The following is a 141,747-nucleotide window of genomic DNA, read 5'->3' on the forward strand; positions in this document are numbered from 1 at the left end:
AGCATCATAGCAACAGCCTTTACAACAACTCTTTGATTGACACTTATACAGACAAATCACTGTTCAGACGTGTGGTGCATTGTATATGGTTTGCCTCAAAACTACAATTACTGTAACAAATACTGTCGCTTATAGGGGTAGAAGACAAAGGTACATTTTTTATGTTGTGATGCTGAGGATCAAATTTACTGTTCAACATCCAAGTGAGAGGGACAATAAAAGAGCAGGACAAAAGAAACAGAAGTCCACTGGTCTTAATCTGAGAAAAACAAAATGTGGGAGTGTTATGGAAGAATTTTACCTCACAACAAGAGAGAAGGCCAGAGCACATGTGACTGCCATGTGGCCGGCTTTGTGCCGTCGACACACACGCTGCGATAATAACGCTACCAAAACTGGTTTACAATTATAAGGAATTTAATTCCACTGATGTAAGCACGATTACAGTTATACATTGGAGTGTACACTCCTATGACATATTAAAACAATAAAACCCCATTTGCAAAAAACCTCAACTCAGCTTCTCAGGTGAAAAACACGTCCGTCCTCCGAGAGCCATGACACGAGAGAGGAAAAAGGCTTAAATTAAACCTCCCACATCTGTTCGATAACACCTCCTCTCCATTTATCTCGATTCCTATTGGCTAACTTCCAGGAGTGTATTCGGCTGTCTGCCCCTGAGTCTAACACATTCAATGACCGTCAGTTACGTTTTAACCCCTTCTATAATAATCCTTCAGTATGAAAGTTAAACTTCTGCAACTTGGCAGAAGCTTCATGCTTCTGCATGTATGTTTATGCTTATGTTTATCTTAATTATGCATTCTCAAAACCCTTATGATTATGACTAACTATGAATTATTAATTATGAATTATTAAACACTTTTATTATATCTACTAACTACAGTTTTTTACTCAAATTTCTTACAATTCCCCCCTAACTCACAGTTCACTGTGAGTTAGCTACTCAAATGTAGTTAGTTATTCAAATGTCCCTGGAGACCTCCCCCCTACTCAATCCAGGGAAAGGCTCCCTATCTATCTAAACCGAGGCAAAGAATTCATGCACACAGATATCATTTCAAGTATTTCTGTTCAGTTCGTTTCAAGATAGAGTGCGTTGAAGGTCACTGCCTTCCACGTCTTGGGGCTGGCAGGATCAGGATACAGCCTGTAGGCTAGAGAACACATACTGAGAAGCCTTGACTGTTCTTTTACACGTGACAAAATTACATTTCTTAATCTTTTCCACCCTAAAATCCCTTTATAACCCAATTAAACAAAAAATTTAATCTCCAAATACTCATCCAAAACAATCCGTCTATTTTCCAAACTTCCAACATCTCACTGGATGTTTTAGAAGTCCATCTGGGCCTCTATCAGGTCCTTCAGGATCTCCGAGAGGATGGTCAGGAACCGCTCGTGAAGTCCCTCTGGTGGCCTCATCTAGACTGTGGCCATCAGAAGCTCCAATTCGTCCTCATCCTCGTCACATAACTGGTTGCCTGGACTGGTGTCTGGCTCATCGGTGAAGCAATAAACCCCTGTAGAGGTCCACGGATGCAGGGGAACCCCCATCCACAGACAACTCGGAGGCTTATGATGACAGCACACAGAATAATTACGATTGCCAAAAATGTATGTTTTCACTGGCTAAGCATACTTCCCAACCAGTCGGTGAATGGATTCGTGACACCAGAGTTGTCTGCTAGCTCTTGGCTGAGTGCTGTCAGTCCCTCCAGAGCCCTGGTCACCGATCCATCAGGAGCTGTGTTATTTGGAATGAAAGTACAGCACGCAGACCCAAACATCTGGCACACGCCACTTTTCTCTGCTAAATCATCTCTAATGCCATTCTGTTCTGCAAGGTCATTAAACTAGTCTTCGCCAGCTGTGCATGCAGTCCTGATATGGCGTCACTGGTGAAGTTTACTAAACGCTGTTGGTTATAGTAAATGTAGTTGATCCAATCGACATTTTTATTAATCATCACCCTCTGAGAGAAAACAGATTCTAAATCTGCTGCTATTTGATTTCTGGCTTGAAAGTCATTAGACACCCCCCTTGGCAGTCTTATGACATCTTATGTACACTTGGTCATCAAAGGCCCCCTTCGGGCCGCCGGCATCTCTTTTGGATCTTCTGTTAGCATGTGGGCGTGGAGAGATGAGTTCTCCATAAGTTGCATCAGTGACAGGCAAGATATAGAATGACAATATAAGTTGCACCAATGCACCTGTCCAATCTTTAGGCAGGATTGGATATATGGTTCTTCCTCCACACCATCACCATAAATCAGCTCTAGGTGCTGTCTGTCTTAACACACTGTTATATAGATAGTCGCTAGCGTTGTGACTGTGGCTACAATTTGCAATAATTTGCAATAATACTGCCTACATTGGGCCCCTTAGCTGTATCTGAGACTATACAATCAAATGGACCCTCTGTAACCTTGAACAGAGGTGGGGTATTATATTCTACAGGTGGGTAATGCCAGGGTAGCCTCCGACAAGTGTGATGGAGAGGCAAAGTGTCATCAGTAAACAGAGTTAAAATACAACTAAATTCAGGACTTATGAGTCTGAATCTTGAAGGAACTGGTGTTGCTAGGGGTTGCTCGGTCCTGATCACACAATACAATCTGTACTACTGACTTGAAGCCGTCTATTGTACCCATCATAAATTCCCATCTGCCATTCCGGTTTCCACCCCTTACCTCATTCTCTGCGTCAGTCGTATGTCGAACCTGGTCTTTTTACAGGCTTAACAATAATCCTAATGAGCCCTTGTGGGGCAGGACTATCAGTGGCCTTTCCCTGTATTACGTAAAGTCCTCAGTCAGTCAATTTAGGTAAGTCTTAAAGGATTACATCTACCCACCCCCTTTGTACACATCACAGGCATAATATGATAACAGCTTCCCATACTTATGTGTGGCAGGCCCACACTCGTCAGTTATGATGCACACGGTTTTGGACATCCACCCGTAGATGTGTTCATACCTGGGACCGGAAACGACTTCACAGAAGTCGAACTGGACCGTTGATGTTGTACCTTCTTTGAACGTAAGAGTGAGAGTTACATTTTCATAGGTGAGTGTCGTCAGATAAGCCTCTCTACGTGGTCTAAGATCGGTTTGATTAGCTACTGAGGCTAAATGTCGAATCCTGATGTAGTCATGCATGTGTTCTGGTTCCTGTCTGTGGTTAATTCCACATACTAAGAGGGAAGCTACTCAACTCAGGAATAAAATAATTACAGACTTCCATAACCTACTGAAGCTAGAGTCTCCCAATGGAAAGCCTCGCTTAAACTGTGGGGGAAACGTCATTGTCAGTACTGTCTAAACCCTCTTTTGAGGTGTCTTTAACTTCAAATTTTCCTGTCTGATGTTCACTCCTGTCTCTGCGAGTGTCACACTTGTTACCTTCGCTGCTGCACAGTGAGTGAGGTGGTGTCAAGTTGCCAATACTACCTCCCATGGACCGGTCCACCTTGGTTCACTCCACTTGCGTTTGTGGACTTTTATCCACACCAGACTGCCTGGTGACACATCAGCCTGCTTCCTTTCGTCAGCTGCTGCTTCTGCGTTTGTCACCTGAGGAAACAACACTCGGCTCATGTTAGTTAGAGCTCCCGTATATTTCTCAATTTCTAGAGTTAGCAAGTCTAGTTGTGGTTTATCATGACGTTATTAAATCTCAAAATTTGTGAGTAGCACCTTTACTGAAAACGATTCTAAATGTGGATCTACAAAAAATGTTTGACACCTTACCATAAATGTTTGACACCTTACCATATCCCCCCTTCACCTCGATATCTCTGCTGTAAGGGATCACATGGCAACCATCTATGTATCTTGGCTATACCCTGAACCTCCCCATGGTCCTGGTGACAGCATGGGCATCTGTTGATGTCTCATGGGAGGAGGTCCAGCTGGACCTGGTCGTAGGTGCTGCTGATGTTGTGGTGGGAACGGAGCATGTTGTGGTGGTGCACTGATCGGTCCTCCTGCTCTTTTATGAGGGCAATCCCTCACCCAATGACCTTCTCTCCCACATACGTAGCACACTCCTTTACTTACAAGACCCCCATGCCCCCCTTTATCGTTACCTCTCCCTCTGTTGGATGCACCACTTCTGCATCGTGGTGGGGGCTGATTGTACACCACTGTGGGGGCTGGTACTGCTGGATTTTGTTGCTGCTGGGCTTCTGCTGCTATCATCTGTTTCTTGGCCTGAACTTTTCTATTTAATTCTCTGTCGACCTCTGCTACTTGCAGTTTCAGCAGTCGCCGCTGCATTCTCTTTATATCCTCGTCTTCTTTACTTTCTGCTCGTCTTTCCTCTATCTGCTGTTGCAAATCTTTTCTGATGCATTCTACTTCTCTTACTTCACATTTTAGTCTTCCCACCAGTTCTCCTACTTCCCTTACTCCACATCTTAGTTTTCTTACCAGTTCTCCTGCTTCCTTCCTCTGCTTCTTTAATGTGAACATTATGCAGCCTAGGAGTATTCAAATGTGTGTATTAAATGTGCATGCTTGTCATCACATGAATCAAAATCAACTCACCCTCTGTGCTGTATGGCGTGTGGCCGCTGACTCCAAAACTGGGATCCGCTGCTCCACTTCCCAGATCTGGACCCACTCAGCCACTCACCTTGACTAATACAAACACAGAACTGCCAAAAGTTCAGCAGTAAATGTTAGCATACGTCTGTAGTGTAAGAGAGGTCAACGATCTCTCAAATATGTTGCGCCGTCCGTGTCAAAATTGATTCTTAGGAACTGTGTCAATTAGTAAATGTACCAAAATTAGTCAATACTGGATATGTGAAGGAATCTCGAATCCAAAATTGAAGCTAGAATTCCGAAATCAAACTCAACATCTAAATCAGAATCACAATCACAATCCAGTTCCAAATCAGAATTCGAAAGGTTTAAAATTGGAAGTAAAATGAAATTAAAAAAACAATGAATAATTAATCAATTAAATATTAAATTCAACTTTAAAATCAATAACTGTGTTCAAGATATTCAATCAGAAATACCAAGGCAAGTCAAACTGTTGAACTGCACTTACACTCTGGTCTGCACAAGAATGAATCACAATTAAGTTCAAGAATTGAAGGAACACAACTGAAACCATTAATCTTTGTTAAAATGCTGAACTAAAACCAAAGTCAACGACTAAAGTTATAATGCTTAATTAAAACTAAGGTCAGGATATAAGCTCACAGCTCTTAGACAATGAATCTTTAATTGTTTTTAAATCTCCTTTTCTTTTGCCTTATGTTTTGATGCTTTTAATGGTTTTATGTGAAGCACTTTGAAATGTGCTATACAAATAAACTTGCCTTGCCGTCTGCGCCGAACCGGAAGTTGTTCTGCGCCAAACCGGAAGTTGTCATGAAACCGGCTTTTTTTACAGATATGCTATCCGCAATGCTAACGAAAAAACGGAGCTTCGAATAAAGCGTACGCACACACAAGTATCACCAAAATCCCACACTTTAATTCCACTCATACGCCTTCTGTCTCCTCTCTCAATCCAGCCGTTATTTTATTTTATAAGCACTTATTTTACATACAGAGTGCCGCAACGCCGGAGCTACACGTAGCTAGCGTTAGCTCCCCACAGCGCGGTCATGCAATAGCAATCATTTTAAACGTATTTCCACGCTGCTAAAACACAGACTAGTCACACGTATTATTGGACTTATTTAGTCATCATTTTAAACGTATTTCCACGCTGCTAAAACACAGACTAGTCACACGTATTATTGTTATTATTAACCCTTAAACCTCCGGTTAACGGGCTTTAGCTCCGCCGGACCTGAGCTCACTGTTACGTATATGAAACGCGAGTTACTCACTGCCAGCGCCACAACCACTCACCCAGTCTGTCTAGTTTCACCAAAGCCCTTATTCTACGTCTCTGAATCACCCACACGATCCACTAATTATACATTCACAGCCAAAACAAGCGAGTGTGTCTTTCCTGAAGCCTGCGGCCTCAGAAGCTAACTCCCGCTAGCCTAGCTCACTAAGCAGCGTATGCTCAAAGCCCGAAGATTCTTGGGCCACACAACAAAGGCTCGCACCCCTAAGTCGGAATGCCAAGATATTTCAGTCCGCCAAGTCACATACCTGCTTTAAACTAGCTATCTGCAGGCCTAACAATACTTATGTTGGGCCGAAGGAGACTCCCAGCATGAGCAAAGCAGTATCGCCCGTACCACAGCTTGTTTGATTCCAATGTGGTGATTTACTTACATACACAGCGCTGTCCGTCTTTAATTAATTCTTAGGATCCTTATACTCTTGACTAATCCCTTAAGTTCATCATACTTCAGACAGTAAATCGTACTTACCTCAGTGGACATGGCCTCCCTCTGTTGGAACGTACCCACCGGCAACGGAGCTAGCCGTTAGCAGCGCTTAGCCAAGCAGAGATTCCTCTAAGATTCCTAGTAGCTAACTCACAGATTTCATGAAACGGCTCTGCCGACCGATATTGTGGGCCCAGGATTGTCTGCTTGACTAACGTCGCCGTCAGCACACACAGCGAGGCCGGCAAGACTGTCCCATCTGGGGTTCGCCAAATTTGTTATGGAAGAATTTTACCTCACAACAAGAGAGAAGGCCAGAGCACATGTGACTGCCATGTGGCCGGCTTTGTGCCGTCGACACACACGCTGCGATAATAACGCTACCAAAACTGGTTTACAATTATAAGGAATTTAATTCCACTGATGTAAGCACGATTACAGTTATACATTGGAGTGTACACTCCTATGACATATTAAAACAATAAAACCCCATTTGCAAAAAACCTCAACTCAGCTTCTCAGGTGAAAAACACGTCCGTCCTCCGAGAGCCATGACACGAGAGAGGAAAAAGGCTTAAATTAAACCTCCCACATCTGTTCGATAACACCTCCTCTCCATTTATCTCGATTCCTATTGGCTAACTTCCAGGAGTGTATTCGGCTGTCTGCCCCTGAGTCTAACACATTCAATGACCGTCAGTTACGTTTTAACCCCTTCTATAATAATCCTTCAGTATGAAAGTTAAACTTCTGCAACTTGGCAGAAGCTTCATGCTTCTGCATGTATGTTTATGCTTATGTTTATCTTAATTATGCATTCTCAAAACCCTTATGATTATGACTAACTATGAATTATTAATTATGAATTATTAAACACTTTTATTATATCTACTAACTACAGTTTTTTACTCAAATTTCTTACAGGAGTCAATATGGGAACGTAAAGAGAGGAGAGAAAGAACCGAGGAGGAGGGCGAGGAGCACAACAGAACCGAGGAGAGAGGAGGACAGAACATAATAAACATCTATGAAGACAAGTATAATGTTATCATCAATGTAGCTGTGGTGAAAACCGAGATATTTCATCGTTTTACAGATATTTGTCGGGAATTTGTTTGGTCACCATATAGCTTAGCATAAAGCTTAACCATTATGTCTCATTTGTTTATCTGTAAAAATAACACGTTGGGGTACAGTCACAAAACCTTCCGTCACACCCCAACGTGCCGGTTATTTACAGCTTTAGAGGTGTTACTCATCTGACTCAGCAAGAGAGTGAAGCGGCATCATTTCCAAAATTCAAACCACTTCCAATGTTGAACACTTTTACAAATGAAGGCTCATAAATGTAGTTTCAACCCTGAGGATTATGGGTAAGTGAGTTTAAATAGCCTCATAAGACCACGGTTGGAGCACTGAAATAGTAGAATGTGGGAAGTTTTATTGGTATTGATTAATCTTCCGTGCTGATCACCAGAGAGCACAACCCCCTCGATCCGCTTCATAGAGGCACTAATGATGAGCTCCATTAGTTTAATATTTGCTTTTATCGCTGTGCCCTTAGATGACTGTAGCGTTTCATTCGACATGTCTGCCTCATATCTCACTTTGCACCCAGAGGAAACTGTGAAGGGATTCATTTTATGATGGACCCCCTGCCTCCTCCTGCCTCCCTCCCTCCTCCTCTTCACTCCTTCCCTCCTTCCCTCCCTCCTCAGCTCAGCTCAGCTCCCGGCCACAGCCAGGGGACCCAGGAGGAATAGTGTCTTTGTCATCCTGCCGTTTTTTGGAGTTGAGGAACAAGAGGAGTTTAATCCTCATTGTCCAGGAGACTGCAAAGGGTGAGGGGGGGTCCTCCGGCTGTAAAATGATCCAACTGGCCTCGGCTAATCCCCTCCTAACCCCCACTCCCCGGGCCTGACCCCCCTCCCGGCCTTAATTCATGCCCCCGTACTACCACAATATCACGCTACAAACACAAACACACAACCAAAAATGTAGAATGTGCATCTTAAAAACACAAAATCTGGCGAATAGTGACACAAATCGCACAATATCGATAGTTTTTCCACTTCCTCTCTCTTCCTCACACTCTAATAATAATAATATAATTCATAGATATGCAGTAAGTGGTTTAGTGGGGTATGTGTAAGTGGGATTTAACTTAATCACCTGCACATATAGAGGCTTAATCAACTAGTAACCCATCTTCCACTCTGGGGATCCTCGCCACCAGTGGAGGTGTCGAATCAACTGAGACAACGTGTGTGTTGTGAATTAAAGAGTTATTTTAAGAAAATGAAAACAGCCTGATTTTGTGCTTACAACTGGCTGTGGTGACATGTATGAATCTACATGTGTGTGTGTGTGTGTGTGTGTTAGTGACAGAAAATGAACAACACACAGCCTCATGTCATGGTGTGATTAGGAGCGATGATGTGAGTGGTGGATGTGTGAGAATGTGTGTGTGTGTGTGTGGGTTGACAAAAAATAAAACCCAATATATAGCCTTGTTTTATTGTTCTTCTCATTAAATGAAGGATTATTTCCAGATCAGGCAGGACAGGGCTGGACGTCTATTTGACGTTAAGTCTTTCCCCAACGAGACGGATGCTCTCCAGTCTGCGCAAATCTTCTCCTTTGAATGTTCCTACCTTGCGCAGACCCCTCCCTCCCTCTCCATCGCTCTCCCCGTCCCGTTCTGTCTTTATTTCTCCTCTGTTTCTCTCTCCCCTCCTCTCTTTCTTTTTCTGCGCTCCTCCCTGAGTGACAGCTCAATGCCCAGCTCTCCCAGGCTTATCTAGCCTCAGCAGATGGTTGACTTGGATCACTGTTCGTACGCCACGATCTGGGCTGGTGATAAAGACTGTTACAGCGTGAATACATGCTATCTTTCTCTTTTCTTCCTTTTTTCTTTTTACTCCTTCTCCTCTCACCTCCTCTTGATCTGCTGTTGCTTTCTCCCTCTCCATCCACCTCCTTTCATCTCTTTTTATTATGCAGCTCTTTCCATCTCTACCTGGACACGTCTGCTCTTCTCCTTGTCGTGTCCTCCACCACTCCTCAACTGTGCACTTTGTCCCAGCGACCCCCTCTCCGTCTCCTCATCTCCATCCATCTCTGTGCATTGAATCTGGTGCTGCTTGATTGTCTCTGCTTCCCTGCTGGGCTGGCGCCTGTCTAAAGGGCCCCAGGACCCTCACACACTGAGGCATGCCAGAGATGCCCTCTCTTCCCTGTCCTCTCCCTCCCTCTCTCCTCCCATATCACTTCATCTGGTCCCTCTTCATCGCCACGGGACAGAAGAAAAGGTCAAATTGTGTGTCTTTCCGCTCTTCTCTACAATGAAAGTTACACACAAGTCGGCATCTCGGTGCATATTTTGTGCACATCTATGAAAAAAAAGCTCCACTTGACCACTTTAATATGTTTCAGATTATTGTAAATATGTGCCAAAAAAGTACAATGACTAAACAGGTAACCTTGAAAGTGCTGCAGCCTGAAGCTCTTCTACACTCACATCTTCTGTTTTCATTCGTTTCATTTACATGATCACATGCATTCAAACAACTGATGTGCACTTCACAGGCTTGAATTGCCCATTTTATGTACTTCACTTGTCTGGATTGGTCATTTGATGTCCTCCTCACATGTTCTTCATTTTACACAGCCAACCAACAAAGCAAAAGGAGAGGGTATAGCCGCCACTCACAGATGAAAGAAGGGGGCCGAGTGCTGCGAGCGAATGTACAACACAGCACCTTGTATGGAAACGGAGAAAGAGACTGGCAAATACACCCTGCACACACTCCATACATTAGATCAGCTCTGTGTGATGTGTGCCAGTGTAGTATGAGAGGGAAAAGACATGAAAGATGAAATTGTGTGAATGTAAGGTGGCCTCTTGAAGAAAAGATGTTGAAATGTATCAGATAATAAGCACAATGATGCCGGGCTGGGCGTTTATACGGAGCTGTCACCCCATATGTGGTGGAAAACCTCCTCCCCTGCGATGCACCAGTGGGTCTATCTCGCTCTCTTCAACACTCCAGATTGTATTGCAGCCATCTTATTCTGAACGGTGGAATCTGGCATCCACACCGGGGCACCTGCATCCGTCCAGCCCGACCCGCTTTTGTTCTGGTCCGACCCCCTAACTTTAGCCCCTAATTAACTCAACGGAAACTAATTAAATACAGCTCTAGTGGACCAGACGGCAGACAGAAAGAAGACGAAGAAGGAGGAGGAGGAGGAGGAAACAGGGAAATGAGCAGAGCGAAGAGAGAGCGAGCCAACGAGACAGGCAGTAGTAGGAGAGAGGGGAGATCCAAAGCTTGGCCTCCAGCTCCTGAGACCAGTTCAGACACACAGGAAGACGGGGAGAGAGATTCAAAGATGGAGGGTGTTTGGGTGTCATTGTCAGCCTGGGTTATCCTGAGCTCCACACTGACCATATGCTTCTTTACATGCTCTCATTTCTCAAGCTATTCCGGGTTCTCCCTCAGAGATGAATGTGGTTGCCAACTGCTGTAATCACAAGCACACCAGTCACATGACGCAACTTATGCCCTGGAGATATTTGGAAAAGGGTATAGACAGGATGGGGAGAGCCACAGAGAGACAAGAGCGTAGAATGAAAGCAGGAGGAGGAGGAGGAGGAGGGGGGGGGGGGAGGAAGGTACGGGACAGGATTGTGGGAAAGAAGATATCTAAATATGGGTTCAAACCAGCCAAGTGTCTCTGGCACGACGCCGCTGCTGCTAGTCCCAGGCACGGCTCGCTAAGTGATAGAGAAAGTAATTAAGAGAAGCCTGTTCAAGTAGATAGGCCTGTAAAGGAGATTTGAAGAGGGGAACTGATTGTGCATGTCTGATTCCAGCTCTTCAGAGAGTTCTCAGCCCCAAGGCTTAGCTTTCAAAGGGCCGTCTCCCTCCCTGTCTTATTTCTCCGTTTCTTTTTTTCTGTAACATATATCTACAAACAAAATAGAACTCTATATTTTCGCATGTAAAGCACACGTGTGTTTATGGTGGATGTAGGACAGAGAGAGGGGAATTTAGCCTTAATCAAGACATCTATCCCTCTGTCTATATCTAGCCATCCATATCTATTCATCCATCCATCATACAGCTCAATAAATGTTTCCTCTTGCTTTGCATAGGAAATAATGCATTGCTATTTTGACTTGAAAGTTCACATGATGTCGTTTCCAACAGGAATCCCCTTCTGAGTATGGACAGGCTGACAGACATGATAGAGCAACACTGCCACCTTCGATGGGCAGATAAACTTGAAGTCTGCTTGAGTCTGACTTGAGTTGCGTGCTTTGAAAAATGTATTTGTTGACAGTTTTTTTTTGTGTTTTTGTTTATCTCATCCTAAATATTCACTCCATGTTTTTCTATTAGAAGGAAAGCTCCCAATATTTCAGAGAAGTTGGAACAGTGTGTAGCTATAGGGGCACAAACAGACTTATCCCTGATAAATAAAGATTTGTTTACATTTTTTATGCTTTTTTTCATGTTTATGTTTCTCGATGTCAGCGGTGAGAGGACAAAGGCGATATCTTTTTTTTAAACCTTATATATTACTGAATAATATGAATAGAAAAAGTACTTCTTTCTTTTTCTGTGTCTGAAAACAAGCACTGAGAGATTTTATACCATTCTCACATTACATGTTTTATAAAAACAGAATATGATCAACGACTCACCAGTTCTATCTTTACTACGATGACAACATTCTTTAGTCTGAAATAAACAGTCAGATTTGAATGCACAATTTAATGAATAAAACGTAACTCGATCCTAAAAAGGATCTTTTGAATGAAAGTATGTTATGATCATTCTATCATTTTATAATATGATCTTTCAGTAGGTGATCTATTTTTACTTCGGAGAGATTACGAGCATTTTAAGGCCGCTGGAGACTTGAGGATCCATCACTGCTCCATCATCCGAGGTCAGCACCACACCACATGTACTGAACAAGTCTGTCTGTCAGAATTAAAGCTTTCTAAACACTAAGCATGCACATTTGTGTTTGTTTTTTCCCGTTCCTTCAAAATAAAATGCATGCTGTTACATAACAAGGAAAAAAAGAATCTTGGGTTACTTCAGTGATTTTATTTAGTCAGAAACCTCGTTAACACTTTAGTGCAGTCTCTGTTCATTCACTGTGTTAAAATCATTTGGAAAATGTAACGCAGGGTTTTAAATGTCGACTATTGAGGCCTGTGTTATACGTTACTCTGCAGATAATTCAGTCTGGTACAGTAAGTGGTGAAGTGAAAACTACAACATTTCCTCCGGAAAGTAGAGGAGTGAAATAATTAAGTATCTTAACTTTATTCGGCTTCTCGAGATAAACGCATATAGCTCAAAAACAAACTTTTAAGTACTTTCCTGGATAATAGCAAACTGGTAAAGAAAGACCAACGAAACTAATCTACTGGTGACATCTACTGGAGAAACTGCGGTGTTGATGCAAAAGGTTAAAAAATAAATAAAATAGATCCAACTAAATCCTCAATTGAGCGTCCTCTGCTGGTAAGAAAGTAGACAGGTCAATAGCTCTTGACTTACAGGGTTGCGAAGGTTTCACCCAACTTTCTAAATCACGTTTAAATCAGAAAATTACACTATTTAAAGTGGTTCAGCATATACCAGGCTATAGGCTCATGGGCTGCACATTACAGTCCACTATTATGTAATCGAATGTGTATAACATTAAAGCATACTGTTCGAAGAAAGTCTCTGCATTAAAATGTCTTCCAACAGAATTGAACGACGGTAAATCATGTATCTCCCTTTATCAATAATTTACCAATTGTGCTTAGTAAAGTCCTGTATAATAGAAAAACAGACCACATATTTGTTTTCAGGGTTTCAAATAGCGAGTACGTCGAGTGGGGATGAACATTAAAAGCTATACATAAACGTAAATATATATACATGTTTTTATCCTAATCGTGACCCCGCTCCAATGTATACTGTGTATTTTTCTTATTTGTGTTTTTCTTCTCTTCTTATATTAATCTTTGATATTTTGTTCACATTCTTGCTCAGTATTTGTCTGTTAATACAACTGAGAGAAAATGTAAAAAGCAGTTAATGAAACAAAATCGACTGAAGAGGGGTAGGCTATTGTCTTTATTTAAATAGTCAGCAGATTGGCCCTGATGTCTGCAACAAAACAAAAAAAACTGCATATGTCACGCGTTACACCACTGTCGTAAAACGTTTCTGGCTGCTGTTGCAATGGCGTTTGCTGCGACAGCACTTTCCGGCAGCAGGGAAATTGAGGAGAAAGCAGCGACAAACGTCGCGAGCGGATACGTTATACCCTCAAATGTCTTTGGATTTATGCGATATTCGGTGAACTAACGTGTATATTGATTGTATACACCTTCACCTCGTGGATGAGCTCAGTGTTAAACGTTTTTCAAGCGTGAATCTCCACCTTAATGCGGTGGGATGGCCACAGTGCCGCCTGGGCCTAGTAGCGCACTGCCTGCATCCCCGGCTGATATTTCTCCTTTCCCCGGGGCTGGGAGCGCGGAGCCGGCTGGGCACGACGGTGAGCCGGCCTGTCACAGGGAGGACCGTGTACCCGCCGGTACGGGGAAGACGTCGGAGTCGGTAAGCGAAGTTAACAGGTCGCTTAATTATAAGAAGCAGAAAAACATGCTAGCTCGAGCTAGCCCGGCGGCGCTGCACCTCAAAATGCAAGCCCGAGAGCAGCAGCAGCTAAACGGCTTGTCCGGCCCGTTAGGGGACGCTGACAGCCACCAGCAGCACGCAGGAAACCGGTCTGACAATCCGAGACCGTCCGTGGACAGCTGTGACAGCAGCGGCAGCAATGAGGAGGCTCCAGAAACCGCCAGAAACTACAATGAGCGATGCCAACACGAAGGCCCCTTCTCTAAAAACGGCAGTCACTCTCCCTTAGTTAACGATAGCATGAACGGGATGCCGGGTTTCACGATAACTGAGGCGGCCCACGGACACCCAGGGGACAAAGGGGACGAGGAGTTCGACCTCACGGAGCCGCCGGACGACGCCGGGCCCGGTGGACAGCAGAGCCCCGCAGACCTGCAGCCACCGGCCGCAGAGCTGGCCCGGCTCGACCTCAGCGGGTCTCCGGGCCGAGCGGAAGAGGACAGCCACGGCATCCGCTATGTCCGCTACGAGTCTGAGCTTCAGATGCCGTGGATCATGAGACTGATCACCAAGGACTTGTCTGAGCCTTATTCAATTTACACCTACAGGTACTTCATCCACAACTGGCCGCAGCTCTGCTTTCTGGTGAGTGTGACATTGAAACCATCTCGATACCTGTAGTCACTCAAACACACATCATCTGTAGTCAAAATACACCCAGCCACCCTCCTATAGCTCATGGACTGTGGTTACCTGAGGGTGCATATAACATTATTGGGGCTGGGTGTGACTACCCGCTTTTTGCTTTCCATCAGTGTTTGTCAAGGCAGCCAAACTGCTGAACACACACACACGCAACTTAATTACACACAGGTAAATGTGTGGCTGGCAGCACATTGGTTTTGAAGTTGTATTGTATATGTTAGCAGCTAACACCCACTTTTCTACCACAAAGACTTGACCCTTATCAGTTTTGTGGATTTAAGTCTGAATTAATAGCTGTCAAATCTAGTAAAATGTAACTGACATGACAATATCGTTTGTGGTTCATGTAAGGGTCTTCTGTCCGGTCACATGTACAGCATGCGAAGGTTTTAAACCCTTACATTCCAGTTTTAGTTGAGAGTAATGTGCTGTAAGTCGGTGTTTCCTCTTCTACCGACATTGTCCAGTCAGGGGTTTCCACTTTGACAAACACTGTCCTTTCTGTGTTCATCCTCCAAACCTCAAGGTTGTAAACTCCCTTCCAGTTTCTCTGGACCGATCCATGTCACATAAGAGGAAGTGTCTTGAAAAAAAGGTCAGAGGTCAGCCGGGGAGAACCAGCTGAACTGGCAGGATGACAGGGACTGTAGAGGAGCTGTAGGCTTCTCCCGTTGACACTCGCAGGACCTAAGTGTTGTGTGTGTGTCTGTCACAGGCCATGGTGGAGCAGGAGTGTGTCGGAGCCATCGTATGTAAGCTTGACATGCACAAGAAGATGTTCCGTCGCGGCTACATAGCCATGCTGGCCGTGGACTCGAAACACAGAAGGAAAAGCATCGGTGAGATCTGGACGCTGCGTGTGTCTCGTACAGAACAATTTATTTATATAGCGTCAAATCATAACAGAAGTTCTCTCGAGGTTCATATAGAGCAGTTCTAGACGGTACTCTATAATGTCCAAAAACCCAGCATTCACCTATTAGCAAGCCCTGGGGTGACAGTGTCAAGAGATTATACATAACAGAGAATAAACCTAAAAGTCTTTCCTTTCACGATGTGGAGCCGAGACAAAGTTTCGCAACAGCGTCTTTCGTGCTTTCTCTGACAACCAAATCTCTTGATGCAAATGCAGTATTTAGATAAGTTATACACTCCGGGTTGATGTTTAACACTGTACTTGGACCTGAAGAGACGTGTACTCACTTTATACTATCAGACATCGAGCGTTATTTTATTATTTAAAGTTCGTGTTGTGTTAATTTTCGTGCCGTCACTGACTTGGTCTCTTCTGTTTCAGGTACTAATCTGGTGAAGAAGGCCATCTATGCCATGGTGGAGGGCGACTGTGACGAGGTGAGATGCATAGACTCGTTTAGAGCGTGCTTTAGTAAGTCCAGAGGATATTAAATACTGTTGATACATAAAATACAAACGCATTAAATGATTGAAATACATTTGTCCATTTAGTCCTTGTTTTGGTGTTGGCCTCCGTGCAAGGAACAGTTCTCTCTCCCCGTCCTCTCTCCACTTATCTGATTTTGCTGCTAACCTTGGATTGATTGTCAGCTTCTCTCAGTATTTTCTCTCTACAGACTTTTTCACTCGCTCTGCTTCTCTCTGAACATCCGTATACTGACTCACACTCACACACACAGATCTTCCTCGGACACACAAACCAGAAAGATGGCTGAACTATCCTTCTTGCGACTGCATTACGACGTAATAACGAACCATGTTCTCGATAGCAGTGAATGGAAACAAAAAGCTACTGGGTAGTGGGTCTATATGAGGTACTGATCCATAGTCAGTCAGTGTACAGTTGACTTGACACGACCCTTAGCTTTGAGAGGCAGACTGGAGTACAGGCACGAAAGCAAAGCAATGCACCACTGTGGACGACGGCAGCAGCAAAACATATTTTAGACACCTAAAAGAAAGGCCCACCCCAAAAAACATCAATGTATTTTTAAGTGTACGCTATATTTAGAATATCTTTATCCCTTTACCTTGCCGTGACGGTCGTTTCTGACTGGGACATTAATAAGCATCTCTGCTCTCTTCAAAGCCACCAGCCTCCATTGAGGAAACACAGAAATGTTAGTGTTGTGTCCTGTGCTCTTCAGTCAAAATGTCTGCTCCATGATGCGGATAGACCGCTGTAGCATCCAGACTGGCAGCAGTGGGGAAACAGCTAGCTGAGCTTAGACTAAAGTGTATTTCAACTACTTCAAAACTGTCTCGTTTGCACTTTGTGTGTGTCTATTCAACACGCATGAGACATTGTGGTGTGATCAGCAGCTAGTATGTTCATTGAAGCTATTCTTGACCGACAGCTGACCCTGCAAACTGCGCACATAGCATCTGAGACGTCGGGTGCTTTAACTCATTTACTGTCTTTTTTATTTAATTTATTTGTTAAACCTTTTATTCATCCAGCATAATTCCGTTGAGATTTTAAATCTCCTTAACAAGGAGGTCAGGATGGCAGCGTCAACACATTTTCAGTCCATATAAGGACGAGTACATTCAGTGCTCAATGATCCTAAATCCTGTTTTTAAATCTTGCATTCTTGAAATAATGTAGTTTTAAAATATCCCTGTAGCACACAACAAAAAGTCTGAAAACTTTAAAAGCACTCTCACCAAAAACGGTGACAAAGACTCTTGACTTCTCTCTTGATTTATGAGTTTATGGTCTCGATCGCTGGTTTCAAGTCTTCTTCAAAACAGCATGATGTTCATTTAGTAAATGATGGTATGCTTTAGGACGGGGCTACCTTGCGATTGACAGGTTGCTACCACAGCGTTGTCTGGTCTGGGAGTTGTCAGTGTGTTTTCAGTTCATGAAAGTTAATTGTAATACTTAAGTCGTCCTAAAAATGTATTGTTCGATTGTACTTAGCTCCGCCCTCTTGTGCCACTTCTTGTTCCAAAAAAAAAAAACAAGATGGCGACGGCCACAATTCTGTATTTGAGGCGTCACAGCTGTAGTCCACAAACCAATGGGTGACGTCATGGTGACTATGTCCGCTTCTTACATGCAGTTTTTGGCTAATTTCCAATCATGTAACATTTTCCTTCAATAGGCTGAAACATGCTGTTGGGGTCCACAACAGGCAGTTGTATCTTTTGTGCCAAGTAACAAGGATCAGTCGGTCCACTCGTGTATGAAACTACGCACTGACATGTCCGTCTGTCTGTCCCCAGGTTGTATTGGAGACTGAAATCACCAACAAATCAGCCCTGAAGCTGTACGAGAACTTGGGTTTTGTCAGAGACAAGCGGCTGTTCAGATACTACCTGAACGGAGTGGACGCGCTGCGGCTCAAACTGTGGCTCCGCTAGAGGGCCGAAGAGGGGATGGGTGAGGACGGGACAGCGGGTGCTGTTCACCTCGTACGCTATCGGCTTGACAGCCTCAGCTCAGCCCTGGTCATTTCACTCGTGTACACACACACACACACACACGCACACACACCTGTGTATGCATAGACATACAAACCCTCTTTTTTTTTTTTTGTCCCTGACCTCTGAAAAACTGTTGTTTAGGCAGAAACAGACTGACATCCCACCTGATCTTCTCATGAAGGGGCCCCTGATACTTTCTGTGACCCGGAGGGTGTCTGGAGGGTCCATCAAGCTTGGATGGACCCCCCAGAGGAGAGGGCTCCTCACCAAGTCCTCCTGCAGAACACGGGACAAAAACAGACTTCAACTAAACAGCAACACGTGAAACAAGGAAGCGGGGCAGTAAAAGAAGAAAAGAAAAAAAAACTGCTGGGAAGAAAATATTTGTGGAGTTTATTTTTGTGTTTCTTTTTAACCTTGTGAGTTGGGGGGGGGGAGGGTGAAGCTATAGTGTGTGTGCATGTGTGTGTGTGTGTGTGTGTCCCCGGTCTGAGGCTAACCCTCCGAAACCCCCTTTCCTGTGTTTGGTGTTATCATATTGGTGCAGAGCAGAAACAAATCACTCCATTAGCACCGCCTTGTTACTTCAGTGTCCTTCACTAAATCTCTCATCATCAAACCCCGACAGTATGTGCCAGCAGTTCGATTTTGTTCTTCCTATTTTCTGCAGATCAGAACTTGTTTATTTCCCCCGAATGCACTGCCAGCTGCTGCAAAATCCCCCAAAAAGGAGATAATTGATTCGTTTAAAGAGACTCCTTGCCTCCTTACTCCTTTTATTATTTCTTTTTTGATTATTCGTCTGTTCTCCTCGATGCAAGTGCCACTCGATCCATCAGACGAGCTTGCTAACGGGCTTCACGCCGAAGCCTCGGCACCAGACCGGAGGCGAAGTGTTGCGTAATGCTGGAGTCCTGTTTGAGTATGGTGTCTGTGTTTGTCTCTTGGTGGGGAAAAAAAAAAGGACGACAGACGAAGTATTCTCAGCAGATTATATTTTATTGTTTTTGTTTAGATTGTCAAATATACACCTGTATAACCTCACGCTGCTCATAAGCAGCTGAGCCCACGATGCACTTGCCCGGTGCCCTAAACTCGATGCACAACCAACCTCGCTAAAACATCTTCAGATCTCCAGACGTCTCGGATGCACCCGGACGTTCCAATCCACGCTCATTTTGCTTCAACCGCTTTTGTTTTCTCCTTTTTCTTAAAAGTAATATGAACAAAGGTCAGATGAACTTCTTTGGAAATTGCTGCAGTGTGTATGTGTCCGTGTGAATGTGTCCCTGTTAGTTCTGACAATGGTGTTGATCTGTTAGACCTTTATTTCTCTACCTTCAGAGGCCCCCGCACAGGAAAAACAGCATAGCCTTTTGATGTGCCGTGATTTGTTCCGGCCCTAATGAGGACGACCGGAAGTAACAAAACACACACTTCATTTTTTAGTGCTCGCTATGACAGAACGGGCAGGAGACAAGTTAATAAACCCTTAAAGCAGCTTTGATCTTTTTAAAGTCAAATCCACAAAAAACAACCTCCATCACGGGTTGTTAATGCAATTTTATGTCAACTTCAAATGATGCAATTGGACATCTGCATGCTTTTATCAAACAAAAGTCTGCAGCAAACGTTGATGGTCGTCGGATGTTTTAATGATTCACTGTCTCATGAGTGACACCACGACGTTCATGTTGTGGGTTGAAGACCAGCTGAGGTGTCTCCTCCCTGGAGCCCAGGACTGAAAGAGAGAGTAGATGTCCACAGAGTTGCCACCTTCATAACAGTGTGTGTGTGTGTGTGTGTGTGTGTGTGTGTGTGCGTGCGTGCGTGCATGCATGTGGAACAAAGGATCAGAAGACCTATTCTTTTTTTTTTTTCAGATTTGTAGACGAGTGTTCTATTCCTTGGATATAATGAGAGCATGTTTATTTTTTTTTGGTTGAATTATCTGTTGGGAAGGCGGGTGGGGGCGGTTTGGGTTGATTTTTGTCAGATTTGATTTTTAATTTCTGTGCTACTTCAGCCCATCCAGAGTCGTAACAAGTATTTTGAGCGTTTCGAAATGGGCAAAAACCTGCTCTACACCATCACCGACTTTTACTGCTCATCTGATGCTGTTTAAATGTAAGTTATCACCCCGTGTAAACTCCCCCTGGTTTATTTTGGAGGTTTAAATCTTCTGCCCCTGTGTTTGGACACTTGTCTCCTCCGTGTCCCCCTCACTGTCCGGCCTTTTTCTTCTTGAACACGGTGACTACTGATGGATGAAAGGACAGGATCGGTAACACCTTACAGAGTGAACCCGTCTTCAAACCAGCTGTCACAATGTATGAGGAGGCGTTTTAGATTTTGACGGAAATGTGTCTGTTAAATTTTTTTTTTTTTTGTTGGTTTAACTCCTGTGAAACTGGCAGTTCCTTGTGGGCATTACAGCCTGTCACAAAGAGCCGAAGGGCTCCGTTTAGCTTATGATCACAGACTGAAGGGCTTTGTCGTCGATATCAATTCGTAGCCACGGCCTGCGGTGTTGCACAGCTCTCTCTGGCGATGCATTTGGAATAAGTCTTGACTTCACACGCCAGTTCAGTGTTCGCAGATGTCGGAGGCAGTTTCTTTCCTCCTCCTGGACGTCCGCTGTGATATGCAGTTGGTGTATTATAACAATCAACCTTGCTTCTCTGTCCTCACCTGGGGCGACATCTGCCATCCTACAATTCTAGTTTCACAACTATAAACTCTCCCAGAAACCAGTTTGCTGGTCAGACAAACCAGCTGTTTTGGCTGTCACGCTGCACCACAAAAAGAAAGCTGTGGTCCCGTCAAACAACCACAAAGTGGAGCGCAAAAGATTTTTCTGCATGTCACATGTCTGTTTCCCCTGTTCCTCTTCCCCGTCCCCTCTCTTGATTTTGATCTGGAAATGTCCGATAGCTTTTATTTAATGTGGAAAAAGAACACAGAAATAAATTATTTGATTTTTTTAATGCTGTAAACTGAGTTATCGTGTCTGCTGTCTGGAGTGGTCTTCATTTAAAGCAGAATGTTATAAGAACGAGTCACAATCAGACCTCTGAGAGAATTGTTTATTTGATCACGTTTTCATATCTACATAAAGAGACAAAAAAATGTCCACTATTTTACACCCACACGTACTCTAAACCAGTGTTATTGCAAATAAACAGGCATATGTACATGACGCTTATCAGATGGCTTGTGAAGTTACAGAAGACATATTTCCTTTGAACAAAGACTTTGTATTGAAGACGTTGGTGTTACAAACATGGCTCAAAGAGCAGCTTTCAGATATTTTTTGCATCTTTTCTGTCTGAACTACAGACCTTTTTATGACATAATCTCCTCTTTTTCCTTAAAACGTAACAACTGGATTTGACTACATATACACGTCACATATGTGATTCCCGTGAGGAGTCTTGTCTTCTGTATCTGTCCTCGTCTGAACCGGATTAAAGCACAAACGTCACGATTGTGCAAAAAAAATGTCATCCACTTGTGAACATATGAACTTCTTGTCTTCAATGTTTGTGCTTTTCCAGCCAACAGAAACCGTTCATTCATTAGACGTCTCTGCTACGGGCAGAGTGTATGAATAGACCTACGAGTCATGCACTTTAAAAAAAGAAGAAAGTGGCAAAAGAATGACTTCTATCAGTTATATTGTACATCACAATCTGTTTTATGCTACATACTTTTATAGATTCATGGTATTTTGTATGTGCGTCTCACAGTAACTTAAATAAACGAATGCCTTTGAATACAACATTTACATTTCCGCAAAAGTCACATTTAAACGAAGGAGTAATTTAGATGGTTTCTTTCTAACTCGGCAAGAAAGCAAAAATGTTTCTTTAAATATCCTAGATGTGTGGCAAGAAATAAAACTTTATTTACACTGAAACGACTGACGTCAGCTACATATACAGTACATATATATTTACATTGTTTATGTAATGTAACTCTTCTCCAGCCCTTTTTTATTTTTTATTACTTGACAGAAAACTGCTGTCCCACACGTTTCCCTCCACACTTCCATCCTGCCAAAACCCTGCTCATTTTTATGTCAAAGTGCATCACGCCAGCTCTTCCTAACAGAGTCGACATCACCTGACGACGTTCAGAAAAGTGCTCACATTGGTGCTTTCGTAAGAGAGGGCATTCAAAGCTGACCGTGAGTGCCGATTGTGCTCTACAGGCCACTGAGTCACACTCTGGATCAGATGAGTCACAGACCAGACAGCCCGGTGATTGGAGATGCGGTAGTCATTGCGATGGGGGGTGTTTGCAGAGCCTCCGTTACGGGAGCATCGGCCATTGGTCACGGACGAAAGGGGCCCCAGGGGGCCTCGTCAGAATTCGTCCTCGGAGCTGTCGGCCAGCAGCATGGCCTGGTCCTGAAGGCTGGTCCCGGGCTCTCGAGGTTGCTGGGGAGGAAGAATGAACTTAACAAGTGGAATAAGTGATATGTGATAAATAGAAGCGGGCTATACTGACCTCTGGCTGCCGGACCTTCCTCCTCTGGTGTTTGAAGCTGTTCCTCCTCTTGCGGTAAATCATGCGGATGCTGTAGAGGGCGCCGACGATGAGCAAGGCCCCGGTGATGCCGATGCCCACGGGGGCCAACATCCCAGACACATAACCCGCCTGTCGAGGTAGAAAACACCGACTTCAAAGCGGAGCGGAGTCGTCAACAAGACTAATCCAAGCAATCTTTCTTATACTCCCAACGGATGAGAATAGAGAATGTAGCCGGCTTCATCCAAAACATCATTCAGTCAGGGAGCAAAGGAAGCTGACATGTTGAGGGCAGCAGGGGGCGGTCTTACCTTTTCTCTGATCAGCTCTACCCAGCTCCTCACTGGAAGAAAAGAGCCACAGGTTTACCACTGTTTCCCTCTTATTCTCTTATTATATGATTCACTGTGTTGAATTCTAGGGAGATGATTCAGAAACCACGTTCGCTTACTCAACCCCTGGTTGCGTTGAACCCAGACGGGGGGCGGGGGGATGAGGCTGTACGGGGGCCGCGTTGACGATGTTTTAGGTGTTTCTGTTAGGTCCTCCTCGCTCTCGTCCTCCACCGATTCCTCAGAGATCTCATCGTCTTCATCTGGCTCCTCTGCCGGGAATACAAAATAAAAATAAAATCTATTCAGCCAGCCAAGAAAATATCACATTTATGATTCAAGATCAATAAAACTCTCCTCACCCTCAGACTCCATCTCCTCCAAACCTGATCTGGATTTGTGCTCCGGATGATGGGTTGCCATGGTTACCGTTGTCATAGCATGCTGGAAGGATGAGGAGGAGGAGGGGCCGGCGGTGGGCAAGCGCTCCTCGAGGTTCGGTGTCCTCGCAGCACCTTTACGTCGCAAATCACACGGTCCCAAAGAGAGAGAGAGAGAGAGCGAGAGAGAGCGAGAGAGAGAGAGAGAGCGAGCGAGAGAGAGCGAGAGAGAGAGAGAGAGAGAGCGAGAGAGAGCGAGAGACAATGTCACTCCACTGTGTGCAACTGAAACTCCCAGCTCAGCTGAGACTTCAGGTCAACTTGTGTTGCATGTTTTAGTGATTTAAGACGTGCAAAGCGTGAACGTTGGAGGAGTTAATTCTCTGAGAGCCTCGTGTTGACATTGAGATTCATCATTCTGGTTCATGCCACATCACCTCTCTCAGACTGATCCTCAGCTCCGCCTTGCAGCTGTGACACAGACGGACCCGAGGAGCCGATTGGCTCCAGGAGCTCCCCGCCAGACGTCTGCCAAGGTGACGTCCAGTCTAGCATCAGCAGGGATGGGGCGTGCGAGGGACCGGGCACCCGTGTGACCGCCACCGCTTCTGATGTGACGTCTTCAAACGGCTCGAAGATGAGAGGGAGTGCCTCAGACGACATGGTGCCCTCTGTGGCCTCATCCTGAGACGGTGGGACCGCAGTGTCCACTGTGATTGTGTCAAACACAGAGACCGAGTGAGGGTCAGCATGTGTAGCGTGTGGTATTTAAGTTACAAAAGGGCAGAATTGTTTGGTGAAATACTGCAGTCTGAAAGTGTGTGTGGTCGTGCTAGGTTCAGTCAAGTAAATGAGAGCAAATTAATGAAGGTTTCTTAGCACCCAACTCTGTCGACAGCTAAAATAAAAGACTTCTTCTGTTGCAAAGCAGAAACTGTATTCAGCACACATATAGCAGTGTACAGCTTTTTCAAAGAGGTACCTCTTGTGACATGCAGTTTTCTTATTAGAAGCACTTGCACTCTCTCAGAGCCGAGTTCACGGTGCAGCTAAGACACAATGAAAGGAGGATTGTTTGAAAAATGGTTCTTTCTAGATAAGAGGCGACCACAGAGGGGGCTGTCACCGGGGAAACTGCCTGCATGTCTCTCAGGCGTTTCCTTTCGTCCAAAGCATTTCTAACGTTGGCTGAAAATGCTTACAATCCTGTTATATAATGCTGTTTTGGGAATTCAGTTGTTTTTTTTTGTCAGCTTCCTTTCTATTGGGAGGAAGCTTCATCAAACAGACAATCCCCGAATGGACAGCGGGAATACATATTGGCTCAGACAGACTTCTTTAATCCATTTCCCTCTGCCTCTGAATAATAATCTGCCTGTTTCTTTACAATAGTCTGGATGGGGAGTGTGAAGGGTGGGAAAGAAGGCGAGGCAGTTTGAGGGGGAATATATAGATAGAGAGAAGAAGGGGTTGAATCCTCCCACGACTTGTATAACGCACCACTCCACCAGCCCATAGCAGTTGTGTGTGTTCTCTGTTTTACTTCCTTTTCTTTCTTTTTTTTTTTTTACAGGCTGGAGTCAGGAATAGAAAGTAATTAGACTGCCAGCTGGGGTTCAAAGTGGAGCGTGGAAAAGCGGGCGTCTTTTCTTTGCCAATCATCAAAGGCAATCTCTGCAGATGTGTCGTTTTCATTTCCGCCTCATTTTTAATGAAGCCTCCTGAAACCGTGCAAACTCCAGCGAGCCAGAATATACATATATATATATATATATATATATATATATATATATATATATATATATATAATATGTTGTGGAAGAAAGTCTTCCAGGGTGACAATGACTGCCGAGCATTACCTTACACCAGGGATTCTGTGTGCTTTAAGTTGGGACATGTTGAATAAGGGATTATAGAAAAAAAAGGTACATTTCCCATCAACATTAATTACGCTTCTAATTGTTCTGACTTACCTCCACTGGGCCGAGCCGCCTCCGTCCACAGGCTTTCTCCATCCTCTCTGGGCATCAGGTTTGGTCCAATTTCAGGTAACAAGGGGTCTGGGAGGGAGGCCATCGTTTCATCATGGCCCCAAATCGACAAAAGTGTGGAGGTCCGAGGGGAGACAAAGACCGTGGGAGGGATGGAGCTGTGGGAGGCTAGTGTCTGGATCGGTGCGCCAGGATTTGGAGGTTCTGTAGTGGATGGCAAGCTTGTTTCTGGGTCTAGTTTTGTCTGGTCCTCCTCACCTTGGTCTTTGGCCTCCCTGGCTGTGATGCTCAGCTGTGGGCCCTCTGATGAGGAGGCTAAAAATCCATCTCTCGCTGTACTCACTGCTGTGTCCAACAGCTTTCTCCCACCTGTAGGACTTAACACAGGCTGATTGTCGACAGCTATGTCCTCCTGTCTGACGTCGGGATCAACAGACAGCACCGCAGCTGCCTCCGTCTGTCCTTGATCGTCTCCCATCTCAGATGAGCTCCCAAACGTCTTTACCCCGCTGCTTTGGCTCCATGCCTCTCCGTCGGCCTCACTCGGCCCAGATCTTCCACCAAAGCTGTCCCCGTTTTCCGTCTGCGTCACTGGATCCATCCCCTCAGGTCGTCCATGTGGGCCAGCCCCTCCTACTGCACCTACATTCAATATCAGGCCAGTTCCAAGCTCTGTGTCTGAGGGTTCAGACTTTACATCTGTTGTGTGCATTGTCCCAACAGTTGTAACTGAGCTGTCCTGTGTGGGCGGGCAGTTTGGGAGGTGGACAGGGGTCCCACAGACACAGAGACAGGTCCCAGCCAGCAGGAGGCGATGGAGCCTCCCAGACATCAGCATCTCGGTCTCGTCTCAGTGCCTGCTGAGAGTGGACACAAATGATGAATGCTAATAGGCTCAACTGAGGTGTGAACAGTCTCTGCCTGCAACTTCAACACCCAGCAGACACATGGACAGAGAGACAAAGCAGAGATGGTGGTGGGAAGAAAGATAGGTGAGAATAAGAAAGTTGTGCAGCTGCAGATGAAAGGGTCAGAATGCAAAGTGTATAGAACTTGACACAGCCTGTGATAACCACAGAGAACAGGATTTACTGTGCATGTCTACATGCCTTTGCTTTCATGCCGTGGTTGCACAGTTTTTGAATAATTCACATACAATTCCCTATTTCATCACACTAACTGCTCATTTGGTGTTACCAGAAGGAAATGTTGGGCACACGCACAGAGGGAGAGAATCTGACACAGCAATCCTTAGCACCCCCTCCGCAATTCACCTATAAATAGCACCAGGTTTTCTATCCTCTACAGATGGATCCGTGACTGTTTGAATCACACAAACCTGCAAAGCGGAAATTTTCAAACATGCACGCGCATTGTCAAAGGCTGAATTGGATCGGAAAACGAAGCAAACAGTTGTGCGTGGCGCAATTTGTTGCTTGACGTGACGCGACAGCGATGATCACCTAACAAGCGGTCGCTGACACGCCTGGTGTTCACATGGTGACACCGCTTTCATGTTGTCTGAGTCAGACAAACGTCTGAGAGAAATGATCATCCAGCCCAGTCCAACAATGTCACAACGCAACCCACTTCTCTGTCTGCGCACCTCCCCTGTGATCAATACAGAGAACAGACAGTATGCCCATGCAGTCCACCGCCTGTCAACATAATGGCTCGAGCATTTCCACCGCAAACATATTCACGCTGCGGAATGATCGCACTGGGGCTAATCACAGCCTCGCAGAGACTACAATGCATTCCCTTAAATCGCATCATCCATCACACTGTGGCTGTGAGAGCGAAATGCATATTGGTAAAAATTTAAGTCGCGTAAAATAAATACCTTCCAGAGTTCATGACGGATCGCTGTGCCTGGAGGACGCAGAGTTTCTCTTGCAGTGTGCAAAAAAAACAAACACACGAAAAGAGTCAGTTCGTACGGACACAAATGCAGGAGAGTCAAGTGTGGAAAAGCTGAAGGAGAGGCTTGTTGTTGTGCAGCTTGGCGTCACTGACTGGAAGTCTTCTCTACGTACGTCCGCCTGCTTCAGAACAGAAGTGCTGCCACCAAATGTTTAAAATCTGCAGAATTTAGGCAAATTGTCGTCTTTGAAATCGGCTTTATATAAGCATCTATTCCCTGTTGTATAATCATCATTGGTTCCTTTTGTCGTTGTCTTTCCCAAAGAGTCGTCTGAGGCTCCTGGTGGTGCTGAATGGACAGCTCCCTAACCTCAAGTTAAAGGTCAGCGGGGACCAGAGAAGAAGAGAACTGTCATGTTTCTTGAAAATATAACATTCAACTTTTTATTGCTCAAATTTCACCAACTCTGTTACAACAGGCGCAGATTACTTTTGAGGTTTAAAATAGCTTTAATGCATACATTAGGTTAGAAAGCATGTTTGAAGTTCTTCATCGTCATGGCACATCAATTACACAGAAGGCAAGTCTTTGGAAAGAAAATAAAATCTTAGATCTCAGGCTCCCTCCAACAATGCTCATTAAATAAGTATACAAATAAAAATTTGGCAAGTAAAAAATAGAATCTGTAGTGCAGAAATTAAAATATTGGGATACATTGTATTCTATATAATGCTAATCCAACACTAACATTCCATTATGAAAATGAGAAAATAGGCTACTTATAGAAATAAATAATTGTTTTGTTTCATTGATTCATTCTCTGTGACCGCTTCAGTTAGCACAGTTATTCCTAAATAGAGCAGAAATCCAGCATGTGTGTACATGAGCACTTACTATAGGAAGTAGGTGACACACTGACAGTTAATGATATGGCAATGTGGTATGGTAACTGAATAATAGATTGTTTAATTATTTGCTTGTTTTTCCAACTGATATTTATGACTACTGTGGGGACAGAGATATCCTTCATATTTAAACATTTCATGGACAGCCCGGCAAAGCTGGAGTGTACTCAGAGTTGGGTTTCGCCTGTAGACTATGAAATATGGTTGGGGCACACAGAAAAAGTCCCAGTCACCCCCTCTGGTGCTCCAGTGAGGTGGCACCATCACCATCCATGGTTTACATCTGTGTATTGTCAATAGTTCTAAGAGATAATCAATATACGTTTTTAAGAAACGTTTTTATCACTTCTATCCATGTATTATTCATTTTCATTCAATTAAATTGTATTACATCTTAAATTTTACCAGCCTGTACATCACATGGTTTTTCAATGGTTCAAAGAAGACATTTGTATACAATACACAATGTAACACAGCACAATAATATATCTGACATATAAAACAGTAAAATTATGTTATCTGATATGCTTTGAATATACTATTTCTTAAGTTTGTTTGAGTTTTACTTTATGGATTTAAAAAGTCTGCATTTCGTTGATTCATCTGAAATGTTTGTTTTGAGCATATTTTTGATCAGGCAATTCACGTGACGTCAGCCCGTTTTTTGAAGGACCCAACCCTACGCAACCCGGAAGTCAACAGCGTTTTGGTTTTTCTCCTCCTCCTTTTTGATACGATGCGAATTTGCCACTGCCCAACACTTAGCACTGACATTATTATTAAACAAACTAAATAAAATGCCCTTATTTGATGGGTTGGGCAGTGGAGGAGAGAAGACTGCGATCGTTATTGACTTAGGAGCAGCGTACACAAAGTGAGTACGAGCCGTTATCATGTCGTGTTAGCATAATATGCTAACGTATATATTTGACACAATGAGGTAATTTAACCCAGAAGTCAGACTAGACAAGGTCCCTGTCTTTTGTCCGTTGTGCGATAAAGACAATGCCATGTTGACTGTTGTTCGAGTGACCTAAATAGTTTTTGTTAATCACCTGAAAGCTGTCTGAAACCAAACGTCATGTCACCTATCATGATATCTTACACATCTCTCCAGCATTTAGGTTATTTACAATGAGCACATGTTATACCAGAAATATTTCTTTGCTCGCAGTATATTTGGCTTCAATGCTACACAATTGATGTAATCTTGCAGGAATTGTAGGCAAATGTATTTTATTATTAAGACGAGAAACTGTCCTGAGGCGAGTCACATGAAGATCAAGAGGGCGGTTTTCTTTAAATAAAGATCTCTTTGTCTACAGTTACTGTCCCACATCATTTGACACAGCTGCACTGGGTTTTTTATGCAACTTACTAAAATGATCATGTTGCCCTTTGAGCCAAGTCTTTGATGCAGTCCTTAGACTTATCTGTATTGTAGAATGTATTACGTGTATGAATCTCAACTTTCTCCTGAAGCCCTCCAGCTGACTGCGTCCGTTTCTTGCAGATGTGGCTTTGCAGGGGAAACGGGGCCCAGGTTCATAATTCCGAGCGAGATCCGGAAACCGGGACAGCAGCAGGTGAGACGCTGCTGTGCTTTGCTGAGTGTAATCATCTGGAAAGATGTTTGGGTATTGCAAAACATATGTAAATGTGGTTATCTCACTTTCAGGCCATCAAAGTGGTTCAGTACAACATCAACACAGAAGAGCTCTATGTCATCCTCAAAGAGTTTATCCATTTGCTGTACTTCAGGTGAGACTCTACTGCAATAAACATTACAGAACAGATTCTGCTTTTAGCTGATGGAGTGGTCCAGCCTCATCAAGTCAATGTGTGTCTTCCCGTTTGTTTTCGATCAGGCACCTGCTGGTGAATCCTCGCGACAGAAGAGTGGTCATCATCGAGTCCATCCTCTGCCCGTCTCACTTCAGAGACACGCTCACCAAGGTTTTCTTCAAACAGTTTGAGGTACGAAAACCAAGCAGATCCGTCTTTTATAGAAGCTGCAGAGCATGTTTGGAAAGTGTTCATGCATATCACAAATTTGTTGTTATTTTGGTGTTTTCTAGGTGCCGTCTGTGGTGTTTGCACCAAGTCACCTCATGGCCATCATGACTTTGGGTCTCAACTCTGCTCTGGTGATGGACTGTGGCCACACGGAGACGCTGGTGCTACCTGTATCCCTTTTCCTGTAATCTCTGACCGTTTAAAGCAATATTCCCACTCTGTAGGATATGGGTTTGTTTGCCTTCTTACCCGTCATTAGGAGAGAAGATTGATATCAGGCTAATCTCTGTTAGGTACGGGACACACAAAGACAGGAAGCATCGGGAAATGACAAGTTATTTTGAAGAGGAAAATAAATCCTAGAACAAAATCCTTTAGGTTCATTTTATTGTGTATAAACTTTATATTTTGCCGCCTTAACTGTGGACACAGGTGTATGAGTGCACTCCTATTCTGCCAGCTTGGGAGGCTTTGCCTTTGGGAGGGAAAGCCATCCATAAGTAAGTAGCATATTTAAGGAAAGTGTGTGACTCTGCATGTTGCTGTACTACTTTGTGCACACTTGTCTGTAAAAAGAACACTTTTATTTTACGCTTTGTTCCATGTTGATTGCAAATCGTGTGACAATGAAGTGGAACTTTTTTTGAAGATGTGCTACTTCTTCCTCTCATAACGGCGTATGTGTCTGTGTTTATGATAGAGAATTAGATGGACTTCTTGTGGAATGCACTGTGGACACAGACACCACCACCGGGCAGAGTGTACCAGCTGCCATTGGTAATAACAGAAAGAAACTAAACATCGTGTCTCTTTCTCCTTTTTAAATAGATAACGTTGTAACTCTGATATGGACTGATTTGTTTAAAAATGCAAAAATATAATGGCTTTGATTTATTATTCATCAGAAGAACATGTTTCTGTTTGAGTGAGTCCCCATCTCATTTTTTGAATGATACATATGCACACAGTCCATTTCAGAGTTTTCTCTCCACACTTGAATCCAGCTGTAATATAGTGTTGAGCTGTGAGATCTACAGCTGCAGCAGAGTGAGTCTTTTTCATCTTCTCCTCAGGGACCATCCCAGAGGACACTGTGGAAGATATCAAGGGTAGGTTTTGATGAAGTTGTTTTCGTGTTTTAAATCCAAACCCCTCGCTTTGCTCCCTTGAGGCTGATGGATCAAGATTTTAATTATTTCCATCAAAGGCAGCATTCCCAAAAGCCAACGACACAACAAATACAAACTCTTACTGAGACTGTGACTGCTTCCTTCGTTACCGTCCCTCCACCGGAATATTATCCCTGTTATCCCATCACGATGCATTTATGTAATTTACTTGGTTTGTGCTGCAAAAGAGCCCTCATCAATAATGTAATAAAAGCTTTCATTAAGGACTAATGTGCTTCCTATAACCTTTTAATTCATTCAGGACACTGGTAAAATGTTCACCCTTTGTTATGAATGTACATGGTTTTAGTTTGGATGTTTAATTGTTTGTTTCCTGCAGTCAGAACATGCTTTGTCAGTGACCTGCAGAGAGGCCTCAAGATCCAGGAAGCCAAATTTAACCTGGATGGCACAGCTGAAGTGAGTGACTTTTTGTTTGCATGTTGGTTTGTATGCTTGACAGCTTAGTTATACTCGGCCTGTAAAAGCCTTGCTGTGCTTTTTATTCTTGTGAATGTGTTTGTAGCGTCCGGCCCCTCCTCCAGATGTTGATTATCCTCTGGATGGTGAGAAAATCCTGCACGTCAAAGGATCAATCAGGTAGTTCATCGAAGTGTTTCCCTTTGTCACAGTCCTTCAGGTGTTAATGTCTTTCTAGAATCTTGTCTCTCTGCTGTACCGTCCATCTGTGGGACAATACATTTGTCTTTTAACTTGCTTGTTTTCTTCACTGTGTCTTTAAGTGTCTGACACAGAGTTGTCCCTCATTAGAGTGTCTCTTTTCTGTCCTCCAGGGATTCTCTGATGGAGATCCTGTTTGAACAGGACAATGAAGAGAAGAGTGTGGCCTCTCTGATACTTGACGCTCTGGTGAAGGTAGAGAAAAGTTCTCCAGTCTGTGAGACTCAGCATGTTTGTGGGGCAAGGTGTTATGTTTATGAACAGTCACTTTAATCATCTTTCGTCCATCTCATTTAGTTTTAGATTGCACATGATAACCGAAAAGTGCGGTCCTGTAGTGGTAGAACGTCTGCTTTCCTCCTACCGGAGGACTGTGGACACCTGTGGACACACAGATGACTGATAACATGTTTCCCTGTAATCTGTCAGGTCAGGGTGAAACCCATGTGAGTGATCTAACCAGGTGCCTGTGTTTTCCTCTAGTGTCCCATTGACACACGCAAGGTGCTCTCAGAGAACCTGGTGGTGATCGGAGGCACGACCATGCTGCCGGGTTTCCTGCACCGTCTGCTGGCAGAGATACGCCTCCTGGTGGAGAAACCCAAGTACAGCAGCGTGCTGGCCAGCAAGAGCTTGCGTATACACGCTCCCCCTGCCAAGCCCAACTGCACTGCCTGGCTCGGAGGTCAGATATGAGATTTTATGAGACGAGATTATTTGTATGTGGCCTCTCGTATCATTTGGAAAAGCCCTGTATGTGTATTCATACTGTTCTCTGCTCAACAGGCGCCATCTTCGGGGCGCTGCAGGACATCCTGGGCAGCAGGTCCGTGTCCAGAGACTACTACAACCAGACGGGCCGCATCCCAGACTGGTGCTGCTTGAGCTCCCCTCCTCCTGAATCTCTGTACGAAGCAGGAAAGACGCCTCCTCCACTAATGAAGAGAGCCTTCTCCACGGAGAAGTAGAATGTGATCATTCAGATAATGTACTCATCCTTTACTCTACGTTATATATAACAGCTCAGTCCTCTTAAATGTAACATCTCAACAAGGCCTGTCAATGTGTTGAACACGCAAACAGCTCTAGATGTTTTTAAGTCTCGTCGTCACTGTGACTGTGGGCTGTTTGATGATCCGGTGAGCTGGTTTCTGAGCCCACCAGACAGAACAAATATTGGGATTTTAGGCGTTTACATTGATATTCTGCAAGGATTACAGTGTTAGAATCCCTGTGCTGCATGCATGTTTGACTTCAGTTTCATTTGAAGTCTCATTGAGCAAGACTGAACCCGTACGTGCTCACTCTCACTCCACTTTGTTGGCAGTTTGACTGAAGAATCGTGTTCAGCAGAAATGTTCCAGATGATTACAAGTTGAGCGTTGCCGTTAATCATCCATTTGTCAGCCAAACAGCTGAAAATGTTGCTAGCCCCTTCCCCCCCAAAAACACGTTCAAGTATTTATTATACGGCAGTGTAAAGTGGCTGTTGACCTCAATAACAGCCCTGTACACTCACACAGCTGTTCTGTTATTCCAGCTAATAACAATGACTTTTCATCTTTAATTGGTAGCACATGTGACAGATGTTTTCTCTGTTTATTTAAACTTTATTTAACCAGGCAAGTCATTAAAAGCATTCTTATTTACATTGGCGGCCTGGATGTCAATCAGTCCTGACCTGAACACATCCACAATAATTATAACCACCTGTGTGTGTCCACCGTAGTAGTGTGTTGTTGTTGTTGTTGTTTACAGGCTTTAAAACATCTTCCAAACAATGCAGTCTCGCTCTGTAACCTTCGACTATTACAACAAATAAATACTCAGAATCCAATCAGACGTGCATTTTCTGTCCTTTCTGTCCTGTGTGTTTAAAATAAAAAAATTGTAATTTAAATATTTTATTTCACATCTTTGTGGGAAGCCAGCTTATAGACACCAGCCTGAACTCTGAAGTCTTAAAAACGGATATGTATTTCCAAAAGCCAGAAAACAAGCAGACTGATTTACGACGATGTGTCGCTCTGCCACAGATTCCCTACAAAAACAAATTTGTCCCTACAGTATCGCCACAGGTGCTGCTCAACTCAGTTATTACTTTTCTCTCCGGTTTGAATCTCCGAGCTATGAATTTGCTCAGAATCTGAGAGAAATGTCGTTCCCTCTTCTGCATGTCTTAACAACGCGTAGGAGGAAACGCGGGATCGGTTGCCAGCATCCTTCTGGCTGAAAATACAGTCAACACAAGGAAATGCATCCATTCATTTATCTATTTATAAACTTCCCTGACTTTTCCTCATCTATTCTTAATTCACTGAGCTCTATCCACGAGCTTTACGAGGTGAGCGTCTCGTATTAATGGAACGGTGTATTTCCTTGTTCAGCTAAACATATTCAAGAAACCCCCAACGCACTGTTACCGTCCCAGAATGGAGTTGCATCTGTTTGACCTTTTGGGTCACATTCATCCCTCAGTGTTGGTCCGTCTGGTCACTGTGGGCTTGGGAACCAGTAGCGTTACCCACAATGCACCTGCAAGCCCAAGACTGGCAAAAAAGTGGGGGAAATCCGAGAAGAGTTTGGATTCTGCTCACAGGCATTAAAATAGGCCTGAACACAGCATAGGAGAGCTGAAGATCAGGCTGTAGATGAATGTTGGGAGGTTTGCATCTGCCTCCTCGAAGCACTCATATGATTGTTGGAAACATTTTCTCATTGCACAAGGTTTTTGTGATTTGTGTCATCTGTTCCCATGGGATGTAGGGTCAAAAAGAAGATGCATCTGATGAAACATTGTACTCCAGATGGATTTAGGAGAGGAAAAGAAGAGCTTTGTTACTCTTTTGATGGTTGATGTTAAAGGCGTTGACACAAGGAGTCCAGACCTCCTCCCTGTCAGCAGGCCAATGTTTGTATGAGTTACCACGCGTACACTTACTCAAACTATCCTTTTTTCCGACAAGAAAACCACAGCCTGAGGATATGCCATATAGTCCCACCTGCTGCCTCTGCTCCAGCTGAGGGAAACCCCATCCTCCCTCCTCTAATGGGGACTGGGACTGGAGCATCAGTGTGGTTCCCAGAGACAGGAAGCAGCAGTCTGACCTCTGGCTGTCAGACTGGGAGTCTGAGCGGGAAGGGGGAAACCCCCGGACAGTGGGTGTGCTGAGCCCTGCCGAACCCGTTTGTTGGAAGACCAGGAAGTTCAAAAGGAGCTCACACGCCCCAAATCCATCAGGACGATCACTCCGTGTTCACAGATGTAATCCTGACGTTAAATCACGATTATATCTGTGTTGTGAACTGAATGTAGAGATCGTTCAGATAGATTTCGGAGTGCAAACTCACCTTGAACTCTCTGGTTTTGCCAGGAATTATTTTGTGTCATTGATATTACTTTTCTCACGTGAGCAGCAAGCTGGTGCAGCATCACAGTCTACGTGTTGAGAGGAGAGGCACCATCCGTCTGAGTTTTCTCCTCCTTTGAAGCTGTTTTTCAAAAATCACACCAGCCCAATTATCCTGTAAATCACACTGGCTGTGAAGACACAGCCGGGCCCTCCTGGTAAACATAGGAGCAGATATGTGCTTGTGATTCATGACCTGCAGAATGAGCAAACAGGAATTATGAGATGGCTGCTAGCACCTAACTCATTTTGACAACATAATTGGCAATCTGAATTATTTGTAACTGAAAGCATCTACAAACCAGGAGAAGCCATAGTATTGTGTAAGAGGAAGGCTAACGTTATATATAGCTGTTGTTTATTGCGCTAGTACTGACATAAACTGATGATAACAGGCATGTTACCAGAAGTAAACACACCATTGTGTATTTATGTGCCAAAATCAGGAATAACTCAACATCATGCTCATTCTGCAGCATCAGTGTCGATAACCTCAGGTCTACTGCGTTTGTGCCAAGACTTGAAAGATAGTGTTTGTCTGTTTAAAGCTTCTTAACGACAAAACATTACTGGTATATTACGTCTTTTTGCGTGCAGGCAGTTCGTGTTTTTCCCCCACTGCTCCTGTCAGCCATTGTTTTTCATTCATTTCTGTATACACGTCGATGTCTTGTTTAAACCATCTATCTTCAAAATGTCAACCTTTTATGAGTGGTGAGTCGTGTTTTTATGATTGTTTGTTTAGCGTACGAATAAAATGAAACACCTGATTCTTCATTTTAATAGCAAAAAAAATAGAGATTTTTTTTCAGGACAAACTTCTGAGGTAAACTGGTCCTGCTCCATTTCCACAGGCAGTGAGAGAATCCTACTGCGCATGTGCAGAGTGGCATCACTCTAACTTGTTTCTGAGGCCCCGACCTCCCCCCTCCAGCGGGTATACCTGTATATACCTGTGTAGATACAAATTTATAGCTTTAGCTTTAGGTTAATTTATCATGAATACGTTTCCCATTACAATTGTTTAACGTTTTGTTTATTATTGTTCAGGCTGTTATATTGCTTGTTATGATGATTATGTATTATTATGGCTGCATTAATTATTACCAGAGAGAGAGAGAGAGAGAGACACACACACACACACTGTGGTAACTCATCCCAGCCTCTCTCTGTGTCTCCTATTCATAATCAGCTGTATTCAAGGGTTTGTCCCGCGCGTGCTCTCCATCCCATGTTGCTCGCGCACAGCGGGACAACGCGCCGCTCAAAAGAACCGAAGCCGCTTCACGACGCTGTTATTTTGGCTTTGTCACTTCTCACCGACCGACCGGAGACGAGTCGGAGGTAACTCGTCTTTGGCACAATGCAAAGTCTCATCGGAATCTCGCACCTCTTCTCGGTTCTTCTGCTGCAGCTGGCACCTGCACAGGTAATCCAAACAAACTCAAAACATGCGCTGTTTGTGTTTTTTTGTTTTATTAGGACATTGCACTTTTTCTAAGTTTAAGGTGTTTTGGTAATGGTTGTGCAATTTATTCGTGAAATATTCGCATTATTATATTTAGCAAAGTAAAATTGAATTTGAAATAAAAAAATATTCAGCGTGCTGAAGACAGCTTTGAGGTTTTTATAGGAGAAGGCTGTCTTTTCTCCTAGACTCCAAATTTGACTCAGCACCTCAGGTGACACCGTGAAGCTAACAGGAGTCACTTTTAAATGGCAGACTATCTTTCTCAGTGTGAGAGGACACATCTGTTCCACACTGCAGTCTGCTTACACACTATCTGTATTTTGTCTGGCTGTGTCCCACCGTGAAGATAATATCTGCATGGAGGGTTTGCCATGTTCACAGTTGGTCATGTGGCACATATATGCAGCTGCTGCATGTTATTGATCCAGGTTCAGATCGAGGAGTGACTTTGACTGAGGAAACAGTAAACCAAGCACCGGAGCTCGGCCAGAATAATGCTGCCTGTCATGGAACAGCAGCTGTGGTTTGGAGACTCTGCAGCTCCAGGTCCTGCTCCCATGGTCGTGATGAGGGTGTCTTACTGGTTTTGCACATGTGCTCCTTCTCTGTGTAAGAACATCTGACTCCGGGCAAGACAGATACGTTCAGTGTCTCCCAGCAGGGAACCGACTGCACGGTGTGAATATGGTTTGCAGTTTATGTGAGGAGATTAGACTTGAGTAGCAAGCTGGTCTTTAAAGGACTGTGGAAGAACAAGAAATGTTTTTAATAGTGCAGGAAGCTTCTCACAGTGCTGATGTGAGAAGTGTTTGCTGTTAAAAGTCACAAGATATTGTGAAATGTATATTTGTTTTATTCCAGAGTATATTTCATCCTTCCACAATGCTGTGTTTTACAAGTATTTGAAGTGACGTAACAGATCATGAATGGAAATGCTTGCATTGCAATACTGCATGAAGGGCACAATGTCAGTGCTAAAATGATTAAAGTTGTAGTTTTGGCTCCAGTTGCCACACATGAGAACGAGTTAATATGAGGAAAATGTGAATTTAGCCTCCAGAATCAGGAAAAGCACATTTACTTTTAGCGTTGCCATTTTCTAAATCCCAAATGACCCCCACATTAATAACTGGGGAAATGCCAACAACTGGTGGTTCTGGTTTGAAATGGTTTGCAAATGTCTTCAGTATGATAATAACCCATTGTGCCTTTGTGTGGAAGTTTTGTGGTAGTTCCAAAATTAGAGGACAGAAAAATAAGTTTTGAATTATGGAATTATTTTCCATATTTTTCCTTTTTTAGCAAACCACCAGTTTTAGTTCATCGCGTCCAATAATCTTGCGTCTTCAATCACACTGTGATGTGTTTGCATGTTTTATTCTAATTACAGCTGCTGTAATGCATCTGGTTCTATCGTTGGACGACATTGTGCATTTTTCTCTTTGGCACAAACTCATTTCCAGCAAACATTTTTTTTAAATCCCACAATAAAAACCCACTGTTGTCTAAACGGCGAAAGCATTCCCTGTGTGTGACATTTAGAAGACAATGTTCCCATCGATGTTCACAGAGTGAGCGAGCGAGAGGAGAGGTGAGGAGGCAGAAAGAGATTGTTGACATTGAAAAGAAGAAGAGAGCCAAGATCAACTTTGTGTTTCTGCTTAATTTGGAGATCAAAAATCCGGAGCATTGTCATTGTGAGTTTGGAGGCTGAGAACTTGGACAACTCCATGCTGAGTCAGGAAACTGTTCAGTGCCGCCTTTGTTTTAATTCGTGTTTATTGTGTGTAAAACTCCCACGAGTAAACGCAGCAACTATTCTTTGCTGTTATTTTTTGCATTCTTTTAAGGTTTTTGCTTTCTTGTGATAATAAACCTTCTAGTATTACATCAGATTGAGAAATCAAGTGCGTTTTTTTTTTTTGCTGATGGCTCATTTTACTGCTTAAACAGCAACACAGTGGTACACTCCTGAAACCATGCTGCATCAATGTTTTCACTGGATCAATGTGTGTGCAGTCCCTTTTCTCTGACACAAGAGGGCGCTCTGCTATTAGAAATTATCCAAAATCTTATATTTGAAACCATTTCATCTCTCACTTGTATCAGTTCCCTTGTATGCAAGTGCTGTAACATAACAACCATGTTTGGCGTTGATATTAATGCCTTTATTAAATATATTTAAAGCGTTGATCACTGATGTCAATTGTATCTTATTATTTTTCTGTATTTTGCAGATTTCACACCCTCCAGAAGATGGTCACTCAAGAGGTAAGGGGCTGTCCCACTGAATCGGCATCTCCACCTCTCGCAAATTGATCTAAAGACTCGGCTTGTCTCGTAGTGATGGCGTTTCGTGAGGTGATTGCAAAGAGCATGTGCCGGCCCATGGAGCAGTTGGTGGACGTGGCGCAGGTGTACCCCGGAGAGGTGGAGTTCATCTACATGCCTGCTTGTGTCCCGCTGTGGCGCTGCTCTGGCTGCTGTGGGGGTGAGAACCTGGAATGCCAGGCCTCCCTTGAAAGCAACACCACTCTGCAGGTGTAGAAAGAGCTCTCATCAGACATGATTGATCAGAAACACCAAAAGAGGTGTTCAAATATTACATATATGGCCCTATAGTCAGTGTTCCCTTTCCTTTGTTTCTCAGGTGATGAGGATTCATCCCATGATATCTATGCATGTGGAACTCAGGTTTGTGGCGCATCAGAGGTGTGAATGCAGGTAACTCTTTCTAAAACACAACAGATGCAAATTGAGATTTTTATAATACAGCTAACTGACAATTCTTTGTGTTTTCTGTTTTTAGACTCCGTCAGAATCAGCTGAATAATAAAAGGTCAGTGGATGAACATTTTATCCATCAGACTTGAACACGTCAATATCGTCACTGCACTTTGGACTTCTTCCACAGCATCAGCAGCAGCAAGTCTATCAAGAACAGACCTCGGAGGAGGAAACACAAGAAGACAGCAAACGGCTGTCGCAAGTAAGAGATGGATCGCCCTCCTGCGGCACAAACACACACACGCACACACTCCTTATTATGTCTGGACATTTACGGCTACATTCATCACTGATTCCTTTCCTCCACACTGTGAGACTGCCAGGGACAGATGAGGTTGAACAATATCACAATGTATTGTCTGCTGTGTTGCTCTTCGTTTTGGCAGGCCTGTAATCCACCGGCCATTTATAATGAGCTCGTGCTTCTCTGTGAAGCCACGGAGCGTTTGCTACACAATCTAATAATCATCCAAAGCCGCTGATAGTTTCAACCAAGGACGGCCAGATTCACGTATAAGGAAAAATAACAGGAAAAGAAGACAGAAAGGACAACGCAGGGATGAGTTGGTGGGGGGGCTCAGGATATTTTCTATGTCACATTCTGCAGCTGACGATATGTGAATTGAACAAGGAATAAATCCAAAAAGCAGCCAAATCGACCTTGTGAACAAGAGTAAAAGGCCTTTTTGTGATGTAGCATCCAGTGACCTTTTTTGGTCCAAGAAATTCAGAGAAATATCAGAAATATCAGTCCAAGAGGTGGATGTTCAGTGAGTTTGGTGTTTTGTTTGTCTGTGTGTTCACTCTTTTCACATAAAGGTGTTCATGTCTGTTGTTTCTCTGTTATTTGACGAGGAATCTCCATCTCCTCTAGTAAGAGGCAGAGTGAGGGGGCATTGTATCAGCACAAACAGAGTTAGAAAGGAATCCATCCAACCCTTAAATCAGCCCCGCTAAACGTTGACCCCATGTACGCCTGTCCTTCAATCGATTTAAGCGTCAAAATGATCATTTGGGAATTAATTTGTAGTTCTGAGATTTCATTTTAGTGGGTCTCATAACCTGAGAACACTTGCAATTTGGGAATCGGAAACGTACAAATTCAGGAAGCTCATCTGTCAGTGAAAAAATCAATTCAACTCACTTACAATGAATGGAATATCCAAAAAACACCTGGATAAGAGAAATGTTACGTAATAGCTGTTAAACATGAAACGGGTACTTTTCATTGTTTCTCCAATGTTTCGATCTGATTGAATGATTTTAAGGGGTAAATACAACAATAAGCTCCAGCAAAATGGAATAGTAGCTCATGAATAACGTTGATAATTGACACCAAATGCTCTGCTGCTTGCTGGTTAAAAGGATGGACACGGATGTATTTCAAACACACTCTGAAGTACCAATATGAATGTCTTTGATGTCTATTTTTGTCTTTTCAGGTGCCAGTTCCCTCAGAAAAAGATAACTCTTCACTGATTCACATGGCGATCCATAATGAGTGACTTCGGAGGGACGTCTCTGTGACTCTTCATCTTCTGTATATCTTTCCTCATCCAATCGGACATGAGACGTTCCATTGTGTCCATGACATTCTAGTAATTATTTTAATTAATTATCCAATCAAACAACAATATCTGTAAACTCCTTTGGCTCTATCTGCTGGTTTTAACAGGCAAAAATCTGTCTGTTATAGAAATATATTTCTTTAAATCAAGTTGCTTTTGTGGGAGGCTTCAGACTATGATACAACACATTCAGAATAGACCATGACGGGTGGAATGCTGTAAGCTTATCAGTTACCAGGGGAAAGGATAAAGACCTCCATCTTTAAGTGTTCACCGGCAGAAACCTCCACGACTTCATAAGTGTGACTTTCGTCACCTGTGAATCATGTGTGTTACTTTCTGTAAAGTGTTATTTCGGGACATAGCACATTTATATAAGTTCGTTAAATAAAATGCTGATTACAAGGAGCCTCTGTGTTATCTATACGTTTGCATTGGTAGACCATTAGGATGTGAGACACAGAGCTTTTCCTCTGAGATGATCGAGGTGTGGATTGATTGTAAGTTGTCTTACATAACAGGTAGGATCCTTGTGAAGTGACGAAAAAGAAATATACATATAGATTAAGTGCCATCAGGTAATCTACTTTCTAACTTTGTGAAAGCATTGTCTTGCAGCATGTGACAGGAAGCTACTCTTACTGTTTAGTAGAGGTTGTCCTGTCTTCCCTACCAGGCATGTAGGCTCACAACTATGCCAACTCATCCTGCATTTGTGTTAATGCAGGTATGAAAACGTGCAGTATGAGCAAAAAGTCACATAGCCTCCCTAGTGCATGCCTGCACGTGAGAAGGCTTTTTGTTCTAGGTGGCAGCGTTGTGTTTACTTCTTCCAACATGGCGTAAAGAAGACTTACTCTGCAGAGAAGACCTGCCCTGCTTAGGTTAGCCGCACATTACGCTCGACGTCACTTCCCAGACCGTTCATTCAAGATGCGTGTGCACTGTATGTCTACTGTAAGCACAATTAATGTCCCTTAATTTGCCACACGTTTGGCAGTGGTCACGTTTTTGTGCTTGCTTTGCCACGTCGGCCAATCAGAGGCCTAGAAATGTATGTGACGTAGCCACTACTCCAGACAAGACCACGCCCCTAACCTCCCAAATATGGCCGAGTGTCTGTAACTAACACCCCCCCCGTCCCTTGATTTATTTTACGCCGCCCAGGAACAACTGTCGGTAGGCGAGTGAAAGGCTGTCGGTTGCTCCTCTTTTCCGTTTTTAACGCTCACTGAGGACAATTAAACTGCAACGGTTAACGGCTGCTGCCGCCACCGCGCGCCGCACGTGTCTGAGCGGAAAGGGGGGGCGGCGTGTCTCGTGCGGTGTACAGTGAACACCCGACTTCTGCTCGACGTCGCTGGCTGCCAGCTCGTGACGTTACCCCTCAGCGTTGAAGTCAGCGTCTTTGGAACAGAACACGGTACTTCCGCTTATTCTTTTTTTGTTGTTTCTCGAACGTTTATTTGTGTTTTTGCACACGGTTCTAACTGTACTTTGTGTCTGTTGACGCTCTAATGTAAACAGAGTTTGCTTTAGCGCGTGACGTTAACGTAGCTAGCCAAAGTGCTAACGTTATAAGTGTTGTTTACTTGCGTTTAGCTAGTAAGCTAATCATATTAGCCGTCATATATCGAAAGTATAACGTTGATATATGTGTTGATGGTACCAAATATGTATACAGTATGTTGGAAAATTATATTTAAACCAGGTAACGTTAACCTGATATTAATATTATCTCCTTTTAGTTTGTATTACACTAACCGGTAACGTACTAAACTGTCCAATAAAGTCAGAAAAGTGTCATGTTAATGCAACCTGTAAGACCAGGAAGTGACGTTTATACTATATTTAAATAACAAGCATGCACCATACCAAGATACAGATATGCTGCCCACCTCAAGCTGAACGTTTAAGCTCACGGCTTTTACGTTTTTACATATTATTTACATATTGCTGGTGTTCTGTCATTGTTTCCATGTTGCTGGTGTTCTGTCATTGCTGGTATAGTTGCTGTGAGAGCTTGTCAGAGCCAAATGACATTGTCTCTAACTTACAGCAGGAAAGGAGATGAGCACCAAGAGGAAGGCGGATAGTCACTCGAGGGCAGCAAACAGACCTCGCCTTATGAAGTCTGGAGGAACCCGGGCAGAATCAGAGAGAGACTCTGGGTTCTCAGGTCCGGCCTTGCTCTCGAAAATCTGTTTTATGTGCTTAGATTGTAAAAGTGTCTCTGACTTGAACCCCGTTAACACTTCTTCCTGGTCTATAGATGCAAGCTCGGAGCACATGAGCACAATGGACAACACGGACTCTGAGGATTCATCCCGACCTGTTGCACACAAGTGGCCGCATACTTCTGGCTCGGGGCCCCCATCCTCCCAGCTGGCTGTGGTGGGAGGCTCTTACTCTAACCTCTCTCCCATGATCATCATGAACAACGTCCTCCTCAAGCAGGTACACTGCTGCACAGCAAAGCCATAACTCTGTAACATAAACCTCAGCGTACAACATTATCTGTATGGGTGAATTAATGCTTCCACTCAGGTTCAGCCCTCAATCTTTTTAACTTCAGGCGGTCATACAGGCCGGTCACAACAGTAAAAGTTGCAGTGTAATCCCAGCTGCCTGGAATGTGTTGCCAAAAAAAGACTGTGACCATTCACACAGGGTCAGCACTACTTGCTGACCAACAACAACAGTAAATAGAAATAGCTCAAATTAATGATATTAACCTGATTTATTGTGTTTCACATTGGTGCTAGTTAAAACTCAATATGGCAGACACAATGAGGTGTAACATGTATCTGCAGTTTGTCTAAATGAATGGACTGCATGTCATCTGACCCTCCTTTGAACATGTGGGTGACCAGGCATCTGTATTACGGATGAGAGAAAGTGAAACAGTGAAACTCTATCTGATGATTATGTAATTCTGAATTTTGACTTCTTTGCCTTTGCAGCCTCGAGATACTTCTCCTGCTCTGAAGCCCTGGAGGTTTAGTCCCACAGTGGAGGTGGTTCAGCCGGTGGTCCAGCAGCCTCAGGTGGTCTTTCTTCAGCCTGTGGTCTCCCATCAAGCTTCCCCAGCCTCCAAAGAGGCCTCCTCTAGACACAGGCGCCCTAAGAAGTATCTTCCAATCCTGAAATCCTACCCCAAGATCGCCCCACATCCCGGGGACAGCTCGAGTTCCTCAGGGAGAGGAACTGCTTCCTCATCTTCCTCCACCTCGTCTTCTTTGCACTCCTCCTCCTCTTCTGGGTCAGAGAGGGGTAGCAGCAGTTTGAGCTCCAACGACCGGGAACACTGTCAGAGACCGAAGCAGAAGAGAAACCTGAGTGGCGGTGCTAGTAACTCTGGCTCAACCGCTACACCCAACACCACGTCTCCTCTGGACCAGAGCCGACTCGCTCTCCCCACAACAGAACCCAGTGCCAGCAGCAGCCCTGCCAGTGAGAGGCCTTCATCTGTTGTCAGTCAGGCAGAGATCTCCACCTCCTTGTCTGTTACTCAAGCCACTGGCTCATCGGGAGAAAGTAAACACAGTGACAGTGGTGTCGATGCAAAGAGGAAGCGCTTCTGCAACACATACAACATCCTGAGCAAATCTGGCCTGCTCGATATTGCACTGCGCACCAAGGAGCTGCACCGGCAGAACCGGCGCACCCAGAGCGACCTAAACCGGCTAAAAGAACACACGGAGCTGTTCCTTCAGGCTCTGTGTGGCGGAGACGCCGACGTCTGGGTTAAGCTGCAGGCCGAGCTTCAGGAGGACGACCGAGAGGAAGGGAGGGAGAGAGCTGCTCAGACCAGCTTAAAGGCAGATTAGACCCAGACTAGTGCTGGGCAGTAATCCTTTAGACTGAGATCGGGACAGGAAGGCCATGGTTTGGGGGGGTTGGAGTGTATAGAGACAGATGGACCGACAGTAATGTGCTTCGCAATACACATCCCCCCCCACCGTCCTGTGGCCTACATTTGGGCCGCCTTAGGGTCCTGACACACCAAGCCAACCTCAAAGAATTGGTGCAGATAAAGACTTTTTGTTACTGTTAAAAGTTGCACTTGAACTCCTCGATAAGACTAGCTGGTGGACAGTTGACTGCCAACATGCACATATGTTCTGCACCTGTGTGAGAGGTGATGTGTTAGTCAGCAGTCTGTATTTGTAATGCAAGAAACAAAGCAAACTATGCTACCCCTTCGCTCCAGAATTTGTGAAAAGGCATATAATCACAGGTTTGCACGGTCACACAGTCCTCTCTTTAATGGCTTCTGTCACCGATTCAACGAGCTTAATCATCCAAACATCCACCCGCTTGTTGTGTTCGGGATCTACGGTCCAACAAAGCCACAACCACAGCTCACTGATCTGCAATCAAGACTCTGAGAGATTTGGATCCAAAACATGACGCGGCAAACAAACGCAAAACTGAAAGCACAATACAGGCTCCGAATCTGAAAGCTTGGATTAAAGACCTGATGTGTAAACGTTTAACAGTGCATGCTAGAGGACAGACTGTCTCACTACATTGAGTTATGTTGACAACAGTCTTTGCATCATTCATGGTAGTTCTCTAAGCTGTGTCCCCCTCATACTGCTGAACAGACATCCATCAAAGTGTGTACATAATATGAATTACTTTATTCAGCACTTACAATATCAAAGTAAACGTTCTCATGTCACGTAGAATGTGTCCAGTCAGTGTCTATAAATAGACAAACATGCCTAAAGTGTCTTTTTTTTGTTTGTTATTTTGCTGCATTTTCAAACTTGATGTGAAAGATTTGGCACGTTGTTGATTTCAAGTTGAGCGTTCCCATCATGTTGATGGCGGCTGTGTTACTTTAGAAACTGGGTGGAAGTAAAGCACATTTTCCAATAACGTCGCCGTGTACTTCCTGTCGCTCTCTGAGGTTTTTTTTGTGTTTACTATAACTTCAGTGCAGACTTTTTCTGTGTTAACGTCCTGTCTGTTTGCTCCCGTATGACACATTCATCCTGTCAGTTTTCGTGATGCTCAGCTTCAGGCCTCATGAGTCCAGGTTTCTATTATTTTATTTGAAAAAGAAAGAACTACAGGAACAAGAGCTTTGTGATGCCTAACCTGAACTTTACATGTTTATACATTTTATGGCCTTTAATATCCAAACCAGATGCATGTCACAGAACTTTGCATTTGCACTAAAATAATCTGAGCAGCTCCAGTAGTCCACTGTGAGGCAGCACACTACTGGTGTGTACACACTACTCCTATAGGACAGACATGCAGCACATTACCAGTAGCTTTCTTAGTATTAAAGATGTTTTTGACTATTTTTGTGCCCGTATTATGTTTTATGCAACAAAAATAATGGAAGTCTGTGACATAGAAGCAACTGGTCTGTTGCATATCTCAGATACCCCAGATAGCTTCCCACAAACCCCTCCCAACAGTCTGAGTCCAGTGCGCCGAGCATCTTGTGTCGTCCCACGATCATGAATGTGATTCAAGCGAATGAGAAGCAGCCAAAGACACAGAAATAAAACATGCTGACTGTGTTTTATATTTTTTATCCAGCAGATGTCCAGCAGAAAAGCTGATAATTCATTCATGAAGGAAGCTACATGTGTTCTTTTGTACTGGTTTGTTGATGATGCGTGTTTCCCAAACGAGAGAAAAAATAAATTGCAGAAATAATTAAATTATTTCATGACATAACCCACGCGGCTCTTGCAAGTGAGTCACTCTTTCTTTTTTCTCAAATCAAGGTTTTAAAAAGCACAGTTGGCTCATTGTGAAAATATTTTTGATTCATGGAAAAGAAAACCTTTTTATATGGCACAGCAGCGAGACTACCGGCACTATTTTGGTCTTTCTTTGGTGAAACGCAAACGTCAGCGTGTCACACGTACTTCAGCATCGAGCCTGATGCTTATTGTGAATTTCTTCCACCAGCAACATTAATCCATCTCATCTCAAACTATGATATCAAAACTTCTTACACAACTCATTCCTACTTTTGCAGACAATTCCTCCTCAATCAGAGGAAAGACGGGGGATATATTCTTGGTATTAATGTTTTTCTTTCTTAAAGGTTCCTGTAGGTTGCTGCTGAAATGAGATCTTGCTGTTTTTAGATTCTGGTTCACTGCCAGTGGAATAAATGATATGGAAATATAAAAAGATCAATGACATTTTTGCTGAAAATGACACACCGGTCATCTCATCTTTTTTTAGGTGGTTTCCTCGTTTGTTGCCATCAGCCTTTAATAAAGCATCAACATATTATAAAGTAGCTCCGCTCACTGTGATCTAAAGTTAGATTTACTGCTTCTGTGACTGAACTACAAGTCTCTAAATGTATGTGCTACATGCTGTGTCATGTTTTTCACTTTCAAGATAAGAAGTTAATTGAAAAGGAGTCGAGACCGGCTTTGCTCGTACAAAATATTTAGCTCAAATAATTTGCTTTTAACGTGAAACTGAGTGTGAGTATAGTTGTGGGAACATGAACACTTCTGTTAATGGATGTAGTGGGGCTCTCTGGCAATCATTTGTACGAAAGATATAAATGCAGAAAGTTGTTTAAATCCTCGTGGGACTTTACAAAAACATCTGTTTCATGTCTAACAGTTTGGAACATCTTATAACGGTACTTCAGCTGTAACAATCTAGGTTTGATGTAACATGCTTTTTGTCCTACAAGTTAGAGGCTCATTGCTGGTACAATGAATGTCATTCCAAAGAACCAGTTTTTGTTGGGTATGATGTGACATGCCTAATCCTTTACAGATTATTGGTACTGCTTTATGTAGTGTATCAGTTCAGACAAACACTAAAGGAGCGTTACGTCTTGAATCTTGGATGAAGGTGAGAAGGAGGAAGACGGAGATGTTTATTTTGGGAGTTTTCCACACACTCATCGCACGAGCAAAGAGAAAGTGAGAAGTTAATTGTTTGCTCTTACATCACAAACACTGCGAATGTGTGGAACTCAAGAGATGTACACGCCAGGAGCCACAAAGCCTGTTATGCATCTATTCCTCTTCAGTCAAATATTTTGGAAGTTTATTCTTTACATTTTTGGAACTCAATCTCTGTACTTGTAAATACCCATGAATCATAAAAAACAAATGTGACGCATTGATACTATGGTACTAGACAGGAGTTTGTATAGATGTGGTAAAATACAGAGGATTCACCATTTGATCTTGATTACGGTTTTAATAATGTGCAGCAAATTATCTTTTTATCTGTTTCTTATTAATACATTGAATTTGGCTGCAGCCGCTTTAATAAATAAAATTAAAAAACAATTACGTGATCAATTCATGTATATTTAAACGGTCTTCTAGACCTAATCATTCTTCAATAACTTTCTGTTTTTCTGATTTCCCTCTTTACATTGTAGTTTACAGTTTCGACCACTAGGTGGCGACGATGACGCAACATCTGTGGTGGAGACCGGAAGGAGGAATAATAATAAACCCAGAAGCTGTAGGTGGCAGCTCCCTCCACTAGGTGGCGGTAATGCGACACCAATGAATGTCAGCTACACGTTAAAAACACCAAAGAAAAAGAAGAGGAACAGGACTCTTACTACTTTCTTTAGCTCAGTTACACAACTAATAACAAGGTAAACGGAATAATGTCACGTTACCTACGATTTAACGACGTTAAATACACGTACAGTGTATCGTCATCCGTTGGTATTTGACACCGGCCAGCTAACGGCTGTCTGTTAGCCTCGGTAGCGAGTTTGGTAACTGCTAACCCTGCTAGCTAACAACAGCCTCTCATCTGTTTGTTTATTTGCCCTCAGATTGTGCGATGGTTTAGGCGCAAAGATGACCTGCACCTCATCCTCATGACCGACCGAGAGTCTCACGTTTAGCAGGTCTAGTTTGAGGTACGCATGATGTTTTGATCAGACCTGAGCCTGAATCGTAGAACACGTGTGTATGCGTTTGATGGGTCAGTGTTGATGTCTGCAGGTTCCACACAGGGTGACCCATGCTTTCTGATGAGCTCGACTCCAAACCAGAGGTGAGTTCATCACTGTCATCACCGTCGTGCTTTTAGATAGGAGTCGATCATTCATTGCATGCTGTGGTTCTTCTTCTTCTTCTTCTCTCTTTTCTCCAGCTGCTGGTGCAGTTTGTGCAGAACGCGTCCATCCCGTTGGTGCAGGTTCTGGAGGACTCGGGGTGCAAACACTCGTGTCTGCCTCTGTTGAGTCCAGCGGAGAGCTCGCTGTGCAGCCCGCTGGAGCTCACAGGTGAGCAGCCTCTCACTGCTCCTGTTCTGTCCTCCACAGGTCCAAAGAGCTAGCAGTAGTATGCAACTCACTTGATGAACTTACAGAGTAACATCAACTCTGCATCTCCATCTCGGCTCTCACTGCATTGTTTGTGGATGCAGTAGGCAGCTACTTGCTTCTACCTGCTCTGCACCAAACAGCAGACAGACACAGATCGTTCGTGACTAGCTGACATACATAGTGGAGCCTTTAGCAGCTAGAAAGCCAGATATTGTCCTCAGGAGTTGGTAGAGACCAAATACAGAACTAAAGGAAAGTTAAGATTGGATTCCTTTCACCAGGCGGCCAGAAACACGACTACAAATGAATATGGTCCTCTGTTACTGCTGGATGCGCTAGACCGGTTTGCTGTCTTTAAAAGTTGAATAATGCGTCTAATGCGTGAATGTGGAACATGTAGTGCTGCAGGGTTGACGTGTTTGTGTAGGATGTCAGCTTTGACCCGGTTCCCTCCACAAAATTGGATTATTGCAGAAAAAAATAAGCCCCGCAGCGAACAAAAGTACGATACTTATACATGGAAAGATAATCTTCTCAAATGAACGCCACCTTTATGTTTTTTTTTTTTTTTAAGCACGAAGGCATTAAACTGAAGTAAAAAGTTAACGTTGGTCGAATGAGAGCGAGTAAACGCAGCGAGGCTGTGAAGGAGGGCGAGTCGTCGTGATGCCGTTTAGTTGTTTCGTCTTTTGTTTGTGACCAACGTAAAAGCTTCAAAATTCACAAGAGGGATATTTATTGACATATTTTATATCCTACCACAAAACGTTAAAATCTATTATGTCAGACATCTAACCAAAAACTCATTAAAACCAAAAACAGCTGATTTCAAAGGGCGGGAACAGGAACTGCAAAAATGCTGACTCATCTCTTGGTTTTAGGACTTATTCCTGCAGCACTCTATTGTAACGCTCTCTCTCTCGCTCCTTGGTGCTCTGTCACGTTCAGGCTAACTTTGCCATATTTGATTGTCTGTTTGCTTGAAGTCTGAACGGAGTTTCTGGCTGAAAGTATGATTTGAGTGACAAGACTTCAAAATGCATAAAGAAATATGAGAGCGTAAATAAGAATAAAAATCCCAGACTGTGCCGGCTCCCCTTCATCTCTGTACACACATTTCACAGTGTTGTCGGTTTGTGGATATTATTCCTGTTTCACAACATCTCCAGGCTCTTTAGATGTGGATCGAGATTCCCTTTAGATCCGACGAGCTCCCCGACTGCTGCAGAAAATAGGATGATTATTATTTGTTTTAGACTCTTCAGCGCCCACAGCTTCTCCATTTGGATGGACAGACGCTCATTAGGACACATCGTGTCTGCTTCCCTGTAAAACCATTTAGAAAGGAATGATATAACTAGCAATAGATTTAAGAATGGAGGTATTTATACATTAAAGGTGCCCTCTGGTGTTTTCCTGTAATCAAACACAGACACGTTTATATTTGTCCGTTACAGAATTGAAAGTGTTATTTTTACATCTTTGTGCCACTAAAGCAATTGCTGTGCTCCTATTTTCAAACCACAGTTTGATTATTTTGGATATTGACTCGCCGACTAACGCTGGTGTTCTCCTCAGATGGAGGCCTGAGCCACGAGCCGGAGTTCACGGGGGTGTCTGAGCGAAGCCCGCTGGTGGTCCGGACGCACTGTCACCTGCCCAGCCCCCCCCCCATCCTCCATGACCTCCAGCAGTCAGACAGCACTTCTTATGTCCTGCTGAACCTCGCCAAAGGTAAGGAGCTCTAAAGCCAAGCGTTATACCTCCTCAGAGTCCTCGCTGTGTTCATTAATAACTCTACATCTGATCTGGTGTCAGCGCTTTGTGTCTTGCTCGGGATGCTAAAAAGCAAACAGGGTGACGCATTTTCACGAGGAGCCGTGACTTATTTTTGGGCTGAAATGATCCTTTGCAGACACGCTCTCTTGGTTCATCAGACCTTTTGGCAGCGCAGCCCGAAAAAAATGTATTTTAGTCTAACATGCAGCTTTTGTGCAGCGCGCCGTGTTCTGTCTGTGACTCAGTGAGCGACAGGAAGCATAGAAAAGGCTTTTCAGCAACAAGAATCACTTTCTGTCTCTCGTGGCATTGAATTCAAATCATGAATAAAGAAAAATCGTGTTTCTGTACTTTTTCAATGTTTTATTCTCCAGCATCCTCTCAGCCTTTCAGTATGAATCTCTAACGTTGCTGAGCATGATGGGACGACAAATGTGACCTCGAGGGGGCTCAGGCCATTGACGCTTATGCAGAATGTTGCTCTGGCTTTGAATTCATGCTTCTCCTCCCACTTCTTCCTCTTCCCTCTCAGGCATCACAGCCTCCTCAGAGTCCCTGATCTTCGCCGCAGACGGCGGCGGCGAGGATGACGATGAGGGGGTCTCGTCGGGGGACTACGGGATCGACGGCAGTGCTCCGTGGTACCTGCGGGTGCAGGAGCTGGCACACGACAGCCTGATCGCCGCAACGCGCGCGCAGCTCGCCAGAGACGCCAAGGCCAGCCAGGACGCCAGAGCTGCAAGTGTCAATAACGGTAAAGTCACAAAAAAAGACTCCTCATAACAAGCTGCTGCTGTTCTTGTATATGCGCAGGGCTGTTTGCATGTGCATCACAACCCGTCTGGTGAATGTAACATTAAAAGAGAGAAAATAAAGACAAGAAGCTGCACATAGTTCTGGTGAGATAAGATCCGCCGGCCTACTTAGAGACGGCATCAGACACAGAAAGACGAGGAATGAGGTCAGTGATGAGATTAATCAACACGTGTTCAACACTTCTCATCAAAAGCCCTCAAATCCAAATTCATTTGTAACTTTGTCCTCACAGATTTACAAGTCTGACAGCAAGCGGAGATCTAAACGGCACATTGTGGCGAAGCGTTGATCGGGCTTCAGCACTTGTTGTTTCAGTGTGTCTGTGATGATCTGATGATTAATGCTGCGGAGAGGCAACGTGGCGATCAGACAGACAGACGCAGGTTAGACGTCAGGGAAGAGAAGTAACCAGACAACACAGGATTTGAAGGACAGCGTAACATTTAATGAAATGCTGTACTGTGATTGTTTTGATGTTTTAACAACATCCTACAATATGACTTTTCATTTTTACATTTTTAGACAGACTATAATATGACATTATGACTTTTATACTTTTTCATGATGATCAAACGTTGTTTAATCCAACTTCTTCGCTTGACAAAAATCCTAACATCTTGCTTGCTTACTTTTTCTTAATCTCCTCTCACTCTATTAACTGTGAAGCTATCTTCTCTGACCATGCACCGAGCTGTTGACCCACACCAGGAGTCCGGACTTCATCACAACCTCTCTTTATCTCCCCCCTACATGCTGCCTGACAGATAAAAATGATTTGCCCGTGACCTCAAGAGACCACGACTCCGAGCTACAGCTCTGGTCTTTGAGCCGAGCCCAATCGCAGCCGGAGGTCCTGCTTAGAATAAAGACACGAGAGTGAAGTCTATTCCCATCTGTGCTCTCTCCCAGTATACGTCCTCCCTCCCCGACCGGCATCTCACTGGTTCATGCTCTCCTACTCGCAATGCATAAACTTCTGCGTCACCATCACCGCATGTTGTCAGGCGATCGTGTAACCTCGTTTATGTTCAGATGGACGTTCTTAGCACAGGTGTTCTCCCCTCGTTAGGATCTCTCAACATTTGTCTTCCACCTCATTCTTTTTCTGTGGAGTGAGAACAGTTAGCGAAGGAAGGAAACATTTATTTAGGACGCCTTCTACACGATCGAAGGGACCAAAGCGTGGTGTGTAGAACACTTTGTGGCACATTGAGAAAACGTGTCGTATTCTGAGCTAGAAGGGGTGTGAAATCAGTGGTTCACTGTCGGGGGGGTCGCGGCAGGTGAAAAGGGAGTGATTGCATTCAGCTTCGGTTGGTTGTTTCTTTTTCGGGCTGCGGTTTGTTCGGCCGGTCTCTGTACCCGATGTGATTGACTCCAGCCGGGGGCCCCGGGGACCGGCCACCTCACAACTCCTTTATTGTTTTCTGCTTCCTTCCTCTTGTTTCCTAGGTGATCACACACACAGCTTGACAGCAGACGGGGACAAGCGAGAGCTGCAGTCTAGAGCCAGCCGCCCGCTCTCCAAGCAGATCCTCCGCTGCTCGTTTGAGGGCTGCTGCAGGATGTTCACCTGGCCCGCTCACCTCAAATACCACCTCAAAACACACAGGTAGCACGACACACACACACACACACACACACACACACACACACACACACAGGGAACGTAATGGATTCAGGCAGCAGTTGCAACAAGAAGCCATTTCCAAAGCATGAACCTGTGCTAATCCAGGCTTTCGAGGATCAATTTTCCAAATTGAAAAATAATAATGCAAGCGTGCAGCTAATTGAGCTTACAGATTTTTATTCAAGTAATTACACTCGCAATTATCTTAGCTGTTAATGGAAACATCGAAGCCATTATTGAATCAAAATGCAACACAGATATTTCACGTTTTAGAAAAACAAGGTATCATTTTAAAGCGCTTCTGTTCCCTCTGCACGAAGATTATTTTATCCAAACTACTGTCCTCAGTAACAGCCTTACAAGACACCGCTAATCTACACACAACATATACAACAAGAAATATTATTATATAATATATTATATAAATAAAATGAAACGCGGCCACCGGGAGAGACACTGTTCGTTTGGTTATCTCGGCTCCCAGGAACGACCGGATGTTCAGGTGTGGCGCGGAGGGCTGCGGGAAGAGTTTCTACGTGCTGCAGAGGCTGCAGGTTCACATGAGGACCCACAACGGCGAGAAGCCCTTCATCTGCAAGGAGAAGAATTGCGGCAAGAAGTTCACCACGGCTGGAAACCTGAAGAACCACCAACGCGTACACACAGGTGGAGGGAGGGGGGGGGGTGGAGCGAGAGAGAGACTCGGTGTACAAAAGGGCCCGAAACGCGCTGGAAGCAATAACTGACTCAGGACATTTGACTCCGCTCATTTAATGCTTCCTTGGCGCAGTCATGGCGGAGATTTGAAGAGTCAGCAGCACTGGCGCCTCCATTTCACTGCTGTAATGAGTAACTGATGGCCTATCTCACAGTCTGCTTCTTCTATCTCGGGGCCAGCTACACTTTACAGTGTTTGTTTGTGCCCTGACGTCTGGAGGAACAGCTCTCTGTGTGCCATAATGTCCACTTAGTCAGACGAAAGGATCTTACATTCGTTACCTTTTTAGTGCGTTAAAATAGCTCCGCTGTCACCGTGGGCTCCAGAAATTAACACATTATGTCTTAATATTGTTGAGTTCATCGCTATATATATTTGTGTGTGTGCGGCTGCTCTCAGGGGAGAAGCCTTTCCTGTGTGAAGCAGATGGCTGTGGGCGATCCTTTGCGGAGTATTCCAGTCTCCGAAAACACATGCTCGTACATTCTGGTGAGTGGGACGGAGTTCACAGCTGTACAGCTGAGCACTTTTCTTTTGTAATTGGCGTGTGTGACAGCAGATATCGAGGGTTGTCACGTACCCTCCCTTGTGTTTCCCAGGCGAGAAGCCTCACCACTGTGGGATCTGTGGGAAGACGTTCTCTCAGTCCGGCAGCCGGAACGTCCACATGAGGAAGAGACACGAGGAGGAGGGGCTCGGCAGTGAAAGCAGAGAAACAGGTCTGTTTCCCACACACACACACACACACACACACACGGTGCAGTAGGTGGTTATGCTAATCCTTGGATTATGTGGCTTCAAGCTGCCCATACATTTAAAAAATGTCCACGGAGATAGTGTTGGTTTAAGTTGCGTTTCGGGACATTTCTTGAATAATTAACGGCTTTCAGCACTTAAAAATGTATCGTTTCAAATTTTCATTCTTTGTGGCCGGTAGCTGAATGACTTTAGACTTTAGACTTCTGCAGGAGTGAGATCGTTGGGCGTCGGGGAAAGTTTTCACCAAGTTAACTGATCGGATACGTGAGTAAATCTCCCGCTGCAGCTGTGAGAAACGTCCCCGAGTTCACTTAGTGTCCGTGTCACTGCCTCTTCAGAGTAAAAGCCTTTCTTGATGAGCGGTCTACGTTCCAACATGTGGTCTAATTCTAGAAAACAGGTTTAAATGTATTTTATTGGTGTGAAACGAGAGCAGACGTCACATCTGCCTCCTTGTACTCTGAAGTGATGCAGCGGGGAAGCACCGGCGCTGCATCACCACCGAGGAGCCGCCGCCAGAGCTCTGAATTATAAACAGCAGATTTATTCGGGTCAGCCTCCCCGAAGAAGCTCGTCTTCAGTAAAAGCAAGATGCAGCTTCAAAACAGATGGTGACTGGATGAATAATTAAGTAGACTGTCTGTGTTGGAGTAACTACAGTCCCCAAAAAAATCCAAAAAGAAATCCACACAAGTGTCAAAGGGACTTAGAAGTTAGCGATGACGAGATTTCCGTTTTGAACATCGATTTCTCCGACTGTAAGTTGTAACCGTGGATTAAAGTACAGCGCGTGTGGCTCTCCTCTTCGTACAGGAGAGGCTCTGACGCAGAGCAGTCTGCTGGAGGCGGACGGCGTGAATGGAGACGGCATGGTGACCATCACGACGACTGTGGAACCCATGAACCTTCACCACGCCATGCTGAGATCACCAGGTAGGCCTCCATACACGCTGTGGCGGGGAAACGCCAACACATGCCGTCAGTCCGGCCTCGTTCCGTCTTTCTATCAGTCCGGCTTTTGTTATTCTGAGAGGTTTGTTGCAACCCAACTGTGATTTATTCAACTCTTGGGCCGTTACTCACGATAATTACATACATACATACATACACATACCCCGTGCAGTGTTTTACATCATCTTCTGGGCGGTTTCTCCAATTTACACTGGATTATTATTATTATTAGTATTTTTGAATGATATTCTCTTTGATCTAAACTTCATAGCTTAAAACAAGCTTAGATTCCATATGTAATGCCTAAAGATGAATACTTCTTTCATAGGCTCAGTATTGGGTTTCTTTGCATGGCCTTCATTATTTCCCAAATTGCCCTGTCAGCATTAATAAAAGCCAAAAGGTATAAGCAGGTGAGAGCTTGCAGAAACTGAAGGACAAAGGGTTTCGTAGAGTTGTGTCCCTGGCTGCCGTTTCCTCTCATGACTGTAGGTCCGTACCGACAGACTGATGTCTCACCATTACCCAGCATTCATGCTGCTCTCGTCTGTTTCTCCCGCCAGGCTCTGCAGACTCCGTGGTCGTTCTCTCTCAGCCACATGAATTGGTGACGATGACGAGCGACGGCCACGCGTACGGAGACGACGTGGTGACGCTGCTTTAGGCCGCCGTCGTGAGAAACGTCGCACACTGACGACGCGTCTACGTGTAAATAGATGAATCGCAGACTTTCACCCCTGTAGATATTTGTAATTAGCAACCGACAATGGTTTTATTTTGACGTGCGTGAAACGGCAAAGTTTGTACAAACAACCTTTTTTTTTTCCTCAAGTTTTTGGAAAACGAATACTCCCAAAGAAATACTGAGACGGGTTTTAAAGGTTTATGAAAATATAATGACCGTGTACATTCTCCTTGTAAACAGTGAGGTTAAAATGCAGTGGTGTTGTCTAATAGAAAATAATCCCACTTACTTTTACAATGTCAAATTTAAATGTACACCCCATTACTAACTACTACTGAAGCACTGTACATCACATGTATGCGCTGGTGTAGCACAACAAGCCAGCAAAACACACACACATCAATCTCAAGCAAACCGAGTAGCCGGTAATGCCCAACGCTGCATTAACGGAGTGTTATTGGTAACATCACTCAAACGTCAACCTCCAGTGCTTCACTTGTTCTCCGAGTAAGACGACACGTTGCTCATTTACAGCTCAATATATTACACTTGAGAATAATTGCTTTTTTTACTCGTGAGGTTGGTTCTGCCCGTATGAAACACGCGGTGGCTGTCTGGGGCCGTCAGATGAGGCGGGGCCGTGTTCCTGCCGCAGCCTCAGTGGATCTTCAGGTTGTGGAAGTGGTCCAACGCGGCGCCCAAAGCCCAGCTGGCCTCCACGTTATTCACTTTCTTGGTCAACTAGAAGAGTGGTGGTGTGTGTGTGTGTGTGTGTGGGGGGGGGGGGGGGACAGCAGATCACTCAAATGCCTTTTGTATTTATTGAAATAAAAAAAAGTAACCGAAACTTTGTGTTGTTTACTTTTTCTATTATTAACTTTTTGGTATTGTAATATGTATATATATTATATATGTGTGTATAAAAAAATTATAGTATTGTTACTATGCTATGACTTTTTTTAATTTATTTTTTAAAGTTTGACATACTATAAAAAAATTATTTTTTAGTCTAAGTATAATAGGTCATAAAAAAAGTACAATTTTTAGGACAATAGGATGTACATTTTCTTAGAAGTCATAGTACAGTATGTCATAAAAGGGACGTATTAAAAAAAATTGTATGTTGTAAACTTTTTTTCAAGTTATAGCATAGTATGTGGAAAAAAACTCATCGTATAATATGTTGTAAAGATTTTTAAAAAGGACATAGTACAAAAGTAGAATAAGTCAGTATTGTATGTAATTTAAAAGTAATCGTATAATGCCGAAAAAAGTACCAAAAAATCGTATCTAATGTCCTCAAAGTACTGTTGTAAAAAATAAATAAAAAAAACAAGACCACGAACCTGCTGATTGTGTTGCGTAAGGCTCACCTGCAGCACGGCGCTCTCCTTGAAGCCGAATCCATCCTTGAGCAGACAAGTGATGTAGGTCATGTCCATGCACAGGAAAGGACTGCTGGAGGGGTACTTGGTCATCTTATTGCACACTGAGCAGGCAAAAGTGAGTCATGTCAGTGAGGTTGAATGATCCTCTATATTCTGCTGAGAGCGTAGGATCTGAGATGGCAGCGAGGACACAGGTCCAGACTATTGAGATGCGCGCTGTGTCTCAAGTACAGGGTGCAGAGCTGTCACAGAAAGGACGCGTTGCCCGTCTCACCTTCTTTAGCTCTCTTCTTGAAGTCTCGGACCTCCAGCATCCCTCCTTGGACCCCGTCTGCAACAGGAGGTGATTGGGGTCATCTTCCACACATTTTAAAGGCTACACCGTTCATTAAGAAGGTAGATCCACATGCAGATTTTCATAATATTAATAATAAAGAGTGTGCCCTTTCAGCTCGGACTGGCAGAGGATAGCAATTTCTCTAATAACTACACACCTATAGCTCTTCAAATCCACTGAGACAGGTGCAGATGACTCACACTTCCCTGCCTCTGTCTTGCACTGGAATGGGTAATATCATCCTGCTAGGTCTGTATAATTATGTACGCCGTGTGTGTGTGTGTGTGTGTGCTAACCGATAAGGCCCGCATCCACAGCTCTGTCAAAGTAATAGGAGAATGCGTAGAATACATTGCTGTCTTCGAGCTGGTACGGCTGATGAATAATCCCCTTCACCACCGTAAGTACTTCCTGATAACAACGCTTGTATGCTGCATAACCTGGGGAAGAAAACAGAGACACTGGTGTAAAGTACACGTCTTCTGTGGGAAAAACATCACGACACGACGTGTAATTCAACTCAAGTCCATTTTAATGGGCTCTGAAGACATAACTGCGAGGGGAATCGGTAGTTTTGGGCTTTTTCAACTATGATTTCTTGAGTATTACCTATTATTTATATGCTCGTTCATACTGAAAACAGGTGAGCACACCTGTAAACACTAGATTGTAAGTGGTGCTTTTGCATGATTCATCTTAGAGAAACTCAATCTTACAGATCCGTCGATTAAATCAACTAATAGATGAATAGAGTGTGAGACCACTAAGAATTTCTTTGGTCGATGATTCTCTATCGTCAGAAAAAATTCACACTGATATTTGTAGTCTGACAATCGTAGGTTTAATGTCATCAATAAAAGTCAAAGGGATTTCTTGATACAGTAGCTTTGATTGATTACACTTTAGGTAAACAGGAACGTACCATCTGCGTCCCCGCTCACTTGATAGGTCAGCCCTCCAAAACTCCACTCATCCCTGAACTTCTTCGGCAGGCAGGAACTTTTAAAAACGCGCCACTCCAACCCTGTTGAGAGCGTTAAGACGTCACTTGTGTTAATCTCCGAACTCGCTCTAAATGCTTCACAACTGGTCACCGCGGCGCGAGTCTGACTCAGTCACCGACACGATTTCCTCTGAAGCCCTTCGGTGATTCGTCTCAGGGTCTCACTTGAATTGTTTATCAGAGAGAAAGACTTGAAAGTACCGTACATCCCAGAGAAAGAAAAACATCTCTCTCTCTCGTTACCTCCTCCACTCAGTGTTTGCAGAAATGGGCAGGATGGAAACAACACCGAGAGAACACTTGGAGAATTGACTCACTGTTGTGTCTCAGTGTCTGACTCAGACACACTCGCAGTGAACAACACCGACCCTTTCCCTCCCCGTACAGCACACTACCTTCTGCACCCAAAGCGCCCAGTGTGGCCAGTCGCGCTGCCATCAGTCCATGTCCAAGGTAACTGGATGAAGTGAAAGGATTGTTGTACAGTTACAAAACCAACCAGGGGACAGACTGTGTACGTAACAAGTGAGGCATTCTGAAAATAGGCCAAACAAATGGTGTCGCAGAGCGTTCACATCCTCATGACTACACAGACAATAGAAGTTCCCCTAATTAAAAACCAAAGCAAGTGAAGTTACAAAGTTAAAGTCAGCAGCATTTTACTGGAGGCCAATTTAAGAAACAGATGGAAATTACCGTTAAGAGATTTTATCAAGAATTGACTTCATGCAGTCAAATGTAAGATTAATATAACTTATGAAACATGCATTAATCAACACATCTGTTACCTGTAAGTGTACAATTCGAATGACTTGTTGGAGATGTCAAATCTGGCAACGTAATCAGCCACAGGGACACTTTCAATGGTTTTCTACAGTGACATATGAAGGATCCAGTGTGTGACGATTCACGAAAGACTTTAATTTGTTCAGAAATCTCAAAGCGTGCAAAACAAAAACTGACCCTCAGCTTTGGCAGGAAAGTGATCTGCGTGGATCCTCCTCCCAGATCCAGGATTCCCACCATCTTCTTGGTTTGTGCGTTCAGGTGACCTGAAAACAGTTTCCTACTTTAATCCAGCAGCCAACAGAGAAGAGCTAATCAGTTACACCTTAGATGCTATCTTCAAAAGCCCTATTTGACACAGACTGTGCGAGCAAAGAGTAAGAACATCCAGATATGGAGCCCGATAAAGATCAGAGCTGCCCCCTTCAGGCTACGACGTAATAGTTGTGTGCATTCGGCACGTATCTGTGAAGCGGGGGTCTATAAAAAGACACGAGGTTACAGTGCTCACCTGTCAGATAGTTCACAGATATCCAAGCCAGGATCCCTACGTTAGAGAGATTTGCAAACCAAGATAATGTCAGGTTGAACACACAAGTCAATTTTGACAACAAATTTTCACAGAAATGAAAAAGGTCACGGCATGTACGAACACGTGAGCGAGAGCTATGATGCTGAAAAACAAGCTTGAAATGCTGACAAATCAATAACACTTGTGGCACAACAGACAATAACACCAATTTCTCACCACATAATTACAGACTTTTAAGGTCACAAACAACTTTGTGGTGAAGAGCAATTTTCTGAAGCATCATCACAAAAGGCCGCAGTAATCTGCTGCAATTTAGCGTAACAGTCTGCAGTCAACACTTATAGAAAGTGCACAGCACACAAAGTAGGGCAGACGCATCGCTGATGCCACCTACGAAGTGCTGCAGAAAGAACACGTGTGGCTGTGGTAAGTGACGGATGTGTTGCTTATCGGGGGGGCAGACGTTACCTTCATAAGTGCCATTCATTATGCTGACGCTGTTGTCTGGGACCAAAAAAGGAGATTCATCAAACACATGTTGAACCTGTGGAGGAAGAGGGGGAGGAGGAGGGGAGGCAGAATGAGTGATTGAGAGAGCGGGGGGAGGAGAGCATGAGGGCGCCCTGGAAAGCAGCAGAGAAATGGCCTTAATGTTATCTACTGTAATGGCAGCTCATCCAGAGGTGCCCTCCGCTTGATTAATTAATTCTCTCAGGGGGATTAATAAAGTATCATTCATCTTCCAAGGTGCCCCAGGGCCATCCATTACTACCTTATCCCCTCCACAAGAGCCTTCCCCACTAAGCTGACACCGCTTTGATAAGCATACTTTTTCTCTCGTCTATGCACCACCTGCCATCGCACTGGAAATGCTCCCCCCCCGCCCTTCCTGCCTGCTACCTCCCTGGATTAAGAGGTTGCACTTTGCCTCGAGAGTTTCAGACAACGTAGCGCCTAATAGCTCCCCTATGATAAAGACCTGCGCTCCACTTTACAGAGGTCTCGACAGTGTGTCGTTCCTCTGTACCGCTGCACTCTTGTACCTGCTCCAACAGAACCCGGGCTTTATCTGCGGCCAGCAGCCGGAGTCCAGCTGTGGCTCTGAGGACCAGTGGAGTCCTCTTCCACTCCAGACGAGGCACCGTCTTCTTGGCCATCTTCAGCAACATCCTCACCGTGTGTCCTGCCTTTAATTAAAAAAAAAAAAACAGACAATGCTCAGAGCAGCCTTTTGACAAACAGGATGACTAGTTAGAGTTGAGAGAACACTCGAAGTGTTGCTTATTATGCTGCTTGAACATTCACTTGTTTGTCATTTTGTTTTTTCTCACTTCCTACTTACTTTGATTCCCCGCAGAGGGAGGCTGCAGTGTTTCTGAACACAATGTTTAGCCGGCGGACCTTGTCCTCCAGCTCAATATAATTGATTCGTTTTGACAATGAACTTACCATTTCGGGAGAGTCAGCATATGCCGACAAACCGGGCTTTATGGAGTGGAACATCTCATTGTCCAAAATAGGCAGCTCCTCTAAAAAGATACAAGATCCGCCCACATCAAATATGCAGCAGCTATTAAAAGCATTAAGAGGCCTAAATCTGCTTAGCATACATATGCAGAATACATATATATATATATATATCTAATAGGATTATTTATTCAAAAGTGAATTCAGTCAAGTGTAACCTATGTCCCCCTGTGGTGAATGATGTAGAGCAGGGGTGTCAAACATACGGCCCGCGGGCCGGACCCGGCCCACCACGTCATTTTATGTGGACCACGAATCCGCCAGCAAAAAAAAAAAAAAAAAAAATTTTTTTTTTTTTTTTTTTACAAAAATTTAAAGTTAGATGTGAAAATAAAAATATCCCCATGGTCGAAATTATGAGATAGAAAGTCGAAGTGATGAGATGGCATGTTGTCTGTGTGCCGACATTAAAACTATCACAACAGGTGGACAGGAGATGCAACAGCCCATAAAGAGGATTTCCAACAAGTTTCTCAACATGCGTACTTCTCTGTACTGAAACGTCATCAGTCTCGGCCCAAGTACTGTTCCAATTCAAAGTTCACATCGAGCCAAGCACGGCCCTAATGCCCGGATGTGGCTCGCTCTGCCCATTTTACCCGGGATGCATCGGAGGTGACTTGTCTGTACTTGGGACAGCCAAATATCCCAGAATGCATTTTGCACCAGCAACAGGAAACAATGGCGGAGGAGAAATCACACAACTGGAAGTACGTGTTGTGGAAGTCACAGATATCCCGGGAAACTAAACTAACTATGTTAGGAGTACCGTAGTTACATTTACACCGTCTTACATTTACAACCGGCCCTTTGAGGGCGACCGTGATGCTGATGTGGCCCCAGAGTGAAAATGAGTTTGACACCCCTGATGTAGAGGCTGTGAGGACAGAGGGAAAGGAAGGAAGAGAGTGAATCAGTGTGTTGCTCTGCTGTTTGCATTGTAAATCAATTGATCACAAGACATGCAAATACATTAGATGAAGCCCTGACTGCACTGAATACACGTGTGACTCTCACTCTAGATATTCATAACACGCGTTAGAGATTAATACGTCCAATATTACCCGAGTCACTGTGGATGAAGGTGTAGACATGGATGCGCGTCCCTGTGCTCCCCGCATCAAACATCACCGCATAGAAGATGCGGCTGTGGTTCGCCGGTCGGCTCAGTCTGGGAAGGATGCTCTTGACCTGGGCTCGGCTCAGCCCCGCAGCGGCGAGCAGGACCAGGAGTAGAAGTGGCACGGTGAGCTTCATCTTCACTCTGGAGAGTCAACCAAAGAAAGGTCTTCTTGTTAGAGCACTTTAAAGCTGCTATTCTATTAAATGGGGCTGAAGCAGCTCAAACTGATGCCGACTGATGTTAAATTACAGCAAGACAAGCGACAGAGGCGTAAGAAGCAATAGTTATTTATATTAGACCACACCCAGTCAGACTCTCCAACCAACCACAGAGACATACCCCAAAATCAACCTCTCCACCTGCTGAGTCAACTCCTGCGGACCGTTTAGAAAACACCGCATCAACACCATGTTTGGTGGACTTAAATCCTTTGATCAATACACGGCAACTCAAGCATGTCTCAACATCGCTCTACAAAACGATATCTAATGTGAGGAGTTATGATTTATTTAAAGCCTGTCGGGCAATACTCAGTGAGAAACCCCTGTTGAGACAATCACTCTGCTTTTACTAGAGCTAAAGTCTGGAGAAAGTCACAGAAATGTATAGAAATGCTACAACTAGACACACCATTGGAATTAGTTTAGTGTTCAAGGACTGTCTGACAAACCCCAGCCTCTGTCCCTTTGTTATTTATTAATCACTGAAACGTTTCAGAAGCTAAGCATGACATCATTCTTATTTGTGGATTTTTGCTAATTTAAAGCTACTCTTTGCTCGAAAATGCTAAACATCAAAATACACACCAGGCCTCATAAATTGATCGAACTAGTTTGTGGGAATAAGACACTGAACTTGTCATGACTATAGGAGGTATATAGACTAGATATTTATGTGGCTATTCTGTAAATAAATATAAATAATAAATAACAATAATTATATATATTTTTTATTATACATGTATTATAATTAACAATAAATATGTGATGAACAATTATATAAATTGCTCGTTTTGTCAACAGTCAAACTGTCGTGACTAAAGTTACAACGTAGCTTACGTAATAATGTCTATCCAATACGCATGCTCACTAGTTTTCACTCCTTAATACACTTTCCCCCAATAAAACGTTACCATACAGTTGTTTATGTCAGTGGAATAAAAGTGGAGTATCTTTGACCGGCTGTCTGGCGTTATATGGGTTGACCGATAGCTCTTCGTTAAGTTAATTCTCAGTCAACTGACGTAATTTACGTCAGCTGGCGTAAGAATGCTACGTTAAACAAAGCTAGGCGCCGAAGTTTGTTAACAAGCTAGTTAACGTTAGCTAAAAGCCGCACATGACTGCGTGTTATACCTAAAACAAACAACTAAAAGGTGGTAGCGATATTTGTAACGTTAGCTAGCTTATTTAAAGTGCTTTCTGCACGCTAAACACACTCGGAGCTCACCATGATGGCACGTCCGGCGACTAGTCCTCACGCGGACGACTCGTCGTGACGTCGCCTGTGTTGTGACGGAAGTCGTTTTCGGTCTCGTGCAGGTGCTCACCAATTGACGTCTCTAGAGTGAAACATGCTTTAGTACAAAACAATCTCACAAATACTCAGCCTGTTCTGTTAATGAACAGTATTTTGAGTCTCTTACAGCTAAATTACAGGCTGTGTATTGATGAACCACAAGTCCAAACATTACCAACTACTTCTCGTCTGTGAAGTTAGACATTTATATCTTTACCCCAGCATACCAATGTGTTGGCTTCGTGTGTAATGAATAATACATAGAACAGCAACAGAACCAGAGGATCATTTCAACTGAATTTAGTCAAAATTAGTTTATTCAAACTGCAAACTACAACTACCTTGATCTCTTAACCTTTCAATCTTTCAACCACAAATAGACTCTAGGTGACAAAATTTGATGTAGCTCATATCATTTGAATGAAAATATTTCCAACACGTTTCATTATAATGGTTTATAGAGAATGTCAGATGTCATGTAAAGCACAGCAATTTACCTCTTACACCATCCATGATCAGAATAAAAAGATCTCTCCCGACAATACAAAACCCTTGAACCTCTCTCTGACATACAGACACCACACGTTAGTCTCAACACTGGACAGTAGGATACAATACATTTAGGACAGTAGGATACAATACATTTAGAGGTACAAGAACTAAAACCATCATTTCAGATTTAACAGAAGAACAGAGAAAAGGTGTGCTCTTTTGTTCTAATGTAGCATTTGCTCCATTTACATCTTCTTTCCAAGTATCTACACAACGCTCTGACAAACAGAACAAGCTAAAAAAAAACACGGGATAATGGTGGAAGACATTTGGGGTCATTGCTTCAAAAAGGCAGAATCCCTGATCCTTTTGAATTATACTGTAGGTTTAAAGAAAGATGACACCAGAGTATAGTACTGATCATGAAAATAACAGAGCGTGATTACATCCATAGTCCACCCGGTCAGGACATCAACCGGAGAAAACGGGTACAAAACACAAGAAACCCATGAAGAGACTCACGGCGCCATTCATTGCATCAGTCCAGCTCATCTCCCGAGTCTCCAAATGATGTGAAATTTGCATTTGTTCGTGCAACAACATTGTTAAGGATGGATGAAGTTAAAAAAAAAAAAACACCAACTAATAACCCCCAGTGTGAATATATCTAAAAAAAAAAAAACTAAAAAAAAAAGGACATCTAGCCTTTTCCCCCCCCATTTCCCTCCATGGTCTTCATCTTAAGGCATATGAGGCGTCTCTCAATGTTACGCTGGATGTGCTGTCAGATTAGCGTCCCATGGTGGGCATGGTCACAGCTGGGCCCGTCAGAGTGGAGTCCTCAGCCTTCCACTGTGAGGTCACAGTCTTGATCTGAGTGTAGAACTGGATGCCCTGGTGGTGAAGAGACAACTGCAGTGTCAGCTACCCAAGTTCACAAGTTTGTAGTTGTATCTTGATGCAGAGTATTTTTATGATGACAAACCGCTTTTTGTTATTTACCTGCTTTCCGTAGAAGTTGGTGTCTCCTCTGAAGGAGCCTCTGGAGCCAGTGAAGGAGAACATGGGGAGGGGGACGGGGATGGGCACGTTCACGCCAATCTGTACAAATGCATAAATACATGAGGGATGGGAGATATATAACTATCACAATATATGTCCGTTCATATCACAATATAGCATGTTTTCTGCCAATTCAATAAATACATTAATAGTTGATATGAATTTAACCACACCATTGTATTTTTCAGCTTTTAAATGACATTCATGGTAATCAAGCCCCTTTTCCACTTATTTTTTATAGTAATTCCTACTCGGGGCCCCCACTGACTGACTCTTACACCCTCAGGACAATTACAGACATTTACATATCCCTGCACAACTCTTCAACTTAACATATTCTTAATTTTTTGTTTATTATATTCTATATTTTCTAATTATTTTAAAATTATGCATTACATTATTGCACTGCGTTTATTGTTATGGTGCGTAACAATAAATGCAGTGCAATAATAATAATAATAATGAACTCCTTGTATGTGCAAACAACCAATAAACCAATTCTGAGTCTGACATCTCTATTTATTGGGAGGCGATAACTGACATAATGTGCCGATTCCCGACTGGAAAAAAAAGCAAATACTGAGTAAAAGACAATTTCTTGAAGTTAAAGGCTGGGTTCATGTAATTCTTTCTCCTGTTCTCACTGGCCCTTATAAAATCCCTTTCAAACACGCCTTTAAAAAAAAAAAAAAAAAAAGAAGCGATGGGGAGGATTTATTACAGCCAATAAAAACTATTTCAATGCACAGACATTTAAAGATTGACTTTAAATGTTGTGAACCTATTCTTTAATGGCGCAGACAATAAGCGTGAAACAAGGATGAACTGTTAAAATTATGCAGGAAAAATCTGAGCGAGGAGTTTCACTTTCATGAATACTTTATAGCACCATTCCTTTGAGCCATCAAGTTGCTATGATAAATATTCACACTTCACATGAAGTCTGTCCGTTTCCCTCAGACACCAAACTGTGAACTCACACAGGTGACAAAACACTGAGGCCCAAAATAAGGCAAAATGTGACCTTTTTTTTAAACCCCGACAGAGCTCTGTTCAGGGAATAGTGTTTAAATTGACGAACAATCTCCGGTGTCCTTTTATTCAGTCCTCGTAAAATCGTCTCACCTGGCCAACGTCCACCTCATGTGTGTATTTGCGCGCTGTGGCTCCATTGGTGGTGAAGATGGCGGTGCCGTTGCCGTAGGGGTTACTGTTGATTAAAGAAATGGCTTCGTCAAGATCGTCAGCCTCCAGGACGACGAGCACCGGTCCAAAGATCTCCTCTTTGTAACACTTCATGCCCGGCTGGAAAGATCAGCAGAACGATCACATTAAGAGTTTCATCTGCAACAAAAACTCCACAAGGCATCATTACCAGTATGTACACACTTTATGAGGTTATATCAATACACAGAGATGACTGGGAAGAAGCACATTTCACAAAGGCTTTAGGCTCCCGTTAAACAAGCAAACTCTTTCCCTAAAATATTTTAACATATCACCTGTATTGTATCATATTAAGACTTTTTAGAAACTGAAAAAAGGCCAAATCTCACGTCAACGCTGCTCAGTATGGTGGGTCCTACAAAGTTCCCATTTTCATATCCTTTGACGTTGACGTTTCTCCCGTCCAGCAGAATCTTGGCGCCCTCATCCACCCCACTCTGGATCAAATACTCCACCCTGGCCTTGGCTTCAGGGGAGATCAGGGGACCCACATCTGCCCCAGGCTGATCGCCTTCAGGACACATACGTGCATTATATCAAAAACTCTTAATATCAAAATGTTTCGCAAAGACTTTTTAATTTGTGTTGACACAGTTAACATTGAAGTTACCTGCGTTGACACGCAGGGATCTGGAGCGCTCCACCAGCTCTGGGAGCCATTCACGAGACTTCCCGACAAAAATAGCAGTGGAGAGAGCCATACAGCGCTGGCCAGCTGCTCCGAAGGCTGCACCCACGAGCTGGTTGATGGTGTTCTCTTTGTTGGCATCAGGCATCACCACGCCATGGTTCTTGGCACCCTGAAAATGAAAAATGTAGGACACGGCTCTGTAGGGTTTCTCTCCAGTTAGAAAGTAGCACGGAGCTCATCACACATGTTACAAACATCCGTGATTGACAGTTAAGCACTGAGATTTGCTCCAATAAGTGGGTTATCATGGCAAATAACAGCTTCACGAGACTGATAATGCAGACTGTAAGAACAGTGCATTTGATCTGAGGATGTTAAACGGTGTACTGTGAGTTCTGGTGTACCATGTTGGACTGCACCCTCTTGCCGTTTTTGGATCCCCGCTCGTAGATGTGCTCTCCAGCCGTGTTGGAGCCCACAAAGCTGATGGCTTTGATGGCCGGGTGGTCACAGATGAAGTTCACCGCTACACAAAGATGCAAACGGATACTGTAAATCCTCCGTTCTTCATGCTGCTGCACCCGTAAGGCAATATGAGAGCACAAAGGCCTCGAATACAGAGATCCAAACCCTCTTTCCTCAAACACTCATGAATTACTTACAGATATAGGCCTGCACATTTTATGGAAATTCCCCATCTACATATTGCCAGGAGGTATATGATTCGTGTTTGAATCACCCGTGTACTTTTTGCCATTGGTTATTACACACACAGATTGTGTGCTTCTGAATGAAGAGGGAGACACACACTCACCTCCATGCTGGCCGTGAATGATGTTGAGTGTGCCATCTGGTGCTCCGGAGTCCTGGAGCAATTTGGCCAGGAGCATGGTGCACCCTGGGACCCGCTCGGAGGGCTTCATCAGGTAGGTGTTGCCACACACCATGCCGATGGGGAACATCCACAGAGGAATCATGGCGGGGAAGTTAAACGGGGCGATACCGGCACACACTCCGATGGGCAGGCGGTAGGTGTAAGTGTCTATGTCCCGGGCGACGGAAGGCAACGTCTCCCCCAGCATGAGGGACGGGATGCTGCAGGCATGCTCAACCACCTCTGGGGGGTGACGATGAAGAGAAAAGATGATGTAAACCAATAATAGTGCAGCGATGGGAGGCACACAAACTGAATATAAGTTATTTAAGATGAGGTAATTTAATGTCTACATTACAAAGCATGATGCAGTTTGTACTTCTTCTCTGACTTAACAATAAAAACTAACTGTTAACTGATCTATTTTCCCTATCAGTGAACTCTACATGAGCAGCACGCCTGCTCATGTAGCCTGTCTTTCAGCTGATAAGTTAAAAGTTAGCATGCCAGAATAACTCGGGCATCCCAAAACTGGGAGCTGCACCAAGTAGAAAGAAATACCCTGGCAGCTCTGTCTTGCCATAACCAAAACACATCTTCCGTTATTTGCAAGTGTGCATGGCTTGTTTCATTTCTCAACAGGATTCTTGTTGCTGCAGGTCTGCCAAAGTGCACCTTAATGAGGGGAACTGCATAATTATCTTTATATAGCATGCCACTAACAGCAGAGCCTCCAGAGTGCTTTACATAAAAAGATACTAGCTAGTCACACTTTAACATCAGGTCTTAACAATGTGATGCTGCAGGGACACCGTTTCCTTGACCCTTGTTTTCGTATAATTGGACACTGTGAAAGCTTCCTGAAAAGCAGTTTAAGCTTCTATATGTCAACGTGACCAAAACAGAAGCCTTGCTTCATTATTCATTTCAAAGTTTAAGTTGCGTTCGCAGGAAGTGTCTGGTTACGCGCAAACAATTGACAACGTGCAGCCACTTAGTACCAAACTTCCCTCCAGGCAAAGGGCTGCCAAAGATACAGACTATTCATCAGGAGATACAGATACTATAGACGACAGTTTCAACGGGGGAATTTGATCTCCGCTATATATTCACCGGCACTCTAATCTAATCAGGATTAACTAAACCTAATAGCACACTGGGAAGCCGACGCTTTACTTACGAAGTCCTCTGAAGACATCTCCCTCTGCATCGGCAAGAGTTTTGCCCTGCTCCAGGGTGATCAGTTTCGACAGTTCTTTCTGAAATATGAAGAGGAAGAATGATTAATTCAAGACATCCGTGAAGGAAAAACAAATGTGACAATTTCCTTGCTCTCTAAATTGGTAATCTTAAAATGGAAACCCAATTGGGAAAGATGAAAAACAAAGAAAAGCATGCGACACATTTCCGTACAATGTTCTCCTTGATGAGCTGCTGGTAGCGCAGGAAGACCTGCTGCCGACTGAGGATGGAGGTCTCGGACCAGGGCCGATAGGCTCTGGAGCAGGAGTCCACCGCTGCCAGCATCTCCTCCTGGGTAGCTATGGGAACACGTCCTACCACCTCATTAGTGGCCTGAGGAGCAAGAGACAGTCAAGACACAGACAAGTTGACTGAGCAAGAGAAGTCATTACGGCATGAGAATTAATTAATCAATATTAACAACCCCATGGTTGTTTTCTATCCTTTACAGGTTTGATATTTCATCTGACGTATATATGCTATAATCATCCATCACTGCTTTTCACTTGCTTTCTAAAGGCTTATGCGTAACAAGCTTAACTACAGCAAGGCTGGACTTCATGAAACATGACTGGCTGTGTAGACTCTCTTAGAAATTGGCACTTTATTTCCCCCTCCCTAGTGTTCATACAGTGAGTTACTACTATAAAGTTGTACTGGTTATTTGCAGCCAGCCTTTAGTAAAGATCTGGTTACTGCAGGCTGGATATAATTCATCTATGAATACTTACAGGGTTGTGAATGTCGAGCCATTCGGAGGTGTTTGACTCAACAAACTTGCCATCGATGAACAGCTTGGTGGTGGGCTAGAGGATCACAGAGGCATATGGTTAAATCCCTTCCTGTCTGGTTACATCATGCCTGAGTTCATAAGGGCATCTATCCATCACAACAACGTATACAGTGACCGGCTAAAGCAGTCGTTTTAGATCCCTTTACTGTCGACTTTAAATTTAAGTCCTCCTGATCACAGATTTCTAATGTACCGCAGCCAACTCCCAATCCCATAATACAGACTTATTCTAAGCATGTTTTTGAGTATATAAAGTATACGCACTGACACAGTAAAAGAATTACGTGCACTCAAATAAGTCAGTATGCATACTGCTATTAAAACACTCTTTTGAGCGTGTTGTTGAGCTTTCTTTGTGAAGTTGTTTCCTGAGTCGGAGTCTAAGTTTAGTGCATGGTACACGTGCTGCATGTGGTTGGTGTGTGGTATGGGCATAGGTAATGAGTATGCAACGAGTCAAAGTGCAACTTCTACAAAGAGTTCAGAATGTTGTCCATCTGACAATAAGTATGCACTGCTACTGGGAACTCTTCGTGCTTTAAACATGCTTAAATGTGCCTCAACAAAATGTCTACTTGCAGGTTTAAGTGGCGTTTCTGTCACAATCTTTTCATTCTGAAACCTGAAAGACTTCAGAGATTTTTGTCAAATTAAATAATTTCCAGTTGAAAAACAATCAAAATCTGGAGACCTCTGATGTCTGTATATATTTATAATATTTTTAGTAATTGTGGATTTTTAACTTTGTTAATATTCTTTCGTCTATTACTTATTTATAATACTTGTTTGATCTTGTTTCCACTACGCTGCTGTAATCCTGTAAATTTCCCCACTGCGGTACTAATAAAGGATTATCTTATCTTAACCTAGAGCTGGACGAATGACCAGTACAATCAGCCATTAGTTTATCGTAGATATATCGTTCTTGGAAAATATGATAAGTAACAAGAAGTACCTCAATCTGCAATTGAGGTATTTTAAAACAGTCTCTTCGTGACATTGAAAGAAACAATGCTGAAAAGCTTAATTTTCAAACCAATTGTAAAATATCCCACTTGGTACATACCCAGGCCACAAATGTAAGTGATCCTAATAAAAAAATGTTTATGTTAAATAACATTAAATATTGATATTGTATTAAACATACAATTCAGTCCGTCTTAGTGATAATATGACAGAAGAAAACAGGATGTTTGTGAGCTCTATTTGTAGTTTCATGGCACAAAAACATTTGAATGTTTATTTCAATAAAACACACTTTCCTTACATCATCGGGACAAAATAAAAACACGTGTTAACCTTTTAATGGCATTATGCAACACAATGTGGCACATGGGAATCAGTTTGAGGACTTAGCATGCATTCATTCATTCATTCATTGACTGGTGAGTTATGAAAGCGTGTCAGTGGGGGCTCTTACCGCGGAGGATGACGAGTAACACATGCGACCCAGCTGGAGGGACACCTGCAATAATTAAGACACCATTAGTCAACTTCAATTCATATTTAACTGAATGTCCAAGGTCTAAGGTTAATGAATAACAGCCATGCCATGCAAATACAATATATAAAACCTGCCCCTAAACCCGTACTTACCTAACTTAACGTGCACTAAACTTGTACTTTTAAATGTTTGTAACGTAGGGATGGACTGTGTGCAACGTGTTTGTTTAGCTAACGACTTTGTTAGCTAGCAGCTGAGGTTGTTAGCTATCAGCTGAGGTTGTTAGCTATCTTGAGTTGCATACACGTGCAACAAAAGCAACTGTCGTGTAAAACACGAGCGTGTTGTTTGTCTTACCTTCTTGTTCACAAGGGACCGGAGAATTGCTGCCATTATGGTGTGTTGAGTTTCTCTTTTCCTGCTCCAAAAGCTTCTTCAACCCGACCCCAAAAGACACCCAGAGAGCAACTAGAAGTTCAGCTAGCAGAGGACGGAGGCGGTGCTGCGCTTCAACAGAGCTACAAGGACGCTGTCGGTGTGGGTGTTATTGCGTAACAGCGGCGCACATGGTTTGTTGATCTGTGAAAGCTGCGCGTGACACCATTTGCGGTTTCCGCGTTGGTGTGGGCGGGACAGACCTGATTATAACGGCCAATCACTGCGCGGGATCTACCAACCACCCTACATTGCAAGAAGCTGATTGGCTGTTTGCATAAACACTAAACTGGAGTCGTATTAAAGATTTTTTTTTAACTTCTTCCTGAAGTTTAAAGCCAGAGATGTTGCCTAGATTCCTTACAACAATAATAATTAAAACAACGAAATATTACTAAATATTGTATGACTGGACAGTGAGGGAAACACTTATCAGAATCAGAATCAATACCTAGTTGCAGGCAACAGTTTCCATAGCAACATGTCTACAGACAACATGGAGTTCCTGTGTTGGAGTTGTGAGGATGTTGAACAATGGATTGAGTCTTTAGGATTTCCACAATACAAAGTAGGTTAACATGCACCTGACTAAACAGGTATAACGTTAACCGTTACAGGACCTGTGCCTGTCTGCTTTCATACGATACTATTTTGTTTTTTCAAAGCTCTAACCTCATTATTATACATTTCTCTCGTAGGCATGTTTCACAGAGAACTTAATCACTGGAAGAAAGCTCATTTATGTGAATTGCATCTACTTGCCAAGACTTGGAATCACAGATTTTGAAGATATGAAGGTATTATTATTATTTATTCTAACCTTCAGAAGAGATTGGTGTTATTATGGAGACAGACTTGTTTACATATCAAAGCTGGAGGCTCACACAATGTTCAAGGCAGTTTCAACAGGCTTACTAACACGTTAAAGCAACTGTTTTTCTTATCCATCCCTGAGGTCAGAACTAAATTGGCTAAAAGCGAGTTCATGTATTCAGCTCTGCTTTACTGTACAAGCGTCAAACCAGAAAAATAGGATTAACTCGTCTCTCTTAGTGAGTAAACTGATAATGAAATAACTCGAGACAGACAGACTTTGTCAGGATTGTCTTTGCTCTATTTAGTCGAGATTTACTGTTAGCCCAGACGTACTTTGATGCGTTTGGTTTTGGGAGTGAACACTTGGAACCTTTCCTCCCATGATGCCACAATCTTGCTGAGATCTCCTGGAAAGACTCTCCCTCTCAGTGGGACTACCTTATGAAGTGAAGGTGAGATACTGTGTAAACACACCCTTTATCAAAGGACTGCACCCTGCTGTGTGCCCCCGCAGGTCATCAGTGCTCGCGTGCGTGAGCTGCTTGGGATCACAGAGACCCCGTGGAGTCGCAGCATCGCTGACCCTCCGCGGGACAGCACGGGCCTGTTCTTGGAAAAAAAGAGCCAGACAGGTGAACGGGCGGACGGCCTCGCCTACCAGCGCTTGCTGGATGACATGCGTCAGTGACAGAGAAAGAGAGCGCCTGACATGAATCACAATAGTAAAGGAGTGCAGCAAAAACCAAGACATGTCAGTGTCATTTCATATCACCAACTGCTCATGATGACTCGGATGAGTCACAGGAGGCCACATGCAGGCCTTGACATTAACACTTCCCACCAGCAAAATGCTTGTTGTTGTCGTCGTTATACTAGGTTTCTTGTGCAGGTATATAGCCAACATGAGTGCAACACTTTTTCATACATAAATATTTGTGCACGCACGGCACAGTATGCAAAACAGTTTCAATAGCTCTACCCGTTTCAATTCAGGATAACCATAAACCACTTAGGATATTTCTATTGATCTCAAGTGGATATGTTGAAACTGGATGGTGCTATTGATCTGAAGGAGAGATCCTCAGGGTAATTGTGGATGACAACAAGCACCCATTTCACAGTGCAGGAGGCCCGGGAGCAGTGTCGTTCTCCGGAATAAAAAAACACACTGAGTCTGCGAGTCCAAGTCTCCTTGTACTGTAATAGTAATAGTATTTATTATATTGTATACAGTGTGCATTTTCCATACCCAATATTTTTATTTTATTGTGTAACCCTGTTTGCTGCTGCCACAGACAAATTTCCCCTTGGGGATGAATAAAGTACTTTTCTATTCTATTCTATAGACTTATGCTGCACATATGGGCTCATTTGCCAACTTGCATAAAAGGCAAAAGGATCATTGCATCAGATAGTGATGGGTTGAGTGCCAAGAAGACCCACAGGGAGCCAGGGCTTTCAGTTTCAGCCAACACAACACCGTTTTGCCAATAATCTACATGCAGGACTGTTAAACTATAGCTGCTATTTGGCGTTACAGATGTTGGCCTGCTGTTCACCCCAGGTCTTAACTAAAGGAGTGGATGGATTTTCAATAACAGTCTCGTTTAGGGTCTAGTTATTGCATTTTTCATCTCCTGTGTGTTTGAATCTATTCATCTGTTTGTTATAACATTTCTAGAGAATATTATAAACCTACTGCGTTTCGTGCAGTACAGCTCAAACTACATGAACACATTATGATGCCTGCCTGTGAGAGATAGGCTGGGAGGCACTGCATCTGTCTATGCACACAAATGGTCTCTGTGCAGCTCGGAGCGCGCTGATTACCATTCCGAGCACAGCACCTCTGGTCAGAAATGGAGCCAGGTCGGTGGTTGACAGAAGTCCGGGGGCAGAAGGAGGAGGAGGGGGGGGGGGCTCATATTATGGCAGTCAATCTGGATTAACTCGCACTGAGCCCTGCGTCGCCAGCAAAAGCCAGTGAAAGCGATACGAACATCTGGCTGGATTCCGCACGGCACCAGTCACTCACAGCGCTGTATTAAACAGCCTGTCGCTACAAAAGGCGTTTTCTCTTCTGGAGGTGCATATACAGGCGGATGCGCAGTAGAGGCGAATCCCCCCTGCACAGCTGCAGCCTCACAGCCACACCGGGACCCCTTCGGGTTGCGTTTTCCAGTATTCTTCTTCTTTTTTTTTTCTTCACGAAAGTGGGGAGCTGAGTTACATATCTCCGGTGCGAGCGGATCACAGAGGAGTCGTCCTCTACATGCTGGTCATGTATTTCTTGAAGGGCATCGCTGGTTTCGCAGGCCGTCACATGTTATAGGCGCCAAGACGCGTTCTTTCGGGACACCTGAATTATCTCCGAGAGGCACCGTCGGTCCCATTTTAGGCGAGCCGCTGTCAGGATGCTCTCAGCCCTCCTGGGAGGAAATAAGCTCAAACACACCCTCCTCTGACTTGGCTTGATGTTTCATCTGCAAGGTAAATTCAATCATTTACAGGCTGGGAATTGTGGACTCTCGAGTCTGAACTCTTTTGGGTAAACTGTCTTTGAAGAGGTGCAGTGTTGACTTGAAGTACTTCTCCCAGGACCCATCTGGAAAGGGTTGAGATGCTCCCTTGTGACAAGGGTTGTGGCTGTAACCCACCAGCCCAGGACCTGTACCGCAAGGTCAAAAAAAATCCCCTCAATTACCTAGAAACGCCGTCAGATATTAATTTTATTTTTAGTGTGCGCTTGGGCTGCATTCTGTGCTGTTTTCTCTCCCCACAGGTGAAACTGAGAATCCTCCCTAATGTGGCCATTATTCAGCCCGCTCTCTGAGGTGCAGGATAAGACTGAATTCAGATGTGAGATGCTTCTTTGTTTTCTTGTGGAGCCTATTTCATCAGCACAGAGGATCCAGTGATCTGCTCTGGTTAAACCCCTGCTGATATGCAAAGTGCACATCAGCCATTAAGGTGTGATGAAGTCTAAATTAGGCTAAGTAACAAAATTGATAATAGGATGAGTGTGTGGGGGGACGTGTTGCCAGGTGACTGATGAAGACAGGTGAAAATGTGATGATTTGTTTTACAACAGGGTGAGGTATAGCTGTCGTCTTTTATCGAGTGTTAGTTATCACATATATCTTATTATTCATGAGTGCCTGAGGCAACATGGTAACACCAGTAAAAATCAGGCCCACGCCTCATTTTGCTGCTTCTATTTGCTCCTGCTGTCAATGCACTCGGTGATGTAGCTCGTGTGCTGCTACCTTTCGCCGAGGAGTGATGTGTGTGCTTCCTCCAGCGGCGAGGCTGTTTCTGCAGACCAGCTCTGCATTCGCTGACCCTAATTTTTACTCGCCACAAAATGCGAGGTTGTGTCTGCTGAAGGAGGGCTTTCATTAAGAGCCGAACCACCTGAGGTTATTTGACAGTCACAAACTTGCATGCACACACACACCTGGTCCACATGTTGTGTATACGGGAAGGTTGCTTTTTGATTACACAACACAACAAGGAGAGGGAAGATTATGCATTATTTAACCATTTTGTTGCTGTGTGTGGTAGAAAACACAGGATCCTGAGTGTCTCTGAAAGCGGGAAAATTAGTCAATAGAGTGATCGTGACTTCACGTTGGCTGTCCTTATTTCCCCACATTTAGACACTAACATGAATGAAAGAGAGGTTAAGATTTAGTTTTTTCTTACACTTGCACCCTACTCTGCACTTGGGAATTGGCCAATTTGACAGTCCACAGACGTGTGGGCCCGTACTGTGGGGGATATTCACTTGAGGAGGCCATATTGGTATTCAGAGGTGGCGTTCACAGGTTGTGCATCGCTCTTTCCGGAAGAAAATACCAGTTCATAAGCCCCACACATCGAGGGTACGTCACAACGGTGCAAGAATTAAGATCCAAAGTCAGTGATCGGCATTTCAGTTTGGCCTCCCGCTGCAACACAAGACAGAATCTAGAACATGAAGAGTGTTTTCTGTGCTTGTTTGTTTATTTTGTTGGACTGATGCTCCGGTGAGGAGATAGCCAGCGTATCAAGGTATCACTGAATTTCCTGTGCGAGTGTGTGAAGGAAAACATTTGGAAATACAAGGGGGGGGGGGGGGGGGGGGTTGTAAATGCTGATGAACAGCACTTCTATTGATGCAGTTGGGTCTGCTTAGTATGCTATACCCCTGACACACACACACACACACACACACACGCACAAGCCTGTCAGACTGAGAAATAATTTCAACTACATCAGAGTGCTACATCGAGTCATTTAGGTTTTTATTACGCGCAAGATTGGGAGAACGGTAATGATTCAGTCACTCCAAACACTGAATCTAATACAAAATGAACTGAGTGCACGGTCTCCCTGCCTCTCATCACCACAGAGTCATAGATGGTACAATGAGTCGGCTCTGGCCTTCAAACAGAACCTCGATTGTCGAGGACTCTTTGTTCGAAATATTATGAGGTGATCTGAAAATGAGCCACTGATTACATCTCACCCAAAACTGACATTTCCTGTGTTGCCATGGCATCAAGGCTGTCACCCAAGAGCTATCGCATTCTAACATTGGCAGACTGTGTAGGAAAAGGGTGTCACAGCACACGCCCTCATTCACAAACACAGATGTGTTGGTTCGACGGTTAACGGCATCAGTGTTTGGTCAGGATGTTTGGACTCGGGGCTACACGAGCATTTACCCGACAAAACAGAATTTCTATCAGCTCAGACAGAATATGATCCTCTTCAGCTGCTGCAGCAGCTCCATTTGGTCTCATAAAGCGAGCAGGCCGAGGACCTATATATTTCACTGCTTTGTCGGTATCATTTTACCATCATGTTGCCGCATCAGTTTACTTCCATGACCCAACAGACCTTATTTCATGTGGTAGCAGACGCCCGGCGGCTTCTCCCAGAGGAACCCAGGTGAGACAATGCCGAGACGCTGCCATGTGCCATCGCGTCGACCTGCGTGGAGGGAGGCACACCGAGCAGACTGCATCTCGTTAACTTCCCCTCAACAGGGCTGCTTTCCCTGGTTCCCTTCCCAGACGTGGATTGCAGAAGGCTTTCTCACATGAGCTCCAGCATAAGTGAGACCATCTGAGAACATATCCCCCATTACCTCACTGGACGCCTGGCATGCAGTGTGCTGCATAAGGCTTTTCTTGGCGAATGCGGCCCCAGGGAGACCATAGATATCCTCTGCTACAGTATACTGCTGCTGCACATGAATGTCTCCTTTGCTGGGGGTTGTTGTGTAGTGAGCTTCCTCTATTAGGCACAAATCCACCCACCGGTGTGCGTGTGTGGGTGTGAGCTGTCAGTCTGTTCTGTCCTCGGAGGGGGAAAAGACCTGCTCAGAGGTAGTAAACGAATATTTGATTGACTAAGGAGGTTATGGTTAATGCATCAGTAGATTACCGGTTTTCTTGTTTATTTGTGGCCCTCCCAAGTCTCCTCACCATAATGAACAGCTCAACCTGGAGGATAATGATTTTCTGGGGATGTGACATTTAAAGATGAAGTGCGTGATTGATAAATGCATTGATTGATTATCTAGTTATTTGTTCATGTACCTGATGAGTGCACCCTGTTATGCAAATCTCCTTGGAACAACCATAATTAAATGCAAATTATGGAGACACACACACACACACACACACACATACACGTAAAGTAGTTTCCACTTAGGTACCACTACCACATAGCTTTGCAGCCCAGCTTGACCCTGAAGCCGTCTGCCATCTTTAAGGTGCGTCTTGACAACATTTAAGTCACTCCACAGGCCGTTTTTCAGCAGCTCAGATCTCTGCAGCACTGCACCCCAGACTACAATCCACAAAAACGGGGCTCTTGTGTGACTCGGTGAAGTTGTCCCGTGTAGAAATGGGTCGAGAAAGACATTGATTCATTGCTGCTCGATCAGCAGTATTCATGAAAATGTCACACCCGGTGTGCTCCCTCCAATGATATTATTCCTCCCTTTGCTATTGTGGGCCATTTTAAAGCGACCTCTCTCCTGCCTGCTTTGCAAGTCTGCGATAGGTGTTGTCAGTGGACGCCACCAGGCTTCCTTCACTCACCTCCTCACATCCAAAGCATGGGGGGGGGAGTTGTATGTCACAGCTCCGGTGCGACAGAGGCTTTTGAGGCATAGGTACTCAGTTGGCATGCTCTTTGCTGAGGCAAGACTTTCATGCACACTCTAACACCCGACATCTACAATGGAGTCATTACCAGCAGACCACAAAAAAGCTATAATCATAAATCAGCCGTTCTCCCCTGTAGTTAAAGGTTAGCCTTTGGATTTTTACTACAATTGTGGGATTGGATCTCTTGTTCCCTGTGTTTGATTGGATTGGTGTACCTTTCTGTGTGCTGTAATGGGATACCCAGAGGGCTGAATATTGCATGTTCTACCAAAATGTTCCAAGAATAATCGCAGCGAATGTCACTCTCGCTCCGGTACATTGTGTAGTGCACCTGCAGAGCTGCGATCTGATCTCTGCTGTCTTAGTTTTATGACATGCTATATCCCTGACAAGGTCTCAGGATTCATCAAATGGATCCCTCCTTATCCCCATCTCAGCTGTGTCATAAGTAAGAGTAGCAGCAGAGAGAAAATCAATAGCAAGGCATAGCACATCCTCGCTGAGGCACTGGGCCCAATCATCCCCTCCTGTTGGCGATATGGGAGATATCAGTCGAATTCTGATGAGGCCTTGGACTGCCGGTCTAGACTTTCATCCTTCTGTCCACAAACATAAAAAGGACTGGCAATATCATATCAAAAAGAGTATGATCGGGGAAGCAGGGAGCTAAAAAGGAGAGCTGTCAGAAAAAATATTCAAGATGACTTATTAATGTTTCACTCTCAAGTCTGCAGGTGACTAATTTGTTTCATGTCGGATAGCCCAGCATTTATTGTTTGTTCAGGCGTCGACTCTCTCTCGCCTGCTTAAAATTTGGACTCTCTGTGAATCTCAGCTGTGAGCTGGCAATGATGGTGTTTCAAATCTAGCGGAAAAGCTTGAACCTTACACAGCAGTTCGGCAATTCCCCAAATTCTCTTTTTAAAGAGGGCGCTCTCAGTGCAAGTGTGATTAGCCAACCACAGAAATTACAGTTTGATAAAGATGATACAAATAAAAATCTCCTTCATGAATAATTCAACCTTCTGTTTCTCTCTTTTTGATTTGATGTGCTTTAGGTGTATTAACCTGACTGAGAAGCCAAATGGAGTATCTCCTGGTTTACCTGATAGTCCTCGGCGTGGCTGTGAAGGCTCACAAAGTTCAGGTCTGCCCCAAGCGCTGCGTCTGCCAGGTGCTTAACCCCAACCTGGCGACTCTGTGCGACAAAAAGGGGCTTCTCTTTGTGCCCCCGAACATCGACAGACACACGGTGGAGATGCGCCTCGGGGATAACTTTGTAACCAACATCAAACGCAGAGACTTTGCCAACATGACCAAGCTGGTGGACCTGACCCTCTCTCGGAACACCATCGGCTCCATCGCGCCGCTCGCTTTCAAAGACCTGGAGAACCTACGAGCCCTTCACCTCGACAGCAACCGGCTGGCGTGCATCATCAACGACACCTTCAGCGGCATGTCCAAGCTGCACCACCTCATCCTCAACAACAACCAGCTCACCCACATCCAGATCGGGGCCTTCGATGATCTGACGGCGCTGGAAGAGCTGGATTTATCCTACAACAACTTGGAAAGTGCGCCATGGGTGGCCATTCAGAGGATGCCCAATCTCCACACTCTCAATATGGACCACAACATGCTCAGCTACATCCCAGAGGGCACCTTCTCTGGACTGCAGAAGCTCAAGAGGCTGGACGTGACTTCCAACAAGCTCCAGAAGCTTCCTCCCGACCCAATTTTCCAAAGAGCGGGGGTCCTGGCCACTTCTGGGATAATGTGGCCGATGTCGTTCGCGTTGAGCTTCGGAGGAAACCCGCTGAGGTGTAACTGCGAGCTGCTCTGGCTGCGGAGGTTGCGGAGGGAAGATGATCTGGAGACCTGTGCCACACCGCAACACCTCGCCGGACGCTATTTCTGGACAGTTTCCGAGGAAGAGTTCCTGTGTGAGCCTCCTCTCATCACCAGGCACTCTCAGGTATAACCCCCAGATTGACACAACACTCCCTACTGTACTCTCTGAGCCAGACATTGGTTTCTGCCTCAGTTAATCCGAGGTGGCGCTTTATGCTTTCTTTGACTGTCAGACCAAATATTAGCTTTGCAAGCCAGGAGAGTCTTACAAGACTGGTGGGACTCATCTGGGCCGCTCAGCCAACAAAATATTGTAAAATATATTGGACTTACTTAAAAAATGTAATCAAACTGTGGCCCGTGGAGAGGTTTTAGAGACGTTCTGCAGCAGGATTTTCAGTTGCCTTTTTAATAAAGCTATTTGCAGGTTTATGATGGATCCGCGGTGAAGCTCTTATTACACAGGGAACGCTTAGAGTGGTTCAGCGCTTGATTCATGCATACAAACAAAATTATCTGATCAAATCCTTGCCAAACAGCTACAGCTATATCATCTCATTTACATTCCGCAGACTTCTTTTGCATAATTGCAGAGGAAATTACATTTAACTTGGACTCCATCACATTCACTGCAGTGTAGCGTCACATTGATTATCTTTCCTTCATGAGCATGCGAACTCAATATCTAGACAATGATCAATTGTTGATGATATTTATAAGGAATTAAGCTTTTAAACACATCATCAATAAGGGCATTGATTATAATATTGTAAACAAACTTACAGCACAACAGATAACTGTTTCTCAGTGTTTTTCGGTTTCTGCTGAAGTCCTCCCACTAACTGCCTTTCCTCTACTTCAGGAGCTGCGAGCCTTGGAGGGTCAGAGTGTGACTCTGCGCTGTAAGGCCAGGGGCGACCCCGACCCCATTATCCACTGGATCGCTCCTGATGGACGCCTTATGTCCAACTCCTCCAGGGCCGCCGTCCACACAGACGGCACGTTGGACATCCTCATCAGCACCGTCAAGGACTCTGGTCTGTTTGCACCCCGGGGGCTGCGCTTGTGTTGTTGACTGAACAAAATGAGTTGTTTGCTCGTGTCCTCAGAAGGCTGCAGGACTGAAGTATTTGTCTACATCAGGCGGTGAAGTTTAGAGTGAAGAGTGCTGCCTTGCACACTGATTGAGGTCACAATGGAATAAAAAATTACTTTCATTGTTGGCTAAGTCGTATAGATCTACTTTGAAAAAAGGAACTTTCTTGCACCTTTATGTTTTTTGTCGGCGAGTACAACAACACGCGTCACACGCAACCCGATTCTCACATCCCGACCGATCTGTACTGCACATGTGCAACTCTCAACAGAGATTCATTTTATTGGTTTATTTGAACGGGACAGTGCACATTAATAAAAACATTTCTGCAAATGTGCCAGAGTTAGCCAAAAGGCTATTTTTCATCTGTAGTCCCAGAGATGAGATGAGAAGGAAGCGACTCGTTAGCTACTTCAATCTTCAGCTCCGGTAAATACTATCACCGAGTCCAAAATCGATGATGGAAGCTAACGAGTGAGCCATATCGCTTCTTCGTCTCATCTCTGTGTATTTAGCAATATTTGCCCTGGAAAATAAATACCAACAGCAACACCACATGTTTTAACACATTGGTATCGGATGGATACACGGTATCGGCCGATACAGAATTTCAGGTATCGGAAAACCTCTATACAGTTAAATCATCACACGGTTAAAATCGACAACTTATTTGCTTTCTTGCTGAGAGTTAGATGTCTGTCCATTCAATATGAAGCTACGGTGCAGCCAGCAGCCAGTTAGCTTCGCTTAGTGGACTGTAAACAGAGGGAAACAGCTGTCCTGACTCTGTCCAAACACAACAAAAGCCACCTTCCAGCATCTCTTAAACTCACTAATTAACAAACCATATCAAGTTTGTTTAATCTGTTTGTTTAATCTGGCCCGGGAGCACACTCAAAACTCCAGTAAAACCACCATTCGTTGTTTTTACACTCATGTTGTTGTCTGGATTCAATAGAAAAGATATAACATGTTAATTAGTGAGCTTTAGAGGTGCTAGCAGGTTCCTTTTGCACTGAGCCAGGCTAGCTGTTTCCCCCAGTCTTTCTGCTATGCTAAGCTAAGCTAACCGATGCTCATGTTGTGCGCTCAAAATAAATAAAAAGAAAAATTCTTTCAGGACTGGGGGATTCGTATAGTTCCCCAAATGGCAACATTTTTATTTAATTACGATTAGTTATGTTTATATTGCAACTTGAATGCATGTGTGGCCCTCAATACTAATCTATATATCACAATAAATATCAGGAAGGACGATAATCTATTCTGTTTGTGTTCCAGGTTCCTTCACCTGCGTGGCCTCCAACCCGGCAGGTGAGGCGCAGCAGACGGTGGATCTGGTCATCGCTAAACTCCCTCATATCACCAACAACACGGTCGCGGAGCAGGAGCCCGACCCCGGGTCATCAGATATCGCCACAGTGACCAAGACGGGTGCAGACGGAGGAGGGTTGCCTCTGGGGAACGCGAAGACGATCCAGGAGAAGAAAGTAGTGACTGCCGATGCCACGTCCACCTCGGCCCTGGTCAAGTTTAACTTCCAGAGGAGCATTCCTGGAATACGCATGTTTCAGATCCAATATAACGGCAGCTATGATGATTCACTGGTTTACAGGTAAACAGCTGTACCTGACCTGCTGGGTTACTACAAAGCTTCTCTTTTTCTTAAAATACTGCTTTTTCTTATAACGCTGGTGAACAAGGCTTAAATCTGAGTCTGAATCGATGCCAATAAACTTAAGCTGATTTGGAATCATATCATTAAAAATCCTTCACCCTTGTTTTACCTTCATAGTCTGCTTAAATCCCTCTAAATATTTAGTCTTTGGGTTCTGGATTGGCTGTCGCCATGATTATTTGTGGAGTCCATTAATCCCAGAAGGAAGACGGACTAATGCACTGTATCTGACTCCTTATTCTTTCACTCATAATGCCCCTCCTCCCCGGAGTGTATCATATACGATGTGCAAAACCTTGATAATGCTTAATCAACTAAATCAAAACCGAATGTCAGCACTAAGCCGCGGACTGATAGGAAGATGAAAGAGTCAGCCAGTGTTTTACGAAAAGCATCAGAGGCTTTCGCACATGCCCATCTGAGACACCGGTGCACGCAGCATTCTTTCATCTCGGCCCTCTTTCTCTCCCTAGTTAGTGCTAATCACTATGATGTGAGAGGATTCGCCGCACAGACCACTTATTTTTCCAAAGAAACTCAAAGCCAACTACACATGTGGTGTTTGGCAGTGGCTACTGAATTCAGGAGGCGGCAATCCAAAAAAGAGGCATCCTGCATCCCCAGCGACTAAAAGCAATCTTTTATCAGTAAAGATGCTGGAGAAAAATAAATCAAATGTCACAAAAGATTATGCCAAGTCAGATGTTAAACAGGCTCCTGAGAGATAAAGGAGTGTCATGTCATTTCATCCCTTCAAAACAACAAGATGGATAATGTGATTTGCTTCTGTCTCCTTTCATTTAACCCTCCCTAATCTATGTCAGAACTCACAAAAGGTGTTTTTTTTTACAGAATGATACCCCCGACCAGTAAGAGCATCCTGGTAAACAACCTGGCGGCCGGTACGCAGTATGACCTGTGCGTGTTGGCCATCTACGATGACCAGGTGACCTCGCTGACCGCCACCAGGGTGATAGGTTGCATCCACTTCACCACAGAGCCGCAGTACCTGAGATGTCATTTCATGCAGTCCCAGTTTCTTGGCGGCACCATCGTGGTTATCATTGGAGGGATTATCGTGGCCTCAGTGCTCGCCTTTATCATCTTCCTCATTGTGCGCTACCGGGTGTGTAACCAAGGAGATGCAGATAAGGTCAGTTTGGCATTGTTCTGTTCTTTTTCTGCTCATTATTTCTTTTGATATCGACTCAGTCTAACAGCATTGCTTTCGTGCTTCTCTCCGGTCGTGTCAGGCCCTAGAGATGGGGGATATTCGGTCACTGAGCAGCGATGGGCAGCTACAGGGCTGCGGGATTCCAAAGTCCCTCTCCAAGCAGGTTCTGCGTCCAGAGAAAAATGAAAAGGAGTGCCTCAGAATCACCCTGCCGCCCCCGGAGCCGACCAAGCAGCGCGCGCCGGTCGTTGTAGCCACCACCAAACCCTGCGTCCCCGACTGCACCGTCTCTACCTCTGCTGCCAGTCATAGCTGGCACCCGGCCTCCCCGGGCGCTCCGAGGCCCAAACGTTCCGGCGCCCCACCGAAATCCTCAGAGGCTCACCGGGCAGAAGCTCAGGTGGACGTCGAGCTCGATAACATGAACCGGAATAACTCGTCGTCAGAGGTTAAAATGACCGCCGCCGTCGCTCTGGCCGTTCCCGGCCAGCCCACCAAGCGGACTGCTGTTCCCAGGGGTCCGCGGCCCCAACAGGCCCCTCAACATTACATGACTGTGCCTGCAGGGGGAGTGAGGGTGAACCGCAGGCACTCCCTCAACGCAGACTCATATAGGGAGTGCTGCTACATGGCCTACCCCAAACCCGGGGCTAGCCTGCGCTCCAAGCGGAGCCTGTCGATGAGCGGAGAGCTGCCGCAGCTGGAGAACACAACAAACATTCGACGGGCCAGGGACAAGCTCTCCAAGTCTGAGTGGCTTCTGGAGAGCACTTTATGATTCGAGGTTTAAGATCTGCGTTCTCTCGTTTCCTTGGGTTGGATATGTGGCCCGTTGTGGAACACACAGGGATGTTATGCCTTGTTTGGAGCTTTTGTGCTCTCTATTGAGGAACCTGTAAGCTTCTCTCTCTCATATATATATATATATATATATATATATATATATATATATATATAGGGCAGAGGGAGGCATACAGGGTTATGGGAAATGTTTCACATTTGTTTTCTACCTTATAACCAATCAAAGTCGTCTTTATAACGACTTTTGATCAAACTTTGACGGAAGGCACAACAATGTATAAACCAACGTCATGTACAAAAATGTTTAGTTGTGTGAGATGCTGTATATCTCAGTGCAACCTTAAGTGTTCATGTGGTATCGGATACAGTAACCTTGACATACTGTATTATAACAAAGAAAGAAACACAGCCTCTGTAGACGTTGAACGCAAATCCTTGTCTCCGGCTCCACAGGCAGACGGTGACATGTCTTAATTACCTTTGGAGAGATTACCAATTAGCTTTACATCCCAGAGGTGTTGGAACAGAATGTAGTAGAAAGACAGCGCTCCATCTTCTCATGCCGACACCCGCACAATGCAGCATTTTGGTGGCACAAGTCGACTCAGCCTAATACTGCCCTCCGGTTTGAATCGATACATTTTTATCACATAATTACATAAAGACTCAACTCTGATAGGATTCCTGTCATGGCTGATTTGAGAGACAATTGCAGCAACACCAACAGCGTGAAAGGTGCGGGACGTAATCTGATATAACGCCTGGATGAGATCCAGAGGAACGGTCCATTTCCATAGTTTTTACTCACTGACGTTATCATGTCGATGGCAACCATTGTAAATGAACTTGTCGATGTAAGAGAAACGATAATCACAAGTAGGGGAGGACGTCAGCTCTTGATTTTGCTGTTGTTTCTGTTTGATGTTTACCAGTATAAATAAACCAGTGATAAAAGGGACAAACTCAGACTTTTCTCATTTTCAGCTCGCCTTGTGAACACTTCCCACCATCAGAATTAGAAAGCAGACCCCTCTCGGTTGTTTAAAAAAACAAAACGATAGATGCATTCCTTTCGTTGAGAAAGCTCAAAAGTAGTACTGAATTTGGGGTTTCAGCAGTCTTGCAGCAGCACAATTCCCCTCTCTCTGCGAGCGCTGGACCTCTGACAGATTCCTGCCCTGAGCCGTTGTGTTTGTTCAAAGAAAGGAGGGAAGCAGAAGATGAAAAGAGGCCATGCTAGTCACCGGGGACGCCTCCCGCCAGAGCTTCTCCACGCTGGTCTGACGGCGCCGTGCCCTCGGAAGGCATGCCACTGAAGAAAAACCACTGCAGGAGAGGTTAAACACAACCTCCACAGTGGGAGCCCGTGCACAACTAATTCTACAGTTACAGTAATGTCTCCCTGACACCAGGACCGACATGATATGCATTATCTGCTGGAATGCGAGCTCTGATTCACTGTGTATTTTGGTGGTCGGATGCGGCCTGATTGATTTTGATATCCATGCACTGGCATGCCTCTCTCAGCATGTGTCTCAAAGGATACGGCACATTGGGTTGAAACATTGTGCAGGGAGACCTGTTACAGTAAGATGATCTGCACATACTGTATGAAAGACATACATTAATTGCTGTGACTCGCACTGGCAGGATTCAAACACGTTCATTCAGTATTTCTTGTTTCATTATGGCCGATTAAAATGCGGAGGAGCTTGGCCTGAACCTTGGTTCGGTCTTTGGCGAGAGCCAGAGGTGTGTGTTAATAATAGATGCATTTCTGGGGAAAGAGAGAGAGAGAGAGAGAGAGAGAGAGAGAGAGGGGAGGAGAGGAGGTGAAGCAGAGAGGAGTAGATGGAAGGTTTTGTGAAATAAATACGGCGACGAGGGTGGGAGGCGAAGAGGTGAGGGTGAGGATGAAGAAATAGAGAGGGAGAGAGAGGTGCAGAGAAGAAAGCGAGACAGCTCAGAGACGGAGAAGGAGAGACGAGAGGAAGGGGGCACAGGGAGTGAGAGCGAATATAGAGCGAAACAGAACGAGGAGTGCAGGAGACGGAGAAAAGAGAATCCTTTGTAAGCCAGCCGTGCAGCCTCTGGCTCCTCGGTATTCAGTGCACCTTCACAAAGGGGGTGAGAGGGGGGGGGGGGAGGAGGAGGCAGCGACGGCAGGGTGACTGTGGGTGATAGACCTTGTGGCCAGATCCGAACCACGCACTCCCCTTCACGACGCTGCACGAGCCCGACCCGCTTCCCGAACCCCTATAATGTGTTTCCTGGCCTTTCGTCTGGTCATCCTCCTCCACTCGCCACCATCTGACCTCCTCTCCGGTCTACTGTCTTGCATCCTCTGCTCCTGAGGAACAACCCCCCCCACTGGCCCACTTGAGAGCTGAACCTGCCAATCTCTCTGTGAGGCTGACCTGCCTTCTACAAACAGACAGGCCGACCCCTCATCAGCCTGTGCTGATTCGATATGCTGCTCAAATGTCACCGGGGTCAGAGTGACCGTCAGAAGCATTTTGATTAACTGCCCCCCCCCCCCAACCTCCTCTCATCTCAATAGCAGCCCATTCACTGTTCCGCTGATTAAATCCATTTTATGCTGTCACTGCTAATGGGCTTTTCATTCCTTTGTGTGAGTGTCACTTGGCTCTGACAGGACGAGTCCCTTTACGGAGCACTTAAACCAACATGGCTTCCGATGGCACTGTTGCCTGCTTTTAATGACAATCGTGACGTGTGGACACTCACATCGGGGCAGCGATGTGTTCAATTTGTGGTCAATTGTCTTATTTAAAGAGATTGTTGGGCCTATTTCCACAAACCGAAGAGCCTATTAAACTCACAGTTAAGAGAGGGGTAATACGAAGGCTTAACTTAAGAGGACTGAGGTCCTTCAACAAGTGTGTTAGCACCTTTCGCTCTCTGTGCGGCAGCTCGGTGTTTCATTATCTCTGCGCAGCAGGCAGTCTTAGTCAGAGACACGCATGAGACATTGTTCCCCTGGCAAGCATTATCCCTGGGAGTACATGTAGAGAGAGCCTGGAGCAAGATAAACCAAAACTGATATCCCTCTCACGCAGAGGGGGAGGTGGCACAGTGTAAAATATGCACAGGCAATTCCAAAGAGTATGCATTATTGAGAAGAGTAAATGGGTCTAGGATGAACATCATGGCTCATTAATAGTGAATGTGATTACTGTTTCTGGGAAAACAGCAGCCTGGGCAAAGGGGGAGATAATTGAAATGGTCAAACCTAAACTAAAGACTTACTTGTTTACTCAGCAACAACTGTTTCTGTCGAGTCAAAAAGTCGTGATTAAAGCCGACAACTAACTCGGCCTAGTGTACCCGTTATGACGTCAAAGAGCTCGACCCGAAAAACTACTTCACTCCCCCTCTTGGCCGGTGTTTACCTTGCCCTGACTCTGCAGATTTCAGGGGTTTAGCGAAGAGCTGGAGTCATTCATTTTTTATGATCTCAGCCTTTGAGTCAACTGTGCTTCAATTACCAACAGGGTTTTGACAAAGCCGAGACAGAAAATGAGCGAGAGTCGGCCGAGTGAAGGTCACACAACAGGGGGGTGCTGACTGAGTGACTTCCGCTGATTGACACTCACTAAGTGACACCAGACACCAGATTTGGTTTGACATGAACCCACATTATCGTTGCCCCCCCCCCCACCCGGCCCCCCTGAGGGGTTCCCATGCTGAAACGAACAGATGCTTCCTTCTCTTCCTCTCCTCTCCATGCCGCCTCCCCTCCTTCACTTACATATGCTCCAGGGTGATGGACGACAAGGCACCATTGGGAACCATTTTCTGCCCATTTGCCTGATAGCTGCTCTCGCTTATACAAGCGATTTGCTCTGTCTGTACACCGAGCGTCCCCCAATGATGGATCTGCCATTGATTTGCCAGCGTCTGAGATCTCTAAGAGAACAGTGCAGCAAGCAACCAAGCAAACCGGTCAGCTCCCAGCTATCTGTCAGCTGCTGGTGAAGAGGGGGGGCAGTTTAAGCCTCTTTAAGGCTCCCATTCACACTGACTTACTAAAAGTGCTTATGCTAATCTTGTTATCTCTTCGGGCTTCTGGTAATGGAGGACGTGAGGCTGCTGGGAGGTCGTGGGCCACGTTATTTTGCTCGCCCATCGCAGAAGTGCTCCCAAACTATTGCATGATACTGCATGCACGTCTGCACTTCACTTGCCCACTGCTGAATTATTTCGAGAGAGAGAGAGAGAGAGAGAGAGAGAGAGAGAGAGAGAGAGAGAGCGAGAGAGAGAGCGAGATAGAGAGCGAGAGAGAGAGAGTGAAAGCAGAACCTCAACAACCCCAACCCTCAACAGGAAACACCAAAATAAAACAGGATGTAACAAAGATTCTACACATGCATACAGGAATGCACACAAATCCAAACATGCTCATGACATATACAAGCACATGGTCTGCAAACACAACACACACATATATGCATGTACATGCACACATGCAGCTACTGTCAGAGCCTGTTCAGTCTGCAGGAGTGAGGTGTCACCAACCATCAGGCCGAGAGGAAGCGATGCAGGATGTGATGTGTTTTTATAACACACTTCTTACACTTCAATAGGTGTGACATTACTCAGTTCAGTTCTTCAGAAACAAATCAGATAACGACTTCAGTTGCAAGTTAAAGCAAATTTTGGGTGATAATGAATAGTCAGTGTTTTTTTCTGAGGAAAATGGAACATGGCAACACAGAACACCATGACCAGTGGAGTCTGATGGAGGCAGACGTGTTGGTGAAACTCCATCGAAGCTGGTTTACCTTAAAAACAAAAAGATCCGCCGATTGACAAACATCTCTTTCCCCAATGTAACTCTATGGGAAAAGGGCTCATTTGGGGCCTTTGTCGTCATGTGACCGACCCAGAAGACTTGGATATCAACATGTTTTTGGTTATGCACAAGTATCGCAACGACAACCTTTTTAAGAAGGCGGTTGAAGGAATGAAAAAGGGCGGTTGTGTTTGCATGGTCCAACAATTTTGCTCGCTCATCACAGAAGAGCTCCCAAACTATTGCATGATACTGCATGCACGTCTGCACTTCACTTGCTGAATCATTTCTACACAACGAGAGAGAGAGAGAGAGACAGAGAGACAGAGAGAGGGAGACATCTGCATGGCTTCTGGGATTTTATAACCAGCTCACACCAGGATCGTGAATCGACTGTGTTTCTGTGCGCTAATCTTCTTTATTGCTCGCAGTGATCTCATCAAAGTGTGCTTGTTGAGTTGAGATATCAAACCGCGGTGTCACATTTCACTTGAATTTCACACTAATTGGGCACACGCGGTGATGTGGACAGAGACTAACACGGCTGTACTGTTTGATCAGTTGTCACCCGCTGCAGCTGAAGGGGACACAGTCGCTGCGGGTAAAATTGATAATGTCAGGTAGCTCTTCATAAACAGAGCTTTAAAGGTCTCTTGATCTGACTGTGACCACGTTTGCAGTGCTCAACCTGCACGCCGATCACATCTCTGGCCGTACAGTCGGTGATTTGAAATGTAGATGCAACGGTTACGCTCTTTTGAAGAGAGTTCACCTGTCGTGACCGTGTGCAGCGGAGCGGGGACGTGACGAGGATCCTGAAATGAGGCATGAATCAAATAAAGGTCGATTTGTGATTGACGTCTGGTGGCTGATGGGGGAGAGGGGGGGGGGGGGAGAGAGAGAAAGACAGGTGGAGACTACAGTGAGTGACAGGACAGTACACACCCTCACACAATCAGGATCAAACAGTACACCAGTTGTTTGGACATGTACTACAAAAACACAAAGTAAACTCAAAGTTTTTAGCACTGAATAGACCTAAATACAAAGTGAGTGAAAAGAACCTGGCCATTGAGACTGGTGGACGCAGACAAACCTGGCAATGCAGAAGAGAGACTGACACCCCAATGATATAACGCACCCCCTCTTTTAACTCTCCTTGAAGCCAATGTGGAATTGCCTTAAATTTGCATTCTTTCTAATGGCCATCAGGGGGTGACTCCTCCTCTAGTAGCAAAAATAAATCTGTGTATAAAAGTCTATGACAAAATGACTCTTCTTCTTACTTCATGTATTACCTCAGGAAACATTGTAAACATGAGTTTTCACTTATTTCATAAAGTTCACAGAGGAGCCAGAAAAGCATGCTGGTTTGCATCAGGTTGCAAAATGCAACCTGATGCAGTACATCTTGGTAATTTTGGCATACTGCATTTGACCTGCTCAGTATTGGGATATACCAAATTTTTTTTATGGCGTACTAAAGAGTATGGTAGTATGTTGTAGAGGTAGGGACTGAGCAGCACTCGTATAGCCCGTATAAACACAGGAGAAGCTCTCAGACTTCAAAGCTCTCTCATTATTACATTGTACGATATTTTAGGGCTGCAACTGATAATTATTTTCATTGGTGATTAACCTGCTGATGATGGTGGAGGAAGTACTCAGAGAAATACAACAATGTAAAAGTATTACAAGTAAAAGTCTTGCATTTAAAAGTATGGTCGTGTAAAGGTACACAAATACAAGAAGAGCAATGTACTTATGTATGAAATGCAGTAGTACTTGTTCTGCAGTAAAATGGCCCCTTTGAGTGTAAAATTATGATACATAACTTCATTAGATTGTTAATACTGATGCATAGACAGCATTTTACTTTTGTAGCTTGTCGAGTTGGAGCTAATTATAACTGCTTCATATACAGTCAGTTAGTAATTGGCTGGTAGTTTAGATCACAAGGTAAATCTGAGGCGTTGGGTGGGAGGCAGGATTGACGAAAATAGTCCTGGAATTCAAATGTGTATTAATTCTTATTCTGTATACTTCGCTGTTTCTGTTAAATACTGTGAATTGTCGGTTCGTCAAATGAAGAAACCACAACGAAACACTGATTATTGTCACTGCTGATTTCATCTTTAACGATACATTGTATTTAATAAATCCATCATATATCTTTTTCATATAAAATCTCAGATGATTCAGTGGAGTAAAAGTACAACATTTCTACCCCGAAAGTTGACTAGAAGTACAAAGTAGCATAAAATAGAAAGTAAAGCACAATTAGCTCAAAATAGTAGTCTTGAGTTCCCACCCCCGAAATCAATGAATCATTTCGTCTATTTGTCAGAGAATAGTGAAGAAAGGCCCATCAAAAAGATAAAGATATTTATATATTATATTTATGATATAAAACAGAGAAAAGCAGCAAATCCTCACATTTGAGTACCTGCATTTTTTAAAAACTTTTTTTGCATGATAAATGACCTTAACAATAGATCCATTAATGATTAAATGGTGATTATTGTGTATATTTTCTATAATATTGTAATGTGCGAAACATTTGCAGTATTTGCAACGAAGCACATTTGACAGAGAGAGGATGAGAGAGGAGACAGGTGTAGATAGACTGAAAGTGAGGCGGAGGAAAGAAGGAACGGCAGTCTATATATAGGTAGAGACAGAGAGAGAGAGAGACAGAGAGAGAGGGAGAGAGAGCTGATAAGGCGAACAGAGGTGAAAAGAGGCTGAGACCCTCAGCTCATTTAAATCAAGATTGAAGACTTTTCTGTTTGCTGCTGCCAATTGAACCACATTCAATTAATATATTAATCAATTTCCTGCATTTCTGCATTTTACGACTGCATTTTATTTCTTACAGTGTTTTAATGTTTTAATGAATGTTCTTAATTGTTTTTAAATCTCCTTTTCTTTTTCCTTGTGTTTTGATGCTTTTAATGGTTTTATGTGACGCACTTTGAATTACCTTGTTGATGAAATGTGCCACACAAATAAACTTGCCTTGCCTTGCCTTGAGATGCAGAGAGATAAATTACAGCCTATGCTGTTCTCTGCTGTGACACTTCGACAAATAGAGACAAAAATAAAAACCCAACAGTCTTGACATTTAAAGCGTTTAAAGTCGGCCTGCAGATGTAACGGGTGTTAAACACGGGCTGAGAATCTGCCTGAGCGATTCCGACAGGGTGGAGCGTTGTGCTCTAGGTCCTGGTATTCAGGGGGTATCTCTCTCTCTCTCTCTCTCTCTCTCTCTATCTCCCCTCTGTTACCTTGGCAACATATTTTCTGCTTGGAAATAGCATCTCTCGCTGTGCCCACTGCAAAACAATAATAAAAAATAGGCACTTCCAGAGATTTAAATCGGTCTAGAACAGATTTAAGTTACAGACCTACAGATTGGATGGAATTGAGTTATTTCGTTCTGCATTCCTTGGCATCAAATTGGCCGTGTGACGGAGCAATGGAGGAGTTAAACATAACAGCCACTGATGGGCTTTCACTATATGTAACCACGGGTGTAGAGGAAGGTGTATCTACAAAGGAGTCCTTTTTGTACATTTTCGTATTCGCAGAATAGAGTTTACTCTGTCGATAAAGATAGTTTGTGCAGTTTGATGTTTACACAGATTTATATACATCTAGTATGAAATCCAGCTCTTGACAAGGAGAGCACAAGTGAGAGAGAGATCCTCGGCAGAGGTGTTATTAAGAAATGTAGGATGAATAATAAAGCACAGAGGGCTGAGGGTTGATCTGCGTGGATTTCCTGATTTAGTCTCCACTCACAGATGAAGGGGTTTCGTGCGGCGGTAAGAACTGTGGGTATATCTCGCTGCCGAGGCCGCCTGCTATGCTTCGGAGTGATACAACAAAAGAAAAACACCTTTGTTTGCTTGCTGCCAGTGCAAAACAGAGAGCGACAGAAACAATCCAATGAAAGAATATCCGGGCGTTGAGATATGAGAGAGAGAGAGAGAGAGAATCACATCCAGGTAAACATGCAGCACAGAATTAAAAACAGGAAGACAAAAATCAAAAGTGGCTTGACTCCTGGGAGAGAGAAGCCATGATGAAATAAGCATCTGAAAGAGAGCAGGTGTTGGAGGCTTGACAGACTTCAGCTGCATAACAAGTAGTGCCTTTACCCTCCCATGCCTTTGTCAATCAAAACAACCAATCTCATGAATAAATGCTCCTTAGTATAAAAAAACACACACAGACAGAGACCCTCAAGTGGAATCATGCCTGAATCAGCCTTTACATATAATGCGACTCTCTCTCAATCACAGGGTTGCTCTCAGGTAGAGGAAAAGTGCGCCTGGTTCTGAATTTCAAGCAGCACATCTTTTAAAAAAAACGCAAATAAGACATCAAGAATGCACTGGAGCTCGATCAATTCATTTCCTCATCAAAAACACAAAGCAACACAGCTTCCTTTGGTTTTTCCTGCTCCTCTTGGATCGTTAACGTGACAAACAGGAAGCAAAGACTCAAAAGAGAACTCTTCAAACACGAACCTCACTGACACACACACACACACATACACACACACACACACACACACACACACACACACACACACACACACACACACAGACAGAGAGAGAAAGAGAGAGGCTTGATGTCATTGCTGTATCCAACCCTTTTGGGATCAGCACCATGGATAGCACCGCCACCCGGGCACCACTGTTTAGTACCAGAAGGGGGCAGTAGGTGCTGGTCTGGAGTTTGCAGTGGGGAGACCAGGATCAGGCCAAAGAACAGGATCTTAGCGGGACGCTGAGGTCGGCAGTTGTGCTAATCCTGCTGGCTCAGCAGAAAAGGGAATGGATTTATGTGGAAACTCAAAAACTGCAAGTGCAGACCGGAGGAGGGAGTAAGGAAATCCCACCGCGCTGATGCAGCTTTATGAAAGTTAAAATATGAACAAAGAGAGCTACTATTATATATCAAGAATACATGTTGGGAAGCATGTGGCGTGTTTACCAATCAGACTAATTGAGACTAATGTGGTCCTGCATAAAAGAGACACACTGAAGTAAACGTGCATATGTTTTAGCGAGTATTACAAATAAAAGCACTCACTGAGCAGAACGGCTCAGTGAGTCTGTGTCACATTACTAAATGATGAGATTAGTACTGGTGCATTGTCAGCAGTACTTTAATGTTAGAGCTGACCTACTGGAGATCATTTTAACTGCTGTATATACTGAGCATAATAATCTATAATAATTCATAAGATCTTCTCTTTGTCATCTGCAAAGCAACGAGTAACGTATTTATGAGGGAAATAAATGTTTCCCTCAGAAATATAGTGACGCAGGGGTTTAAATGAACATAATACTCAAGAATCACATACCGGTAGTTGTACCGATGCGCTTTACTGAGTAAATGTACTTTCCACCACTGGTGACATTTACTTTAACTGTGTATGAATGTGGGCCAAAGGGAAACATCTATCTGGCTGTTGTGAAAAGGATCTGACAACATGTCTCTTTAAAAAGCGAGCAGGTTACTGAATGTTCTTGATCTTCACACACGGCCGCTATAAAATATTACGTTGTTTGTGTGGAAAAAGTCTAGACAGTAAATATTTGCAAATTAACCTTCTTGATCAACTAATTGATGAATAAACCTATTGTTTCAGCTCTGAATGTTAAACCTAATATTGTATTAAATGGGCTAAAATGTGGCAAAACTAATTTTCGATGATGTACAATAATAACAGGAAAGGAATGTATTGATAACAAATCAAAAAAGACGCACTCAATAAGCGTTGGTGTATTTCGACAGGGTTGGAATGAGCCATTTTATTGTGGGCAGTTGAGATACATGTGTGTAAATATCAACAGAAGGAAGTTTATGGTTGACGTCTGTACATTACATTCCAACAAAAGGAAAAAGTGATGGTCTCGCAGTCGATTCAATGTACTCTCCGGATATTGTAACCGAGACTCGCTGTGAGTAACTCGTAACACATTACTCATTCATCTGTGTAAAGACAGTTCATAGAAAATAGAAAGCAACTCATGACTAAAAGTTTAATCGGTTAACACTTTAAATCACACCTCTATGTCTACGTAATTTCAATACAATCATACAATACAAGTATACACGGTTATTTTGTGGTTAGAGAAAAATACAACCAAAGAGGGTATGGAGATGCAAACATACAGCTGTTTTTAAACTTCTCATACATGTGGAAACGGGTCAGAAAAGGCCAGAGCCTTTTTGTATCAGCGGTACGATCTCATTATGCACGAGGGAAGAAAAAAATAAATCACAATTTTACTAAACATAGCCTGAGACAAGTGTACAATATGCACGCTCGTGGGAAAATAAAAGCTATGTGAGAAAATAAAAATACTAATAGACGGCTGCTTCTCTCTGGTAAAAATAAGTCTGATGTGTGTCCACGAGTTCCATCTTCTGGCAGCTCAGTGCCACCGGAGAGGGGAGGGGGGGGGGGGGAGAGACTGTGTTGGCCGGGGCTTTGGGGAATAGTCACCGAGTTCCTCATCCGATGTGACTGCAGGAGAAAGGGGACGCAGGAAAACTAGCTGAATTTCAGTGTTTTTAAGTCTTTTAAATGTCAGATTTTTCCATATAAATCAATAAGTCTCAAGCTTTTCATTCCGGTCCTCAAAAGAGGTTTCAGGTGTGCCGCTGTGATGCTTCTTTTTTTTCTTCTCTTCTCAACGCTGGTGGATGGGTTCTCATTGGTTATTTTTGGCTTTGGCGTGTGTGAGAATGTGAGACTTGAGGTTGGTCGACTGCGCGAACTTCTTATTGCAGCCGTCGAAGGGGCAGACGTAGGGCCGGTCTCCAGTGTGGATCCGCACGTGTGTGCGCAGGTTGAAGTCCAGAGAGAACCGTTTCCCGCAGCCTTCAAAGGTGCACTAGAAGAAAGGAGAGGGGAGTCAGTCTTTACGCTGATCACAGTGCGTGACATCCAATTCATGGGTTTAATTTGACTATTCGTTACACCTCCCCCGAAACAGTGATTGTCCAATCACAGCGGGCCTATCGAGCTTTGGATTTCCCCTCATGGTGAAGCGGAGTTGTGAGAATGACACACTGCATTTCAAAAGTTTGCAGGTTTTGTGTATTTCTTAATATTCCCAAAAACAAAAGACACAAGGACGACCTAAGGAACGAACTTCAACATAGGGCTGGGCGGTATGACCAAAAATGCATATCACGGTATTTTGTAAGATTCTGGCGGTTTCACGGTATTTTTTTTGGCGTTAAAGCATTAATTAATTAACACCGAAAAGAAATGGCCGGCCAGCGAGCGGTGAACAGCTGTTTGTGTGGCGTGTCCTCTGTCCCGTCACTTCCTGTTTCCTTCACCGACAATCCCCTGGGTCATAAGCCCCTCCATGGAAAGAAACGGGATTAGACCGTACCACACACATATATACACACACATAAAAAAGGTTATCCTGTAAATGCACACTCCGGTACAGTAGGTGGCGGTATGCACCTATGCAAGTTGGTTGCGATCCGCAAATGGAAGAAGAAGAAGAACAGTCTATGTACAGCTTCTTATCACATACATGTATAACAAATACCACACATATTACGGTAATCAGCGTTGCATATGTGTCTGACCTAAATACCCTTTGTTGTTCAGTCTTTGTTCCTCCTGCATCGCTCTTTTCTGTTCTTTAATGTAACGTTACTGGAGCGACACAGCCTCTCCCAACTGTTAGCAGACTGTGGTTAGCGAGCTTTATCCAGCATGCAGTTCGGCAGAGAAATTTTATAAATGTACAATTATTAGTGCTACAAATTGTTTATCTGTCACAAACTGTTGTGTCGTGGTGTTTTGCCCTGTTAAAGAGCATTAGTTGTGGGTTGTTAATTGTTGTTATAAAGTTATGACCGTGACTAGGCTTCCCTCTCAATACAGCGAAGACAACTAGCTCCCAACTAGCTCAGACCGTAGCGTTTCCAGCAGCGAACAATATATTTTGCGGCCTGTTGAAGAGCGACAGAAGTTGTTTCGGCTGTGCACCAGTATATGAAAAATGTATATCGTAAGGGAAATTAAAACCGGTATACCGGTTGAACCGGCCAGCCCTACTTCAACAGTGTGTTTAGCTGCTCTTATGTAAACTGCAAGTGTTCAAATGTCCAGCCAACTAACTTACTACACCCACTGTGGGTGTAGCAACCTAACGTACTACTTTGAGTTTTACAGGTTCAGTAAAAAGATTCAGTGTATTGTTTCCCAGCTATGTGTAAGTTGGTCTTTGATGTTATCAGTTTAGATTAACAAGAGCAGCTCTCTCTCTCCTGCTCTTTGAAGTTTACACTCTAGCAAACAATGTTACGCAAACACATAGATTAGTGTTCATCCCAACAGCCTTTTCTCATGTTTTGTAATACAAACACTAAAACTAAGCAGCCAAACAGAGTTATTACGTTAGATGGTGCGGATGCTGATATTATAGTGCATATATTATGTGCATGTCAGAGCAGTTAGGCTTACATTTTATTAAATGCATCAACGCTCACTGGCTCCGTATTGTGTTTCTCTGAGGACTTCGTGTGCAGAGAGCCGAGACGCCACTCGGCGGTCCGCTGACATGTTGCTCTCGACACCGATATTAACGGCTCCGATTCAAAAATGTTGAGCTGGAAGAAAATGTGCATGTAGGCTGAAATACAACCGTGGTGTTCTGTCGGGAGTAGAAGAGCTATGAGTAAGGGAGAGTAACTGAAGTAAACTAGTTTATGTGAAAACCTTTTTTGGTAGATTACAGCCGGCTTTAGAAGCACTGCAGAAGGATTCATGTTTTGTTTGTGTAATGTTTATTTAGTGAGGTGGCTAACACAGATACTGGTATCGAAAAGATGCAGCTTTTTATATTATAGCATGATTGTTTAAAGCACATTTATCTGACTGCTTATGTTAATTCTTGAAAAAGACACCATGTGCAGTAATATAGAAAGCCGAGGACGCAGTACATTGAGACGCAATGAGAATCGTAATGAAGAGAAGATTCCCACCTCTGGAGCTCGGTGGGTGACATGACTTATCATCCCTTTCTCCTTCGCTTGAATTTTGACTTAAAACTCTGATGGGCTTATGTGCTTAAAATGTAAAAATAGTGCGAGTGAATCTGCGCGTGTGGGGGTGTAAAGTTAGTCCAGATGCTAACCTGGAAGGGTTTCTCCCCTGTGTGAACGAGTTGGTGACGTTTGAGTTTGGAGCTCTCGACGAACGCCTTGCCGCACTCGGCGCAGACGTGCACGCGGGGTCCGTGGGTGTGGAGATGCTTCCTCATGGCCGAGTTATCCCTGAACATCTTTGTGCAGCCCTGGAGACAAAAGAAAGGGCCCACACAAAGAGTTAACCCACAGCACAGACAAGCAGATAATGTCAGGTTATATGCAGCAGATCTGTTAAGTGGTGCACTAAAAGGGTTTTTGCTTCCTTGTGTAAATGTCAAGTGGCCCCAGCATTGTGTTTGATTTCCTTTAATCCTGAAAATAAGTGGAGCTGCAACTATTCTCCCCTGAAATTGCTCTGTGATCAGCTCCCTGCTCACACAGTGAATAATCCTTTACATTAGCAAAACATGTAGTTCAGATAAGGTTTGATTGCTCTTTTAAGTACATACAAATCAATACACTTGAGTGCTTTCTTCACTTTTAAATAACCTTTACAGGAATGTTCAATTACCCAGAAAGCAACAGTGTCAGACTATTAAACCCACCAGGAGCTATGAGCTCTGTTTTGTGGTGGGAACAAGGTCATTAGACTCACTTTATGAGGGCAGGCTATCGTCCGGGGAGCGTCGTCCTCTTTCACTTTCCTGGGTTTCATCCTGATTTAGGAAAAATAAAAAAGGACATGGTTTTAGATTTTAAACAAACAAAAACAGACAAAGCCATATCTTTCTAGACAGGCGCCCGTGTTATCCTCTAGTCCAGTTTTAATGCTGATGTGTTTCAGTTAATCAGTAACCAGTAGCCGTTAGAGGCCGTCTGCGACAGCGGAAACATCCTCACTTGACATTTCACCTGGAGAGGGAACATGTTTACAAAAAAGTGAACTGCGAGAAGACTCTGAAGTTATTGTGGTAAATGATTTCATAATAAATACTTTAAACATTCACTGGTCTCTCCACAAAACAAGCCAGCTAACCATGCAGCTGACATTTTACAGGCTGCGTGATTAGATGACAACATAACTGGATGAATAATAAATAATGAAAACTTCTGTGAACTACAGTGGGTGTCATTTTACACATCCAAAACACAACCTGACAATTTTGGGCAGCAGCTTGCTCAAAGCTTTTGGATTAACATGAATAAATATCTGCAGACACAGAAAAATGCCTTCAAATCTTTGCTCTTTCCCCTTATTTTGTATTATTAAATATAATTATATTGTCTTGATATTCAGTTGTTATCCTGCATTTAAACTGAACACATAGCTTGATTTGTGACAAATAAAAGCTTTAAATCTTCAATTTTGAGAGAGAATAAAAGAAGATAAATTCTAAGAAATACAAAAGAAATACAAAACAGAATATCTGATAGTTGTGTAGAAGAACACAGCCATGTTTATCTAATACTACATTTAACCTTTTGCATATTTATCCACAGCAGGTGTGTTTATATTTGGGGGAGACCCCCCTACACACACTCACCTGGCGAACTCGGCCAGCTGTTTGGGGTCTGAGAGGTCGATCCCCGGGATACCACCAGGGGGCAGCTTCTTCCCCGTCATGTACTCCGAGTAGTCCGGAGGAGAGTTCTCCCCAACGATCTGCTCCTCCACCACCGACTCGTGGTCGATGTCTGTACGGTCATTAGGAACACATTACAGTGACTGAACGGATAACAGTGGTGCTCCCCTAAAAACACGCGTGAGGGGAGGGGGTGCAAACACGTGACATTCACTCCATAATGCACATACGTTTGCAGGTATTAACTTTGCAAATGACACTGTAAACATGTTAAAATAAATGCTAATATGACAAACGTCCAGAGTAAAAACAACAATGAGCTACAACCCATAAGGGAAACAAATATATAAATCATAATATTTTCAGCAACATTATTATAATAAATAGTGCAGAAAAGAACAGACTATGGTGTGCACATTAATCTAATATTTTATTTATATATATATATATATATATATATATATATATATATATACACACACATACAAGCACAAAAACGAATGGCCTCCTAATTAAGACGTGTGTAAAATAAGCTAAACTATCATACTTTAATCCACCCTGCAGAGTGCACTAAAAACACCGACAAATAGCTGCTGTGACCCTTAACAAAACAATATAAAGCATAAAGCAAAGCATCAACCAGACTTTGGTTGTGAAATTAAATGTAGAATATCCTAAATTGATGGGCTAATATCACACTGCACACGCAGTACCACCACTTCTGCACAGAGGCAGTAGTTAGCCGTCTAGTGAACCACCACCAACAGCAACAACCAGAGCTAACTGCTAATCGATCTACTGGCTAATAAAGTACTAGACTCACATTTCCACGCGTGTTAAACCTCCACACGTACACACACGATCATCGAGTTGCAGTTGAGCAAAGCACGTGCGCCACAGTAGTTCTGCGGCCTAGATATTCAAACCCCAGCTGTCTCGAGCTCTCTACTCACCCCCCCCCCCTTAGCACCGCCGCCATCTCTGCCTGGCCGCGACTATCGCCATTTTTTCGGGGGCCGCCGCCATACTTACCAGTCTAGGGGAATATGGCGGCGCCCAGCAACACTTAAAACATGGCCTCCCTTCAAAACAAAAACATTTCCATACGACACGGCGGTGTTTCGTGGAGAAAAAATGCAATATTTGTCGCTTTTTGCGGCAGTGCGCACTAGCACTCCAGGAACTAGTCTGGTGCAGCAGGACAACGCCCTGGCAGCGAGGGCCTCATGTAACTGCTATCAACGGACAGCATGACAGACAGACATGCTAACGTTTACTCACCCGATGCCCACATCGTAACAGAGAACTCCCCCTCCAGTGTCTTTATTTGCACCTGCTTCTGTTCCCATTTTCTCCCACCGGCCTCCGCGCCGCTTAAGTAGCTCTTTTTGCCCGCTTTCTTGCCCCCAGTGCCGCCGCCCCCCCGTCTCATCCGACCCACTGAGCTTTTCCCCGCCACGGTCACCAGAGTCTGTTCGATGTACTCGTCCTCCACCCCGGGAGCCGGTACCGGGATGAGGATCTGGTCCTCGAACCCGCTCCCGCCGTCCGTGTGCATGTCCGAGTCATCCCCACCGACCACCTCCTCCCGGGTCTGGACCAGGATCACCTCCTGGTGGTGGTGATGGTGGTGGTGGTGATGGATCAAGTTAGGGTCGTCCGTGACCAACGGCTGGAGCGCGATCATGGGCTGCCCGTCGTCGTCGTCGTCTTCATCATCTTCATCGTCTTCATCATCGTCGTCGTCGTCCCCACCAACCACCGTGGTCTCGATAGTCTCCACGGGTATCGTTTCCACCTCTATCTCGTGGAGCTCCACGATCTCGGCCGGCATCTCCGAGCCGTCTGTCTCGATGTACAGCGTATCTCCGGATGCCATATTGAAGTCCGCCAGCTTGCCTCTCTCATTCACGCCGTGTTGTGCTTCTTTTTTGGACCTCAAAAACTCTCTCTCTCTCTCTATCACACACACACCCCCAGCTCTGCTCCTGCCTCTGTCTGTTCTCCCTCTTCCTCGATAACAACTCTCTTCGCTTCGTCCCACGCCACTTCTCGTTCTCGTCGCCACTATGCTCTCCAATACTGAAACATCGCGAGATGTTGGTGAACCCAGCGATAACTTGATTAGTGGTTTGTTGACATGAGGTTTTGATGTATTTGTCACATAATCACTCATTTGAACATATTTCTTTTAATGCATATGATAAGAGGTACATTACATAATTATAGTCAATGCCGTGAACATCTTATCCAATTGTTATATCGATGTTTTTAAAATTAGAGCTATAACTATCATTAAGTTTTCTTATATTATTTTTTCAAATATTCCAATTTTGTCAATAAAATACACAAAATAGCAAATGTTCATCACACGTGACCAGATCCCAAATCCATTTAACAAAAGTTGCTTAGTCAGTCTTTTTTGATACAGTGTTATGTGCGGAGGAGCTATTTATTTGATCTTAGTATTTAGTTATTTTATCCATAAGTAGTATTGTTTAATAATTCTAGATTTTTGCTTATTTATGTTAGATCTTTCAATATATATATATTTAGATAGCCTTTTCTTTTAATAGTCATTGTTGTTTAGCATACTTTTATATGTTTCGTATAGTTTTGGGGTTTGTTAGTTTGTTCATGAATTGGGTAACACTGTGGGCGCAGGTACAGGACCAGCATGCACCGGGGTGGGCCTATGGGTTTTTACAAGAGCAGGAGAGGCAGCGATAGGATTTTCTTTGTTCTTATGTTTGCTTGTTTTGTTAATTAAATCATGAGAAACAGCGATCCTGTATGGACAATGAAGTATTTTGAGTAAACCACAAACGGTGCATCAGTGGCCCTTTGATTTATGTTTGGACAAATGGTCACTACAGATTGATAGTCGTTTTATTGGTTAATCTTAACTGCTTTTATTTCGATTTTTTTGATAGTCCAGCACGAGTTCATGAAGGTTTTCAATGTTTATTATCAGTTCTGTGACCCCAACTGACAAATTCTGCCATTGCTGCATCAGCTAAGTTTCTATTCAACTTACTAAATATTGTATGTACATGGAAAGATGTGGAAATTAGCATTTAAAAAAAAAAGTTTCAAATCAGGAACACACCACACTCCTTTGGTTGAATTTATGAATTGTTATAATGAATTATATTTTATATCAAACACTTTCTCGAACACCAAGTAAATATATAAATCAATACATGAACTGATTATCTGGGTTTATCTTTTGAATGTATTTTTGCAGGAAACTTTAACAGCATCCTAGATTGTGTGCAAAACTTGCATAACACAATAAGGTTGCACAAAAACTGCTCAGACTACTCACACTTCTCTTCTGCTGCACCAGCCTGAATCTATGGCATCTATTCAATGAGCACATGTTTTTGTGTTTAAAAAAATGGAGTCAGACAAAATCACCAGACAGGCATCGAAATAGCACCAGAACAAACACAAAAGGAACAAGACAGCCTCATTAATCCAAGACGATGTTCACAGTTTTATTTCAATTCATTTTTAAAGTTAGTGTGTTTCTTTTTTTTGTTGTCAACCAGGAAGCACTTTGTATTAAAAGGAGAGAATAAAATGAAAAATACTTCACCATATCCTTGCAGCCAATAAACATTGTATTAACAACATGATCACAAATAATCTGGTGTATTATTTATTAATTTCTTTTGTTTATAAGATTGCAATATCCAAAGAAGTTTATTCCACCCTCGGTTTCAGGTCAGAGCCTGTATTCTTCTGCCGTGGTTCCACACATAGCCGTGTTGGCGAAAGGGATAAAAAACCTTTAAAAAAATGTTCCAGGTTAAATGATGAGACATCTTTTTTGGGGATGTGCTTGCAACTGTATCTAAAACAAAAATAAATGAAAACAATATACAATAAAAAAGGCTGACATAAAATGATGTGCAGTTATAATTATTGACATTATAGTTACTATCATATTCTCATGATCATTTCCTCATTATTACCATTGTACTCACTACACTACTACTCATTTCAACATTACAGTGACAATCATAACAATGATAGTAATAATAATGAAAATGACAGTAGTAATAATAGTAATAGCAACAATAATAAAAAGCTTTAACCAAAAAAAATAAAACCATATGAATTTTATCCATTTTTCTTCAGGCAGAGGACAGAGGGGCGAAACTGGCAAACAAACAGAAACAGAAAATGTGAGGAAATCAGTGAGAGAGTGAGCCCCATTCAAACAAACAAACAAACCAAAGGTTACACAGACATGTCTCAGGTGTCACAGCAACGTTGCCGCGTTGCTTCAACACCACAGCTGAACAGGATGAGTAATATGTCACAGTTTGGGCCTCCATTCCTGACTTCTCTCCTCCTCCTCCTCCTCCTCAGGGCCACAGCGGCAGGGGCAATGGTTCAAAAAGGTGGTTCAGGTCGGGGGAGTGGCTCTGAAAGATTATGTCGTGCTAATTCGACTGAGTTCATGTCTAATGGCTGTAGAGAGAAAACATAGGGACAACGTCAGGTTCACAATGCCCTGTTAACAACCCTCATAACACGACACTCTGCCTCCATTGTCCTCTGTGGGGACCTGGAGTCACACATTAAAAGGGCACTTCATCAACAGTTAAGTCATCAGAAGCAAAACACATCCTGTGAAAACATTTGTGTAACATCTTCTCTAGTTCTGGGGGGATATTTCCGAAGTTTAAAAAGTAACCCTGATTATGTCATCGTGATGTAATCAGGGTGGTTTGGTATTGACCCTTCACTAAGCCCCGCCCCCTGCTGCTACTCCATCAAGCTGTCAGTAAACAAATATGTTTACAGAGTACCCTCCATACATTTTATTTATTATATTTGTGCAATCAATTCAGTAACATTATCCATTCACATGCTCACAATATGATAAACATTCTTACAATGCAAGATATGTAACACATTTTTAACCATTAAAGAAAGAAGAATATTGACATAAACACAATCTATCCATGTTTTAAAACAGTGCTTGTGGTAGTGGTATGCTTTGACATATTAAGTTTCCATGTTAAGGTTTCTGCGACTCCAGTGCAACCTAGTGGTCACAACTCTACATAACTACCAAACTATCATCATCCAACTGGTCAGATTTCCAATTAAATAGTAATTCACATAAATCAGAGGAGAGACAGTGTCCCTACATGTTGATTGATTATGTGTTTCAAGAGAAAATTAAACATACCATCGATGATTTCATCCTTCACTTTGTGCAATTCACGAAACACCTCTTCCAAGATTTCCTAATGAAGCAATTAGATCAATAAGTGTTCATCACACAGTGTTCATTTACTGTTGAAATCCTTGATGAGAAGAATCAGAATTAACTTTTGGAAAACAAATGATTTTGGACAGTTAAGTGGTCTGACTGTCTGTGTTTTCTTTACCTGTTTCATTCTATCGAGGTCTAACGAGTCTGCGTCGCTGCCACCCCCCGCGGGCCGTACCCTGCGTGATAAAACAAATAAACAAAAATCACTCTTTGTCAGATTCCCTGCTGTTGTTCTGCCTCACAGACACATCCAATGCTGCTTCCAGCTCTCACCTCGAAGCCATTGACCTGTCTGCAGAGTTAGCTCGGTCCCACGGCTTCTTTGCACCATCTAGACGACAGGAACAACCAGGATTTACTGACATTCACACGTAATGTATTCTTCTCTGTTTTATTTTATTTTGCCTTGAGTCTGAAAAACTGCATAATCATCTTTAAAGAAACTTTTAGAAATTGTATGAAGAGGCATCATAACCACTATCCTCTAACGACAAGCCTCCAAAACACACACTGTACAGTGGACATATACAGATACAGGTGAGTACAGATATTTCTTTTTCAATATGTTTGACTTCCTCTGAGACTATAAGAGATACCCCAAACCATGGAAAATACACCAAACATAGTGCTCAGTTTCCCCACCTGTGGCATTCTGTCCACTCCGGGTGCTGAGTGACGGAGAATTTGGGTCGTCCTAAAGGAAGACACGGGGATTAATTCATGTATTACTACATGTCGTCAGTACGACATCACTTTCTTTCATATTCCTTTTCCTTCATCCTTTGTTTGTTTCCCTCATTGCCCGTGATTGTTTTCATCACAATACATATAAAACATCAAAATAACAGTAATCATGCTCATCGAATCACAATCACAACTGCCTCAATTGGCATCCCAATTATCTTTGTACATCACAGAGTGAACACCGGCTTCATGAATCGCAAACATCACTGTTTTCTGTTCACTCACATTTTGGCTGTCCTCGGGCCTCTCTGAGGCTGCTTTCCTTCTGGGGGGAAAGAAGAATCCTCAAGTGAGAAGAGGGCATTTCATCCAATGTCAACAGTTTTGAGGAGCGCAATAATAATAATTATCACTTATGAATCCTGAACCACCCGTTGATTAAAGGCTTCAGTGACCGATTACATCTAATTTAGCTGCAGGATGTCGACGCCAAATTGTTTTTGTGGTTTTCTCAACTCATTGCTCTGACCTTCGCGCCAACAGAGCGTTCATCTCCTCCATCAGTCCTCCGCTTCCTCCACTTGAGCGGTTGGCATCGTTTTTGGCGCCTGAAGAGCTTTCGTCTTGGGGCTGGGGAAAGGAGAGGAGTGACATTACTCTCTGGTGTGCACAAATAGTAAACAATTCAAGAGTGTCAGCCAGGTTTGTTGGAGATAATCCAGTTACATCGTGCCCGCCTGAAGTCACAAAGATAAACTGGTGTCTCACTCTTTGAACGCGGCGCAGTTTGGCTCCGGCGATCATCGCGGCGAGGCCCGTCTGGGCGGGGGATTCGTCCGCGTCACTCCCTCCACACATGGGAAGCGGAGGTGGGAGCGGAGGCGGGGGTGCCCCGGCTGAAGGTGGTGGAGGTCCCGGCGGTGGTGGAGGGGGAGGAGGGCCACCCATGTTCATTGGAGGAGGCATTACTGGGGGGGCCACGGAGAGCACCGCAGGGTGGCCCTGGAAAGGAGAACCTGGAGGGAAAGAGTGACATGTGAAGATGGAGAGGAGTCAATCTGTTTATAAATGTACCTGCATTTAAGAATGTATATTTTATGGTAAACGATACAAAGAGTCTTATTATATACACTTCAGTTGATGTGTGCTCTTTATGGCGAGACACTACAGGCACAAACAGTTTGTTTTTTGGCATAACTTTTTCCTTCAGACTAGTGGAAATAAAAAAATCCAAAAAACACATTTAGGTGTTTATTTAACTACTTTGTCTATATGTCTGTAGATTTCTCCTAAATTAGATAGCATTAGATAATGCCTCATTTGCATATTTAAACATACAAATTCAGAAAACTTGTGATACAAAAAATAATTGTCCGAATGTAAGTAATCACCTGTGGAACTTTCAAGGAGATATCTATTAGTTCAATGTTTCCCTATTCACCTGAGGGGGGGGGGGGGGGGGGGGGGGGGGTGAGTGAGTACCTGAGTTGGACGACCGTTGCTCTCGCTCCATGTGCGCCTGCATTTGCTGCTGCTGCTCCATCATCTGCCTACAGACACAAGAAGGAAACACTGCCGGTCACTGAACATCACAATATCAAGTCACATTCGTGATTCTGTCATTTTACTATCCTGCAGGAACAGTGCATCTCCGGCCCATCAAACCTTCCCCATCTTTCCTCACAAATCTCTGTCTTTGATATGAAAACATGTGTGTGTCACGACTCAGGAGAGAGAAAGAGAGAGAGAGAGAAATAGAGAAAGTGAGAGAGAAAAGGGAGACAGCTCATTGAGAGGAAGTGGAATTTTCCAGCTGTGTGTTGGAGTGCAGAAGTGCTGAGCCAGCAGCCTTCTCGACGTGACAGCAACGCGCGCAGTTCGGAGCAGAGCTGCTGAGCAACACTGCCCTGCTGCCGCTGGAGAGAGCTCAGTCAAATTAATTTGCATCCCCTGACACACATACGCACACACACACACACACACACACGAAAAACACACACTCGTAGGCACACAATCTCCCCTCACAATCACAGACGTAATCCTTTTGTGCCAGAGGTTCAGTTTAGCAGACATGGGATCAGAGGGAGCCGTAACTCCCATCATATTTGTACTCTTAAACTCATTTAAGATTTGGATTAACCAACAGGCAGAGACCTGGAATATAGGTTTAAAAACAGCAACAAAGACCTAGTTGTGTCTCTGAGGGGGAGAGAAGAACCGTGGCCACAGTGGAGGAAATGCTGGCCGCTTAGTAAGCCATGGAAACTGCCTCAAGCATCATTTCCAATACTGCTCATCCATTATTTTTGGATGATTTAATCTGCCAGTATGATTCATTCCAACATAAGGTTTAGCACCACACGCTACCAGTCCCAGCTGTGGCGACATTGGTACAGCTGTCTCTTTGTAAGGCATTGCTAGGCCTCTGTACTTTTATTGTTTGTGTCTGTTTTTTTATGTATCTGCCGGTATGGACCCCGAGTCTGAAATAAAGTCTATCTATCTATCTATCTATCTATCTATCTATCTATCTATCTATCTATCAATCAGAAGAAGAAGAAGAAGAAAACGTGTGTTTTAGCCCTATTTTATTTTTTATTTTTAAATCTCACTGTTACCCATGCGAGTTAGTCCTGGGAGGCCGGCAGATAAGAGGGAATTAGAGAGGGATGAAAGAGAGTTGGAATACAAGGCAGCTGTCTGCGTATTTTAGAGTTCATTCTCATTCTGTGTGACAGCTTGTCAGACACACAGGGCCAAAGCTCTCCACCATAATCTCAACCACTATAGTGGGTTGGACTGAGTTCACCTCAAGTTCATCCGCTGGTTTGGAGATAATTCAGTTAAATGTCCTGAACGAGTCATCTTACCTTCACTAATACACAACGAGTCTAAACACTAAACATAGCTGAGAATCTTTCATCTTTTTCCAAAAACCCAGTCTTTTGGAGTGTCACTTAAAGAGAGGAGTCTCAACCAGCTTCTTGTCATGAGCGATGGGGTCCTACATGAAAACACATTATTCTGCCACAGCTTTGGTGACAACACATGAGTGATTTTATGTATTTGTGGGGTTTGTTTTTTTTGGTTTGTCCCTTCTGGGATACTGTAGAAACATGGTGGACTCCGTGAAGAGGACCCGCTAATAAACGGCTCATTCTAAACGAAAACACAACAGCTCAGCTGAATATACACAAAGGAATACATACTTATACATGTTATATTCTATTTCTGCCAATAGAGAGTGTTCCTTTAAGATTTGAAGCCACATTTTCAGGGGCTTTAAATAGATTTAAATATTGTTCAACCATTTCAGTAAATAAACTTTACCTCGCTCTCTGAACTTCCATCTCATCTGAGGTTGGTCCATTCTGGACATGGCGCTGGACAGCTGGACCTAAAGATGCAAGAGAGAGAGAGAGAGAGCGAGAGACAGAGAGAAAGAGAAGGAACAGATAAAGTGAAGTTGACCGTAATCCATTACAAGCAGCATAATGTTAATTGAAATTAGTGCCAGTCAAAAGACAATGAACGATCAAATGACTAAAACAGCAGTTGATCATTATGTCCTCTTTCTTCCAGAATGAGCAATGAAAAGCACATTAATCCCTCACTCTTGGTAATTGGTTCATCCGCTTTTTCAGTCGGAGGCAAGCAGACAGTAACACAAAGTGTGTGTGCACATAAGAGAGAGAGCGTGTTTACTCCTCTTACCCACAATGTGCTATTAAGAATACATGATGCTCACTTTACTTCTGCCATGGGAAAAATACACCCATCAAACACACACAAAGCTCACACACAGAGATGTCCGCCTGAGACTCGCGAGTACCGTAATATTCTATGATAAAATGCAACTTGTGGTTCAGGGTTATGAACCAGAGCGAGGTTTGGCAACCTTAAATTGGGAGCAGAGGAAATTCTGTCGCCTAAGACAAGAGTCGACAAGAGTTTCTGTAACACCCTTAAAAGTTTTGATAAAAGCTTGAAGACTGTTCGTCCCTGCTTCTTTCTTTCATCAAAATCCGCCCGGACAATGTTGTGTTACAAGATGTAAAGTCAGTGTACTGATGAAAAGAAATCCCAGGAGAGGAGGAGGCTCAATATCAAAGATCTGGGACTCCCTTTAGTGAGCGATCTCCGCCTCTTGCTCATGAGGACATTTTGAGCTACAAGGCACTTGGATGTAATCCGTTTAACACCGTAAGTGAGATCTGCAGATGGAGAGCCAGATAGGGAATGTAATTAATTGCAGACACGATAAGATGAGGACAAAAGGACTTTAACTCAGGGACTACAATCTAATCAGAGTGAATCATCAGTTTTTCAACAAAACTTTTTCTCATCGCCGAACTCCTCTGGGACAATATTAATCTTCATCGTTCCTCCTGAGAACAACTTGAGAGCAAAGGTTCAGAATTTACGTTCACATTTGTGGTTTGGCAGCGGCCTCTTTTTGAAAAATGAGGAATGGGATGAAGTCATTCTGAAGTTATGGGAGCAGAGGAGAAACGGTGCACTTTGTTGATTTGTGGTCGGTTTGCAGTCAATCGCTAATGGAAAGCCGGCGTCGATGTGAACAAAACAAAAACAATCGTGTCCTCCATTTGGGTCGCTTCCAAAGAGCCTGACCTCTTCTGTCTAATGAAAGGTGTCTCTGACATAACAGCTTTTACAGCTCTACAGTTAGGCTCTTCTCAGGGTCAATCCTCACTGACGATCCTCTCCACTGCTCACATCTCTAATGGAAGAGACTCTCTGGTGAGCCGATGGTTGATCGAGTAACAGAAACCCCAAAATAACACAGGACGACAAAGGAGCTGACTCACGCCTGCTATCAGGTACCTCATCCCAAAGACACTCACACGTATTACAAACAATGTTTCTCTCAAACACAAATACTGTGACGATTATCTCATTAATCTATAGATTCATTCATCTTTAACGGCGATCAGGACTGAGACGGGGAAAAAATAAAGAAACTTTATCAGAGATGTTCCACTTAATGGTAGTTTTAAACTTGTCTGTGTTATTTACACACGTGGGTAGGACAACAATGTGAAGTTATTTTTGGGGTCTGAAGTCTCTGTGCTGCAGAGATGATGTATTTTTGGAGGCCAACCCGCGAGCAAGCATCACACCGGCTCCCTTTACAAAAAGTCAATGGGATGTTTTCAAAGGGATCAAAATCTTCAATCATGGTATGGGTCATTTTATATCTCAATAACAACATACATCACGATATAGCATGTTTTAAGTAGTCTATATGAAATAACCACATGGTTTTGTTTACTCCTGTGTGGATTAAATATGGAGTAGTTTCTAATTTCATTAAGAACTTTCAAGCAAAATAATCAGATTTTCAGAGAAATTTGAGTTATTGTATATAACTATATTTCCATATATGATTTCATCACACGCAGCCTCTTTGCTGCATGTCATCCTGTCTCTCTCCAAGATATCAATATCCAATCAAGCAGAAGTCGCCTCCGTTACAGAGTGTGAATGTTGCCAACTCTCAAGAAGAATCACTTTGCAGCATTTTCTGCACTTTATGTTGCAGGTTCCAGTCATTTTTCATTTGAATGAATGTCTGAAACCTGTCCTCTCAGCCCTTTGAAAGCCGTAAAGGTCGGAGAAGCAACGTTCTTACTCTGGTGGCTCAATAACTTTAAAAATGGGCCAGTCTTTACTTTTACTCAAGTCGGTTTTTAAAACCAAAATGATTCCACTGAGGTAGAACACTGTGGTACATAAGACAGGACAGAACATGGGGAACACATTTGTATGAATGGACACCACAACCTTTAATAAGCTTTAAACACACACACAAACTTGAAATAAAAGTTCAGACACACACGGGGATCTTTAGTACCTACATGACATGCTGAAGAAGAGGAACCGGCTGTAGCAGACACAGAGGCACTGACAGACCCACTCCCCGCTGACCATGTTTCGGCTTCAGCTGCCCTTCCTCCCTCCATTACCTCTCTCTCTCTCTCTCTCTCTCTCCTCACCTGCCTTCCTTCCTCCCCCCTCCCAGCCACAGTATCATCTGTCATCTTCTTGTAACCCACACCTGCGGGCAGCAGCAGCGCAGCGAGCATCTCTGGTTAATGTTTCAAAAGGTCGGGTTTGTCTGTGGGCTGCGCTGCCTAATGGCACGCACGCACGCACGCACGCACGCACGCACGCGCGCGCGCGCGCACACACACACACACACACACACACACACACACACACACACACACACACACACACACACACACACACACACACACACACACACACACACACACACACAGAGCTGCTCCACATTGATCCCTGGTCCAGAGTGAGCCTACATACAGATCAAACGAGCTATCATATTTAAATGTCCCACAGAAAAATGGATTTGTTCAATAAGCCAATGAATAATTTACTCTATTAAAAGGTAAGAAATAATGGTAACAATTATAATTATAATAATAATAAAAAAAATCTCCTTGTATTCAACTCTATTATTTCCAGTTGTGAAGCTGTTACCAGCACTTGTTTTGGCATATTTGATTCATGACTTGGTTTTAGTTTAGTTTAGTTTGTATGAGACATTGTCAGGAATAAAAGGACAAAGTCCAGAACTTATTTCCATCGTTCCGGTCGAAACAATCATCGAACTGGAATCTCTTCATTTTGTCTTCATCTTTTTTGATCATCAAACAATAATCAACTCAGTATTTTAGCGCTGGAGCAGAATTTGACATGGGTCTTAACACCTGACCTTTTCACTCTTACAGGCGAAAGGAAGCGTCTTTCTGACTAAACCAGTGTTTATTGCTCATTACTTCTGCCACAGTCTACGCAGTGTTTACACTGTGCTCTAACGTGAGGACAAAGGGTCAGGTTGTGACCTTCTTACCACTAGAGGGGGCCAGCACACCTGCTTTGAGTGGAGGGGAAATCCCAAGACATCCTGATCATTGCCGAGGGTGAATGTGTTTAAGTCTAGAAGCACACAAATTATCTCTTCTGCCACGTAGGAGGGAAGAAACAAAGGCAGCGACACAAATCAAAATACTTCATAATTAAATGCCTCTTTCTGTCTGTGTGTGTGTGTGTGTGTGTGTGTGTGTGTGTGTGTGTGTATCCTCCTCTTGTGTTTTATTTTTTTGTGCACTTCTGTTTGGCTGCTGTCACTCGAGCCTCTTTGTTCCCCGTCCCGTGTTATTAGGCAGATGAAAAGATCTGCTCTCTAGCACGGGACCCAGGGGAGGTCTTCTCAATGACTCACTCAAATTAAGAGGCTGGAGGGGATTGCAGCTGCAGCTCCAGTAATGACGGGCGAGCTGCGATACTCACTCTGCCGCTCGCTCTTCATCAACTCGTCTGTCCTGCCTTTTACTACACATACACATACACACACTCGAACACACGGAGAGCTCAAGAGGATAAGATTGGCTCTCTTGCATGTGTATCCACCATTTGTAATAAGTCTTTTATAAGCACACTCAAAAAAACGATTCAAGCCCTTCTTAAAGGTGACACATTTAAATCGTGTTTGATTAATTGAAATATATCAAGTTAAAAAATGAACACATTTATATTTAATGGGTCTAACATAAAATGCATGAATACTTTCATTTATTAGATTTATTTGGGTTAGATGGTGTGTATCAACTCAAAATAAATGTGTTTGGTTGGGGGACTACCCCTTGCGCATGTACCAGATCACGTGCTCTCAGTCGTCTTTCCCCCCTTTCCGACTGCAGCAAGATTCAAACCGACCGTCCATTCTTTGGTAAGTAACTTTATATATTTTGTTGTAGTAGTTTAGAATGTACCTCGTTGTCAATCAAGGCTTCCATTCTGTAATAATGACCACAATGTGTGGAACAGACGTGATAACTTAGCCACACGACTGTTCCGTTTTTAATAAGATCGAAGGCACACAGGCTAGCTGGCAGGCTAGCTAGCAAGCTAGGTAGCCAACGTGGTTTGCATTATAGAGCAGACCAGAGATCAGGGTACTGTCATTAATACGGCTTGGACGCAGCGCCGAAGGCTTCCTTATGAACTGTCTGTATGCACTAAAAAACAGTAGGAGAGCAGTTAAACGAGCAGACTACGGTCTCCCCCTCTCCAGCGCCATAATGTCGGCAGGCAGAGCAGGCCGCAGAAGGCCACTCTCTAGTGGGCGTTCAGTTCTAGTGGGTTTAGCCACGTTTTCTTCACTGAAAAATGTTTAATATGAATAAATCATGAGCTCATAAAACCGCTGAATTCCTCTCACTCGCGCGGGCACCTGATGCATGAACACACGGAAGTCAGCGGTGTTTTATCGCAGCAGCCATAGAAATAGAAAGAGCGTAGAACGGACATTCCCATTCAAACCGATGTAACGGGATCAGAGCAGCGGCAGTTTGTACGTGTACCGTCGTCATTGTGAAGAACTGATCGATGTAGCGGGCTAACTTTTCTGTTATACTACGGTCAATGCGCAGTGTTGAGCACTATTTTCTTTTGAACTAGTAAAACGACCAAGACAAACATCGATGTCCGTTCTACTCATTGTATTTCTATGACCTTACACTGTGTGAACGCAGGCAGGAGTGCGAATGAGTTTTCAAGGCAAACAGTTTGATATTTTATTAAAATGACGGTCTTAATCTTATTTAACACGCTTGCATGATTTGATTTCTGTTGTATGTAGCTTTAGTGTTGCTGTAAAAGGTGAATTGCTAGTCTATTCTAAATGGTAACATTATATCTGCGAGTGCTCCAAAGCACTTTTGACTTGACTTTGTTTTATGTGAACTTTGGATTATTCCAGCCTTTCCCTCCACTAATATATTTATCTCATCTTTTGCAGTTTGATCAGCATTACCAAGCTTCTTGAGGCAACCTCCTAATGATAGCACGTAATAGGTTATATGCTCGATGCGAGCTGATCTCTCATTGTTATTTGTTCAGTTTGATATGTACTAATTCTCTTTATTCTCTTTAGGACTCTGCATGTGTCAGTGTAAAGAATGCAGTTTGGAACTAGCTAGCAGGTATTTCTTGTTGCATGGGCATTGTAGGGGCAGTTATCGCTATACATGTCCATACATTGCCCATGTACATTTAATACATGGAGTGAGCTTCTAAATCACACATGCTGAACTGCACATTCAACCAGAGATTGTGGAGCAGAGGCCCCTTCCCTGTTCCAGCAAAGTTAAGTAAGTAAATGTGTGTTTCTATGTGTTTACCATTTTGATGATTAATGGCTTCACAATCGCAATTTGAATCTAATAATCCCACATAATGTGATAGTAATTATAATAAACAAGTAACAAACAGCTGTATTTTGTTTGTTATTCAGGTCAATGCAGAGTTCCTGCTGATCACCGCCAAGCCATTTCAATCAAAGTTCATGTCACAGCTGGACCTCTTCTCAGACTCCCTGATACAGGGCTTAAAGAGCAAAGGAGGTGTGAAGGAGAAAAGGTCAAGGATGTCCTGACCATCAATGATTTGGTTAGTACATATGTATACAATATTAGTTTCACTGTATTGGGGTGGTTATTGGAATATTTTCTTGTCCATATCTGCTTTTTTAAAAACATGTGATGAATAGTAAATGGCCTGCTTTTATTCTGCTTTCATCCAGAACTTTTAGTGTGATGACATCAACACCAAAAGGGAGTGCATCTGAGAAGCCTGTCATCTACCTCAATGAAGATCCAGACTCTTTATCAATCTGGTAAGTTTATCGCAATATGTTTCCCATGTAGCGTCAAAGTGTTACCCACATATATATATATATATATATATATATATATATATATATACATGTTTGTGGATTAATTTAATACAAGTTTTCTGTGTTTGTGTTGTTGTCAGGCTTCCGCCGCTGAGGATGCAGTGAGGGACATCGCATTCACTGTCATAAGGATTTACATGATCCAAAGAGATTGGGAGCCAGAGGACGTGGGACTTGATCAACTGCATTAAAGTCCTGAACAACGTAGACGGTGTCATCATGGCGTTCATCATGCTTTGGGCTAATTTGTGCCCTTAATCTAAGCTTTCCAGACAACTTCAAGTACATCTTTGAGCTTCTCCAGAAGGTCATAATGAATTTGGATGGGCACAAGCTGAATTCTAAGATACAGGAGCTGAAAATCAAGATGTTTGCACAAGAGGTGAACACCAAGTGACAAAGCCAAAGAATCTTATCAGATCTTTTGGATGTTTTCTACTTTCATCTTCCGCCCAGTCAACGACAATCCATGACCTCATGGATGTTTTCCTGGTTCTGACATTTTGAAAAAATTGACTAAGCTGCACAGAGGCAAGCCAGAGACTGTAAATTACGGAACTTTTACATGTCACTGCAAGCTGGTTAAGTGTTTACCCGCAGAAAGTTTTGCCCAATTCACCTCCACATCCTAACTCGAGTGTTATTACTCTCTAACGTCAACTTGCACGTCCATTTTCCTCGTTGTCTGATTGAATGACTCTCTACTCGAGTTGAAATGGACCCTAACACGGTTCAATACGCTGTAACTTCCATTGACTATGAGTATCCTTGTTATTTATAATCTATAAGTTTTAGTTTGTGGATGTTTTGTGATTTTACTGTTGTAGCCCAAAAGTGGTCCGAGTTGCCTGTTTCTGCACATGATAACACATCATCGGCTATTCTTCAGTGTAAAGGAGTCCTTTTGTACTACCATCTGTACTGGTAGGAAAGAAAACAGCTGTATTGCTCTTGACAAACCAAAGTAGTGGGAATTTAGCACTTGCAATAGTGGTTGTACATATCGATTGCAGGAAGTTTTGTGCTTTTTGGAAATGATAGTTTCTGGTGAATGACTACACTGCAGTGCAATGATATTCCCTGTTTGGAGAGCAGTGCATAGCCTCCACCCTCATGGCGTCTTTGTTTGTGGCGCCAAGGGATTTGGGATAGCTTGGTATTTATTTGTCACCAGTTGTGGAGCTGTTACAAGACTACTGTTTTAATATTTAAAAACGATGAAAGATGCACTGTATAGATCCTTTTGGAATTTTTTTGCTATCCTTTTCTGATCAGTGTTTTTGTAAAAAAAAGCAAATTATATTTAAAAAATGAAATGCAGGCTCTAGAATCATGGATGTTCAGATTTGTACCATATTTAATGTATTTAAGCATTTTCAATAAAAAACACTTGAACTAGGTTTTGTCTCGTGTCTTAATTGGGGGTCAAATTAAAAAAAAGTTTTTTACCTGATTAATTCATTTCCAATGAATTGTACTATATTGAGTTGGACTAACACAAATCAATTTCATTTCATGAATGGTATTTTTTTATTTAGGTTGTATTTGATAAAATTGAGTCGGACTAACTCAATTTAATTATAGTGCATGGATGTTTTTAGTTCAAGTTAGGTTTAACTATATTTCCTCGGTGGAAAACCTGCCCACAATTTAATTGAGTTCATCCAATGAATTATTTTTTTGAGTGCAGGAAAACACAGCTGGAACTAATAACATAGATTTGTGTGCGACTTGATCCCCGACCTGCTTTGAAGGCAATGATAACCCCCCCACCACACACACACACACACACACACACACACACACACACACACACACACACACACACACACACACACATATGAAGGGAAAGGCCTGGCTGTCGCCTGATCAAAGAATTGATTGGCTCTTAGTTTAAGTACAGAATCCAAATAGCCTGTGTAATAGTAATATTTAACGCTAGATTAGTCTAATATTGTGCAATGGAGGTTTAATCTACCAACACATACGCATTTCCACATTTATATATTTACAAACAAATCTCGACGTACCGCTTATTTCAAGGCTGTAACCGGGAACGCTCTGGAAGACTTTAAAGGTGATGAGAAACAAAAAAGACAAAAAGAAGATGGCATCACATGGCGGCTAAGACAAGTGGTGTGACAAAGCACCAGCAGTCTAAATCACTGTGAGTCCATCAATGGCTTCCTGCTGCACTCTGAGTTTCTTTGACATTGTTCATATTTACCATACGAATATTTAGCTTGATTTATAAAAACAATATAAGGATGTGTGTTTACTGGGGGAATGTAAAAAGTTGTCTTTTTACTGCTCTGATATAGTTCACATGCCTCTAAATGACTTCCATCAATATAACAAGCATTTATTCTGCTGACACGAACCTTTCCTAAGCTGTGTTCAGTATCCTGTTCAATCTGCTTCCTGGATTAACCATATGTGAGCACTAGAAGCCAATAAATACAGTCTGGTGCTCAAGACAGGAAGCTGAGTATCAAGCAGGTACTATGTGCGTGCGCTCTTGAGGAAATCATCCATAACAGACTCCTTAAGTATCATTCCATGAGGGGAAACGCACCTCCATCCTGAGCGCTGAGGACGTTGAGGGCGAAGAGCATGGCGTTGGAGAAGGTGGTGGCCTCCTCCTTGCTGGCGAAGTTGAGGCCATAGACCTGCCTGGCGTCCCGCCACTGGTGGAAGGTCGGGGTGGCCTGGTTGTACTTGAGGCCCTTCACTATGGAGTAGTTGATGACCACCTGTGAGGGAGGAGGAAGAGGAGTAGTTCACTAAAGAAACACTGCAACACTGCTCTCATTACTCTTTTACGCCAGAGAAATCTAGAGTTAATGCATACACAAACACAGACTTTGACCAACATAAGATTCTCACCTGCACCTGTTTCTGTTTTAAACCACAACTATTTCCTCCTATTAACAATCCCAAATATCCTGAGTTATCTGCATGTTACAATCCTCCACCCAGCCTGATGAAATCTCTCTCTCTGTTGACCAAACGTCTGAGATGTACTCCACATCTACGCTAGTCTCACGGCAGCGTTATACCTGCTGGTCCTGCAGTTTGACGCCCACCACTCTGAAGGTGTTGTTGGCAGTGTTGTGGTAGATGTTGATGCGGCTGAATCCCTGCTGTCCAGGCTTGATGGGCACCCACTTCTTGCTGGTGTCATCGTAGACCATGACCGAGGCCCGGGCCTGGCAGATACTCTGCTCACTGGGAGAGAGAGACAACAGGACAGAGATGAAGGAGTTAGTTATGTGTAGAATTCATCAGTTCAACAGTGGTGTTTCATGACCTTCTCCATGTGTTTTTTTATTTTTTACAATGCAAAGAGACAGAGGAAACGGGAAAATGATTCATGTCTCTCCATTGACTTTGTGAAGGTGCCTACTTGTCACTTTCGCCTAAATGCTGTCGTGTGGCGTGGTATGCACTACCAACAGGGTAAAGAACCCAGAACTAAGTTTTTATACGCTGCCAAACTGAAATAGTGAGCCTTTAAAAAGACAAAAGTGAGACATCATCAGGAAGAATGGGAGAACTGTGGGATCCGGACACTCAGGAAGCCTAAACCCAGCAAGTATCTTGTCCAAATGTCAGTTTTAGGCAAACTACATTTCTGTAAGTTACGCTAAAGAATTTTGACAGCATGCAACTTGTTTTATAGTGGAATGTGGATCAATCAGAAAGCTATGGGCATGTAAACATAATGCCGCAGTATTATGTTTACAAGTGCCTTCACTAACAGCTCTGCGTCATCACCTGCATCCTTGGTAGACATACAGTAGGGCGGTTGAATAATAATCTAGCTACAGGCATTTTGTAAGCGGTCTCTATGGCAGACAAAAAGACGTGCTGAATCGCTACAAAGTGAAGAGGACAACAGAAGATCAAGGTGGAAGTATGGGAGGAATGAGGAGAAAAACACATGGGAGGAACACAGAAACAATTTTGACTTGCAAATGAGATTAGCGAGAAGAGTCCCATCTGTGCATTTGCCTCTTTGCCAAGCTAAAATGAGTGGATCGACCCCTGAGGCCGATTGAAAGAGCTGCGTCAGAGAATAGGAGGGAAAAGAGAAAAGGGGGAAAAGTCTTGGCTTGTAGAGTTTAGTGTGTGGATGCAGCATGAAGAAGCCTATACAGGGAGAGACAGTAGTGCATCATAGCCTACGTGATTAAAGATAAGGATCATGTTTAAAATATATTATAGAAGGAATAGTTTCACATTTGCCAAGAAATGAATACCACTCTCGTGTCTCTACTTTAAGCTTGGGCCTGGACACAGTTAGCTTAGCATGAGCTTAACATAAATAGTGTACATTCTACCTGTGAAGATTAGCGTTAGCATTGTCACAGTGAGCATGCCAGCATGCTGTGTTTTGGCAGAAAATATAACTGTGTCCATTTCAGCCTTGTTAGCATGGCTGTGGACTCTTGTTACATGTCGCCAGTAGTCACGAAGTAGAAATACTTCGTGACTGTACTTAAGTCGTTTTTTTGGATATCTGTACTTTACTTTACTATTTATATTTCTGTTGACTTTTACTTTTACTTCACTACATTTTGCAAAGAAAACTGATACTTTTACTCGCTACAAAATCAAATCTATCTTTAGAAACAAAATTAATCATGAGAGCAGCGTCGGGGACTGTGGTGGAACACAGACTGCAAGCAAGCAGGTTTGGTGAATCAGTGGTCCTAGCAGCAAGTTAAATCATTGGTTAATCACGTTAATGCACAATTGCAAACAAGTGCTCTCAAAGCCGCGGTGTTTTGATTCCCAGTGATGCCCAGGATGCTACATGCTATAAGCTAGCGGGCGACTATGAGTAGAATTCCACACAGGACGGGTGGGATGAGGAGAGGTGGACGGGTCAAACAAACACTGGTGTTTCCTCCAGGAGGCCGCAGTTTGTGCCGTGTGTGAAACGAGAAGCCAATGTTGATTTATTTGTGACGTGACTTCCGTACTTAAGCAACGCCACTTCCGTAGATATTTTAACGCAAACCACGATCTTTTCCGAAACCTAACTAAGTAGTTTCATCGCCTAAACCTTAGTTGTTTCCTGTGAAGATGGAAGTTTATTTTGTAAAGACAGTATGCATGTAACAAGCCAAAACAGACTCATGTTGCTGGACTTTTGCAGGAAAAACTCACGAAAAATTAGTAACTTTTCGTAAGATATCAATAAAACGGGGATGAATTTATATCATTGTATAAAGAGAGTGACATGAGAAGATCAATCTCATGTCTGTAAGTTAAATCAGCGATAATCACTCTTTTAAAGTGATTAGTGACTCGTCTAAAACATTTAAAAAAGGAATAACTTCAATGGAATCATTCTATACACTGTAGCTTCTTTACATTGTAATACAATGTAAAGAAGTTACATTCTAATACAATGTAGCTTCTTTACATTCCAATAGAATGTAAGGAAGTTACATTCTAATACAATGTAACTTCTTTACATTCTAATGGAATTGTCTTCTGAAGATGAACAGGACATTTTTCAGGTTCAAGTAATGACTGGGTTGCTGCTTTAGTATTGATCATGTTTTGATATTTGAGTCATGTTGTGGATGATCAGATGGAGCTATGATGGTAGCAGTCGCCCAATTGCAGATTCAGCTTGAGCAAAACCTTTTCCTATTGTGTTCAAATCAGGCCCATAGGAGTTTACAGGGCAGGTGTCCTTTCTCTAAACACTGACCTGATGCATCAAGTGGATATGTTTTGCTGAACATAATATTATGCATTTGTCCTCTACATCCTCTAGTCTAATGAGCAGACTTATAAACGCACTGTTACAACTCCTTCATAGTGTCATATTGCTTTTCGGAGAATTATGATGATAAGTTCATAGTAGATGCAAAAGTATACTTATGTACAATATATTATGTTGAACATTGTTGCTCCTGGATGGATCACAGCCAACCCAATTATTGTCAACACAGCTCCATGTCCTTGGTCATGGTGCCACAGCACTTAAAAGAATAAACTTCATAATTCTCAAAATTCTGACCCTTTGCTTTTTTATTAACAGCATTTACTTGTACTTTTACTTTCAATACTTAAGTACATTTAACATCAGAAAATTACTTTTGAGACTTAAGTACAATAAATATCAGATACTTTAAGACTTTTACTCAAGTAGGATTCTAATCGGTGACTTTTACTTTTACTGGAGTCATTTTCCAGGAAGGTATCTTTACTTTTACTCAAGTATGGCTTTTGGGTACTTTATACACCACTGCATGTCGCACATATTAAACAAACACGTTACAAAGTTAGTGAGCATTGAAAGGTGCCTCTAGGCTCTATAGCTCCATATTTACAGACATGAGAGTGATGTCAATCTTCTCATCCAACTCTCAGCAAGAAAGCGAGTCAGCCAACTTCCAAAACGTGTCAAACTATTCTTTTAATAAGAGGGAGTGGGATTGTAATGCTCGGATATTTTTGAATTTTGTCATCCCACTGGAAAATATGTATTTTGGGATAGAAATGTCTTCACGATGCCTACTCTGCAAGATATGTGCACACAGAGCATCAAAAAGAAACACATCTAACCTTTCTGAAGATAAGTATTCATGAAACGAAAGCACCGGGCTAACATTAGGATAAAGAAAATAATACTAGCTGTCCTTCTCTTTCACTTCAAAGCACACTGAAAAGAGAGCAGTAGGAAGCAGATGAAACTTGTAGGACCAGAGTCTATTCAAATAACTCAACAAAAGGAAAAAAGAGCTCCTTATAATACCCTGCTGCATGAATTTTAAGCTGGAGTTATAAATAACTTTCTCCCAGGTTGAGCCTTACTCTCTACACACAGACACACACACACACACACACACACACACACACACAAGGGTTATTTTGCATTACACTCGAAATCAGCCCGAGCACCAGCAGGGCAACGAAGTATTTAATTTATTTTCTTTAACTTGTCGACACTGTTAATTTTTAAAAAGGAGTTCTTGGCAACGAGCTGAAAATGGATTTGGAGGCCCAGAAGCATGAATAAATGAGGTTCTTGTGCTAAAAGAGACTCGAGCAGGAAACATGATGAAGACGGGGAGAAGAAGATGGAGTGGTGGGAAAGGAGAAGAGAGAGAGAGAGAGAGAGAGAGAGAGAGAGAGAGAGAGAGAGAGCGAGAGAGAGAGAGGAGCTGTGAAGAAGCTGAGGCAACAAGAAAACAAGTTTGTCTGACTGACAGTTATAGGACTCACACACACAAACACACTCATGCGTGCACATGCACACAAATGCAAGAAGGTCGTGTAGATCCCTCCACGCAACACCCGTTGAAAAATTAACAATTGCTGCTCAGGACATGAATAAATCAGATGCTTTGGAATGTACATTGACAGCACACACACACACACACACACACACACACACACACAGACACACACACACTCTAAATGCCATCCTACTTCATGGCCTGTTCATGTCCGTGCAAGCGCAAATTCAAGCTGACAGGGACAGACAGAGAAATCGAGCTGCTCAGAAATCGTCTTCCATTGAGGCAAAGAAATCGTCCAATCCCAGAGCAGGAAGTAAAAATAGAAAGGTGCTCACTCACTCACTCAGGCAAAAAAGCAATTTTGCATGATGGTGCAAATTTCGGTTGGGCTCTCGTATACATAACAATGAAAATGCTACATTTAGATCCAGCTATAAAATATCAAATTTTATCCCTCAATGACTTTAAGCGTCACCACGTAGCCTTGAGAGTGCACGCACAAAATAAAAACATTTTTCTGCAGTACACAGGTCAGATGCAAGAGTTTCACAAGCGTTTAGCACTTCCCTTCATCACTGATGAGGATGTAACGGCCTCCTCACACCTGGACCAGTCACGCCGCTGGTTCACTCTATTCTCTCTAACCAGCGGCTTCAAATCGTCAAAGTGTTTCGTTCCCCTCTCTATTTCTGGTGCCGCACTTCCTGTCTGCCTGCACTAAATTTACTCTGCTACCGTCACCCCTCTGCTCCAAGATGAACAGCACAACCATGAGCTGTCACAGTAGAGGGATACGCTTATGACAGAGGAAACGCAGGTAGAATTAAACACATGAAGAGGAGAGGGACATATGATGCGAAATATTCACATAAGGAAAAAAAAACCCTGAAGCATGAAACATAACTAGCACGTTGATCCTCTCTTCTGCTGATGAATTGACAAAGAAGGAGGTGGAATTTAAATATAGCACAATTACTGCTTGGAAATGGAATTTTGCAATCGAGCAAAGGTGGAAATTCTCACATTTACACATAATTTATTGCTTTTGTGTAAATTGGTGTCCCATCAATTTCTCCCATCTGGGAGAAATAAAGTCCGTATCTATTTAGAATTTCATTGAATCTGAGAGTGAATGTTTTCATTCATTTCTCCCAGAGGGCAAGTCAGTTAGCAAACTGCTAATATCAGTAGCTCTGAGTCGGTTATGAGCCTTTGGTAGCTGAAACATGAAACAGTATAAATGTTACTCCGTTCTCGTGATAACATTTGTGCAACTATGTGTGTGTGTGTGTGTGTGTGTGTGTGTAGCTGTGAGTGTTTGCACGTGTCTGTCTGTTACACTAATCGGTGCTGTCAGAGGGCCTCGTATGCGACTCGGTCTCCGTCCGCGCAGCAGCTCGTACACCACCCTGCAGACATCACAACATCAAAGCTATTGTGCTGCTCCACTTTCTGGGGCCTCCTCGCTCAAGGCAGCGGTGCGCTAAACAACAAACAAGGATGTGCCCGAAATAGAAGCTGCATGCAAATTTGTGGACACGCGCGCATTTCAGATTAATACTGTTTGTCTACACTCCATTTTGGGTGAATGAATGACTGCAAATGGTAACCAAAATCATAGACGGTGACAAAAACCTTCAACCAATGTTCGAAAAGATTTCGTGTGAAAAGTTGACGATGGATGTCGGCGTGAGGGACGTGATTTTCTGCAAGGCAACATGATCAGTCTCCTCCGATTCTACAAACCTGCAAGTGAGAAGTTTCTCCAAATCTGATTGAATTACTTTCTGTTGCAAGTAAACCGTGGCCTTTTGCCAACAGTGAGAGTGGAGGGCAAAGGTTGCGGTGTTGAACATTTCAGCAAAGGCCAAGCACATCTGTTGACACTGCGAAAGCACAGAGAGCAGCAGTGTGTGGCTGATGCTGTAACGTTTGGGCTTTACTCTCTTGGCAGCCATGAGAATGTAAATGAAACCTTTTTACTGTCCATGCAAGTGGGAATTTGTCAGACAAGATAAAATTTGATAAAGCAAAAGAACAAAACTAGACCGCCTTGTGGTCGTTTGGCTTCGCTTACAGTCGTGTTGTAGTTTACATGTGAATCCAACTCACACATCATCATTTTACCCTGTTAGACAATTGTGTGAAATTGAAACTTCTGCACAACAATTTCCCCTCGGGATGAATCAACTTCCATCTTATTTTATCTTAAGACATCAAAGACATATAGCACCTTCGAGACGAGCTAGAAAGGACGCGTCGCCTACAATTCGACAAAAATTGTATCCCCAAGTTGCTGCCACAAGATGAAATGTTAATACATCAAGACACGCGCACGCTTCTCACAAAAGAGAGCTGTCAACAAACAAATCTTCATACTTAAAAACTGAGCACCATGAAACCAAGAGCTGGTATTCTTACTGGTGATGCTGATTATGTTTTGGTGTATTTTGTGATTTTAAGCTCAAAATGTGAGTTCAATTAGACAGGTTTACGCTTACTCAGCACACAGCTGAACTGATCCTATAGACAACGGCAACAAGAAAAGCACTGTTAACAGCTGACGATCTGACCTCATGATTCATGATTTAAGCACCAAACAAAGCTTAAATCATCAAGAACGACATATTAAGGACATATGCAAATAATGCATAACAGCAAGAAGACAGAATTCCATCAAACCAGGATTCAAACCAACTCGTTCTCTGCAGGTCACGGCGAGAAATACACTATCAAGCGAACAAACTGCCTGACAACATTGTCCCCTAATGGAAACAAGCCAGTGGCAGCAGTGGCGGTCATTAGGAGATCAAAATGCCCTGAACTGATTGGAAGGATTAGCTCATCCGACAAGAGGTTTATACAAAGTAAAACCTCCTGATGACGCACCACCAACGAGAGAAACCGTGAGCACGGAGCTGTAGCCCACTCGCCCTGAAATGACAGGGTATCAGGAAATGATAATTATATCATAATAAAAGCCAGCATGCATTGAAGACAAAGAGAAGGAGGATACTCGGCTTTAGATTTTAAATATAGTGGATGATGCATGTCACTACTTTTGTCAAACAGAGAGAGAAATCCCCGCTCTTATTCTGAAATAAGACGTGGGTGTGATCTGTGAGGTGAGAGTGACACGTGACATTTGAAAACCAAATATTGCGTTCTCCTCTGTGATTTGTCGCTTCTCGTGTGCAGAAACGTCACAACACGTTGCAGCAGCGAGACGAGCCGAGCTATAAGACTTAGCACCACATTCCTAATATCACTGTCTGCTGTTCTGGTGCCTCAACAGCCTATGACTTTGAGTTAATTCACATTACAATTTAAGGACATATTAGTATGTTAATTCCGAACAAGACAGTAACTTAATCAAGGATGTCACAGTTGCTTTAAAATCTTAATTTGTATCCATTTTTGTTGCTGATTCACTGTCCTTCATCACTGTAAACCTTGAGGCAGTTTTTAGATTTGTGTCTCAGTAGCAATGAAAGAGTAGAGCGGATCATAATAACGTGTCTTTGTGTCCCGCAGCCAGCTGCTTAGAGAGAACAGCCAAATCCCAGTTAGCTGGCAGAACAATCGTCACCACAAATTGTTTGTCTAACTCCTTGACAAAATGCTCTCTGTTCCCCTCGACAGGAGGGAAATCATGGAGCCTGCAAACCGGCCCAAAAAGGGTGCACAATGAAACGTCTTGTGTGTGTGTGTATTTCTGCACGTGTGAGCGTTCATCTGCATGAAACATCAAAGCTGCAGAAAGCAGAAAGAAGAACAGCTGAGAGCTTAAACATGTATAAGCGTGCCAGGGCAGAGCTACATTAGCAATGAGCCTGAGCCTGAGCTAAACCTCAGCTTTCATGGAAAATGGGATAAATCGTGCTAAACTGACACCACGATCCAACCACAGGGGCCAGTTGGCATAATGAGGAGCCACTTTGGGTAAATTACATTAATTTGTGCTCCCATCTGAGTCTATCTGCTGTCAAGCGTCACTTCAGAAAAGATGCACACGCACTGTCAGAAAGAGTTTGTCCCAGTTGCCGCTGCAGCGTCTGTGAAACTGAAGCCTGCTGTTTTGGATGTCGGCCATGTTTGTTCTGCAAAAATGTTCAGGCAGCTTGTTCTCGTGAAACTTTGTGGAATGATCAAAAAGTTTTTATGTGCAAATGTATTCTCTGCACATGAAACATTCTGCAACAAGGACTGCAGTAGGAAGCAGGCGGCAGCACTAAAAGGAAATATTGTAGAGCAATGAAGCTGTTTCCTAAAAATGTTAAAACTAATAATTCGGCGAATCTTCAGCAAACGTCTTTCTGTTTAAAGCATTACTTCAACTAGAAGCAAACTTTAGTAACAAGTGTTTCCGAAGTTCTTTGTTGTAATTTGCTTTAATGTACCCTAAAACTAGCTAATGACAGCTAAGAGCTGAGAAAGAAAACAGATGAACCTGACAAGACCAATAGACACCGTGCATGTGCTATAATGTTCATTTCACATTTAAGACCGGTGTTAAGTAATCGGACGATCTTGTGGTTTGCTAGCCGACTATTTTTATTGCGTATTTCCATGAAATTCACTAAAGTGAGACGGCAAAATCGTTGCAGTCATCTGGGTTCAAACGTGGCCGAACTGGCATTGGAGCAGAAATGTGAGTGAAACTAAACTGCTGAGAACATTTACATCAACTGAGCTCTGCAGGACACAACTGCCCCTCGAAGCTCAAAAGGCTCTTCGCTAATAATAATTACATGTTGACACTACTCACATATGACTTGAGTCCAATTGTACATATTTTGTGGCCGCTTGAGCAGAGATTTGTGGTAGAAGAAGATGCAGAGGACGAGTTCTTATTGCGAAAAACTAGTTTCCGTAACAGTCGTACAAATCTCAGATTGCTACTTTGTTTATGTGATGTTATTTTAAATCCTGAGAGTTGAAATTCAGTGTACAAATCTGACTCTTGTGTTAAAAGATGCCCCTTGTCCTCCAACCTACAGTAGAAACATACTAAAAGAAAGCCACATTACAGCCCATCTGTCTACAACATCTGGAAGTGAAAAGCCCCATGTATACTATAATTGGGAATCAAATGAATAAGGACAGTTGTGTGTGTGTTTGTGTGTGTGTGTGTGTGTGTGTGTGTGTGTGTGTGTGTGTGTGTGTGTGTGTGTGTGTGTGTGTGTGTGTGTGTGTGTGTGCGCATGCTTCTGTTCGGTGGTATAAATCACTGCATGCTTATCTGTGGTAGCATATTTATGCATATATCTGTGAAAAACGGTCGAGGAGAATGTAAACTGTCTGGCTGGTTTGCAGGCCAGTTATATAAGCAGCTTGCTTGCTTGAATATTTGAGGTTTTGGTGGTGAACGGGGGGGCAAGAGGAAAACAAAAGTGAAGCAGGGAGAGTGAAAAGAGACAGAAGACTGAGAAGAGACAGCTGCGCTGACAGCAGATGTTCAAACAGCCGGTTCTAAAATAGCCCTGGCTGATTTAGATTACAACCCAATACATGTGGAAATCACCCGCTCCCTGTGTGCTTGAGTTACATGTTATAGTTTCGGACTGACAGTCTGTGGCCTGACAGAGAAGATGGTCACTCTGACTATAAAGCAATGGCTCATGGGAAAGCTGTAGTGTGACTCAGTAATAGTTATTATTGTTGGATACGGCACCGCATACGAGTACCAAAATAGAGCTGCAGTTTTTAAGCTCCATCTCCATGGACCCAGAGTTTCAAATCATCTCTCTCTGGCCCCGTTTTTGCCGGCTATTGTGAAAGCCAATCTGGCAAATCGTGCACTGTTTTAGACCACTGACACAATTCAAGATATTATAGCCAGAAAATAGCAATTAAAACGAACATGCCACTGAGTTTGTAGTGCAGTGAATTTGTAGAACAGACTACTTGTATTTGTGTTTTTAGCCACACTGGGCATCCACCACTTTGGTCCAGGCTAAATATCTCAACAAGGATTGCCATGATATTTGGTACATTGTACCTGCTGAACACCAGCCTTGTCATTGTGAGCATGTTAGCATGCTGACGTTAGCATTTACCTGTAAGAACCTCTTTGTCCCAGTCCGGTCTCACAGAGACTCTGGTTGCAGACTTGTTTACATTTATGAAATGACTGGTTTTAGTTCATGTCAATAACTTGCAGAGACTTGAAACTGGTCGGCGATATGATTTCCTAGATGGTTCATTTAAACGCCTGCTGGATTCATTGATATTTACAGAAGTGGTTTTAATGCTAAATCCCATAATCCTTTAATGCCGTTTTCCTTTTTTTTTTTTTTTACGTAACCAAAGCTTGTGAGTTCAGTGCTGTGAGGGGACTAAGCACTTCCTGTCCCTTCAATCAACCCCAAGACGAGGTGGGAAAAAACATTCATCTGTCTCTACGCTGCAGAAACATAAACACACATATGTTCTTTTCATACGAGGCCACGTTTTCTATCCAACCCTCAGGCTCCAAGAAAACTTTTGTACTTCTTATGTGCACGACACTGTATTCATTTCTTTGCTTGTGTTTGATGCTGCAAACCTCTATGTGATGTGACGCCTGCAACAAAAGTTATTCAAAAGCATGCTAATCAAACAGTCTGAGAGTGTGTGTGTGTGTGTGAGTGTGTGTGTACTTGAGTGTACTCAGCTCGTGTGTATTTGAATGCATGCCAGAGCCTGGAGACCCTGCAGAGAGGACGCCACACACATGCACACACACACACACACACACACACACACACACACACACACACACACACACACACACACACACACACACACACACACACACACACACACACACACACACACACACACACACAAACACACACACACTCCTATCCTCACCGCCGACTGCTGAGACCCCGCAAGAGCACGCTAATCTGTTGGCATGACAACTGGAGTGGAATATTCGCTTGGCCTGGAAAATATGGCGGTGAAGAAAAGATGAATGAGCAGTGAGATACGAATAAAAATATTTTTTTTAAAACAGCAACATTGGCCTTCCGACGGTCTGCTCTCTAATTACAGAGCCCTTCACAATGTCCTGTCTCATCCTCTCATCATACATGTCACATACGTGTCTCACGTGGCTGTGTGTTTGTCCGGCCGTGTGCATCCACATGAGTGTAACGTGATGGAATATTGTTTGAGCTCGAACCGCTGTCCCGTCGCCTCGGAGGCAGACACTGCAGACCCTGCAGACCGTAAAGCATATTCATAACTGTGTCTACTGTACGTGCTGCCTTGCTTTGGGTTTTTTTGTTGTTCTCCTTTCAAACCGCTAATAAAGCCTTAAACGTCTCTGACAGTCGGAGGTCAGCTGGGTCGGCCAGGAGGGTAAACCGCTGCGTCCCGGTGCCATAAAACAGGCCCGAATTTATAGTTTAATTCCAGCTGAAAGATTGCGAAGAGAGTGCAAGGATGAGGGTTTCTTTTACTGCTGCTCCGCATGATCGCGTAAAGCATTTAAGAGTTTGAGAGTCTGAGAGAGCACAGCAGTGGGAGGGCAGAATCAGGAGGTTTTAATGTGATATCAGGTACTCGCAACTTTAAAGTTGGGCTCATAAACGCATGTATTATTAAGTGTGATGGATAAGATCATACAGCTTTAAGATTAACATTGAGTTTAAGAGTCGTGTTAGTGGATTGAAGGAGGACGTTTTCATTTCTGACTGTGGCTTTTTGAGCCACATGTACAAAATCTAAAAGCTCTTAACTGTGTTGTCACGTCAGCAGAATTACTGGTACACAAGGTCTGACAGAGTTGGCGAGCTCACTCTGGATAGTCTCTTAACTGTTGTCTTTAAATTGACTTGTTCCCTCCTAACTATAAGTAAAGTAAACGTTTCTGTTTCATGTGTGGCATTAAAGTCTTCAAGTCCAGCAAAGAGCCAGACATTCCTGTCTAGTTTGCTGTTCGTGGGAATCTTGATGCCAGCTTAATGAGCATTTGCTGGAATGTTTAATAGAGTCTAGCGCCTCAGGACGTCCTCGTCTACCTTCAGCCGAAGCAATGTGCGACTGTAAACATAAGAGGAATCAAACTTTGTTGACACGGAGGTCAAGCATTCTCCCAATCAACAAAGACGTGAGCCGACAAATTCAAAGGGCAGAGGGGCTTAGACCTCATGCCGAGAGGGAAAACGAGAAAGACTGGGAGGGGAAAATACGGAAAATTAAGAAAAAGAAGAGGAAGGGGGAAGAGAACGACAGAGGCAGGAAGATAAACCGAGGAAGCAGAGAAGATACAGAAGATAGGGAGCACAGCAGAGAGGGGGGGTGGCTTTAAAAATGCATGTGTCTCCATTTGGCAGAGGGGGGGGAAAAGAAAAAGATTCCCAGCAGGGAGAAGGCTGTAGGTGAGCTGGAGCATCAACACTCAGATTGTCTAAAACAAACACGTCCGTTTCCCTGGAAGAAAAGAAGAAGGAAGGAAGGTGAGCGCGACGGGAAGGAGAGGAGGAAGCTGTGGCGATGCCCTGAGGCTGTGCTCCATGATGCCGTTTAACTTCTGCGAAGCCTCTCACACACACACACACACACACAGCGCAGACATGTTTACATGTAACCCATTTTACAGTTGAGCGTTTGCTGAAGGCCATCAGGTTAAGTGCTCTCCATTGCAGACAGTGGAACCTAATAACTCACACTCACACTCTGTAATTATCCGACTCGTCCTCTTTTGACTACACACACAGAGTGCCGTGGCGGAGACATGTGGTTCCTATTTGTGCCACAAATCATCAGTCAGCGGATTCAGTGACCCAGAACGTTTGACAAATTTCCAGCAGGGCTTTCTTATGTTTGACGTGTATGTGCGGCGGACTCCGTCTCTCATCTGTCAGGCCACAGTGCACTGAGGGAATAATACAGACATTTGGTCTCCTCTGGGGAGTCCTAAAAAAAACAGAGAGACCCTCCATCATCCCAAGACAATCTCTTACAGTATTGTCATACTTTTAATGCTCAGAGCACACAGGACAGGGGTTACGTTTAAATGTGGACCTCGATGATCGAGAGCTGTTCTCTGTCTTTACACCTTGGCTTGGTCAAAAATGAGTTTTAGTAACAGACTGTATTTCAGAAGTGGACGTCACCCAGTAGTTTGTGGTCTAAACGGTTCGTCACTTTGGCCGTTGCCATCTTGGCTTTTTAGAACCAGAAATGACACAAGAGGGTGGAGCTAAGTACAACTGAACCAAAGGCAACCAAAATGTTACAATTAACTTTCATGAACTGCAAACACACTGTTGAAGGGTTAAAGTAGGAAGACGAAAAACATGGAGAACTCCCGTGAGCGACCTGTCAATCACTGTGTAGCCCCGCCCTAAAGCATACCCTGCTTTATGGTCTATTTGACTCTCAATGGACCACAATGTACTAAATGAACATCATGCTGTATTGAAGAATACTTGAAACTAGAGATTGAGACCATAAACTCATGTTTACAATGTTTACTGAGGGAATAAATCAAGAGAGAAGTAGAGTCATTTTCTTCTATACAACCAGAGGAGTCGCCCCCTGATGGTCATTAGAGAGAATGCAGTGTTGACTTCAATTTTCAGATCCAGAAGTTGCCACCTGGTTTATGTCAACAAAAATAAGACACAAGGCCAACAAAAAGGCCCTGTTGCTTACTGACAAGCAGCTAATATGGATTAATGAAATTATGAAATGCTTTGGAAACCATTTTTTATTAAATATCCCTTTACTGGATCTTCAGAATAAGGAACAGACACATTACCAAAAAGGTTGGGTTCTTGGAGCACACGATCTCTCTCTCTCTGTATGTGTGTGCATTTCTACATATACCGTACATGTGTGTGTGCTCCGATGGATTGGCAAGCACTGTTGTCATGGTTTTCTGGCTATACTGAGCTATACTCCGGTCACCATGGAGCCCAGGCTGCAGCTGATATCCCATCATGTTCCACACCAAGACCCCACCAGAAACCATCATCAAACGTTTTGTCCGTTTCTCTTTTCTTCACAATCACACCGGCTCCTCCTTTCTCCTCTAATTCCACCTGCAGCCGTCTGACTGTTTCGCTCTCACATTTACAATCCACTCTCTTGTCCTTTTGCTTAGCTTTGCTATTCTCACCATCCCCCCTCTCCCTCCTGGTCTCTTATTTTCCCTCCCTCTTATCGCCCTCTCTCTCTCTTTTCATCTCTGTCTCTCTCAATTTCTCATTTTTCATCTCCAATATCGCTCCGTCTTCTTCCATCTCAGTCAGCTCTAATGAGCTCACCTTGCTAATAATATGGGACGAGACGCTGCTGCTGTGTAGTTGTGTCCATTTCCTGTTTAAAGTGCGCGGAATTCCCTTCGCAGCCAGGAAAACGAGTGATTAATCTGCTCAGAAATAGATACAGCAGTCTGTTTATGTATGTGTGTTTTCAGTAAAATCTCTCTCAGCTTCCCTAAATGAGTATTCATTGCATAAAATCGGATTTGTGAGACATTATTATTGCTGAAGGCCCTGGATTGGTTTTGTGAAAACACATCGCTTTTTAAACCTCTTTAATCTCTGCAAATGCTCGTAGGGTTTGTGTGTGCGCGTTATTCTATCCTGTGTGTGTGTGTGTGTGTGTGTGTGTGTGTGTGTGTGTGTGTGTGTGTGTGTGTGTGTGTGTTGGTGTGCCTCCCTTACGAGAGGTGAGAGCCGGAAATGTGCGAGACTTTATTTTTCATTGAGGCTGCGGTCTACACAGACACATCAAACGCGGGTATTTGCTGACATTTCTTGATGTTTGCTGATGTGGACATTTCTCAGAAGGTCACTGAGGTGAGACCGTAGTGGATCGAACTTGATAAAGTGTTGATTCGGCTTAAAACACTGAATAACCCGTCTTGCCAAAAAGTGAAATACTAACCTGGGTATTAAACAGCAGGTGTGACATAAAAATTGTGATGAGGATAACTAAAGTGGGTACAGACAGTTAGAAAACTGGGCATACGGCCTCACTTTCCTTCCCTCTCTTTCTACTGGCGACGCCGTCCAGCTGCGATCGCCCTCAGACTCCCGTGGAGCCACCGGGGAGCTCGGCCAGGCCGTGACAGCGACACGCTGTAGCCCCATGAAGCTGCTCCGGCCTGAAGCACCGACCAAACTAAAAGCTGCTTAGCGGTGCAAAACTCTGGCTGAGTACCTTTAAAGCTGCACTCATCAGAGCTGCGAGAGGAGGAATCGCCAAACGTACCGCACACAAGCTTACAAGGACATCTCAGCACGTGCATGCAAAGAGGGATGGCGAACAGATGACTAAAAAAAGAAGCAAAGACAATTGTGATTGTGTGCTTCATTTCTGACGTGGGTGTCACGCAGCATCAGACTGGATGCAACAGCTCCATCCGGCACAATTACATCTCCACGAGACAAAGAGCAGGGAAGCTGTTGCATCTCTGAGCATGCGTCTTTGAGCGCTCTGCCACCATGACGGCAGGCGTCGGCTATGGATGCAACAAGCCAAACCCTGAGCACTTTCAGCGTTGATTGGATGGGAGAGAATAGCAGCAAAAGAAAAGACAGACGCGCAAACAAAAGAGAACAAAAGAGCCACAGAGGCAGCTAACGAGAGCGGCCACAGGGCGGCAAATACAACACAACCGCGGCACTGTCATCCCCTCTATCCAAACTTGGCACGCTCCTCTGAAGGCCGTCAATGCCCTGCGCTTCTCCCAGGAGCCGAACACTTTTTCTGCACAGCAAGCTAACACATTAGCATGCAGCCCCATCCCCCTGCAAGGGCAACCAGCCGCTCACAGCAGCACTCCACATACACAGAAATGCTTCATGTGCAGCAGAAGCAACAGCTCTGGTGGACAATACAGGCTCGAGCTACATTTTGGGTGGATGTTAACGGCAGCCGATACTGACAAAAGCAAATGGAGACGTCAGACCTGGGTGTCTCCACCAATCAGGAATGAGTGCTCTGCCTCTCATCCATGGATGGGTCCATCGTAAACACCTTTCCCTTGGAAGCCTACCTGACTTTGAACTCAGTGAGCTGTGGCTGTGGCTGTGGCTGTGCCCCCGGTTCAGCACAGTAGATCTGGGGGAAGTAAAACCGGTGCGACTGAAGGTTGATGTCCATGGTGTCCACACACAGCAGACGCACAAGTCAGCCCTGCGTCGCGACAACAAAAATGCAAAATGCAACAAAAAAAAGTCTGTATTTGTCGCTTCTTTTTCTTTGTCTGTCCTGAATTTTGTCGCTGACACTTTCGCTGAGGGTCAGAGTTCGGCGCCAGCGTCACCTTCTCCCCAAGTGGTCACAGGGCTACAGAGCGTTACCGCCAGGAAGGCATCCCCCTCTTCTTCGCCTCCTCCGAGTGCAGCACATTCAATCACCGCTGCTGGCCGCCACCGAACAGGCACACTAACCTATTTCCCCACTAGCAGCCACTGTGCACTCAGCAGCTGTGAGCACGAGGACAAAGATGACTCAAGGAACAGATGCTGCTGCCTCCCAAAGACATCGAAAGATAATCCTGGTTTGTGCTCATCAATCCGTCCTTCAGCAGGTAGAGAAAAATCAGGAGGAAGTGAAGGAGAATTTTGAACTGAGGGGGGAAAGGAGAGGCTTAAAAATGTGAGAGCAGCCCTCAGCCACGTACAGAGGAGAATGAACGGGAGATGAGTCTTTTGGTTTTTACGCTTCAGAAACAGAGGGGGGAAAGAGTGAGCGCGAGAGAGATTCCCGGTGCTGTGAGGCGTTGCCCTCGCACTGACTCTCCTCTCTGTGTCTCATTGGATTACCTCCTCCCTCTCCACCCCCTCCCCCTCCTCCCCCCCTCCCAGCTGTGACAAGAACGATGGGCAGCCAGCCCCGGAGGCTGCTGGTCCTGCCCCTCCTTCTCCTCCTCTCGCTCTCCTTCCTCCTCTCACGGCTGCCGGATTGGCCGAGGCGAGGATGCGTAAGCTGGCATGGAGGGGAGAGGGGGGGGTCGAGGAGGAGGAAGAGGAGGAGGAGGAGGAGGAGGAGGAGCAACAGATTTTAATTCATCTGATGGCTCCCGTCTTTTCTCGCGTATGATCTGAGGCTGGCTGATGGTTGATTCCACATCACAGCAACCTGCCTGTAACCAATAAATCCCTCCCATATTTACTGTACATCCTCTGCCATCCCAGGAAAATATCCGCTCACATCACCCACATCAGCCACATCTGTCCTGCTGTGTTGTGCCAGCAGGACATTTCATTGATTGGACTGCTGTGGAACTGTTGGATGACAAGGTTTGCTCTGTAATCGGTGTGGACGGCAGCGGACATTGCAATTTAGTCCCTTTACTCGCCTGTCGACAATATTGTTTGGCCACAATTCTTTGTGCCAATAAAATGTCATCCTTTTTTTTTTATATCCGTGTCATATTAGTTCACATTTGCAAAACCCTCGACAAAACCGATCTACTTCAAAGCTAGATGCAAATGTCTGCTTGCAATGAGTTGCGTCACGTAACCCTCTCACACAAATGAGACCATGTTAAAGCTCCACAGCAATTTAAGTTTCAGTTTCTGTCCCACTGTCAAATTGTGGAGTGTTTGAGTGCTCTCCGCATTTCTGCAGACTTTGCCAGAGGGAATTACCCACAATTCATAGCAATGTGACGTTAAACACGGGGTTACCAGTGGAAGCATGGAGACGTAAGGATACAAAAAGGTAAACAAAAAGGTGTGTTCAGGCATATTACATTTACACAGAAACATGAAGGATTAAGATACATGAAAACACACAAAAGCAGAGATGTGTATGTTACACAGCTGGTTTATTCAGCAACCATTTCTTTTCATTTTGTTATTAAAGCTGTTTCGACAAAAACGAGTAAATAGATAATTTGACAAATAACTCTCGTCTCGTGAGGCCAAAGCCTGGAACATGAAATGACGTCGTCATGCTAAGTGCTGTCCCATTCGTATCGACACCATTTCAAGCCCTTACAGCCTCTCGCACTCAACCAGATGACGTCAGATAAGTCCCTGAGGGTTTAGGGTTAAAGGCTTTCGGGGGGCATTGGGATTGGGCCTATGTTTCTTCACCAAATATATATATATATATATATATATATATATATACATTGCACCACTTATGTTGCATTTACGGTCTTCGTTGGGTAATGCCCTTACAAAGCTCGACAAGCTATTCCACTCTGTACTTACACACTTAGGTAACTGTAAAAGGGTCGATACAGCAGACTACACGAATCCAGAAGAGAAATCTATCAGGAAGCTGCTGTTGTTCTCCTCGTCTCACACTGGACAGAATGAGTTCCGGACCAGCAGAGTTTGGGTCCAGAACCACAGGAGCGTAGGCCATGTTCTTCATCTTGCTCCAGATGTTAAAGGTCAGGTTGTCCAGGTGTTTGGCCTCGTCTATCAGAGCTCCTGAGAGCAGCTGTGGATCCTCCAGCAGGGGGCGCTGGACTCTTTCCACTGCAGCCTAGTAGTTGTTCAGGAATGAGACGTCTTCAGCTCTCAGCTGGTCCTCTGTGGCTCTGACTGCGTCTGAAAGAGCTGCTATCTCTCTGCTCAGAGCCTCCATCTTCTCCTTCATCATCTGACTCTTCTACCCCTCTTCCTCCCTCAGTGCAGCCATCCTGGCCTCCTCTTCCTCCTCTAGAAACTGGTGAAGCTTCTTAAACTGCTCCTGAATCTGCCTCTCTGTGCGTCGGGTCTGGACCTTGATGTGTTCGGCTCTTTGATAAAACTTTACTTGAACTTCTTCATAAACCTTTAAGTTCTCCTTTAAGGGCGCCAGAGTTTCCCGAAGTTTCTTCTTGTGTTGTGAAGCAGCTTCATTGATGGGTCTGAATCTGTGTTTGGCGTGTTTCTCTGAATCTCTGCAGACGCGACACACCGGCTGCTGATGGTCCAGACAGAACAGTTTGAGTTTCTCAGAGTGCAGACTGCAGAGAGTCTCTGAAGCGGTCTGGTCTCTCTGCTGTAAGAAACTCTCACACAGGTTCTTCAAAGCAAAGTTCGGAGGTAGTGAAGCCGTTGAATGTATTTTCTTACAAACTGGACACTCTTGGATGTCCTTCTCTGTCCACCAGTTCTGCAGACAGACTCGACAGAAGCTGTGGCAACATGACAGGATGACGGGATCTTTAAAGACCTCGTGGCACACAGAACAGCAGAAATCGTGCTCTAATCTGGAAGCCATGTAGTCTGTGAGTGAAGCTGGAAACTCAGCCGCTCCCTGAACGTTTCCTTTGTTCTTGTGAATCTTCTGTTCAGTTTGTGGATTCAACAGCTGGTTGAAGTGGAAGTATCCCAGTATTCCCAGTCCTCCCTCCAGTAGCTGTCCTCTCGTAGTGCTGGTTTTGGTCTGAAGGTGAATCTTAAAGTCTGTCTCTCTCAGTGTGTGTGGGTGTGTGTGTGTGTGTGTGTTTCCTGGTTTGTCTCAGGTGAGTCAGCTGATGGGCGGAGCCCTCCTCATCAGTTTTTCCGGTTGAGTTTCATTCCAAACTGATGAGTAATCTGTTTTTAGATGTTGGTTATGACTTCTGTCTTTGTCTCCAGTATGAAGTTCATCCAAATGATCCAAATAAATAATCATGAAAACTCATGATCACCTGTTTTTAGCTTTGTGACGATGTTGTTAGCTGAAGAAGTACGATATGTACCTCTGAGATGTAGTACAGTAAAACGTACTATATGCACCATATGCACTGTATGTACGTGTATTTCTACATAGTTTTTATGCATGTGGTCGCTCTTGTCCTGCATTAATTCGGCACACTTTAACTGTTAATGCTGGCTTTCATGTGGGTCACACGCAGACCACCGGCCGCGCCTGTCAATACGCGTCGGGCAGCAGTGACGATGCCGGATCGATAAAAGCCCACACTTCACTTTCAGAGCTTCATGAAACGCTCCGATCCACGCAAATGGTGGTGGGGGCGATGTTGGGAGGCCACCGAGGGCCACACGTCAATCCTGCTGTCGCACTTTGTGATCAGTCACAAGTAAACGGATCAGGCATCTGTCGTTACAGAACACAGCTAGACAGGAATTCATCTCAGTAGAACTTAGCCAAAGTGGTGACCTAGTAGTGCAATTATCTGCAGCACTTCACATCTCTGGTTATTTGCACAAGATTACAACAGTAAGTTACAACAAGGAACTTTCATTGATTGTTGATTTTCCTCCTCCTCCCTCTCCTCCTCCTCCTCCCTCTCCTCCTCCTCCCTCTCCTCCTCCCTCTCCTCCTCCCTCTCCTCCTCCCTCTCCAACTGCAGGTCAAAGGCGGCGGCAAAGACGGATCAGGGTCTGTCCGCGGTGGGCTGATTGCTGCCGGAGGCGCCGCTGGCGTC

At 43.7% G+C, this 141,747-nt stretch overlaps 11 protein-coding genes, 1 long non-coding RNA gene and 1 pseudogene across 18 annotated transcripts in view; 7 read left to right on the forward strand and 6 right to left on the reverse strand.

The window, feature by feature from the left end:
* Positions 1-13,652: 13,652 nt before the first annotated feature.
* On the forward strand, positions 13,653-21,097 carry naa30 (N-alpha-acetyltransferase 30, NatC catalytic subunit). The gene is made up of 4 exons (XM_079291334.1): positions 13,653-14,639; positions 15,415-15,538; positions 15,997-16,052; positions 17,907-21,097. The coding sequence occupies exons 1-4, from the start codon at positions 13,809-13,811 to the stop codon at positions 18,042-18,044; spliced, it is 1,149 nt and encodes a 382-aa protein (XP_079147460.1). The 5' UTR covers positions 13,653-13,808; the 3' UTR covers positions 18,045-21,097.
* Positions 21,098-22,425: 1,328 nt separating this feature from the next.
* Positions 22,426-25,944, reverse strand: armh4 (armadillo like helical domain containing 4; the record flags this gene model as incomplete). The annotated part of the gene is made up of 7 exons (XM_079291220.1): positions 22,426-22,549; positions 22,620-22,769; positions 22,952-22,983; positions 23,092-23,244; positions 23,335-23,487; positions 23,790-24,062; positions 25,326-25,944. 7 exons carry the CDS (start codon positions 25,942-25,944, stop codon positions 22,475-22,477), a joined length of 1,455 nt encoding a protein of 484 aa, XP_079147346.1. The 3' UTR covers positions 22,426-22,474.
* Positions 25,945-28,806: 2,862 nt separating this feature from the next.
* actr10 (actin related protein 10) lies at positions 28,807-33,815 on the forward strand. The gene is made up of 13 exons (XM_079291330.1): positions 28,807-28,986; positions 29,626-29,698; positions 29,791-29,873; positions 29,981-30,089; positions 30,191-30,298; positions 30,561-30,628; positions 30,829-30,905; positions 31,202-31,237; positions 31,638-31,717; positions 31,824-31,897; positions 32,092-32,173; positions 32,462-32,663; positions 32,765-33,815. Exons 1-13 carry the CDS (start codon positions 28,910-28,912, stop codon positions 32,944-32,946), a joined length of 1,251 nt encoding a protein of 416 aa, XP_079147456.1. The 5' UTR covers positions 28,807-28,909; the 3' UTR covers positions 32,947-33,815.
* Positions 33,816-39,205: 5,390 nt separating this feature from the next.
* pgfa (placental growth factor a) lies at positions 39,206-41,125 on the forward strand (the record flags this gene model as incomplete). The annotated part of the gene is made up of 4 exons (XM_079291221.1): positions 39,206-39,400; positions 39,510-39,583; positions 39,669-39,698; positions 41,089-41,125. The coding sequence occupies 4 exons, from the start codon at positions 39,206-39,208 to the stop codon at positions 41,123-41,125; spliced, it is 336 nt and encodes a 111-aa protein (XP_079147347.1).
* Positions 41,126-42,386: 1,261 nt separating this feature from the next.
* cipcb (CLOCK-interacting pacemaker b) lies at positions 42,387-46,782 on the forward strand. Of its 2 annotated transcripts, XM_079290596.1 has the most exons (4): positions 42,387-42,637; positions 43,274-43,393; positions 43,487-43,671; positions 44,178-46,782. In XM_079290596.1, the coding sequence occupies exons 2-4, from the start codon at positions 43,285-43,287 to the stop codon at positions 45,042-45,044; spliced, it is 1,161 nt and encodes a 386-aa protein (XP_079146722.1). In that variant the 5' UTR covers positions 42,387-42,637; positions 43,274-43,284; the 3' UTR covers positions 45,045-46,782. The 2 variants fall into 2 exon arrangements, with proteins under 2 accessions (XP_079146722.1, XP_079146723.1); XM_079290597.1 differs by lacking the exon at positions 43,274-43,393.
* A 1,970-nt stretch (positions 46,783-48,752) lies between these two features.
* On the forward strand, positions 48,753-57,502 carry znf410 (zinc finger protein 410). The gene is made up of 11 exons (XM_079291379.1): positions 48,753-48,835; positions 49,022-49,245; positions 49,345-49,477; positions 51,098-51,253; positions 51,831-52,052; positions 53,567-53,726; positions 54,229-54,410; positions 54,862-54,951; positions 55,062-55,181; positions 56,035-56,154; positions 56,736-57,502. Exons 2-11 carry the CDS (start codon positions 49,213-49,215, stop codon positions 56,834-56,836), a joined length of 1,317 nt encoding a protein of 438 aa, XP_079147505.1. The 5' UTR covers positions 48,753-48,835; positions 49,022-49,212; the 3' UTR covers positions 56,837-57,502.
* Positions 57,463-65,031, reverse strand: entpd5b (ectonucleoside triphosphate diphosphohydrolase 5b). Of its 2 annotated transcripts, none has more exons than XM_079291380.1 (14): positions 65,003-65,031; positions 63,495-63,694; positions 62,353-62,432; positions 61,947-62,090; positions 61,372-61,447; positions 60,883-60,918; positions 60,549-60,637; positions 60,374-60,456; positions 59,981-60,042; positions 59,505-59,606; positions 58,879-59,022; positions 58,520-58,576; positions 58,231-58,346; positions 57,463-57,598 (listed from the first exon to the last, which is right to left on the reverse strand). In XM_079291380.1, exons 2-14 carry the CDS (start codon positions 63,685-63,687, stop codon positions 57,515-57,517), a joined length of 1,266 nt encoding a protein of 421 aa, XP_079147506.1. In that variant the 5' UTR covers positions 63,688-63,694; positions 65,003-65,031; the 3' UTR covers positions 57,463-57,514. The 2 variants fall into 2 exon arrangements, with proteins under 2 accessions (XP_079147506.1, XP_079147507.1); XM_079291381.1 differs by lacking the exon at positions 65,003-65,031 and adding an exon at positions 63,893-63,914.
* A 348-nt stretch (positions 65,032-65,379) lies between these two features.
* On the reverse strand, positions 65,380-73,331 carry LOC306793155 (methylmalonate-semialdehyde/malonate-semialdehyde dehydrogenase [acylating], mitochondrial-like). The gene is made up of 12 exons (XM_079290634.1): positions 73,194-73,331; positions 72,813-72,857; positions 71,331-71,405; positions 70,771-70,932; positions 70,538-70,616; positions 69,298-69,600; positions 68,888-69,009; positions 68,463-68,652; positions 68,182-68,363; positions 67,751-67,930; positions 66,566-66,664; positions 65,380-66,457 (listed from the first exon to the last, which is right to left on the reverse strand). The coding sequence occupies exons 1-12, from the start codon at positions 73,227-73,229 to the stop codon at positions 66,353-66,355; spliced, it is 1,578 nt and encodes a 525-aa protein (XP_079146760.1). The 5' UTR covers positions 73,230-73,331; the 3' UTR covers positions 65,380-66,352.
* Positions 73,332-81,335: 8,004 nt separating this feature from the next.
* lrfn5b (leucine rich repeat and fibronectin type III domain containing 5b) lies at positions 81,336-84,817 on the forward strand (the record flags this gene model as incomplete). The annotated part of the gene is made up of 3 exons (XM_079290463.1): positions 81,336-82,226; positions 82,965-83,139; positions 84,480-84,817. The coding sequence occupies 3 exons, from the start codon at positions 81,336-81,338 to the stop codon at positions 84,815-84,817; spliced, it is 1,404 nt and encodes a 467-aa protein (XP_079146589.1).
* A 12,648-nt stretch (positions 84,818-97,465) lies between these two features.
* Positions 97,466-104,802, reverse strand: yy1b (YY1 transcription factor b). Its single transcript, XM_079290998.1, has 5 exons — positions 103,673-104,802; positions 102,353-102,503; positions 101,464-101,524; positions 100,856-101,014; positions 97,466-98,584 (listed from the first exon to the last, which is right to left on the reverse strand). The coding sequence occupies exons 1-5, from the start codon at positions 104,565-104,567 to the stop codon at positions 98,402-98,404; spliced, it is 1,449 nt and encodes a 482-aa protein (XP_079147124.1). The 5' UTR covers positions 104,568-104,802; the 3' UTR covers positions 97,466-98,401.
* Positions 104,803-105,607: 805 nt separating this feature from the next.
* The window catches only part of evlb (Enah/Vasp-like b), a 39,630-nt gene continuing 3,490 nt past the window's right edge, over positions 105,608-141,747 (reverse strand). The window contains exons 1-14 of one of the 4 annotated variants that reach the window (XM_079290395.1): positions 137,422-137,873; positions 121,215-121,383; positions 120,731-120,908; positions 120,186-120,224; positions 111,702-111,768; positions 109,854-109,921; positions 109,140-109,387; positions 108,901-109,001; positions 108,657-108,693; positions 108,330-108,381; positions 107,961-108,018; positions 107,803-107,863; positions 107,601-107,658; positions 105,608-106,873 (exon numbers count right to left, since the gene is read on the reverse strand). In XM_079290395.1, the coding sequence (XP_079146521.1) occupies positions 106,836-106,873; positions 107,601-107,658; positions 107,803-107,863; positions 107,961-108,018; positions 108,330-108,381; positions 108,657-108,693; positions 108,901-109,001; positions 109,140-109,387; positions 109,854-109,921; positions 111,702-111,768; positions 120,186-120,224; positions 120,731-120,908; positions 121,215-121,383; positions 137,422-137,528 (1,281 nt within the window). In that variant the 5' untranslated portion in view covers positions 137,529-137,873 and the 3' untranslated portion in view covers positions 105,608-106,835. Of the gene's footprint in view, positions 106,874-107,600; positions 107,659-107,802; positions 107,864-107,960; positions 108,019-108,329; positions 108,382-108,656; positions 108,697-108,900; positions 109,002-109,139; positions 109,388-109,853; positions 109,922-111,701; positions 111,769-120,185; positions 120,225-120,730; positions 120,909-121,214; positions 121,384-137,421; positions 137,874-141,747 lie in introns of those variants that run through there. The other 3 variants (XM_079290394.1, XM_079290397.1, XM_079290396.1) reach the window with 3 other exon arrangements.
* On the forward strand, positions 116,119-119,554 carry LOC306792993. The gene is made up of 5 exons (XR_013772858.1): positions 116,119-116,148; positions 117,355-117,571; positions 117,715-117,869; positions 118,003-118,095; positions 118,236-119,554. It is a non-coding gene; the product is annotated as an uncharacterized lncRNA (long non-coding RNA).
* Positions 139,596-140,606, reverse strand: LOC306793456 (E3 ubiquitin-protein ligase TRIM35-like; annotated as a pseudogene). The gene has a single exon. The product of its transcript is annotated as an E3 ubiquitin-protein ligase TRIM35-like (transcript).

The sequence above is a fragment of the Melanostigma gelatinosum genome, assembly GCF_949748355.1.
Source record: "Melanostigma gelatinosum genome assembly, chromosome: 19".
In the NCBI taxonomy this organism is placed as follows: Eukaryota; Metazoa; Chordata; class Actinopteri; order Perciformes; family Zoarcidae; genus Melanostigma; species Melanostigma gelatinosum.

Excerpts from the sequence above, each read along its gene's own strand:
- actr10 (XM_079291330.1), top strand. The coding sequence starts at position 28,910 with ATGCCCTTATTTGATGGGTTGGGCAGTGGAGGAGAGAAGACTGCGATC. Across the intron at positions 29,874-29,980 it reads ATCCATTTGCTGTACTTCAG|GCACCTGCTGGTGAATCCTC; the intron begins GTGAGACTCTAC and ends GTTTTCGATCAG. Across the intron at positions 30,629-30,828 it reads GGAGGGAAAGCCATCCATAA|AGAATTAGATGGACTTCTTG; the intron begins GTAAGTAGCATA and ends TGTTTATGATAG.
- yy1b (XM_079290998.1), bottom strand. The coding sequence starts at position 104,567 with ATGAGTGATTATGTGACAAATACATCAAAACCTCATGTCAACAAACCA. Across the intron at positions 102,504-103,672 it reads TGTTACGATGTGGGCATCGG|ACATCGACCACGAGTCGGTG; the intron begins GTGAGTAAACGT and ends ATGACCGTACAG. Across the intron at positions 101,015-101,463 it reads CGATAGCCTGCCCTCATAAA|GGCTGCACAAAGATGTTCAG; the intron begins GTGAGTCTAATG and ends TTTTGTCTCCAG.
- naa30 (XM_079291334.1), top strand. The coding sequence starts at position 13,809 with ATGGCCACAGTGCCGCCTGGGCCTAGTAGCGCACTGCCTGCATCCCCG. Across the intron at positions 15,539-15,996 it reads ACACAGAAGGAAAAGCATCG|GTACTAATCTGGTGAAGAAG; the intron begins GTGAGATCTGGA and ends CTTCTGTTTCAG. Across the intron at positions 16,053-17,906 it reads TGGAGGGCGACTGTGACGAG|GTTGTATTGGAGACTGAAAT; the intron begins GTGAGATGCATA and ends GTCTGTCCCCAG.
- cipcb (XM_079290596.1), top strand. The coding sequence starts at position 43,285 with ATGAGCACCAAGAGGAAGGCGGATAGTCACTCGAGGGCAGCAAACAGA. Across the intron at positions 43,394-43,486 it reads GAGAGACTCTGGGTTCTCAG|ATGCAAGCTCGGAGCACATG; the intron begins GTCCGGCCTTGC and ends CCTGGTCTATAG. Across the intron at positions 43,672-44,177 it reads ACAACGTCCTCCTCAAGCAG|CCTCGAGATACTTCTCCTGC; the intron begins GTACACTGCTGC and ends TTGCCTTTGCAG.
- znf410 (XM_079291379.1), top strand. The coding sequence starts at position 49,213 with ATGCTTTCTGATGAGCTCGACTCCAAACCAGAG. Across the intron at positions 52,053-53,566 it reads AGCTGCAAGTGTCAATAACG|GTGATCACACACACAGCTTG; the intron begins GTAAAGTCACAA and ends CTTGTTTCCTAG. Across the intron at positions 54,411-54,861 it reads CCACCAACGCGTACACACAG|GGGAGAAGCCTTTCCTGTGT; the intron begins GTGGAGGGAGGG and ends GGCTGCTCTCAG.
- entpd5b (XM_079291380.1), bottom strand. The coding sequence starts at position 63,687 with ATGAAGCTCACCGTGCCACTTCTACTCCTGGTCCTGCTCGCCGCTGCG. Across the intron at positions 60,919-61,371 it reads AATGAATGGCACTTATGAAG|GGATCCTGGCTTGGATATCT; the intron begins GTAACGTCTGCC and ends TCTCTAACGTAG. Across the intron at positions 58,577-58,878 it reads TGTGGATGCGGGCCTTATCG|ACGGGGTCCAAGGAGGGATG; the intron begins GTTAGCACACAC and ends CTCCTGTTGCAG.
- LOC306793155 (XM_079290634.1), bottom strand. The coding sequence starts at position 73,229 with ATGGCAGCAATTCTCCGGTCCCTTGTGAACAAGAAG. Across the intron at positions 70,617-70,770 it reads AGCTCATCAAGGAGAACATT|AAAGAACTGTCGAAACTGAT; the intron begins GTACGGAAATGT and ends TTCATATTTCAG. Across the intron at positions 69,601-70,537 it reads AGATGTCTTCAGAGGACTTC|AGGTGGTTGAGCATGCCTGC; the intron begins GTAAGTAAAGCG and ends GTCACCCCCCAG.